Raw genomic sequence first — 144,179 nt, 5'->3', positions numbered from 1 at the left:
AGAATTTAATATTATTAAAATTACAAAAGATGCTTATAAATCTGAAAAATCTCAATTGTCTCATTATGTCTGACTAATGGGGTAACTGTTGGATTAGTCCATTTCCCATTTTCCCTCAGAACATCGAGCCCACATTGGCCATTTAGTACATTCTAATCACCATGGTCAAGTCACAATTTTACCATTTTAAGTACCTGTCATAGCGACGAATTCAGAACAGCCATGGTCCAAATATTTCCAAAGTCCAAAAACTATGTAGCTAAGACATGTGAGACTTTATTGTAATTATTCATATGACGCTAATCTGCAGTCTTTATCCTTATCACTGTCGCATTGTATTGTCAGCCAGCCCGTACCACTCTGTCACTTTCATCAATTACTGTATATGACATTTATAGCCTTAACTGGTCTTCCCACTTGGCCGTGTCTGCCATCACATCAACTGGTCCAAGAAAGTGCTATTGTTTCTTTCCCTGTCCATTGTCTACTCTTCGTGTGTCCATTTTTGTCTATAATTATATATATGTTCATATCTATACTGTCACCAGTCCGGTATTCCGACTGTCTGTGTAGGGACGACCGCGAGCAGGATAATGCCGCTCGCAGAAAACGCCCTTGGGTTGAGCTGGAACTCCGCTCACCACATTTATGAGGTGAGGTGAGGTGAAATTGGGTTTATCGTCGTGCTTGAGAATATTTCGCTCATATGACGACGTGCATGCGTGTGTATGTGTATGTGCGGTTGCTTGTACTAGCCCAGACTTAAGCTGGTTTTATAGTGCTAGCCCACTGAGATACCATGCCGCAGTGAAGCATGAATACCCCACTCAGACACATTATACTGACTTCGAGCCGACCAGTCCTTGATGTACCCATAAATGCCGAGCGCCAGGCAGGGACCAACTAGTACCATATTTTAACGTCTTTTGGTATGACTCGGTCGGGGATCGAACCTGCGACCTTCCGCTCTCCGGGCGGACGCTCTAACCACTACACCACGGAGGCGGTCACCTCATTTATGTCTATTTGTTTATATCATTATTGTATAGCCAACTAAGGAGTTTGAACTCAACTATGCCTTCGTCTTCGTCAACGAATAATTCGGAGCTGGTACCACTATCAATGCATAGACATACCTATATCCGCATTTTGCGACAAAGCCAGCTGGAATATCGCCACCAGCACTCCAACAAGACACCATCTTGAACAAAACATCTCGGGAAACTGAAATGAGAATTATGTTTATTTAGACATCGATTTTGATACTAATGTGTACTGACATACTTGTACATTTGATACATCTCATACACTCCAACTTGACTTGTGACGGCCCTTAGTAATTTCACGACGAGGAATGTCACAACCAGGTGTATATGCTGCTCTACCATTCCCATATTTGTCCTGCAATTCCAACTTAATACACATTGTCGACACATTTGTATGGGCAACATTTTTATTTTCTGTGTTTCTCACCACACGACCCACCCTTCTAATTTTATTGCCGCACCCCCTAAAAACTTTTTTCCATTCCAACACATCCGCCTAGAGTGAGTGAGTGAGTTAAAATTTAACCTCACATCTTCAATATTGCAGCCATATCGTGACGAGAACAGTTGGTATCAATATTCAAATCAATAAAACATTTAAAACTAGTACACTATCATAAAAATATATCACGAGAGACAACAATACAATATAAGAACGGGATACAGATCACCAGCAACTGAAGGTTGATCACCATACTAAGGACCATGGGGACTTACCCGCCGATTAGAGCCTGAAACGTACCGTCATGTCATATAAAATGTTTATCTTGTAATCAGTCGCTGCCACAAGTCCAAAGAACGTGAGAATTTGTAGTAAGAAATACAATAAATGAGAATCAAGAACATTATTCAGAAAAGTTTGTCTTTATTAAATTTTTCCCCCGACTGACCGACCGACCCATGTTCAGAATTTAATGGCTACGTGGAACACATAAACAATGATGCCCTGACACCGTGTCTGCTTGATGTGGCAGGAGAACCTGATATCATGCAGGTGTTAGACCTTAGATTATAGGGGGAAACGTCCCCGGTAAAAATGTCCTCGGTTGAAAACTACCGGTGAAAACGTCCTTGGGTATAAAAGACCTTTTTACTGATTTAGTTATTCATTTGACAAGATTGATTTAAAAACACACACGATGAAATCACATATAACGACAGATTAAATTTTGAATTGATGTTTGATCTTTTAAATGACATCTAAAACACATGATGTGCTCGCGGATAAAATATCTAAATTGACCTTTGATTTGTTGTAAAAACAGTTGTAAGTGCCCCAGTGTGTAAACCGATCACTGATTTTAGTGTGATTCAGTGAGAATCGTATGGAATACTGCAAATGACAAATTCCTAATCCAAGACTTCCTGCAGTTTCAACACATACCAACTGTATGGCAAAGCATTGAGCATAAACAGTCTTAAGAAATTATTCTTAGCGTGTCCATTGCATAGTTTTACAGGTAAAATCAACGTTAATAGCTTTTAGACGCGAAATACTTACTTTTATGAAAGATAATAAAATGTGCGCCCTTTGCCAATCCCTCTGCACCACGAGACTGATTAGCTCCTTGGTAAGGTATGGCTATATATTGGTGTGATGCAGTCCAAACTGTTTGCTGGTTGGCTAAGCTACAAGACAGTCATCTGACGTCAGTGTCGGTCAGCAATGCGCAGATTCAATGATGCTGATGCAACCATATGAAATGATCAGACCCTATGGTAACATATATAAAAAAGAAGATAAAGTTGAAATAAGTAAATAAGCCAAACTTAATTCAACTTCATCTTCTTACATTTATAAAATAAATTAAATTATGTTGGGTGTTGTAGTGGTGACGTGGGAGATGTAATGGTGAGGTGGTGGATTTAGTGGTGTGTTGGGGATGTGGTAGTGAAGTCATATTTAGGAGATGCAACAGGAGACCAATGTAATGTCAATATATACCAGCAAGTCCGATTATAAGTAATATATCTAGAGAAGAGCTATACATAGTGTAAGAATAATTAGTTATATATGACTGAATATTCCTCTTGTGACCCGGTAGTTACAATATAGATATAAAAATAAAAATGATGGTATTTAACGTTTAAACAGAAAACAATATATTAATATAACTTTAGAACATGGAGTATTTCATGGATATGTATACTGAACACCAAAAGAAACGCAAGTTTCGAAAAAATGAAGTCTCACAAAAGTAAGCCTTCATCCTTTGGGATCGTTCATGGTAAAGTGACGTGTTGATCCCAGATGGGATGATGTCATGCAATTTGACGTCCATACGAAACATGACACAGTGCAGCAAAGCCGTAATTGTAGCACGTGCACCGACGGTTCTGGATGGAAAGCATGCATTTCACTCTCAGAAAACAAACAGTTCCGTATTGACGCTATGAGGTGTACACGCCACACAAACGATGCCTAGACTAACGACTGGCAATGGCCATTGGGAAGTTGCACGGAGGTAGCTGTGCAACCGCTTCAGCTAGACAATTGGGCTGTCATCTTACCACCATTACACGACTTGCTCAACGTCATCAGCAAACCGGACGGCCGCGAGTGACAACTCATGCGTAAGATCGGTTCATCCGGGCCACTCGTCTAAGGACTCAAGCAGTAACAGTAACAGCAGCCTTAGTTCAGGGGTCAAGGGGAGTGGTGTCCAGCGATACGATTAGACGTCGTCTCCGGGCTGTTGGAATCCCCTACCTACGGCCATATGTAGGGCCGATTTTGACACGTCAACAACGCCAACGTTTACAGCCCTCACACAACAAGGGTGTCGATGGATTATCTGGCTCAGAACAACATTATCGTTCTTCCATGGCCGTCTCTTTCACCGGATATGGCTCCCATTGAACATTCTGGGACGAAATTGGACGTAGGATTGCTGCAGGCAGACAGCCACTCACACTTGCACAGTTAGAACAGAGATTGGTATTTGAGTGGAACCACTTGCCTCAGGCATTCTTTCAGACTCTAGTGAACTCAATGAGGCGACGTTGCACGGCCTGTGTGCAAGTTCAAGGTGGCTACACGCTAATAAAGAGACTGTATCTCCCTTTGATCAATTTGAACTTATTGCAATTCAGTGTCAACAGTAACTTTCAGCTGTTAAATTGATAGTGGTTTCTATAGAATAAATGATTACACATAATTTTGGTTGTCTTCCACAGTCCGTTTGAATCAGAAACGGACCGATGAATTGCAAATTTTATCATTGTACAAAATTGCAACATAAATATAAATAGTACACATGTTTATCATTTACTAATACCCAACAGCTTTCTTACATTTGAAAATTGTCCGGACTCCACCAAAAAAGTTGTTTAAGAAACCATCATCATTGAAAACGCAAAAGTTGTTATCCGTCGCGGCGGGGTGAAACCGCAGAAACGGAACAGCCAGTCATGGCGGGGGACATCTCAAAATCTATTCCGGGAGACCTGTCGGTTCCTCGTCTGTCGTAGTGTTATAGTCACGACTTAAAGGGATGACAAGTGGTGCCACAGTTGCCTGTTGTAAGCCATCCCGAGACCAGTAACCTTGTTCAATGACGTTAACTACCTTGTTGACACAGTTGTGCCAAGTTTCAGTTAAGGGATTCCTTAACCAAAACCTCTACGTCGCATAATCTAAAAGTTGTGTTTGATCTGGCAACATCTCCTTTGACAATACCCCATATCATTTGAATGGGGTTAAGGTCACAGTGATAGGGTGGAAGTCGCAGAATATCGTGACCCTTACTTTTTATGTAACTGTCAACTGTGTAGAAAGGTTCACCTTTGTGGGTTTTTATGATCTCATATAGCTGAGGCTTCGTTGCCTTTGAAGGCCGTGCGATCTGAAATTTGTCGAGCAATGATATCATATCACCTTTTCGACTGTTCGATGTCGGGGCTTTACTGTCGGGGTCCTGCACGCTGTGGTATGGGGCATTGTCCATTACGATAAAAGACTTCTCTGGTAGAGCTGGTACCAACTTGTTTTTAACCCAATCGAGAAAAACCGCACCATTCATCTCGGAATGGTAGTCTCTGTTATCTGTGGACTTTGCCCTGAATACCAAGTAGCAGCCTGGGAGAAAGCCTTTGCTGGAGCAACCAGGATGGAGAATGATTAGTCTCTCTCCTTTCCCTAGAGGCAGCTTTCTACGTGACCCCTTATCACCCCCATCGGGTACCCACTGACTGCTGGCAGTGTGCGAGGCATTGGCCCAAGTCTCGTCCAAGTACACTGGCTCGAACCCTTCCTCGCGCTTCTTCTTTATAACCCTGAGAAAATTATTTCTCAAGCGAACGATATCAGGGCGTTCACAGAGTACTGACCTATTCTCCCCCGAAATTTTCTTATAACGATACCCGAAAGAGTGTAAGAGTCGCCAGAGTGTGTACTTTGATACTCTGAGGTTGTGTTCTTGCTTCAAATGCTTTTTTTAAATTTTCAGCGACATGTATTTGTTTTCAGAATAGAGCTTGTCGATAGACAGCCTTACAAGGTTCTTTTGAAAGTTGGCCAAATGTTTTAATTTGTGTGATTTTGACACGACCCCTACCTGCTTCGCATCACCCTCGCAATGTTTGTGTTCCAGAACATTTGTCAGTACCCTTGCTGATACTCCTAAAGCTTTTGCTGCCCGCTTACGGAATTTATTAATGGCATAAAGTGGTTTGTCCCTTTCGGCTTCAGCACGGAAAAAATCGTACACTTTAATCATCAACTGTTTCACGCCAGCATTCAACTTCATTTTTCATCAGGCATGTGTATCCCGTACACGACGAGATAGTGTCTGTTCCGTTTCTGCGGTTTCACCCCGCCGCGACAGATAACAACTTTTGCGTTTTCAATGATTTCTGACTCAAACGGACTGTATTTAAAACTTGACAAAAAGACAGACTTGCGTTTCTTTTGCTGTTCACCTATCAAATTCAAACCATTATGTAGTCTCAAATATTCAATGTATCCTGCTGACAAGTGTTTATAACGCTGACAATGACTGGTCGTTAATATGTTGTTGAATTCCATCAAGTATGCAATATGGGACAAAAGAAATGTGGCCTTTGTCCTCCTGTGACAGATGGTAAAGACTGAGAGGTTACGATAGGTTGGATATGATGGGCAGGATGCTGCCTGCGATATTGATTACGTCAAAGGTAACGGGAAAGCTACTCATCAATGTTGGAGAACAATAAACTCACCTGTCATCGAAGGAAGACATATTTTCACCTGTAAGGGCATGAATTTTTGTAGGTGTTTCACGTAACCATCAAATTCTGAACATGGGTTAGTCAGTCGGAGAATTTTTTTTAATAAATTTAATAAAGACACAATTATCTGAATTGTTGTTCTTGATTTTCATTTATTGTAATTCTTATTACAATTTCTCGCGTTCGTTGGACTTGTGGCAGCATCTGATTATAAAATAAGCATTGTATATGGCGAGTCGGTACGTTTTAGGTTCAAGTCGGCTGTGTTAGAATGGGAAAAAAGGTTTTTGGAGGGGTCGTCAATAAAATTAGAAGGGTCGGTCGAGCGATGAGAAACACACACACAAAAAAAATGCTGCCCTAACATTCTTACACAGCTGACACACATCTTCCCAGAAATATCTGTCTTTGAATTTGCAAACTGAGACCACGAAGCAATAAATCATAAAAAAACAAGAGTAAAATCATTTGAAGGATTTCCAGCTGTCAACATAATTGAGTGAGTTAATATTTAACGTCACATCGGCAATATCTAGGCCATATCGTGACGAAAACAATTTATACCAGAAAAAGTGAAAATATTTTGAAGAGTAAAACCTGTCGACGATGGACAGTAAAAACACTAGATAATCACAGATATAATATAAAACTAGCGAACAAAGCTAAAACATTCCAATTAAAGAAGACAATACAATATAAAACACGGGCTATAGATCGCCAACAACTGAAGTTAGATCACCATACTAGGAACCATGGGGACTTACATTACTTTCGGTACCTGCATGGACCCTAGCTGGATTTACACCATCCCTTCAGCCGCTGGCGATTGTAGGATAATTTAGCCAAAATTTAAAAGAACAAAAATACTACGTTTAAAAACTTGGTACGTGAAAAATTAACTTTGAAAGTTTTTGGGTCTTACGTACCCTCTCAGGAGGACAATACTTTTACGCTACTTCAACCCCCATTGAGGATACAGCCACTAACAATCTAAGTTGATAATCTGAACTACCAATTATAAAACTTAATCTATTTACAAAACATATATCAAAATTCATTTAACAAATCTATCTCTTTTAAAAAATCAATGATTAAATGATAATTAACTTTATTAAAAAGGTCCTTTACTGTTTTCATATTGAAATATTTATCCCTTATGATGGCGAATTTAACACAGTCAAGCAGGATGTGCTTGACCGTGGTTCTCTCATCACAAGGGATACAAAACGGAGGATCCTCACCTTTCAAAAGGTATGCATGTGTATATCTTGTGTGGCCAATGCGACATCGTCGCATAATGACCTCCTCAAATCTGGACTGACAACCCAAGTAGGTGTAACCAATATAAGGTTTTATTTCATGTAATTTGTTAATACCTACTTGGGTGTCCCACTTCTTTTGCATCAGATCACGGATGTAAGTTCTCATGCTAGCTTTGTAATCAGAGTATGGAATAAGAAGTGGTGTCACAGATTTGGTGAGTGCTGCCTTAGCAGCAAGATCAGCCAGTGTATTACCAGAAATCCCAACGTGGCTGGGTAACCAACAAAAGACGATGTCGCATTGGCCAGTAGCAAGCTCATTATACAATTCAATAATTTCTAATAAAAGTAGATGTTTACAAGAAAGATTTTTTATAGCCTGAAGACACGAAAGAGAATCGGAAAAGATTATGTATTGTTTATATTTACGGTGTTTATTAATATATTTAAGAGCTGTTAATATGGCATTAGCTTCTGCTGTGAAAATAGAGCTATTATTTGGTAATCGAGAAGATATAGTTCTGGATCCAATGACAGTGGCACATGCCACCGCGCCACCTTCCTTGGACCCATCTGTAAATAAGGATTTGTATGTATTATATTTAGTTTTTAATTGATTATATTCTTGTTTATATTGTAATTCATTAGTTTCAGATTTCTTAAACTTTGTCAGAGTTAGGTCAACTTCAGGCAGCACCAGTTGCCAAGGAAGAGAAGAAAGAAGACGGGAAGGAGCTATATTCTCCAGCTCAATGCCGGTGTAAGATTGAAAACATACCCCCGTTGAAAAGGTACCCGGCGGGTACTTTTTCAACATTGAATTATTACCCGGACTCACTTTTCAACGCCCGGGGTCTTTTTTCAACATTGAATATTTACCCGGCTGCTATTGAAAAATAACCCGGGTCACGTATTGAAAATATACCCTCGTTGAATAATGACCCTCGTTGTTTCAACACTGTCAAGTAAGATACATATGTTAAGATATATACGCGTATGCAACGTACCGGACATCTTTGGTTTGATGCAATGTACGAAATAGCCACTGGTCCGCTAGTCCGTGGCTAGTAAAATTCCAGTCGGGCCAGTAAATCTCCACAGTCACTGGGCCGACTGGCAAGTGAACTTTCATGGGGTGATTTTGAAAACATATAATTCTCTTCGACATCATGCAAGATTATGGCCTGATAAAAATGTTCATCATATTGGCAGCTTAATGATGAAACTCGTGTCTACATTCCAATTTCGGGCAAGTGATATGTTTTGTGGGCTAGACACTTTCAGGCATAGCTTGCCCGACTGGTAAGTACAATCTGGAAACTATTTCGCACACTGGTTGGATGGTGAACATAGACACATTTTAGCTCACCTGGACAAACTTCAGATGAGCTTTGTCGTTGACTGTATGTCCGTCGCCGTGCGACATCTGTAAACATCATTTCCGAAACTACTTAGCCGATGAGACTGAAACTTGACATACATGATCCAAACCAAGACGACACCAAAGGTTGTTAGAGGCATTCCGATCCACTTCAGATATGGCGACTACAGCGGCCATATACTGAACATGACATTTTCGCTCTTTAGTCCCCAATTTCTGCAGTGAATCAGCTGAAAGTTGATATATCTGTGCCAGATAGCAAACTCAACAGATTTGCTTTACTTCACCATTTTACCTGTTTGACCTGTTATTCGGCACGGCCTTTAATTTCAGTTATACCTTTAAAACATGTTCTCTGAAACTACTATCTACTTGAGTGATGAAGCTGAATTTTTTTATATGTCTTCTTGCAATATGTATATGGCCATATTGAAAATGCCATTTTGCCCGATTTGTGACTCATTTCTCCAGCAATTCAGCTGAAATTTACTATGTAGGTACTGAATAGTAAGAGGGGCGGTGGGGTACCCTAGTGGTTAAAGCGTTGGCTCGTCACGCCGAGGACCCGGGTTCGAATCCCCACATGGGTACATTGTGTGAAGCCCATTTCCGGTGTCCCCCGCCGTGATGTTGCTGGAATATTGCTAAAAGCGGCGTAAAACCAAACTCACTCACTGAATAGTAAGAATCAACAAAAATAGTGCGGGTTTTGCTGTGCATCGCATTTTACCTTCATTATAAAATTGCCAACCTGTCTCATTAGTGGCTCATCTTCGCACCGATTCAGCTGGAATTTGTTAAATAGCAATGCGTAACGAATGCATATCATGTTATGGATATGGCTGTGTGTTTTGTTTTGACCTCTTTCGTTGCGCTAAGCACGTTTCCGTAAACTATCAGCAATGTATATTATATGTCATGAATAAGTGATAATTGTGTTTTAATTATGTTTAATTTTTTGGTTGCATGTGACCTTTAAGTTTATAGCTAATTCCATTTAAGCCTTCTTACTACGAGCTGCAAGCTCTGAGACAACTTGTCTAAGACTACAATTACAAGCGAACACAAAAAATAGATATTTGTAGCAGTTTACCGCTTCAATGTTTCTCTCATCATAAAGCGAGTTTTCCTTAACCGCTAATTCCCCACCTCTCCTAAAACAAGATTTTTAGTTTTATCTAAATTTACAGTTAATCCCCAGTTATCTGCATACGATTTTAAAGTGTCTAACTGGCACTGAAGACCACCAAAAGTATCTGACACAAGAATTACATCATCCGCAAATAACAACATTAGAATTTCAAGTACATCTGGAAACAATTTGTCTCCATGTTTACCATAATTTGTGATTTCTATTGGAAGTTCATTTATAAATAATGGGGATAACATTGACTCAACATACAACCCTGCCGTAAACCAAATGTACCGTTAACTCGAATTGAACTCTGACACACGATTTCACTGTTTTATATATACTCATGAAAGCAATTTCCAGAGTTTATCTGTATTTACAAAACCAAAAGCTTTTATAAAACCTTCTTCTACACAGATTTTTCTCGATGATAGCATACAATGTGAAGATATGGTAAACAACTGAATAGCCCTTCCGAAAACCAGCTTGAGTTTCAGAAGCTTTATCCTTAACATTTGCCCATTTTGTTAGTCTTTCATTTAAAACACAAGTATATATTTTCCCGTGTGAGCTGAGTAAAGGAACTAAAATTGCTCTACTCCACATTTGTTGGAAACAACCATTTAAAATATTTTATTGAACATTGCTACTCAAAAGGGCATTATTTTAGATTCACTTGTTTTAATCATTTCTATAAGGACGTTATCAATACCTGGAGATGTACCATTTTTCATATGTTGTATCACATGGATTCAAATCACTGTTTGGACACTGTTACGCAGTGGAAAATTAAATTAAAACTTCATAAATTTTGACTTACCTTTCAATCAACTAAATGTGAAATCCCCTTATAAACAACTAAACGTGAAATCCCCTTATAATCAACTAAACGTGAAATCACATTTTTAACGCAATGAGAAATGTGAAATAAACTAATAAATCCTGAAGTTTAAACTTAATATGAGGAAACTGTCCATCTAGCAACTGTCAAAATGTTAATGGATAATTCTCTCGACTATGTGTATTTCTATTTAATCTATACTTTTCTTTCTAGGTCAACGTCTATCACGTGCAGAGATTTACCCATTAACAACCGTCACTAGCGCCTAAAACTGAAAGTTTTAACGTCTGTATCATAGCGGTCGACCTTCGCACAGAATCTCGTGCAGCATGAAAAGCTAATGTCCTTGCCGCGCGTGTATTTGTGCTATCAAGTACTGTGTCCGAGAACATCAGTTCTTCACGAACCCTTCAGAACAGACACTAATTTAAAAAAAATGAAAATCTAGACTTTCGCAATCGTATATTGCTTTCATATGTTATGATTAACATGTATTTCAAGTTTGAACAAAATCGGTGAAGAAATGAAATTTTAGAACATTCTACCTCTACACCCGTTACATAAAACACACAAGGTGCGACACTCGCGATGCTAGAAACCTGATCGAAACTGGACAGCCCGATTCTACACAAAATATTGTGTTGAGCTTGTAGGTCATGCTTTTACCTTTCTACTCATCGTATTCAACTTGTCTGACTGCATTTCATATTTGACCACTGACCCTCGCATTAGCACTACCCTCTCCTTTGAACAAACGTCTGGCCTCTCGTCGGTAAACATCGACAGTTTCCGTAAATCTTGATTGCTATTTAAGCCGTTTCGAGATAATAACGCATATGCCATTTGTAAACAATAACACATATGCCATTTCCAACACCGACATGTGCGTTGATATTTCGTGTCAGCTCGCTGTTGTCTCGAAATAGTACACTCAAAACAGGGATCTTAACGACCATATTGCTTGAATATAGTTAGTATTAATGTAGTTTGACTAGGTATAATTCGATGATTTGGTCCCATTTTCTCCAGTTGTATGCTGGAAATAAACTGAACGCCTAGTAATAGTAACTAGAAAATGGTTGTTACCACATTATGTAATTAATGATAAATGGATCTAACACATTTGAAACACATAACTGATTAATTCGAAAATTTATTTATGCAAAAGTGTAAGTGTGAAAAAATAAAAAATAAAGAAGAATATATTTATTATTTTTCATACATCATTTCAATATACATGTAACATCTATATCTTTTCTTCCATTTTGCATGGGGTTGATCATGGTGACACAATATAAGCATTGATCTTAAAGTATAACAATAGTCATGGTATGGCAACATCTGCGTGATGCTACCGAGAAGTTGATTACACATCGGACCACTGGCGTGTTATCTACTGGATATGGAAAATCACATCACTATGATTATATAAAACTGAATATACCCCATCCAACCCCAGATACAGCAGTGCCTGCTGCAGTTTTTTATGTCATCGGAAAACGGACACATTATGAAATATTAATAGAAAGAATCCGATAAACTGTTCACAGAACTGCACCATGATTGCAGTAGGTTGTGAAATAATCATGGTTTGAAAAGGTGAAAAAATATCTTCACATTTCTCACATCTTGTTTTAACCAGACATATTCAAATCCAAGTCTAAACAGAATATGTTTTATATGAGTAGCCCATATTGTACAGCCAGTGTCGTCCATTAGATAGATTTGGCGAGGCAGTCAGTGTTCATCCAAATACAGTAGCTTGCACCAATACTTAATATTTAACCCTTGGTGTACTCAAGTCTGAGAGGGGCTCACCAAACCATATCATTGTTTGTTGTTTTACACATTTTATGCTGTACATCTTCAATAATTTTACAATATGAGGTGCCCTACACTTCTGCACCATAACACACTATAGAGACAATAATAGCATCAACTATCTTAAATATAACTTGGCATTGTATATTTCCAACTTTCTTTTAATACATGTACAATGTCATATTTGCCTCTTTACTCTGTGTACGATGAGTAGTTTGTGCTTTAGTCCAAATACGTTTAGGTGGTAACACAATATCCAAATATCATAAAAAGACACAATTTCGAGACACACCATACAATTTTAATTTTAAAACAAATCACAATAGTGAACTGGTCAACAATTTCAGAGAACATTATCCAAGCAAAATCACTGATTGTGTGTTGAAATATAGGTATGTATGCACTGCTGTAAAATATAAAAAAGTAAAGCAAAAAGAGTCCATTGCTGCATTTAATCAAACGTATTACCTGCTACCTGGCTGAATAATTGTTGATATCAAATTATGTGATTATTGACATGTATCAGATCTATTCTAGTATCACCAGGGTTATCATGCTCAAAATGATCAATATATAATAATAATAATAATAGCATGCTTGTAATGCGCTTTTTCCATGTACAACATGCTCAAAGCGCAAGACAGAGAAGTACATACAAACAGACTATAGGAGAGAATAAAAGATTAGAGAGATACATGGAAACAATGCAATGAATTATCGTTTACACTCATAAGCTAATCTGAAAAAGTGCGTCTTTAGTAAAGATTTAAAATTAGAAAGTTCTGAACAGTCACGTAGATATTGAGGTAGTTGATTCCAGGCTGTAGAGGCTGCATACGAAAAGGACCTTTCACCATACGTAGAAGTCCTAACAGTGGGGATAACGAGGAAACGTTTATCCTGTGAACGGAGAGAGCGACATGGGCGGTGCTGTGTGAGGGACTGGGCCAGATACGAAGGGGCAGATCCAGACAGACAGCGGAAAGTGAGGCACAGAAGCTTGAATTGAATCCTATAGTGAATGGGCAGCCAGTGTAAAGAATGTAGAAGTTTCAGAGCGTCATCAGATTTACGTGACTGGGTCACTATACGTGCAGCAGCGTTTTGCACACGCTGAAGTTTCCTTATCTGTGTCTTAGTGGCACCAGCGAGAAGGGAGTTACAGTAATCAATCCTGCTCATAACTAGAGACAGGACAAGAGTGGTGGCAGATTCGGTGGTCAGATATGGTCGGATATGTCCAATAGTACGCAACTGAGCAAAGCAGCTCTGGACTAGATGGGAAACGTGATCATCCAGTGACACAAATGTATACTCTCATACTGGCTTCAAGCCATAAAAACTGCAGTGCTCAGGACAGGTGTCATAAGTAAAAATCACAAATAGTGGAACGTATCTGTCTAAAAAGTTCATCTACAAATATATGTACCCTTATGGCAAGGTATGCATTTTTAGGGTAATCTATTAACATACTGATCATACCGTGTATTTTTATATATTCAGTTTAGTAAAATAATGTGTCAAATGCATTGTATCGAGCAGTATATCTCTGTGTATTTTTGTGTACAGAGAATTTGATTCTCCATGTTTATTGCAATCATAAACATTTCTGAATAATATCGGTATACCTTTGTCATGTTGTTTTGCAAACCGATTCAGACACTTAATGTGACAACATTCAGATAACTACCCCTCAACATACATCCCCACCTCCACAAACATATATCCCCAGCCAACAACCAGACATCCTACTACTGTAATGTCCATCCCCACAACACCATACATCCGCAACACCTCAACCATACATTCCCACCCCCAAAACTCTAGATCCCTACCCCCACAACCATGCATCTCTCACCCACACGTGATTGGGGGATTTGTGGTCCTTAGGGCGGATATCTTTGGTTGTGGGGATGGGAATGTGCAGAAGTGGGATATATGGTTGTGGGGATGTAGGTTGTGGGGGTGTGGATTTGTTGTTTGGGGGTGGTGATGTTTGGTTGTTTGTATGGGAATGTGAGAAGGTGGGATGTTTTCTTGTGAGTGTGGGGATGTAGGTTGCTGGGGTGGGGATGTGTGATAATAGTGGTGGGTTTGTATGGTGGTCTGGGCCGGGGTATGGTTGCGGGAGTGGGCATGTGCGGTGGGATGTATTGTTGTGGATGTGGGGATGGGTGTTTGTTCTCACAGGACGCAAGCAATCAGTTATCATCGATGGGGTAAGGTCTGAGAGCAGAGAATTAAGGTATGAAGTACCACAAGGCTCAGTCCTGGGCCCACCCTGTTCACTGTATATACCATACCCGTTGGTGATATAGCCCGAGCCCACAATCTCAGTTATCATCTCTATGCTGATGACACTCAGCCATATCTCGGATTCAAGCCACAAACTGCATCTTCTGTACAGAATACCCTGCAGACAATAACACATTGCATAGCTGAGATCAAATGTTGGATGAAGGGTTATTTTCTGAAACTAAACGATGACAAAATGGAGATTCTCATCATCAGCTCCAAACAGATAAAATAAAAGTTCAAGGTCCCTGGAGTTCAAATTGGAGACACGTTTGTTCAACCAGAAAGCCATGCTCGAAATCTAGGTGTCATCTTTGACTCAACATTAAGCACGGAAAATCACGTTAGTATCATCTGCAAATCTGCAAATTTCCACCTAAGGAACATCAGACATATTAGCAGGTACATGGACACACCATCAGTAAAATGCCTAATCCATGCATTTGAGACATCACGCCTAGACTACTGCAACAGTGTACTCTGTGGAACACATCAGCAGTGCATGGACACGTTACAGCAGTGCATGGACACATGTATGTGCACATAACACCAGTCCTGAAGGATTTACACTGGCTCCCCTGTAAAGGACAGCGTTGTATATAAACTTTGTGTTGGTTTACATGTCCATTAATGGGCTTGCTCCAATGTGCAGGGGTGGATGTCTGGTTATTGGGGTGGGGATAAGTGGTTGTGGGGATGAGGATGTATGATTGTTGGGGAGGGGATTATGGGTGTGGGGATATGTATGATTGTTGGGGAGGGGGGTATGGTTGTGTGTGCGGGGATATGCGGACGTGCGATGTAGGGTAGGGGGTCTATGCTTGTAGTGGTGTGGATGTCCAGGCGTTATGTGTCTTGTTGGGGTGGGGATATATGGTTATAGGGTGGGGTGTAATGTTGTGGGATGAGATGTCTGGTTGTGGTGAAGGAACAAAGTGAAGAAAAACAAGCTTTGTGAAAGAAAACAACATAATTGCTTAGAGATGATTATTTACGGCACACAAAAGCAATAAAATAAAATTATTGCAGTTTCATTAGGATAACACTGAATATTGAGATGTGTATGTTTTCAAAGCCATGACAACACCAAACACACTATCACCGTCAGTCACCTATAGGAAATCGGATCAATACAGAACAATCTCATAGGAGAGAAGGAATGTAACCATAGTTCTGTCAATGACGTATAAAATCCACGTTCATCAATCACGGCTTTTCACCTTTTTGGTAGTGCTAGTGTCGTGTAAGGTTTTGTTCTCGGTATAATTCAAAGGAAATTTAAGTTGTACGAAAACTAACGTTGCTATCAAGTTTGATGTTCTATATACGCCTTTTAGTGGACAGGTAATAGCGGATTCATATACATACTTCAACGCGTCAAAAGGTCAAATAAAATAAAACCGCGAGCTACATTAGAATATCAGTAGATTTTGCATTTAAAAAGCGTGTATAGTTACGTTTTAGTTACACCAAGGTGTGCCCCACTTCCCGATGGACGCTCTTCAGGCCCAATTTCTCGAAACAAGCTTAAGTCTGAGTTTTGACTTAAGTTAGAGTTTTTACTCAAATTTGAGAAAATGTGTTTCCAGAATGAACTGAAATCGATATAAAACTCAAACATAGTAGAGAATTTTAGTTTGGTGGATAGATTACTTAAGTTGTTTGGGTTTTGGTTTTTTTCAAAATGCACTTGAGTTAAACAAATCAGCTGTTTCAAATTGTCAAACTCAGTTTGAAATTTGAGTTAAAACTTAAGTTTGTTTCGAGAAATCGGGACACTGGCACATCTGCCTTGTGAGGGACTCTTAGCGGTCCGCATTTGGATTTGAAAAACAGGTTGTCGTTATCCAGATTGAATTTTTCACATTTTCGCCGAAAGTTTGATTTTTAGACGCCCAGTTTGGGTAGTTCCTACTGCTTTGTAATCTTAGATATCCTTTTGACTTCTTATTCTTCCACATTGATTAAAAGTGTTGAGATGCAATGACTTTATCAGTGTTATATTCTTTGAAATGTGTAACATTTTTATACGGACGTGCATCGGCACGATATCAAAGATTTCAATGTTCCCGTCTGGATCTGCGGCGTCTATCAAAGACAGGCACAGTCGTCTAACAAATGAGTTATTTCGGTCTCACCGTATGGACAGCATTTTTAACAAAACATTTTGATAAAACCATAAATATGTGTACACAAAGCCATTCCACGCGGAATTGCGAGAGACCATATTAAAACACAAACACGAATCTATAATTAAGTTATATTGCTAGAAATATACATAAATAAGTACATGGGTAAAAAGCTAATCAACGGTGTTTCAATTGGCTACGTACGTTTACAGCGTTAGAAACAGCGAGGGTCATTATTCAACGAGGGTATCTTTTCAATACGTGACCCGGGTTATTTTTCAATAGCAGCCGGGTAATTATTCAATGTTGAAAAAAGACCCCGGGCGTTGAAAAGTGAGTCCGGGTAATAATTCAATGTTGAAAAAGTACCCGCCGGGTACCTTTTCAACGCGGGTATGTTTTCAATCTTACACCGGCAGCAAAAATGAAGGGCTTAATTCTATGCCCAAGAGGCGGAACAAGAGAAGGTTTTTTTGTTGTATAAATCCTCATAGAGGGGATTAAAGACACAGTTAAATGCAGGGTTAGACTCGCTAGAATATAGTTTAGTAATGTATTGTAAAGATAATTTTATACGGCGTTGTGTAAGAGAAGGCTCATCTGCTTCAACATAGACACTATCAATAGGAGAAGTTCTAAAGGACCCAAGACAAAGTCTTAGGCCTTGGTGGTGGACAGAATCAAGTAGTCTTAGGTTGCTTTTGCAGGCTCCACCATATACAATGGAGCCATAATCAGGTTTTGAGCGGACCAATGATCGATATAGGTGGAGGAGGGTAGCTTGATCCCCTCCCCACTTTGAGTTGGAAACAACTTTCAACAAATCGAGAGCCTTCAGGCATTTAGCTTTAAGGGATTAAATTTGCGGCAAAAAGGTTAAATGGGAGTCGAAAATTAGACCCAAGAACTTGGCCTCCTTTACAACTTTGATGAGAGATCCATTTAAAGATAGTTCTGGGTCTTTATGCGGCTTATATTTTCTACAAAAGTGTAGACAATTAGTTTTGGACTTAAATTGAAATTTAAAGCCGTTTTCAAGACACCATTTATGTATTTTATTCAAACACAGCTGCAATTGCCGTTCAATAGTTTGCATATTTTTACCACGACAGGAAATATTAAAATCATCCACAAAAAGTGATCCATCGATTGAATCGTTTAAAACCTTGGATAAACTGTTGATCTTAATGCTAAACAATGTGACAGACAAAATACTGCCTTGTGGGACACCCTGATCCTGATTATAATGATCAGACAGGGTTGAACCCACTCGGACTTGAAATTGCCTGTTTCTTAAAAACTGTGATGTAAATCCTTTAAAATGCTATGATTCCAGGTCGTATCATAAGCTTTCTCGAGATCAAAGAAAATTGATACAGCATGTTGTTTAGTTACTATATCATTTTTAACAAAGGATTCTAAACGTACCAAATTATCAATGGTACTACGATTTTTCCTGAAACCACATTGAATATTTGTGATAAGGTGATTGGTTTCAAGATACCAAGTTAATCTATTATTCACCATTCGTTCAATGGTTTTACAGACACAGCTAGTTAGAGATATCGGTCTATAATTCGACGGATCTGTATGATCCCTGCCAGGTTTTGGTATTGGGACTACAATGGCATTACGCCACGAAGGAGGAAATTCTCCAGACGTCCATATTTGGTCAAATATATCCAAAAGTGTCATCAGACATGGTTCAGGTAAGTGTTTCAGTAGCTGGTAATGTATATTATCATCACCCGCTGCAGTGTCATTAGCTTGCTCAAGAGCAGTATGTAGCTCATGTAATGAAAACACTTCATTATAATCTTCACCGTTATTTGATTCGAAATTAAGTTTTGTCTTTTCCTGTAGTTTCTGATATCTCTGAAACTCAGGGACATAATTTGCCAATGAAGAATTTTGGCAAGAGTTTCGCCAATTTTATTTGCAATTTTAGACTTGTCAGTAATTAAATTATCACAATCTTTAAGATGGTGAACCGCAGATGTTGAACCTTTGCCTTTAATTCTTTTAACCATGTTCCATACTTTGGACATTGGCGTACGTGAATTAATTTTGGAGACATTGTTCCTCCAAGACTGCCGTTTGTTTTGTTTAAAGGTACGACGGGCCTTCGCATTGAGTATTTTAAATTTATTTAAACTGTGGACAGTTGGGTGATGGCGGAAATAATTATCTGCCCTTTTCCTCGCTTTTGTTGCTTGCTTACAATCTGTATTAAACCACGGTTTCCGTACATGTGGACTTGTAGAGGACTTTGGTATACACTCATCAGCTATTTCATATAAAACGTCAGAAAATACCTGAATAGGATCAGCTATATCACTGAAACATTCAGGTCGTAATTTAATTGTGCATAAATTTTGAAATAAGGACCAGTCTGCCTTGGGAAAATTCCATCTTGTGTGAGATGGAGAATCAGAAGGATAAAGTTTTGACAATATCGTTGGAAAGTGGTCACTTCCACAGAGGTCATTGTGGACTGATCCATCAAATTCATTGAGAAAGTTAGAGTCTATAAGAGACAAATCCAGTGAAGAGTAGGTGCCGGTTGCAGGATGCAGATAAGTGCTCGAGTCGTCGTTAAATATACATAGGTCATTATTAAAGATAAAATCTTCAAGTATTCTGCCTTTAGTGTTAGTGTGTGTACCACCCCAGAGTGGGTTGTGGCCATTCATATCACCCACTATATATAATACAGGGTTTTGGGAGTTGGTCGTCGAAATTTTGAAGATCAGAACAAGGATTGATGATCCTCCAGTGGCTCTCTCACCTGCAGGAGAAAAACAGTGATATCCACTGAATTGACGCAATTCAAATTTGTCTGTCTGTTTTAAATAAGTTTCCTGCAGACAGAATACTGACGGTGTAAAGTCCTGTACTAATATATGTATTTCATTGAAATTTGTCTTGAGCCCTCTACAATTCCACTGTATAATTTTATTGGAACTACCTATCTTTTGGGGAGAATGATTGGGGATCTACCCCGCCCTTTTTTCGTGGGCGACAAGCTATGTGCCCTTGGATGGAAGTTTTCGGACACTTCCATATCCTCAAGTGAACCATATTTATTATAGAGTTTAATTTGATTATCTGATCCCTTTGATACTCTGCCACTTTGATGTTTTATCGAAGATTCTGGTCTTGGTTTACCTTTACTTTTACTGATTTGCTTGATATTTGTACATGGTTGAGACGATGATTTCTCGCGTGCTACAGCTGAATCGTGATTACCCATTGATTCAGACTGGATTTGAGATGTTGGAATTATTGCAGCTGTCTGCCTGGATTGTTCTGATGAAAACCTCTCAGGAGCCTCCGTTTTAACCCATGTCAAGTCTGTCTGGCATGTTATTGATGTCGTTATGACTTTTGTTAGTTTGGGGTTTGTATCAGAAAGGGTTCTGGTAATTGACGCATATGATTCCGTCAATTCTGGAGTTTGTACAAGTATTTTTGCTTCTGCAAAGCTTATGTTTCTACTGAATTTTATTTTGTTTATCTCCATTTGTTGTTTCCATATTGGACAATCCTTAGAGGAAGATGAATGTGCTCCGGAGCAGTTTGTGCACTTTTTGTAGTTACTGTCACAATCTTCTGTCACATGCGTCTTCTCACTGCAGTGAGCGCATGTAACAGACAATGTGCAGGTGTTCATACCGTGACCGAACTTCTGACACTTAAAACATCTAAGAAGGTTTGGAATATATGTGTCAACCTTGATATTGCAGTAACCAGCCTTTATAGATTTAGGAGCAAAAGATATGTGTTTGTCTGATGGGTTTCTGAGCTTTTACGAGTGGTAAATCTTTTTACAAAGGTGACACCTTGTTCTTTCATTTCTGAGACAATATCGATTTCTCCCATGTCAGAAAACAATCGATCCCGATCTCTCACAATACCTTTGCTGGTATTTAGTGTTCGGTGTTCAGAGACTGTAACGGGAATACCAACAAATGAATCGGTTGACAGAAGATTGGATGCTTGTTGTCTCTTGGTACATTCAATTAACAGTGCACCTGAGCGTAAGCGTTTAACATTCTTCACATCTCCTGCGATGCCTTGAATGCCCTTAGATACCGCAAAGGGATTTAATTTCAGAGGCTCTTTATCAAGAGTCTCTATCACAACTAAACGTGGCCAGTAATGGATAGTTTGTGAGGGCCGCTGTTCATCGTCGTTCTCAAGTGGACGTTTCGTTTTTTGGAGGGAGTTTCATAAGCCATGTTGAATGTATAATTTTTCATCATCCGAGCTCCCCACCCGCCACGGAGTATCATAAAGGCTAATAACAAGTGGATCTCCGACTTGCAGCACCAGGGATACCCGGATGATATACTCCAGCAGAAAAATTAAAGAACTAATTAATCTACCAGATTGGCCCATGAGCCAGCGCCTTCTGGGTATATGACTCTAGGCAAATTACAAAATTAATAAAGATGCACTGGAAATTCAAATGATATATCATTTGGCAAAGACTTTTATCAAAACAAGTTAAAAAGTTGAAGTCTTTTGTGAAACCAAATATACCCCCGGGTCCACAACGGGGGGTTGAAGAGCGCTTAGCGTTACCAGCACCCTCCACGAGGAGGTGGCTCTTCACGGGTGCCTCAACATAATTGCTCGGGGTAAAGATAGATTGTGAGTTGTGCATAGTGCTCAGGTCACAAATCAGGTGAAGTTAAAGCAACGTTGGTCACGGAGAGTTCTTGGATGGGTGACCGTGCGTGGCAGCTTGACTCCTGAGACTTTCTAGGACTTGAGTCCTGCCCCACAACGAAACACATATGATACGTGTTGTCTCACCTTGGGTAAGTGAATTTGCTCAAAACATGCCTCTGTTCACCCAGCAGAAAATGGGTACCCGGTGGGATAAGTCATGTGACTATAACCTGCTCGCGCCTCAGAGGCAGCTTGGGTTATCCGGGGTAATATAGTGCTGTGCAAGCGCTTGGAGCAGACACTTAGTGTCTGGAGTATTCAGCGCTAAAAAAAATAATATCATTGTTATTATTAGTTATTATTACCATAATCTTACGACAAACAGGCTGGTGAAAGGGAACATATCCAAGTAACATCAATTATGCCAAATAACATGTGCCTTTCTCATACGCTGGAGAATAAGGCGAAATCAACTTTTTGCTGATGTTATCAAACACTTTATTATCAATCTGGACATTTAAAAGCAGAATTTTCTATGAGAGGTTGTAAATGTACAAATGGTTTAATGCAAACGAATTGAAAACACCCGATAGGAGTAAAAGATTAGGAGGGTATGATTTAGAAACCATTGTCTTTCTGACAATTATGAATTCTCAGTTTAATATCACACGAGGATATAATTTCTGGTCCTTTTGATAAAACAAAGGACGTGTGCATGTGAGGACTGTGTTTGGACAGTTGTATGGTGTTCATCATATCATGTTTGACCATCCCTTGACGAGGATGCAGTATACCGACCTTACTCCTCTGAAACAACCATATATTCAGGTATCCTGAGTGACATGCGTACTTGAGTGACTAATTGGCCAACCACATGAATTAATTTGAAAAACATCGAGGAGAGTGGAATGATAGGATAGGAGCGATGAGCGAAATTATAATTGACTCTGCAATGCGAGAATAGTGAACGGTACGTTCCAGATAATGATACTGACTGCCTGAGTATGGTTTTCCGCCGTTTTTAGCAATATTCCAGCAATAGCTCGGCGGGGGACATCAGAAATGGGCTTCACAAATTGTACCCATGTGGGAAATCGAACCCGGGCCTACGGCGTGACGAGCAGAACGCCTTAACCACTGGAGGTTATGTATCCTTTGAATATTTAGCTTTCAGTAACATGTCCGAAATAATCGCTATCGAGATTGATAAAGATATTACACTGAAAATACTTGTTGCTTAAGTTTTTGTGAGGAGTATAGTATACACAATGAGAGAAGGTGAGGCACGCACCCCCATCAAGCCCATTTCAACGCCCACACACACGGGACAACATTTTGTCTTTGTTTTTTCTTCTTATGAAATTTCTTTCTTTTCTTATTTAATTATTTTTATTATTTGTATATATGTTTTTTTTGTGTGTGTATGTGTTAGTGTGTTAGGGTGGGTGAGTGGCTGCTGTGGGTGAACACGATCATATCTCTATGGAGAAGTTTTCAACATTGTTTGAACACGAGAGATTTGCCCCAGACCGGCCGTCCACGCATGACATTATCACATTCGGCTGAGCTTGTAAGGAATCTAGTACCTATTACAGACTGCCAGTTTGACTGCTCGGACCATTCCTGGCTTACGTCCAAGTAATTACAAGACTGTACGGAACACACTAAGGGTACACAACATCCGGCCCTAACGGCCTGGAATACGTCCAATTTTGTTCCAACGTCACTGACAGGCACGTCTTGCTTGGTGCAGACAGCATCTACGGTACAGGAGACAAGATTGGGATGGTGCTTTGTTCACTGATGAGTCGCGATTTTATCGGAACAGCTCAGATGGTAGGGCCAGCGAAGTGAAGTGGTATGTTGACGCGTGCGTTGTTCAACGTTGACAGTTTGGTGGCGAGAGTGTTATGGTATGGGGAAACATCACATCTCATGGTCGGACACAACTTGTCATTGTCAATGGCAATGTGACAGGTCTGGGATACAGGGATGAGGAAAAACTGACTTATAACCCATACAAAATGAATATTGGTCACGAATAAGTGAAACTAGTTCTTAAGTCAAGATGGCACATAGATAGCATAATTCACTATTTCACCTTAGGTCTTACTTTGGGGAAGTAAAACCACGAAGCAGCTGTATGAGGCCCAACTCCATGTTACGCTCAGGACCGCCTCCGTGGTGTAGTGGTTAGAGCGTCCGCCCGTAGAGCGGAAGGTCGCGGGTTCGATCCCCGACCGCGTCATATCAAAAGACGTTAAAATATGGTACTAGTTGGTCCCTGCCTGGCGCTCGGCATTAATGGGTACATCAAGGACTGGTCGGCTCGGAGTCAGTATAATGTGTCTGAGTGGGGTATTCATGCTTCACTGCGGCATGGTATCTCAGTGGGCTAGCACTATAAAACCAGCTTCAGTCTGGGCTAGTACTAGCAGCCGCACATACACACGCATGCACGTCGTCATATGAGCGAAATATTTTCAAGCATGGCGTAAAACCCAATTTTACCTCACCTCTTACGCTCAGATAACTCTTGAGTGATCAGTTCCAGATATTATATTTTAGGCCTATGTATTTTTTTAGGGGTGCTGCTTGAATGACCTGTGCCAATCCCTCCGTGTTGTGCATCTCATCCAGGGATCATTGTCTACTGGTTCTCTCCATGCTCAGATCACACCCTTAATATGTAAAAAGCCCATGTTTGATTGTTCTAGGATGGTTGTGTACATGTAACTACATATATATGTGGTTCGTGATGTGGGGAGTGTGTGCTCTCTGAGTGACACCTTTGGACACGTTGCTGAGTAGGTCTGTCCAACATATACACCCTGAATGTGATAACAGGATCCGTGTCACTACATATTCACTCTTTACATCGTCACAATAAAGGAAACATTACATTAAAGATATCTCGATTTGGAATAATGGAACTTATTTGACAGTGAATCATAAACCAATAAATATGATACAGTTGGAATTTAATGATGATCTGCATGAAATTAAATTTGATTGTGGAAAAGATTTTGTCGGGAACAGATATCTATATATACTTGTGAAAGCACCTACGTATTTTGAGGTGATTTTGTAAATACTGACAAAGTTAATAGAGACGGTTTGAGCATATATTGTTACCTTATCATGCACACCGATCACTGATTGTCATCAGTGATTTTCAATACTCCATTCGTGAATGTTTTCACCTATTAGACCACCAGGAAGAAAGGCAAGTCACCACACTAGGGACCACGAGGTCTTAAGGCACCTCTGCTTAATTCATATTACCCCAGCAGGATTTATACCTTTCCCTTAGTAAGTGGTGCTTGTGACAAGTTTAGCAAGAGATAAAAGTAAACAAAAAAATCTGCCGTTAAAATGTAGGTAGACATATATAAACTTTGAATGAGCCTTTGAAGGGGACAACTATTTTACGCTCCTTTAACCTCCGTCGAGGGCACTGACAATCTCAGTTAATAATATTCCACTATCCGTTTATAAAATGCATCACTTTGCACACAATATATGGATGTGATCTCACTCTCTTAAATAGCGTAATATTAAATTATATCAACTTTACTAAGAAAAGTCCTTTATATTGAAATATTTATCCCTTGTGACGGAAAATCAGTAAAGTCAAGTAGTCAAGATATGGCTGAAATACTGCCGATGTGACTTTAACTCACTAACTCAATATAGTCAAGTCCATATGATACAGCAAGACACAAGCAATAGAAGAAATGAACACACTTAACAGATAATTCATTTAACAACCAATAAATGAATCAAATGACATTATCATACCCAACAGTACCGATTACATTCTAAACGTATATACCATATTCGTGCTGCTTCTATAACCCAAAGGAGCTTTTACTTATACAATAACTTAACAACCCCATGCTGTGAAATACTCCCCTCCAAACTCTGAGGGTAAAACGGTTCGTTTGAAGAAACTGGACCCACCTCTGTTCATGAAAACATCAGTTATGAGCATGGTATCAAATATAACTCACACTTACAGGTTTATCGGAATATCATTTCCATGGCAAATAGTAGCGCTATTACGAGGTGTGTTGCATCACTAAAAATAGCATACATTTTCGGATTATGGGGTGACTTGTTTTACAGCTGTTCATGTTTCCATGTTTGCTCCATGATAAAATCGCTGTATCCAGACTTCACTACCAAGATAACATTCGGACGTTGGCCCAACGTTTGCAATGATAGCAAAACCATCGCCAACGTTGGGCCAACGTCTGAATGCTATCAGGGTAGGAGCTTTCACTTGATGAATTATTACACACCACAACACAATGTCCCGTTTTGCGTCTAGTAATAACCGACAAAATGAAAACACTTTATTTCTGTGAAGATTGCACTGTAAATAAAAGAAAATGGCGAACGTCTCGCCATTTGGCGTCACAGCTGCCACTCGACCGCAGGTGGGATTTCAATATTCATATTCGTGACTCATGCCTCAAACTGGCGTATGAACATCAGAACTACTTCATCAAGAACGATAATTTCTGTTCTATTTAAATGGTAATGTACCCAACTGAAGCACTTACGTATTTTATTGCTGATTTTTGTATAAAAAAAACCCAAGCATTGTCACTGAGGTGACATAATCCCCCGCCGCAAATTATCAAATCAAACTTTAAAAGTAATGAAAGTGAAGGTCGTAGTTTAAGATGAAACTAAATGTCAACAAAAACATGACCAGTCAACTTCTCTTGATATCTTGCTCTGTAGTTGTTCAAACGCACAAATATGTTCGAGACTCACTTTGACCTTGATATGAATGTCATGGTGTGTGAAACATGCCAAAACAGTAATAAAGAAATTGCTCATCACTAAACATACAAGAGAAGTCTTGCAAGTCTATGAAGGAAACCCAGTGAATGGTTCATCAGGCATCTCGCTTACAAGCTTAGCATGCAGGTTAACATGCTGAAATATGCAAAGTGTCGCTGTCCTCTGTTGGTTACCCAGCCACGTTGGCACTTCTGGTAACTATGGCCGATCTTGTGCCAAGGCAGCACTCAACAAATCTGTGACACCACTTCTTATTCCATACACTGATTATAAAGTTACCATTATATCCGTGATCTGATGCAGAAGAAGTGGGACACCCAAATAGGTAAAAATATATTACATACAATAAAACCTCATATTGGTTATACCTACTTGAGTTGTCAGTCCAGATTTGAAGAGGTCACCATACGACGATGTCGTATTGGTCACACAAGACATACTCATGAATACCTATTGACAGGTGAGGATCCTCCGTTTTGTATCCTTTGTAATCACGGTCAAGCATGTGCTGCTTGACTGTGTTGAATATTCCATTACAAGGGATAACTATTTCAAATCACTATGAAGGAACTTTTTAATAATATCAGTTCTCATTTAGTTATTGTCTTTTTAAAAGAAATAGATTTGTTAAATGATTCGTAAATAGATAAATATTTTATGATTGGAAGTTTACATTAGTAACTCAGATTGTTAGTGGCTGTATCCTCAAGGGGCGTTAAAGTACTGTAAAATTATTGTCCCCCGAGAGGATACGTAAGTCCCAAAACATTCAAAGTAAATCTAAACTCTCCACTTTCGTAATCGTAGAATATGTGTATTTTTAATGTATGGCTAGATTTGTCTCAATTGCTAACAGCTGAAGGGATGATCTAAATCCAGCTAGGTCCCATGCAGGAAGCAAATGTACTGTAAGTCCCCATGGTCCCTAGTATGGTGATCTACCTTCAATTGTTGGCAGTCTATAGCCTGTTTTTCTATTGTATTGTCACGTATAGATAAAATGTTTCAGATTTAATTACCAGTTTTAACTTTCTATCTGTGGTAATCTAGTTGTTATACTTTCCTTCGTTGACAGGTTTTTATAATTTACCATTAGTAAATATTAATCTATAACTTGATTTTTGTCACGATATGACTGAAATATTGCCAAAGTGACTTTAAATTTTAACTCACTCACTCAAAGTGTCGCTGTGACCTTGAAAATTACATAAAGATCACCACAATCGTCTGCGCCTCCCCTAGATGAAGCTTGATGTCGAATAAGAAGAGAATCCAGTGAACGGTTCTTGAGATATCTCGCTGACAAGGATAAAACGAAATGAAGGTCAAGGTCACCAAACTTGACTGGTACCCCCAGGACCTTTCTCATACTGTGAATCTAGTCAATGGTTATTGATGTTCTAATTCGTACGTTCGTACGGATGGACGGAGGGACGGACGGTGCCTAATACTATATCGCGCGGCGGGGGATAAAAAGAAGAAAAGAATTAAACCACGGAATCCGCACGTACAATATCCAAGGCAAGCCTGCAGGATCGTCAGTGAAAACTCGCAATGGGAAACATGGTGGTCGTTATGGAAACAAAGGCATTTGAATCTCTCTCTGTTCATGGCGCGATCCGTATTGCAAACGTCAAATAGGAAACACAATTCTGTTAGCTATGTTCTTTGTAATGTCAAAATGACGATATGTATTTGTCACGATTTTTTAAACAATCAAATTATACTATAACAGGCGTTTTTTAGTACTCGGGAATATTTTTATCAAAATGCCCAAAACCTTCTGTTTGAATTGTCGTAGTTTCGCACATTAATCGATTGGAGGATGAGTTTTCTTGGAGGTAACGGAAAGATGCCTGTGGTGACGAATGTTCTTGGAGGTAACGGAAAGATGCCTGTGGTGACGAATGTTCTTGGAGGAAACGGAAAGATGCCAGTGGTGTCGAATGTTCTTGGAGGTGACGGCACGAGATGCCAGTGGTGACGAATGTTCTTGGAGGTAACGGAAAGATGCCAGTGGTGACGAATGTTCTTGGAGGTAACGGAAAGATGCCTGTGGTGACGAATGTTCTTGGCGGTTACAGAAAGATGACTGTGGTGACGAATATTCTTGGAGGTAACGGAAAGATGCCAGTGGTGACGAATGTTCTTGGCGGTTACAGACAGATGCCAGTGGTGACGAATGTTCTTGGCAGTTACAGAAAGATGCCAGCGGTGACGAATGTTCTTGACGGTTACAGAAAGATGCCAGTGGTGACGAATGTTCTTGGCAGTTACGGAAAGATGCCAGTGGTGACGAATGTTCTTGGAGGTAACGGAAAGATGCCTGTGGTGACGAATGTTTTTGGCAGTTACAGAAAGATGCCAGTGGTGACGAATGTTCTTGGAAGTTACGGAAAGATGCGAGTGGTGACAAATATTCTGGAGGTTACGGATAGATGCTGGTGGTGATGAATGTTGCATGGGCTGCTAAGGTAGCAAAGCGCTGAAATGGAGTTTTGTTACTCTTGTCCATGTCAACACAAATGTTGACGTATTATATGCGCGCCTCAATGAATTTGTCACTTAACGCATCAGAAAGATAATCTATGAATTGCCGAGTGACAGCTGATAAACCATTTCGATAAATGAACCCGTACCAATTCACATGTTTAGGGATGACACAAGACCTTGGGATGAAGCTACATAGTAGGACTATTAAGTCTCAGTTTACAAAATACACGTAACAAATCACAAACCTGCAAAGTTAGAAAGCATTTCTTTCTTCTGTTTTGAAGAGCAACGTAGGTAATGTGACATTATTGGTTTTGATATTATCTTGCTGTGGCGGAAGCAACGAGCGCTGAGGTGCAAGTTCACGGAAACGTTCTCTTTTCTATGCATAATCATTAATGGTTACCAAGTACCGAATGTAAGGCTGTACATTACTTTAACAATAAACTGCATCGCATGCTCCTTCACATATGGTAATCCACATGTAGTCCATGCTTGTCGTCGTAAGCGACTGACAGGATCCGGTGCTGACTTGGTTGTGCATAGATCGATGCATAGATCGATGTCAATCACTAGATTATCTGGGGTGGTAGTGTAGCCTTGTGGTTAAAGCATTTGCTCGTCACACCGAAGACCCAGGTTCGATTCTCCACATTGGTACAATGCGCAAAGCCCATTTCTTAGGTTTGCCAGGGTTAGCATCTCTGACTTCAGAAACACACCCGCCGATCCTTGTCAGAGCAATATGGCTTCCACAACCTAGCCCAGCTTTCCACAGTCAATTCAACTGGTATCGAAGTCTGACAACCGGTATGTTTAGAATAGTTGGTGTAGCTATTGTATCTGTACTGTGGTATGGGTCGGGGCGGTGGGGTACTCTAATGGTTAAAGCGTTGGCTCGTCACGCCGAAGACCCGGGTCGAATCCCCCTATTTGTGAAGCCCATTTCTGGTGTCCCCTGCCGTGATGTTGCTGGAATATTGCTTAAAGCGGCGTCAGTCAGTCAGTCAGGAAGTGGTATGAGTCAGCACTGGGTAACAGTCGCTTGTTAATTACTTGAAAGTTTTCATTTGTTTTTGTGAAAGGTTCCTGAAGTTACGTGAATATACTGGTGATTTTATTGCACTTGTTGAGTGTGAAATGTCTCTAGTATATGTCAAAGTATGTGAAGTACCGGTTAGACTGCTCCAGTTAGATACTTGTAGACTGCCTCACAATGTTTTATCATGTTAAACTCTCTGGATGATGCTGGAGGGACTATTTGGGTTACATCTATTAGACATATTTTATATCAGTATATATTGAAGATGTAAATGTTTGGGCTCTCCCCATATATTGAAGATGTAAATGTTTGGGCTCTCCCCATATCTTGAAGATGTAAATGTTTGGGCTCTCCCCATATCTTGAAGATGTAAATGTTTGGGCTCTCCCCACATATTGAAGACGTAAATGCTTGGGCTCTCCCAATATATATTGAAGATGTAAATGTTTGGGCTCTCCCCATATCTTGAAGATGTAAATGTTTGGGCTCTCCCCATATCTTGAAGATGTAAATGTTTGGGCTCCCCCCATATCTTGAAGATGTAAATGTTTGGGCTCTCCCCATATCTTGAAGATGTAAATGTTTAGGCTCTCCCGATATCTTGAAGATGTAAATGTTTGGGCTCTCCCCATATCTTGAAGATGTAAATGTTTGGGCTCTCCCCATATATTGAAGATGTAAATGTTTGGGCTCTCACCATATCTTGAAGATGTAAATGTTTGGGCTCTCCCCATATCTTGAAGATGTAAATGTTTGGGCTCTCCCCATATCTTGAAGATGTAACTGTTTGGGCTCTCCCCATATCTTGAAGATGTAAATGTCTGGGCTCTCCCCATATCTTCAAGATGTAAATGTTTGGGCTCTCCCCATATATTGAAGATGTAAATGTTTGGGCTCTCCCCATATCTTGAAGATGTAAATGTTTGGGCTCTCCCCATATCTTGAAGATGTAAATGTTTGGGCTCTCACCATATCTTGAAGATGTAAATGTTTGGGCTCTCCCATATCTTGAAGATGTAAATGTTTGGGCTCTCCCCATATATTGAAGATGTAAATGTTTGGGCTCTCCCCATATCTTGAAGATGTAAATGTTTGGGCTCTCCCCATATCTTGAAGATGTAAATGTTTGGGCTCTCCCCATATATTGAAGATGTAAATGTTTGGGCTCTCCCCATATCTTGAAGATGTAAATGTTTGGGCTCTCCCCATATATTGAAGATGTAAATGTTTGGGCTCTCCCCATATATTGAAGATGTAAATGTTTGGGCTCTCCCCATATCTTGAAGATGTAAATGTCTGGGCTCTCCCCATATCTTGAAGATGTAAATGTTTGGGCTCTCCCCACATATTGAAGACGTAAATGCTTGGGCTCTCCCAATATATATTGAAGATGTAAATGTTTGGGCTCTCCCCATATATTGAAGATGTAAATGTTTGGGCTCTCCCCATATATTGAAGATGTAAATGTTTGGGCTCTCACCATATCTTGAAGATGTAAATGTTTGGGCTCTCCCCATATATTGAAGATGTAAATGTTTGGGCTCTCACCATATCTTGAAGATGTAAATGTTTGGGCTCTCCCCATATATTGAAGATGTAAATGTTTGGGCTCTCCCCATATCTTGAAGATGTAAATGTTTGGGCTCTCCCCATATCTTGAAGATGTAAATGTTTGGGCTCTCCCCATATCTTGAAGATGTAATTGTTTGGGCTCCCCCCATATCTTGAATATGTAAATGTTCGGGCTCTCCCCATATCTTGAAGATGTAAATGCTTGGGTTCTCCCAATATCTTGAAGATGTAAATGTTTGGGCTCTCCCCGTATATTGAAGATGTAAATGTTTTCTTTTCTTTGTCAAAGCAAAGACTGTATGATTGGTTTTCTCAAGATTGGCATTATGAAGTACAAACTTCTTTAAAATCAAGATAAGCATTATGAAGTACAAACGTCTTCAAATTATAAGTTGAATTTGTAAACAATGATAACTGTTGATATTTCGGCACATCTGCCAGTATATTACAAACATGTCCAGTGTCGGTTTAGATGTAATAGGTTTAGATTGGAAGTAGAAATAGGAAGAAATAATATTATTAACCATACCAAAAGGATTGCTAATCATTGTGCTTCATGATAATATGTTCTATGTAGAGGACGAACTCCATGTAAGCGGTATGAAGTTGCGCGACATGAATGTTTCTCACCACTAGTTAAAAAAGAGTACCCTAGGTAATTTCGTCCAAATCATGTCTTGTAAACATATTGATATATTGTTGTCCCTTTGACGTTTTATGCGTCAGGTGAAACAAAATAGAAAACAATTCTTTAACATCATACATTTTTTGTTTACTTCCAATAATATTGTGAAAACCATTATAAATAGTGAGTCTTTTGTATACGTTGCTTCTATACAAAGCACGCGTTTTCCATTTTGTCAACAGTACCCGTGAAGGTCCGGGTTAAAATATTGATCTTCCGTAACCTATGGATCGGGTGGTCACGTTCGCTGGCTTGGTTGACACATGTCATCGGTTCCCAATTGGGCAGATCGATGCTCATGCTGTTGATCATTGGATTGTCTAGTCTAGGCTCGATTATTTACAGACCGCCGCCATATAGCTGGAATATTACTGAGTGCGGCGTAAAACTGAACTCACTCACTCACTTTTGTCAACAGTAACATTGCAGATATCATGGGCATGTGGCGCTAAGATATGTTCTGTCTGTCTGGTAATCTAGATCACGTGTGTTTCCTTCTGATAAGTGGAAAGATCTATGGCTCGGCCCAATAATTTTATTACCTCCCTTTGCTGGCTCCGCATTCTCACAGTAGCCAATCAGCTCAGCTGCCGTTACAACCGAGCTTGCCAGCGTCAACAAACATAGGCGCCCGACTCTGATATATTTATATGCATGACCTACATATATAAGATATAAGAAAGGTGTGTAAGTAATCAGTAAAGAAATCTCAGGCTACAGACCCGCACCGAATAGTAGAGCGAGTCTCTGATTGGATAGCGTCTTTTATTATTCCCACCTCTTTTAACGTGCAACTATATTATCCAATTAGACACTCGCTCTATTATTCGGTGCGGGTCTGTCGCCTGAGATTTGTTTATTTCCGGGCATATGTCCTGACTTCGTCCGAGAATGGACGACAAAATTATTGAAAGCTTTAAATGGGAATAAAATCATCAGGTTTGTGATACGCAAGGTACTTTACAGAGGTCAACTGAGTATAAATTGTGCAGTTTATTCAACGGTCAAAGCGATGGAAGCGTTTGTCAGAACGAAACCGAGCCGAGCCGAGCTGAGCCGGGCCTCCATTTTGTTTCGATTTACTGACACAGCTTTCTTATATCTTATATATATAGGTCATGCTTATAAATATATCAGAGTCGGGCGCCTATGCTCTGCAACAATTATGTTGCCAAGCTTAATAGTTAGATAAAAGAAGCGAAAGTGAGAAATCCTGCTGTTATTTCTGATTTTCGGCATTCACCGCTTTTTGCCTTTCAGGCTTTAATGTTTTTGTGTTGGTGAATACTCGGGACTAATTATTGCCTGGAACTCTGCACACTGCACTTATATGGGTAGGTTTCCATTCAGATGGTGATATTTCTTTTATAAAAAAAAACTGAAATGTTTTTTAGATTGTGTCCTGGTGTGATTCGATTTTCTTAAGTAACTGCAATTACAATAAAGAAAAGAATATATATCATAATTTATTTAAAAGCTGAATTTCGGATGTGACGTGTATACTTTAAAATTGTTCAATTTTCGTAAGCAGTTATGTACAATTATAATTACAATATAAAAAAATAGAAATACATACTTGTGTCCACTCATTCAGACTTTATCTGTACATGTGTCAAATGGTATGATTGATGTACCAGTACTAAAGATGCCAGCGTCTATCTGAAGTGGTACTTGAGTCTGTATCTGCGGTATTATATGACAATCTGCATGGTACACACATGTACAAAGACTACGCGGCATGCCCTTTGATCTGCATAACAGTTATGATATCACAATTCTAAGGACGCAATGCCTGTTATCAGACATTTGACACAGTAACACGGACATTTGACACAGTAACACAGATGTCAGGACATCCTGACCAATAGATGTAACAATGTTCTTCCTCTTCAAAACCCATCTTATCATACGAGGGCTGATTGACAAATTCTGAGCTTCCCTAAATATTTTTAAATTAACTTTCAAGTTAAGAACAGTTTCAAGAACAGTGTCAGTGTATATAACTTAGTATACCTCTCGTGTAACAAAGAAAGTATAAGTTGTGAGTGAGTGAGTGAGTGAGTGAGTATGGTTTTAGCTACTTTTAGCAATATGTCAGCAAGATAACATCACACAGGAATTAGGATTCATACATTGTGCCCATGTTGGGAATCGAACCGGGGAGTCTGTCTGGCGTGACGAACACTTTAATCACCAAGCTACCCACCGCCCTGAAATTATAAGCAGACCGTATAGTGAATCTGTTATCAGGTAGAGACCTGATTTACACCTGGTGTGTTACTGCTGTGCTAGACAGTCTTATGACAGGCATTATGATAACGGCTGCGTACCTCAGTGATCATAATGATGCACTTTTGGGAGAAATATTATAAAAGATTTATGCAAATCAGCAATGTATCCAATGACAAGTTTGTACCCTACATTAATCAATTACCAAATCAAGTGACACATCAACCAAGCAACAGAGAATATAAACGGAAGGACTGAGTGAGTGAGGGAGGTGGGTTTTACGCCGCATTTAGCAATATTCCAGCAATATCACGGCGGGGCACACCAGAAATGAGCTTCACATATTGTACCCATGTGGGGAATCGAGCCCGGGTCTTCGGCGTGACGAGCGAACGCTTTAACCACTAGGCTACCCCACCGCACCTATAAACGGAAGGACAGACCGACATTATTTAGGTATTATGGTCTGTGTTAACCCATTTTTATAGGTCCGGGTTCGGTGTATGTTCAGTCAATCACCGTTGTCTCGAAGTCGAATGGACGTAAATATTTCGAGTTAAACAAGTTTCGCCACAACCCCCAAATAATGACTAAATAAGAAATATCTCGATTTTTTACTTCGAGACAAAAGTAAGTTCGACACAACTGTCTGACTGTTTTCAACTACACCACCACCAGTGTATTTGAAAGTTGAGTGTGTGTCCCTGCGGTGAGGAACATACCTTTGTTGAAAGGATATAGCGGACACTCACGTGATTGAAGATGTACCGTTATCTCGACAAGGAAGAAATGAGTTTGCATATCTGGTGTGGCGTCGACAAGGTGTTGCGCGCATATCTGCATTCGCTCTGTCTGCAGCCGTGCAGGTCAGACGTGTTTTCGACAGTGGCCGACAACCTAGAGCAGTTGGGTAAGTTTCGATTGTATTGTACCGCTAATGGCCATACTGTAAGAAAGCCAATAGGGATGTTTGTCACGTAATATTAGAATTGAACCAAAATTGGCATCACGACATACGCATTAGAGTAACCGGATATTGCCTTGGATTATTATTTATCAGGACGCATTTTGCTGATTTTCTCTACATTCTGCCAACTTGTTTTCATCGAGGCTTTGAGGCCGTGCAGTAGCCTGGTGGTTAAATCGTTCGCTCGTCACGCCAAAGACCTCGGTTCGATTACCCACAAGGGTACAATGTGTGAACCCCGATTCTGGTGTCAACCGCCATGCTAGTGCTAGACATTGTTAAAATCGGCGTAAAACTAAATTCACTCACTTACCGAGGCTTATGACGTTCATATCACTGCGTTATATAAATAACTCCATATCAGTCTTAGAGCACGTAGAGTGAGTGAGTGATTTCGGTTTATTCCAGTTATATCACAGCGTGTTAGCTTAATATGCAAAGAACCCGTGAAGATCCGGGTTAGAATTGACCTTCAGTAACCATGCTTGTCTTAAGAGGCGACTAACGGGATCGGGTGGTCAGGCTCGCTGACTTGGTTGACACATGTCATCGGTTCCCACTTGCGTAGGTCGATGTTCATGCTGTTGGTCACTGGATTGTTTGGTCCAGACTCCATTATTTACAGGCCGCCGCCATATAGCTGGAATATTGCTGAGTGCGGCGTAAACCTAAACTCACTCACTCACTTAATGTGAAAAGACCAAAGTCAAGCAGATGTACACGAGATAGGGATTGTTATAGAATAAGTATTTCTAAGCGTATTGACCATAAACATTGTTCGTCTCAGGTTAATATCATGATTCTCAACAGTGAAGTCTCCTGACTCTGTTCCTTGATATGGAATTCTTCCCAATCGCCCGCATATCTAAAACTGTAATTATCGTGGGTTTCCTTGATTATATTTCTCGCAGCCCCATATGGTCTTTCTAATTTTACTATAGTGGGTTCATCCCTCATCAGATCGACATACCGTGATGAAACTAAAGTACAGCTGAGCAAAACGATATTGAATACGTGTTATTATTATGTATGATAACTGCAATCAGGAATAACAATTAAGACAATGAACTGCTGAACTATTTCTTTTCATTTTGTCTTTGCAGAAATATATCCACAGAGACTTGATTACTGACTCGTCATAAGCTAGGAAACATTCCCCGGAGAGGTGGAACACCTCACCTGGTGAGTCACAATACCTTCTCGGTACATCTTATCTAATAACTACGGAAACCTTTTAGGGCCATTCGGGTTTGTTTTCATTTTTGTCTTAAAATATCAACTTATTACCTTGAAATTTCAAGATCGTAACTTAAAATTTCAACATATAATTTTTAAAAATCACACGATAATGATCTTGAAATTCTTATCTTGAAATTTCTATATCATTGTCATAAGATTTCAACTTCATATGTATCTTGAAATTTCAAGATAGCAACTTGAAATGTTAACAAAGTATCTTGAAATTTCAAGAAAAAAACACTAATGGTCCTAAAAGGCTTCCGTAAATAACACACCGGCTATTATCACATGAGCTTCTGACTTGACCATGTCAAGTCAAAACATTGATTGCACAACAGTCTCGTTTCCTGCTGACTGGGTTTCGTCCTATCGAGCAACATAGTACAACAACCAGTCCAGAGTTTTGAGACGAATTCATTCAACTGGATACATAAATATTAATCATTAGTATTTGATACATCTAAGCACTTGTATATTGCAACACTACGCTCCTACTAATCCTTACAAACACGTTGTGCAGCGTGCTCTGACAGACGGAAATCTGGAAATCGTGGAAATCTCAAAACGAGGCTCCGCCGCTAGAAAAGTTTGGCGGTTTGGTACGGACTTGTATGTCAATCACATTGTGCGTTATAAAACTAACGTGAATAAGCACAAAGAACACAAAACATGTGTAACCAGTGAGCCAGATGCATTGTGAATCATTTTACGACCTCATCAAACAGGGGCGGTCTGTGGCGTCTTAGTTAAAGTCATGCTGCCTACAGCTCGTCATAAAATATAGAAATACGATGTTATGAAAGATTAAAATTAAAATATACTTTTAAATACCATTTTCTTATGAAACAACAAATTAGAATTCAGTGTAACTATAGCTGTTTGGGTGTCTCTTCTCACTTTCACACGAGAAAATTTGCATCGGCTGAAAAGTAGGTCATTGTCTGAATAGGTAAATGAGACTCATGTTTCGGTTTGGAAACGACATTTGTTACTAATTACCTTAAAAATTTACGTTATATTTTTCATAAGTTGTCGTAAACCTGCCACAAATTTAAAAAAGCAAGATTTGTGGATGTCAACTTCTTTATTGTAAATAGATAACACGACGTTTCGGAGTGTATGCTTGCTTCTTCATCAGGTGAGCATCAGGTGAGCAAGCATACATTCCGAAAAGTCGTCTTATTCACAATAAAGAAGTTGACTTCCATAAATATTGCTTTTCTTATGTATTCCACATCTTAATGCCCTTCAAAGATCTGCCACAGATTGTACAGAGCTTCGATACCTACAAAGAACTAATTTGCGATGGAAACGCGGAGGAAAAGCAGGATGTTTCCCAAATAACGTCATAGGGAATTCCCACCGCTGACAATAACGTGGAGAAGTAACACTGAATTCATGATCACATCGTCAGATCACTGTGCTTAATACGGCTCTATTGACTTTCCACACAATTCTACATGTATCCTATATGTAGAACTTGTGTTCTTTCGATACAAATTGCAATGACATATGGCATCCTACTTCAATGTTGTATCTATGCTAATGCAAAGACCTATTTCAAGCGCAAGAAAGTTATAATTAATAAGTAAAGAGTTATTACCACACTATTGCAATTAACAATTTATGCTAACAAGCGATTCCATTCAAGGACGCAAATAAGAGGCGTTATTCGAAATCGTTTTATTAATTTTATGTTGAAAAGAATCTGTGCTGTTGATCTCTGCAGTGAAGTGTCTTTAATAGTAAATATTTGTTCAAAAGACTACAGTCAATCATCAAATGTTTTTATTTCAATAATATTCGATAGTCTATGTGTTTCGTTAAAAACGGGTCAGAACAAAATAAAGATACGTTTGCTTATAAATAATTGGGCATGCACTTAACACAGATATACTATATATTCCTTGTTATATTATACAATATAGCATTGATACATATATGGTACAGAGGGCACAGCTGCGGAACTCTGCGCCCCAGGAAATCTCTATCTGAGCCACGGTACATATACAAAGGGGAAAGCACTCCCCTTCCAGATTAGGAACTAGAATTGACGCCCCCTGAGTAAAGGTCATGGTCACTGCAGTAGCCTGCCGACACCATCTGCTCTTTTCCTTCCCAAATTATATAAAAGGTACTAAAAGGTTTCTTACATCTTTCAAAAAGATTTGAATGGAAATATATTTTAGTCTATCGACTCTATAGTTATGGGGACTAATATCGCAATTAATAGAGACGTGAAAACTTTTAGGCCCTCTTTGCGAGCTCGAAGTGTAAAATATCAGATTTTCAAACAAAGCGATTTATTCAATATCTATTGGAAAGAGTGCCGCAATCTTGCGTGAACGTTCGATATTACCCCCCACGATAAATATATGCTGAGACTGAGAATGAATTTCATAGGACTGAGATATTTTTGAAAATCTAGGCCCTGATTATATATTCATTCACCAGCAGGGGAAGCATCGGTGTGCGTAAATATATAACAGAAACGTCCGAGAATAACGAGTCTTTTGCACCGACTCCATTCCCCCCCTTGATACAACAATACCATAAAGTTTAACATATCGAACCGGCAGTATCCACAGCTGTTCAGGCCTCTATTAGTCCTGAATCCCAGAGTGAACATGACGGTGATTGGTACCACACAGCAAAATAACTTAGTTTCCGTTTTTGCGGAAACCCTAACGGATACTGGGTAATGTAGGTTTCCGCTAGGTTTCAGTATCCGGAAACAGACAATGCGAGTTTCCGCATAGTTTACAAAACTGAAACTAACAAATCTAGGTTTCCGTCAAGTTTCTACAACTGAAACTATCATTATGCGTTTCCATTTAGTTTCAGTTCGCTGAAACATTCAAAGAGAAATGACTTTGTTTCCGCTATTGCGGAAACCTATTGGATACTGGGTAATGTAGGTTTCCGCTAGGTTTCTGTTGGTTTCAGCTTAGATGAAATGGCAAACTTATAATTAGCTTTGTGCTGTTCCATTGGGGGACTATATTTACTTACTGTTACATTTGCAAGATAATTTCTGTTTACAGAATCCAGCTAGGGTCAATGCAGGAAGCAAAAGTACTGTTCGTGCCGTAGTCCCTAGTATGTTGATCAACCTTCAGGTGTTGGCAATCTATAGCTCATTTTATACTGTACCGGTAAAGTGTTTATGGTTACATGCCAGTTTTAGTGTACATTTGTGATAGATTAGTTATTTTACTGTCCTTCGAAGACAGGTAAGTATATAAGTTTGTTTTATTTCATGTACACATTTACAAATTTAGAGTTACGACTTTCATAGTCACGATATGGCTACCGATGTAACTATGCAACTCACTCACTACCATTCTGCATAACTTGTGAATGTACCATTTATTACATTGTACGCGAAAAACAACAAACACAGTGACACATGCACTGTTATGATTCATCTGTTTCATTATTGTGAATAGCTCACATTTCAACAGTACTCAACAATGTGTGTATGTATGTATGTATGTATGTATGTATGTATGTATGTATGTATGTATGTATGTATGTATGTATGTGTATGTATGTATGTATGTATGTATGTATGTATGTATGTATGTATGTATGTATGTGTATGTATGTATGTATGTGTATGTATGTATGTATGTATGTATGTATGCATGCATGCCCATATCAAAGGGAATTTTCAGCATTGGAGAAAACAAATTCTGTATGAATATGCAAATACAAATATGTCAAAACCCTACAACATTTTATGCATATGATGAAATGAGGTCTACTAGTGCAGGCATAACATATTTGCTGTGGTATTTATAAAACAGATTTCAAATTCAAATTCAAATGTTTATTGTATGAAGGTCATGGGCCCATATACATATACATGAAGTGTACATTTGAAGCTGTCTCAATGTATCTTAACATATACACACTAACAATCTCACATAGTAAAGACTTGGCAACTTGCTTACAACCATGAAGCTTCTGTTGCACTCACACTGAGCAACCAACAATCCTCTGATGTGGTACATATGACGCAGAGCCTTGAGTTGAGCCTGAGTTTTGCCACACAGAGAAAGGGGAAATATAACCAAGTTGATTACAACAAGGCTTGAACCAGTCCACAACCGCAAACAGATGGTGTATGCTCTACTTAAGATTTGTGGGTGAATATGAAGAGTCCTGGTTGATGTCTGGCACAACATCGTTGCCATCCTTATCATCCCACACAGACTCTTCATCATCCTGCAAATACAATACATACAATGCTTAGTAAAACTGCAAAACAGCCAAAGTAACACATTTATACATATTCATAAACATGCACAGTGGTACATCTGATCACAATGAAATTATATAATTAGAACGACTAATTTGTATATGTAACCAAAATATTTTTTCACAATCACAAAGGAAAGATATGTAGTATACATGTATATTGTATCTTCCATTTGACATGTCACTTATTTTATTGATTGGTACCAGAAAATAGTAGCCAACCCAGTATTCTGAAGCAAATTGTTGTAATATTTATTACTGTTACTGTACTCATATTCAAGGTAACATCTACTACCAAATCATGAATTGAAATCGAAGCATAGGTAAAACGGTACATACATATTTTAAATAGATACAATTATGTTTAAACACTGAATGTAACACCTAATTATATATGTGATCTTATTCAAATTGAAATGACCAACTCAACTGAGAAAAGCATACAAAACCTAACATTTCCCATGAATGAAAAATCATTGGGTATTTCTTAGTTTTATCAACCCTCTAAGGAAACATTCCCAGCAATATAGTAACATAAAATATTATTTTTTTTGTGACCTTTAATTTAATTTAAAACTGTAAAATGTGTAACACAACTTATTCACTTTCAGTTACAGTTACATATCTGGTATACAATAATTACACTCTTGCTTGACAACGGTATAAGAATCCATACCGAAACGTCGCATCATATATAATAAAAGTTGTTATCCATAAACTCTCTTACTTTCTTATTTGTCACCAACTTCTAAATGCCAATCAAACAAATTACAATAATTAAATATATTCATTATTTGATATATGATGGATAGCAATGGGACAGATCAAACTGAAGTCGTTAAATGAAACCTATGAAGTGAAGTATTTTGGACGACTAACCTGATGAGAAACTGCCGTCCATTCAGACGATTCCTTGTTTCCTTGAAACAAACGACTGGCAGTGCGGACAGAAAACTGGGTCTTTTTCTTGGAACTGAAAAACATATCAACATATCTTAACTTATGAAAGTGTAATCCCATATATAACATATATTAAACTTATGGTGCCAAGCCTCTTGTCAATCTCCAACAAGTAAGTGGATCCCACAATGTACGTATCCTGTAAAATCAAATAATGAGTGGAAACAATGATTCTTTTAGAAATGTTATACGTGACTTGTGTCAATGCATTGTAAGGCTGAGCTGACATCACATATAATTAGATAAGTAAACTTATAATACAGGGAATGGTATACGTAGATCTAGGTGTAGAACTGAAAAGAATGAACATGATATAAGCATGTCTAATACACGTGCATGTTTTGAGCTCAATAGGTAAATTACTTACACGATGAAGTTTTACGTCCAGCAGAACGTATATTGCCTACTCCTGACAGGGTTTTGAAAAATCACCTATTTGCCACTAACACAATCTCTCATGAGTAGGACTCATGAAACTCGATGAGGACTTTTAAAGTAACGTGAATATGTTTTCAGATTTATTCACTTCTCTAGGCCTACATGTTGATGCTTGACACTGAGGAGGAGCAATTAGTGCCCATAATGCGATGAGAAGACCCTTAAGCCCATACAAGCCCCACTGTTGGGTACTCACATTCAATCTGCTCATTTCCACGCTTCACGGTCCCCTTTGATGTCGGCAATGTAAAATACAAATAAAACAATGGCGACCGGATCACACGTCCACAGGAGACTGCCTAAATCATTATAAAAACACACAGCTGACATTTTATGTACGCGGTGTATGTTTATTTTTGTTTGTATAACGCGGAAGGTATTGTCAAACTGTAATGTTAGATTTAGATTAAAAGCAACAACAAAAGTGTTTTTCCCGTGAGCGCCTTTGCGAGTCGCGATTTTTCAAGGCCGCCTCAGGTTACTATCAAAGCACTGAAAGAGAGGAATTCGCTACCTGGAAAAAGAAAGATGGAAATGGCAGCGAAAACTCCGCGGTACCACGACCCTGTCAGGTAAGACCAATTTGTTTTGTTGTCAAATAGCTGTTTTTATGAATTATTTACTTTACGTACAGAATAATCCGGATTGGTAAACAAGTTAATCTATCATAGGTATTCGCCACTGTGCGTTATTCGACTTACATGTTAATTTGATTGCAGCTAGAAATATATGTCTTGAATTTATTTGATATCCGTTTGATATTGTTTATATTTTGCACATGGGTTCTGAATCATCTCCAGCTTCGAAAGACATAATTTCGTTTTATTTTCAATTCAATGTGTCTCATGGTTATGGCAATTTTTTAACATGGCGGTCTATGGGGAAAAGAATACGCAATGTTTGTATATATGTTGCTCATGTTAACTACAATGCGGAAAAATTATGTATCTGTGACCAGATTATTTCCTAACAGCCTGCATGGTTTGAGAACCAAATATGGAAAACTGAATTAATGAAAATTACATAGCTACACTAAAATAGCATGCAAGTCTATGAAATTTTGCCGACTGACGTATATTTAAGTCCCTGACTGTATAAACAGTTTTGCACGAATTATTTTCAAAGGTTGGTGAAGTAAAATAAGTGTCTATCTAAAAATATACTACAATTTTGAAAAATATAGCAAATAGATTGTATATTGAATTGGTTGTTTTATTCATTTTAGGCTGTAATGAGGAAACGTGTCACGACCACTCCTGGAAGAAAAGATCACCCTCTCTAACTGAAGGTATGTGTTTATGGTACTATGAAACATAGATGTAATTTCACTTTGAATATTTAATTACTATAACTTCCTAGATACATTTCGCAAAATGAACCATACTCAAGTTACATTTGCAAATGGATTTGAATAACCGACGAACTTAATCATGATTTCTAATTGGACCAAATAAACTTCACACCTGTGTGAAATGGCGATAAACTGACTTACATGATTTTACAATGCCGTAATTACTCCGAAGGTTATGTCACCGGTGATAACTGAACTTCATTCATCAGGATGTTTATGTCCGGGCCGTTCCTTACTCATTGCATAAACAAAAGTGATAAATCTGTAGTTTGCTTGTTGGTATAAATGTCGCTGCAATTGTTTGGGGTTTGTTAAACCTCAAAATGAATGAATGGAGAAATGCAAAGAAAAGTAACGTGTTATTGTTTATTTTTTTCAGCTGATGATGAGTCTGCAGACTGTATAACGAATGACCAAGGATGGTCAGCTGAAACACGTGTGAAGGTAGTTTTGACCTATCTGTAAGTGACTTTCATTATAAAGTAGTAAATAATTTCCAATTAATAGAGTAGAGACAAAGGTTTATGGATGTCAACTCCTTTATTATGTGAAAACATGTTTCAAGAGTGAATGCTTACCCCTTCATCAGGTGTAAGCATTCCTCCAAGCTGTGTGTTTTCACATATAATAAGAACTCTGTGCCTCCGGAAACAGTCGTGTCTTGTATTATTCACTTCTAAATACACCTCAAAGACGCAATAATGGTGTAAACATACAGTCACTACTGGGTGAATATACTTGTGCACCTTCAACAATACAACTGCCTGACTGAGTTTGGTTTAAGCCGCTTTTAGCAATATTCCAGCAACATCACGGCGGTGGACACACAACGTTGATGAAAATCTATTACTAGTACCATTATTACTACATAGAAAATGCAATAAATGTTCAGATATTATATAAAACATTAATACTACCTCTGGTCAGGGAACCATGTAACTCCAGAGCAAAGTTTGTATAGATTCTGTGTAAGATATTACATTCGGTCAATGAAGTGTGATGAATTGCATAATTTGAGTTTTGAGAAAACTAGTGCAAAGTGTGATTGTTCAATTTAGTTCTCTTTTATTCAAACTTCCTTTTGGATTACTCATTTTAAATCGTCCTTGGCATTGTCAGTTTCTTGTTGATTGATGTTTGTGTAATTCATCAAAATAACCTAGTAATTCGTTATTACCTGCCATTTTCAGAAACTTGTACAACGCCTAAACAGACTTGCATCTATTGAATGGCCAGATAGACGATAGAAAAAGGTAGCGAAAACACTCACCATAGACATGACATCACCAGTCGTGAGTGACGAAGATGACGTCAATTACTTGCATTCCGTCCCCTTTGTCTGTGAGTCCAGCAAGCTTATGGCATACGACGACACTGGACTTGGAAAGAATCTACACCTCCACTGCTCTCGTCAAGGCCAACAGGAGGGACGAGGATGAGGCATCAACCAAAGTAACAGAGGGATCTCCGCCTAGGGATTACTTGCCAGGAACCCACTGACCAGCTCTTGCAATTTAATTGAATTTATTTTCAATTTCATAATGTAATTTTTATTTTATTTGTGTATTGTAAGCTGTATGTTGTGTTATTGTATATCATAGTGGATGTCTGGCGATAGTTGTGACATAGACTGTGTGGCTGAATGCCAAGGCGTGCAAATAAATGTCCGATGCAGCTATGTTTTATTACTGTGTTAAGTTGTATGTTATTGTTATTTCTCATCATTAGCATGATTTTAGAAATAAATTTCGTATCTAACATGCTAATTCAAGATAATAAGTGAATGAAAGTTTAACTGATGAAAAATTACAACTTTGTTATAAATGATATATGATTTCTAAAACTGGATTGAGTTATGCCAATATGTTTTGCCCTGTTCTTTAGTGCTATATTACTAGTTATATGTATGATCTTTATTTGCCTTAAATGCTAATCCATACCATGTTGAGAAAATAAAACAATGAATCTTATAATATATTCTGTTTTCTTTTAGTAAATGTCATGATAATAACAAATTGCTTATATTGTTTTTAACAAGAGTTTATGATATAAATAAAGAAGAATGTTTACATTTAGCTCTTTGAAACGCATATGAAAACCTGTGAACCTGAAATTGAAACCGGTAACTGAAACTATGTGGAAACCTTGTCCAGATTGTTGGTAACTGAAACTATCGCGAAACTATGTCGGATTGTTGGGAACTGAAACTATGCGGAAACTATATCGGATTGTTGGTAACTGAAACTATGCGGAAACTTCTTGGAGTCTTAATAACTGAAACCTTGCGGAAACCTGATGGATTCAAAGTTAACTGAAACTCAACGGAAACTTCTTGGAGTGTGGGTAACGGATACCTTGCGGAAACCTGTTGGAGTGTGGGTAACGGAAACCTTGCGGAAACCCTTAGAAAGTGGGTAATTGTAAGTTTCCGTTATTGCGGAAACTCAATGTTAAAGAACGGAAACTCACTGGATTCTAGGTGGAAACTTAAGTTTCAGTCCACTTTCTACCAGGTTTCCGCATTGCGGAAACTGAGTTATTTTTGCTGTGAATAGTAAGTATCTTGCAATTCTTTTATGAATGTGTCTGAAAATTTCATTTTTCTGATCATAGTTAAATAACTTGCACCAAACAGTTAAATCACCTTTCTCACCAACTGTACAATTAGGTTTGTAAATGAAATATCAAATACATCTAGTGTTTACACTATGTACCTGATTATTTTGATGCATTTGATGACATTTACATACATAGTGTTCATTCATCATGTATGTCATCCTCATCACTGTTATCACAGCTGCCATCTTCTTCATCGGAACCAGTCTCTATGTTTGCACAGGTTTGCAACTTGCACATGCTTGTACATTTGAGTCCATTTGCCATGCAAGTGCAGTTTGGGAGTTTGCATGCTAAAAGCTGTAGGACAGCTTCAGGTGCCAGTAGACCACTCATCCACTCAACAGTATGCACACTTTCACCGTCTCTCTCTTCAAGGATCCAGCCTTTGCCGACAGGTGATGGAATTCCAGGCTTGCATTCCATGGCCATCTGCCAAATATGAGCTTAGTAGCAGGCTCTCTGTGAGTGCCTGAATAGACAGTCTCTGCAAGGAGGAAGCTGGTGGGATTCAAGTTCGCCCTTCCTCAGGAGGAACAACGTGTGGCGAAGATCGTTGACACTCTTGAGGGATGATCCATACAGTGAACACGTGAAGTCTTCCAGGACTTGAAATTGATCTTCTGTAAGCTCAGGATCCTTTCCAAGTTGTTTGAAGCAGTCTTGGTACTTCTTATTCCCCTTGAGGAGCCTGAGAGCAGACAGTTTTCCCTTTCCTGCAAATGAGCTGGTAGTGTCGGATCCTGTGTATGCATGACATGCAGGTAGTGCTTCGGAGACGCTCTGACCGAGGACCTGGGCTACACTTGAAACCTTGATGAGTCTTGTTCTGTTCTTTGTTCCTAGCTTCATGTAGAGATCTGCTTCAAGAGATGATTGGAAGGCAACACAGAGTAGAAATACATCTGTATCCTCGACACAAATGATTATGTTCCCGTAGCCGTTGCTTGAAGCATGTCTGGCGTGGAGTAACAGCCGAGTGTCTGGTTCCTCTTGAGTGGATGTTAGTTCCTCCATCTCTCTACACTGTTTGGGCCCAGCTTGATACATTCTTCTTCACAGGTGACAATGAGGTCCTTGTTTCCAATCCGACTTCCATACCTCCCCATTCCTTGACAAGAAACAGAACAAGATTCTTTTTGTTGGAAGAGTTGGAAAGGAATTTTCGCCATTGTCTTATGGTGTGGCCTGCTGCGATGTTCTTGTATTGTGTTCCTTGAGTTCCAGAGCGCTCACCTCTCTCTGCATTTTTGATTGACACGTTCCTGTATACATCAAAGACGACATCAATCCTCTGACTGCTGTAACCTTCATGAAGGACCTGGACAAACATTTCTTCTGCAACCAACTGGAAGGTTTTGTTGTCACCTTTGATCTTCTGGGCAAGTGCCATACCATCAATCAGAGTACAGGATGGGTAAGGGAGCTTCTCTTCAGGAAGGATGTTCTCGATGTTTTCGAGTTCTCGAGCTAGGCTTGACTTGTTGGTCTTTCGTATGGAACCATCTGGATATGCGAGAGATAAAGGAAGCGGTCCAAGAGGATGCCTGAAAACAGACTTCATGTCAAGTTTTCTGCTTTGAGCTATAATAACCATATGGGCAAAGAGGTTCCTGTCAGCTCTGAGCACAATCTCCACTTGACTTGTTTGGATTTTCTTCTTCTTCTGGCTCAATTCGGTGAAAGTTTTCAGGTTGTTCCTTAGTAGCCGAGCATGAAAGTTCTGTGGTGACAAAGGCTGTAAACGGTTTGTACAGAAGTCCATCATCCTCTCTTCCCCAGTGGTTTGTGCCTTGATAAGGTCAGATACCATGGCTGGAGTGGCAGCAGCATCCGTTGACAAGGAGACGAGTTCTGAATTCAAGAAAGGGTTTACCCAGTTGTTTTCCAACATGTCTACAACAGCAAGAACATCTGCCTCATCTCTTGCTCTCCTTGATTGGTGTAAATCTGGATGACTGAAACTTGATCGGGTCAACTTCGTGAGACTTCTGATCTATCCTAAGAAGATACTGCGATATTCTGCCATCAGATAATACTTAGCAACAGCACCAAGTTTAAGACTGAAGCCCTTTGTTCCGCCTGCTGTCTGTGTATCTCTGTTTGCTGTTTCCTCCAGAGCCTGGTCTACTGGTACTCTCCCAAAAAGGTTTTCAGTTCCAAGCTGTACAGAAAATCCACCATTCTCTAAATATTCATGAATGTGCGTGTGAGTAGTTGACAGAGCTGACATCTGACCACGATAGACTGATAGGTACCCCGCATAGTTCTGCTTGTCATAATCAAAACACCAAGGTGCAATGTTCCTGATGCTGGATAGATGCAGTTGCCAGTTGCCCTCCCTTGACGCTCGGATAAGACCCAAGAGCACTTCAATCCTATCTGTGTATGAAGTCCAGAAAGCTGACAAATCCCCATTTTCATTCCCGAGAAATTCTTGGTAGGCTTTAAAAGCTGTTACAGTGTCTGTGAAAGATGAACTCTGAAAGATTGATTCCAAACTTTCTTTGTTAACATTAACATGAACGTCTTCAATATCTTCCAGTGCAGACTGAATTGTAGATAGCAGGCCACAGTTTGTTTCCTCGACCCTTTGCAAAAAGCCTTTCCAGTGCAGTCTCATGAGTGCTTCATACATGATCATATGGACTCTAACTCCGCGGTTGTAGTGTTTCCCATCATAAACTCTAGATATAGATCCCTCTGCTAGTAGTTCAGCTTCAACACAAATGTCCTTGAGATCAGCATTTTGCATAAAGTGCCTGATCCAATGTCACAATAATGTTTTCAAGCCGCAAGGTGTTCATAATGGTCAAAGACTGCTGTAAGATTTCATGAACTGTAGACATGCTGGTTGCAGGAGCATTGATTGTTGGAAGATATCCAATGGTGTCCAGTCTTACATCTTCTGCATCACGTGTTTGGATATTAAAACCTGTCCAGGAACTTATTTCTTGTTGCTGAGCACTATGCAATCTTGCAATGATCCATGTAAGGCTTTTCTTCATTGACTCACTGACAGCAGAAACTGTGGAAGACTTTACAAGTGGAACAGAAGGTGGGCCGACACGGTTGCCACTGTTTTATGGCTGTAGAACTGGGAGAACTGTGTCAATTGTACGGCGTCTTGTCTTCTGAACCACTGGGGTTGTATTGTCGTGTGAACGTGGGCCATGAATTGACGGTTGGATTGCAATGCCATTAACTCTATGGGAAGTTCCACCTCCAGTGAGTGTTTCCTCAAGTCGGTCAATATTGTCCCAGGCAAGAGTTGTTGCAACATGTGGGTGGATATCCTGTGGCAAAGGAACAGCACCCTCCTGAGTCAAGGCTAGCGTTTGGAGACAAACGGCAGTGTCAATTTCTTCATACTTTGGATGGGAAACTCCATGACCTAATCTGTTCAAAATTTGAATCATCTCAACATTCCCAGTTAGGGTTTTCACAGCAAATGGGAGCAGGATATGCTTAGGTGTCAGCTTTTTTCCTCCTGTAACAGCATAAACAAGATCTTGACCAAACGATTTTGGTCTTTTGGTCTGTGACATCAGCTTTCAAATCACCTGTCAGAACAGTTGCCAAAAATTCCTTGACACATGTAGGAATGTACCTAGAAGGATTGTCCCAATCACACTGTTTTGGGGGCCATGGTAACTCCTCTTCAATATTCTTTATAGCTTTTCGAAGAAGTAGTGCTGTTTCCTGAAGGGCTTTCCTGTTGTTGCTGTTTTCTCTTATGGCATTCAGTTCTTTCATATTTTGATTTTCAATGGCAATAGCTTCAGTTGCCAATGAACTGGGAAAAAATAAAAGTCTGGCATTATCATCTTGAAATATATGTAGGCTGTCACCAAATTCTGACTTGAGTTTCCTGTGCAGATGCTTAGTTGTTGAAGTCTTGATATTCTGGCATCCTTTTTCCTCCATGTAGTTTCTCAGTCTGTTGGTTATCTCTGACATCTTTAATACAGTTGGATTCTGGAATACAGCATTTCGTATATACATGAAAAGCTTATCATATGCTGCTGTCAAAGCCTCTTCATAATTTTGCTCTCCTTGTGTGACTTTAGTGACTGAAGTTGAGTGTTGAAGTCAATTATCCTCTTTTGTATAAGATCTGTAGCAACTCCTGTGGTAGTGCGCCTCTGCTGCAACAATATCCTGGGTTGTAGCTGCTATGGTTCTGGAATCCAATTTCTCAATGCCTTTTCTCCTCAGTGTGTCATCTGTTCTCAACTGTAATGATATTACCAATGGCTCCCTTAGGTTTGATCCTTTGATGTACTTATTTCTTGTGCAAAATAAACAAAGAGCTTCATATACAGCTGACGACTTGCTGTTACGCACAAATGTCTCCCTGGGCTATGTTGCTGCTTGCCCATCTTCAGGCGTCATGAATTGTTTTAGGTCTCTTTCATTAGTGAACCTGCTCTGGCAATTCCTGTGATAAAGAATTGATGGAAATTTATCATCATCAGTTTGTTTTCCAATTTCCAAAATGGTTTCATTATGACGAAGCCTTGCGGCCCTCAGCTGTGTTTTCCAAGATGATATGTTGGAAAGTGTACTTAAATCATCAGATGCCTTTTCACATATTATACAAGTATACTTTTGTTTTTCACTGATGATTGAGAATTACAAATGTCTGCCATAGTTGATTATGATGGTTTTACGTAACCTGCAATAGAAATATAATCTTGAGCAATCGTGTGTTATTATATTGCTGGTATAAGAAGCTAAAAATTTAAAATGCTGTGTTGTACTAATTTCCTCCAAAATTTTGATTTAAAGGACTACAATATTTCATTGCCCTCAGGTTACTTTCATTTTTGAACTGGTATAACAAATTAGAATGCATAATAATAGTAATAATGTAATCCTTTAGTAAATTCCCTCCAAAATTTGTATATTCCATTTCCTATATATATTCAGCAAAAACATAGGTATAGAACACAAGCAGCAATTATTGTGAATTCTACATGTAATCGAGATTTATTAAATCACAGTAATTTGTTTTCAAAAAAATGTTAACATGACCAATAACACAATCAAATCCCTCAAATATTACATAACATCTGATAAAATGTCACACAAAAGAAGACGAAGTTATGTTCAACAGAGGTATTTACCCCTATTATATAACCTTTGGAAAATACTGTTTCTCATGTGTTTGTTTATAATCCATCAGCCAGGTGAGGAAAACAGAAAATATTGGTCCCCAATATAAGTTATTATGTGTGTGAAGTCCTCAAAGCAAAGTGAGAAGTGTAATCAGTTGTAAGTAAGTACTACTGATTAAAGTTATCACCCCTGGTAACCTTTGTTGACAATATGGCTGTCAAAGATTAATGTTTACAGTCAATGCACAATAATATAAGTGTACATTTTTAATGCATGATATAACTATTTCCATCACTATCAACTGTGAACATGGTGAATTGTTGATTCTACTCAGAAAGACACTAGAAAATAATATTTTAACTGAAAACTTTTCACTGTTTGAGTCAATGAGGAAAATAAAATAAAAATATTTTGTAGAATATTATTATTGTTAATAAAACTTCTATGCTCAAGAATGTAGAAAAGAACTAAATTCTAAGATATATAATAAGAAAAAGTGTTTTAGACATTGAAAATCTGTTTTAAAACGTTTTCAATTTTTCTTTCATTTTCATTTTCATGTTTTTGGCCCCCAAAATACACTTGTGTTCCAGCAAACATTATAAATCACTCATAAAAAAATTATATTTATGTGTGATCTATAAATTAAGCTACTAAAACAGTACCATGAGCAATGAGACACCATTTAAAAAATCATTTGAAGTTTTTTTCATATTTTTTCACATATTTTGCCCAAGAAATTCATCAATGTTAAATTTAACAGCATAAATCACTCAATATAATATGCATCTGTGAATGATGTATATGTTTAGCCTCTAACAGGTTATTAACATAGTAGAGCCTTTTTTCTGTTTGGTTGGTGGACTATTATATTTTTCTACCTGGCTAGTAAAAAAACTAAAAACCAAAAATATAACCTGCTGAATCATATGCAGGAATGATAACTATATTTTTTAAACAATAAATTTAAGTTTTGTATATCTTCTGTTAGCTACATATTTTCCATATTTTGGACATAGTTTCCACATGTACTCTGGCATTACAATTCATTCTGTCAAAATTACATTTTTTTAAACATTTATGAATGGAAAAAGGATATATGTTAAAGAGGAAGGTACTTACCGAGTGTAGACATGGATTCTATGAAGATAAAGTCCATGAAAATGAAACTTGGACATTATGTTCTCCCACAATCTATGGAGCTGTCACACTGACATATCTACAGCCATAGCATGGAGCGCTAAAAATAGCACATGGAAATACTACTATCCTGCTACTGGTTACATATCGTGACGTCGTCTATGAACTTCAGAGGTTATGCTTCAAAGTGCTGTAAAAACTAAAAGCTGTGAAATCTACATTGCTATGACATGAAAACATGTTGCCAGGGGTTAGAACTATATTTCTATACAGGTGAGACTTTGCAAGTGGTACCAATATTTGGTTGGGATCAAGGGCTATATGTAATTTGTAGCGGTTTGAGCATCCACTTAGTGGTTGGATATAGCGCTATATAAATGTTCATCATTACAATTATTAGTCAAAATACATTATTTGATATAATAACTCACTTCCGGTGCTTGTTACAGGTCAATGATGGGATCCATGGCTGTTCATCGATATTCATGGGTGAGTAAACCTGCTGATGACCATGTAAAACTAATTCTTATCGAACAATTTTTATAAATTAAAAAAATGTAAGGCGATTATTTTCACACACTTGTTTGCACTTCTAAACGCAATTTGCGATATGTGTGTACACACCCACTAACTAGATAGATAGATAGATCGTAAATTCATTGAAAATTACATGTAAGGAATTATTTACTGCTGAATAGAATTGCGATATATCAGCTTATAGTTTAGACATAAATGCTAGTTCTAATAATAGATAGAATGAAGGGATACAGAGGTACACAAAAGTTCGCGATCGAGATTTCTAGTTGTCTGATTTCCATTTTTGCGGAAACCGCGGAAGGTGAGTGAGTAAGATGGCTGAGTTAGTGCGCTGGTGATTAGGTCCCTGTTGTGAGCCAACCCAACAAGCGTAATGAAATCTCTACTTTATTGAGAAAGTGTAATCCCCAATATTACATGTGGTACACATATGGACGTGGACAATACGGCAGATGCATAGAACAAAGTCCAAGTGTAAGTTTGTGAATCTCTTAACAGGAGCATAGTAGTACAGGAACTTTTGTACCGCCTTGATATAATGGGTGCACGCACGTCCTCAAATCGTGAAAACAAGAAGTACTCAATGATCATATTTATTTTTGCTCCAGAAAACTACAGCAACGTGGATTTGTTTCTTGATGACTTCGCTGTATGGCGCATGTCTATCAGACTCAACAGGTAGGTGCATCCAATTTTAATTGTTAAGGTAATTACAAAAACTAATTACAAAAGCATCTGATGAAAAAATGTCGTTGATTCTATTCGGACTACCAATTGTACCGGGGGAATGTTCAGCCAATCTTCCTGAAGTGATTGCGCCAACTGTTGAGTGAGTGAGTGAGTTTAGTTTTACGTCGCACTCAGCAATATTCCAACTATATCGCGGCGGTCTGTAAATAATCGAGTCTGGATCAGACAATCCAGTGATCAACAGCATGAGCATCGGTCTGCGCAATTGGGAACCGATGACTTGTGTCAACCAAGTCAGCGAGCCTGACCACCCGATCCCGTTAGTCACCACTTACGACAAGCATAGTCGCCTTTTGTGGCAAGCATGCCAACTGTTGACGGTTCTGTGGCTGTTCCTTACACGATCGCAGACGTTGATCAAGAGCATCATCTCGAAAAGACTTTTGATAGTCTTTCCGCATGAGGCCGGGCGTTGTCATGTTGCAAAACAGCGTGTTTGGGCAGGTCATGTGGCAGAAAAATCATCTGTGTAACGTTGTGCCGTCAAATTGCCCTTGACGTGTACCAAGTCTATTCTACCGCTCCACATTACAGTACCACCAACAAACCTGTCCACGTCCTGAAGAAGCAAAGATACTGATAAGTCAGAATGACGCCTCGAATTGGTCGTCTCAGACTAATATCCCCGGGGCGTAGACGGTATTGCTACGGCTGTAGGTCGCCGTGGTTAGCAGGGGCGGCTACAGGTTTCTTTTTAGAAAGGGGATGCACAGTTCATTTTCACCTGTTTTCACGAGAGTTTCAATGGTCATTTAGCCCAAAAGTGGGGGAGCGCACCCCTGCACCCCCACTCCGCCTATGGTAAGTCTATCAAGTGATGAACCCGTATAAATCCATGACACGTCGTCGACCTGATCTAGGTGGGTCACGTGTTGTCCTCTGCATCTGGTGCTTGTTCCATTGTCTTGTAATGGTGCTGGTGATTCGTGGGAAAAAAGGCTACGGCATAGGCCAAATCGCCTGTCAGCAGTCTGCAAAAATCGTCGCGTGCATGATGGTACAAGTAAGCAGACAGTAAATTCCCACGACTGTATTTGAGACACCCCTTAGTGGGGAAATTAGCCCGCTTCGGTGGGCGTGGCCAACTCACATAACACGTGAGTAGTTCATCAAACCAGATTACAGGGATAAGAGTCTATATTCATCGCAATATTCTTTATTGTATTTATCATATATTGGAAATGTATTAGATTCTTTGTTTTTCATAGGAAAGCCAGTTGAATGCTGGTTACTATGTCAGTTCCAGCAGTGAGACAATAATATTTTCAAGCCGTTTTTGACCTGACCTGCTGGAATTTTCCTGTTTGTAAGAAGATGCATCAGGCTTTGATCATCCTGTTTGTTATTATTCAAGAGAATTTGACAAACATCAGAGAAAGTATTCCACCATTTAAACGAGGCATCTGCTTTGCAACAATTCAAAGTGTACTTGAGGTCTCCTTTATTTCCTATTCACGTACACACTGATCACAACCCGCTGCCCTCTCTACCATAAAATGACGAACAATTACTAAAGTCTTTGTCTTTGTCTTGGCAGGATGTGATTTGCATATTATTAGAACCTGAACAACATTATTGCTGAAACGCTGCCTAGTCGAACCCACCAAGAACTTTCCGGAGAATATGTAGCCTCCCCATTGCTGCAGCCTTCTGCATTACCCAGTGTGTCAGAAGGGCTGTGCTCCCGATGAAGAACCTTGGCACTCTCCTGATCTGCGCCAAGAGATCAGGAGGTACCAAACCAAGGGCACCGAGAACAATAGTTTATTAGTTTATTACACTGTCATGTGTTACATGGTACCAAAACATCGGTACAATGGGGAGCCTGACGACAGTGTACTTGGGATGCAAGAGAGACATTTCAATGGCCAGGTCCGTATATTTAGCATGCTTTTCCTGAATCTTGTCAATCATGTTGCTGTCAAAAGGGACCGAAAATTCGATGATATATATATATATATATTCATTGGCTTTATCAAGAAGGACAAGATCCGGTTTGTTGGCAGGAATTCTTCTGAGGCTGTATATGGGCCTATTCCAAAGAAGTTTAATAGCATCATTTTCCATGACGCCCTGGACGTGTTCAGGGTTATTGCCTTTTGGTCATTGAATAAAAACAATTCAGAATATGCCTTAATACTATTAGTGATGGAAACCCAAAAAAATGAAGGATTTATATATCTAAATTAACCGTCGTAATTATATATTTTTTGGCCTTGGTGGGTCACGTGACATGATTTTTTTAAAACTGGACCATATGTGGCCACCACATCATAGCCTATGTCAAAGTAGGTACAATAAGCTTTCCAATGAGCCATAATATGTCCATACAAGAGATGGGGGCATTAAACTCCATAATTTGGCCGCATTTCATAAAATCTTTGCTCTCCTATCAAAGCCGCGGGCATGTCGAAGATGACAGTAGAAGCAGCGAGCCATGCCATCATGTCTCTTAAGATATGCTGTTTGTGCCAAGGGAATCCTCTGACAAGGTGTTGGACAGCCTCTGTAAGTTCATATCAAAGTCGACGTTTCATATAGATATTTTCTGAAGAATCACATTTTGGCGATTGCGAGTGTGAAGTGACTGGTCCTGAGCTGCAAAAAGGAAGCCCTCAGTTTCACGTTTAAGAACAGCCGACTTCATCCAGGCGAAGGAGTCGGTTGGATTACTGTTCTGTTCCACACACTGCATGTACACACGATGCAATGGTTTCTCTGGGCAGACTCGGTGTATAACTTCACCTGGTTTACTCCTATCGCTGAACCATCCAGCAGTACATCACCATCAACAAAATCAACCTCAAATTTCAGAACCTTGGCACGCTTAAAGTAGCTGTGGAATTTCTTGCTTTCATCGTGAGTCTTGACATGCATCACCAGAGGATCATCCGATAAATAAATATGTGCACAATACAATTCTATCATGAATCCACATTATTCCAACCCCGACCTCCCGAATTGATTGTCATATATTAACGATTAAGAGAGGAACGATGGTTGTGGGTTCTGTTATCAGACATGATCTTCTGGCCAGGCGGTCAAGACACTAGGTGTCTGGTTTTGTCCAATCCACTACTCCAAAGGAATAGCAAAAGAGACTGGCACAGCAAAAGTATTGCTGGCTTTGGCCTTGTTCCGAGCATCTACCTCTGAGCTCCAGATTTTCTTTAAATGAGATTTATACTCGGCCCGAAGTTTGTCTTGAATTCTGGAGCTTGTCTCGAACTTGCATTACAATCCTAGCCCTTGTAACTTACTTTGAGTAGTTCTTTTTTACAATCTTGAGGCTTCTAGATCAGCTAAGCTTATCAATAATGGGATTGGATATGCCAGATGGTACTTTGACTTTCTTACACAGCTGTGGGTGAGTAACTCATGTGACAAAAACTGGTATCAAACACATGTGTGAGATAGAAGCCCATGATTGGCTATTCGATGGTGATGACTGGGGATCAGATTATGATGGACTACTTTCCTGATTAATATTCATTGGTAAGGTACTCTTGCTTCAATCGAACAGAAGAAACCTGTTACTCGTGCCAGACACCTTTACACCTACCTGCTATTTTCTCAACTGTAACATAAACAGGTATTTCTGTAATAAAATGAGTATAACGCGAATCTGTTTATTTTTAATTCCTTTCATAAAAACCTTAATTTCTAGTCATGAATACAAAATGTCTTGAGCAATCAGTGATGCCTGTGTAAACAATTATGTGAATATCGCCGTAAGAGATAAAGACCGGCGTTCCCTTTGAATGTTCAAAATGTACAACATTTACTGGTACTTTTACTGGAGAGATGCGACAAGTGCAAAAATACCTGTTTATTGTGAGATCGATTTGCCTTGTGGTTTCTTTGATGAATTGATGCAGATGACATTTTTTTCCTGAGAAAGATGATGATTCTTTCGATAAAGATCCACTTACAGCTTCGAGCTACTAATGATTATTCCAATGTTAACAAATTCACTCATGACAATTGGAACCAAATCACACTCATTAAAACAATGTAGAACATCGAATGTTTTGCAAGGGTTAATATACCATAAACAAAACGCATTTATTTATGGCTCGTGCACATGAGTTCTGTCCTGTCACATTATGAAAATACACGACTGGAAGGTGTGATACTTGTACACATGACATGTTATGATGTCTGTTGATTGCAAAATGTTATACACAAAAAATGAGCATGTATTTACAAAACCCAACATCTCTATACACACACAAAGAGCCCTGAGTGTAGCGGCAAATGAACCAGGCAATTAAAGTCTTCGTTACACTTAAGTGCACGCCCACCCGCTCTGACTGGGTTCGGTATCCCGGGTGCTTCGTTTCTAGGGAAGTAACCCCAAGTACAAAAAAAATGCACTTTTCATTTGCGATTGTACGTTTGTAATTTTGTTTATTTTTTTTTTCATCATCAGCAGTGTATATTATATGTCATGAATAAATGATAATTGTGTTTTAATTATGTTTATTTTTCTGGTTGCATCAAAGCTTTAATTACACACACTCAATAGCTTTGGTTCAGGTTTGGGGAGTTGGAGAACCTTGAACGTAAACTGATACACAAATATGCAGAGATATCCAAACAATCTTCCGATGACGACGACAACCACCAAACGATAACGATGACGTCACACGCTCAATTATTTTATGCTTGCACAATGTAAAAGCATCTAAATTTACATGGCAACCTCATCGTTTTAGAGTGTTTAGTTTCTGTGATCTTATCTATCTTATCACCTTTGGGATGAGTAGTGTTTAGGAAGCCAAGTGACGTCACTCATTCATAAACGTTGTATTGCGTATTATTGTGCAACTATGATGAGAAAATATGAAATCTGAATCTATTCGACCATTGAATGGTGTTTAAGAAACAGGTTACTGTATTCGTGTCCGTCAGATGCCATTCATCGTACAACTCTTACTTTCTAAACGTATCTAACTCGCTTTCCCTCGTGAAATACGTTATGAAACAACTAGTTGTAAGATAAATGGTATCTTATATAATTAAAGACACTCGTTTAGTTATCTGTATATGGCGAGGCCAACCTATATATATGTATATCATATTTCACATTAAAATCGCAGTGACCAGCAGTGAGAATATGACTTTTCACCTTATATTCCCATTTGTGGCTGTCACTATTGGGATAATCACTGCTGTTATGCATAGGCGGATCCAATGGGGGTGGGGGGTGGTTGTGTGCAGGGTGCGCGCCCCCTTTTTGTCCTGAAAGTTATTAAATGACCATTGAAACTCTCGTGAAAACGGGGGGGCATCCCCAGCCCTTTCCAAAGTTTGTGGTGGACCTATGATCGATATCTCACACTAAGATGATTATGAAAAGAAAGTCTTAAAAACCGCCAATCCATCTCAACAGTTAACTGTTATTTCTGAATACAACAGTCTATAACATCGCTTGGTGTGACTTGGTCCATGTCCAGGTGTTGTGCATGCACCAAAAGGTTCACAGTCAAAAGCAGGCATTGTCACTTCTCGCTCGCCTTTCGTTCTGACCAGACGCACCATCACATCGCTGCTGCGAATAGTAATAACTGGCTGCATTCTTTATAACTGGTCTTTCATCTCGGTTCTCGAGCAGTATAGACCTTTGACAATTGTTTCTAGGATTTCTCATCCCAGTGTTGCTAGTTCATAATTTCATGATAAATCAATCATTTTTGGATTAGATTTCATTTTCCATTTTCTAGTTACGTTGCCAAAATAGGGCTTCATAGTTCGCTTTCATAGTTGTCATTTTGTTTCATATAAATTTAGTTTCAGCTTACAGATGGTCAATGTGCTATTGTGTTCAGTCCATAGTTTTTTTTCCGATTTGCAATACTTTTTGTGTACCTGTTGGTTTTAAATTTATCTTGTTGACTAAGTAAGATTGTAACATGTAGAAAACATTTCATTATGGACGACCAGAAGCGTGTGGTACATTACCAGCGGCTGCATTCAGCACTAGTTAGTGCAGCCAAACAAGGCTGGGAATGTTTGAGGTTTCAGTTTTCTCTAAAGGTCGCAGAGTATCAAACAGTTCAATTTACCTGACCAAGTACCAAAGTGTGTAAAGTTTGCTTGCGATTCCGTGGCTGTCGGTCTTTATCCAGCTGATGCTCCGACATCTCGACATCCAGTTGCATGCATTGGTGATGGAAATTGTCTCCTTCGAGCCTTCTCCCAACACCTTTTGGGTCATGAAACTCACCATCTGGAATGCGGGGTGCGTATCATAAATGAACTTGTCGTGAACGAGAAGCGTGACATCAACCAGTCATCACTTGCTTCTATGTCAGGTGGGAAAGCCAAGGAAAAGCAGAACTTGTTACAGTATGTCGTTGTTACCTCAGCAGCTGATGAATCACTTGTGACTTCATCTATGCAACAAACCTTTCGGAAAGAGGTACCTAACACTGTAAACAATGGACGGTATTCCTCTCTTATACACATATACGCGGCAAACAATGCTTTTCAGCGCAAGGTCATATCGGTTTATCCCAATATTCGGAGTGTAGCAATTGATCGACAGGTCATGCACCAAACCATCACACCACGCGTTGGGGAAATAAAGACCCCACCTATCTGTATCATGTGGACCCACATGACCAGCACAGACACAGCGGAATGGAAACCTAACCATGTTGTAGCCTGTATTGAAACTGGAGAGATGGAATGTAAGTGTGCTTTGCCAGATACAGAGTTTTCCGAAGTGAAAAGTGTGAATCTTGGTAACACATGCTCATCTGATAGTGTATGGAAAAAGGCACCAGAAAAAGGCTTCACAATGTCTGGTTTCTCACAATCCGATACCAGGGATATGAAGGACAGCAGCAGTGAACCAGCTAACAAGAAGCCGAAAATGTCGGTGCCTGGCATTGATCCAGTTGAGACGAAGAGTACGTCTGTAAGGTACGAGGGCATTGAAGTTGGGGATATTGTTTCAGGGAAACTTAACCTCAGTACTTTGAGTAAAGATCAAAAGTACAAATACCTGAAACATCACTTTCATCCCACTTCAGAATATGATGGGTTTGTTTCGCAAACAAGAGCTCGACCACAACAGAAACGAGTAACACGTCTTGTATTCCAGCACAGCTGGTTGAATAAGTACAGTTGGCTAGTGTACAGTCCAGCAGCAGGTGGAGGCTTATGTAAAATGTGTGTTCTGTTTCCGAACCTGGGTGATGAGTGAAAGTGCGCAGGGTCTTTAGTAAAGTATCCTTTCACAAATTTGTCTAAAGCAACTGGGGAAAATGGTGCATTTGAGACTCACCAGAATACCTTTTTTAACAAACAAGCTGTTCTTGCGGCGTTGGGCTTCCTACGCATCTACAAAGAACCTGAAAAGTCGTTACCTTATCGGATATCTCAACAGAATAAGAGGATGTACGACTTGAACTGCCACATTCTGAAACAAAAAGTTGACACGGTGATACTCTGTGGCAGACAAGGTTTGTCTCTGAGGGGGCACAGAGATGACAGGACATCAGAACAGCCAAACAAGGGAAACTTTCTGGCCATATTAAATCTTCTGGCAGATAGAGATGACAAACTACGTCATCATTTAGAGTTTGGCAGAAGAAACACCCAATATGCCAGCAAAACAGTTCAAAATGAACTCATTGAAGTAGTTGGTGACCACATTCGCTCAGAGGTGGTCACTCAGCTTCAAAAAGAAGGGGCTGTGTTTTCTGTGATTGCAGATTAAGTCACAGATACGTTTTCCAATGTTGAGGTTCTTGGTCTTTGTCTGAGATATGTTGATCAAAATACAATGACTATCAAAGAGTCTTTCTTTGATTATGTACATTTAGAAAGAACAACAGGTCAGCAAATTGCAGAGGCTATCTTATAGTCACTGAAAGACCAAGGCATTGATATCACCAAGTGTCGAGGACAAAGCTATGATGGTGCATCCTGCATGTCTTCATCTCGAGTTGGCGTTCAGGCTCATGCAAAAACATTGGCACCTACTGCTTTGTACACACATTGCAACAGCCATGTTCTAAATCTGAGTATTGCGGCTTCATGCAAAATCCCTCCAATCCGAAACATGATGGACAACATCAACCAAGTTTTTATTTTCTTGACAATTCACCAAAACGCCAGAGGTTTTTAGAGAGAGTTCTGAACGCGTTTTGCACTGATACGAAAAGAACTTGTCTTTTGGGATTTTGCAAGACTAGATGCGTTGAGAGGCATGTGTGCTTTGACGTCTTTCAAACGTTGTATAGCCACATGTGCACATGTTTTGAGGCCATCCTGTATCCTCGAAACAATGGAGACATTTATCGTGATGAGAACTGGGCATGGGACAAAGAGACAACCATAAAAGCACAAGGGCTTTTGACCATTCTGAGAGATTCGCAGCACATCATGGCGTTTGTGGTGGCCCATAATGCACTTGAAGTTGTTAAACCACTGGCAGTCAAACTTCAAAAAGGGACAATGACATCTGCATGGCTTACAAACTTATTGACGAAAGGGTATCAATGTTCAAAACCATTAGGGCTGATGTGGATCAAAGGAGTCATGATTGGTATGTGGAAGCTTGTGCTATTGCAGAACAGCTTGATGCTGAAATACGTCTTCCTCGGATTGTGAAGAGGATGACACAGAAAGCGAATGCAACATCCCAATCTCCCGAAGAACACTTCAAGCTCAATATGATCATTCCTTTCCTTGACCACCTGCAAGAAGAGATGAACACAAGGTTCAGTGCAGAGAACCGTCCTAGAATTGAACTGTTTGGTCGTCTGCCATGTGCGGTTGTCCAGCAACCAGATCTACTACAGGTGGAAGCAAACCTAATGTTCTGGGAGAATGATTTGCCAATGGTGTCTTCTCTTCTGGCAGAACTCCGAAGTTGGCGTCTTCATTGGTTGTCACAGGAATACCACCCTGAAGGTGCAATCGAAAGCTTGAAATCTGCTGATGAGGATGTTTTCCCTAACATCCGTAAGCTGCTCACAATTGCCGTTACACTTCCAGTTACAGGCACTGAAGCAGAAAGGACATTTTCCAGCCTTAAAAGGCTGAATATGCATCTGAGGAGTACCATGGGTCAGGAGCGCTTGACTGGACTGACACTGATCCACCTGAACCAGGACAAGAAAATAGTTTCTGATGAGATAGTTCACAAATATTTGAAAAAAGCATCGAAGACGTATGTTTGAGAAATGCATCCTCTATCAGTAGTTTTCTGTGACACAAGTCTTAGTGTAGAGGTAACATACAAGTAACTAATTAATGCATCTGACTGTAACAAACTGTAACACAGCCAAGTCTGTGAAGAGTGTCTGTGTGTTTGAAAGGTAATTTTAGGTAAACAAAATGAAAACCGAGTTTTTACGAGTTGAGTTAACTCTTATGCAGATTAATGTCTGCAACTAACCACTGGGTCACAAAGCCACAAGAGGCGGCGTGGAAGGCTGTGTATATTTGCCACCTTATCCCAAACACACATTCTAAGCTTGCCATTTGGTCTCGGGCAAAAAGGAACTATGCACCCCCCCTTTTTCAAAAAGCAGTATCCGCCCCTGTTATGTTATATTACCATTGTATTGGTACTGCCATGGACATCTGTACTGAAACAATGTTGCACTGTTTATGTAATTGCTTTACAGTAATGCATATTTGGTAAACTTATTTACTTTTAGAATACAGTTGTTAACTGTATAACATTGCTTAATTTGTTCTTGTGCCTTCACGCTGAGTTCTTTTCGTGCAGATTCGTGATTAACTTATTGTTTTAACATGTGATGTTGGGATACTAATGTATTTTGGTAATTCTTTATGTGAGAACCTTCAGGAAATGCTTATGCCACAGGTGGTCATGGTACTGTTTTCTTCCATTGTCAGATCAGTGTACGACAACGTTGACCGCCAGTGAGGGTTATATAACCAGTCCTGGCTACCCTAGCAACTACACGAACAACCTCAACTGCACTTACGTCATCACGGGTGATGAATATGAACAGAACATCACCATAGACCTGGTTGATCTAGACCTTGAACTGAGGTCTAACTGTCCCTACGACTGGCTCATTGTAGACGGTGGTCCAAAACTGTGCAACCACACAACGTTCCATAAGACTTGTAAGCATTGAATCTTTTTGAAAAGACAAACACAGAGTGTTCATTAAAAGGATGATTCGTTTTATGCCCGGTCTGCATGATCCCCTTTTGTGACCTATCTGTCTGTCATACGTGTGTAAAATTCACGTGAGTCGATTTTATGACACGCCCATTTGATACGTCTGTATGATAAGTCCTAAAATCTGTGTATTATCTGTCTGATAACCTATACATTGTCAGTCCCTGTGATCCTTTTGTCTGGTCCGTCCAAATGGTCCATCCATGTGATCCTATATTATGACCCATACAAGTAATTCATGAGTTTGATCCGTCTGTGTGACAAATATATGTGGTCGTGTGATCCGTCTGTGTGACACATGCACATGATCTGTGGATGTGGCACATCTGCATGATATATCTGTGTCTGTGTGATCAGTCAGTCTGTTACGTTCGTGTCATACTTGTGCATGATCCGTTTTTTATGAAAATCATACCTGCTTGGTTGATCTTAGTCCTCAAATGACGAGTGCGAAAAGAAATTGACAGCGATTTTTTTACCACAGTAGGGAGGAGCAGTTTTCGCATCTCACGTTTTGCCACTGACAAATGTACTTGAACCTACAAGACCTTGTGCCCTTTACCAGTGCAGAATAACTCCGAAATATGTACACATAAATGCGATAAATAGGTGGGATACGACATATATGCGATATTACCATGCATATAGCATCAACTTCATCAACGGTAATCGTAAAAACGCTTTTGTTTCAGATGTATTTCAAAATACATCCGTCATCACGTTCATAAGTGATGGAAGCAATACCGGAAGAGGATTTAAGATGCGATATTCTATTGGCGTGGACGGTATACTATATCATGGATCTGATAGACATTATTCATTAGTAACAATCATTGATTGTCTTTTCTGATTTTCCATAACAATTACAAGCATTTCACTGGGTATATTTTCAATGAAGCGCACAAGCTCGGATGCAAATGGCAGCTTATTTGTACCTACATTATGCCTGTATTAACTGAATATTTACTGTGTATGCTGTATTGTGTTACTAAATATGCTGGCCTTATGCCTTATGAAAAGGTTAATGATTAAACGTGAAATGAATTACGGCTAAACCAATTCTTTGTGTTAGAAATATCTTTCTGTTTATGTCTCTATAATTTTTGTATTTTGGTTCAGAGAAATGAAAGAGCTTGGCTTACAAACCTAAACACTAAAGTAAAATTTGATTCGATTATATTTGAAAAAGACATTCACCTAAACGCTTAAAGGAAAGAAAAAACCTCACTCATATATTTTTCGTCATCGTGAAATGTTTTTGAGAACAGTCAAACAACCGAAAACTTTTAGTTAGCAATGAAAACAGTGAGGTTTTGGAACCTGAACTGATAAGTAAGCTTTGTGATATAATAGCTATGAAAAACACATCAGAGGGGAATTGTGTTCGATTCCAACGATTGTTAACTGCCTATAACGGTTAAAAAAACACAATTAACGTTAAACAATATAATGAATGTTGTTTATCCTTCATTTTTTGTCATCGTCTTTATTGTAGTATATCGCTCTTCTTTGATATAAATATTGTGAATAACTATAGTTGCAAGTAATGCCGTGTGATTGCTGATTTTTGACATAGCGAGTGGAAGACGATCGGCAGCCATTTAAACCCCATGTTGCAGATACCTGTTTCTCCACCCACTTCATGACATCTGGACAGATATCGACTACCAACAAATGCACCTCAAACTGCACTAACACCATCGTAGGTAATGGGAAGTTGCAAACACTATCCTTGGACTTCGTCTCTCTCAACTTCACGACCAGCCCTAACTGTGATGCTGGATGGTTAACCATTGATGGCGGGCCAAAAATATGCACTTCAACACCTTTCAAAACCAAATGTAAGCTGAAACACTGAAGTTGTCTATTTGATTCTTTTTGACAAAACTTAACTTATTTTGCTCTTTTTCTGCAGGTTCAGATGTGACTTTTTAAACGAATCGATACATCTGGAAGTGTGATTAATTGTTATTTGAGATAACAAATTTCAAATACGCAAAGAGGATTGATCAGTAGGCAAACTACATAGTTTAAAAGAGTAGGACAACTACCTGTTTAGGACTTCTCTGAGACAATCGATATCTTTTGCACCAAACATTGATGAATGAACAGCAAGCACTGTCTACCCAAGTGTTGTTAACTGACTCGCAAACTATTGTATAATGTCATCTAAGAGGTGGTTTCCAGAAGAGTGAATGTTTATGTAAACATAACTGCAAATCAAACGTTACTTTATTGAAAAGAATATATCAGCTTTCTATTTTCAGAATTCATATAGTGTACTCCAATATCATCATAGATGAGGAATAACTAATTGCCTTTTTGTATAACATAATATAATACAATTCTATTTATGAAAAAATGCAAGTTCTACTCACCATGTCAATTTTCCTTCCCTCGTAAGGGGCAAAATATCTGCAATTAAATTCAATCGATATATTTATTCCTAGAAATTATAATCTCTATACTTGACAGGAGAACATCGTATCCGTGATGAACGTGTTAAGGTGTACGTAGACTGCATGTCCATTACGTATTTATCAAGACCCCATTTCCATTAAGGTGGTTAGCTTTAGGTTAGTGTGCATGTGGGATCTGTTACATGCCTAAGTCGCATAGCAGCAGTACTGCTAGGTGGAACAGTCTCATGCAACTGATACTTCCACGCGCTAATGAACATCCACTGATATCGTTGATCATTGACTATCTGCTGTGTAGAGACTACCACACGAGTGTGTCTTGGCATTGTAAATATAGTTTATTAATGATAAACATCTCACATAATAAACAAATACATAGTTTTTGTTCCTACAGTAGGATATGTACGAAAATAACACATAATCACGAAACGGCCTTGATCACAAATATTATGTCATTCTTAAATTATTTCATCATTTGATTAAAAACACAATAAAGAATATATACGAATCTTAAGGGACACCCGGGAGCACAGAGAATATATGGAATATGTACCCATGTACTGCAGCACGTCGTTAGACAGCTTTCAAACCAAAAGAGGACCTTTGTACCCTATCCAATCGAGTCAAAGGTGCAAATATAATTCACCAAACATTTCCTGTTTCAGATGCATTTTTTGGCAGTGTTGATATTGTGACCCACGGTGGAGACTCCTGTGGTGGCTTCGTTGTCAACTACGCTCTTCAAGGTAGAGTCTGTTCAAACACACACTTCTTGTAAGAAATGAAAACGAAATAAGATCAAAGCCAGTATAAAGGTTAGTTGGGGGACATAATAAGGCGAGGAATGAAGATAATATTTTGGACATTTTGTATGAATTCCTACAAACTTATCTAAGTTCTATGGATAGTCAACTTCTTTACTGCAATGAGTGCGACGTTTAGGTGTAGGTACTAACACCGTTATCAAGCAAGTGATACAAAGAGTTGTAACATGGAGAATACATACTTAGTTGCATAGTGTGTATATACAATTGACAAGGTTGATATACATTGGATTGCTAATTAGTGATTTGAGCAGAGTAGGTTGATGTACAGAGTGATAGTGATTAAAACAATATGCAGAATGAGTTCATACAATAGATGAGTTGACGTACACTGAGATGGATATCGTGAGTTGAAGAGAGTAGGTTGATGTACACATTGATTGGTTGTGATTACAATACCCAAAAGGGAGCATAGAAGCCAGTTGGACGAGGTATGGGTGGATATTATTATTATTCATTATAGGATATTTATATAGCGCACATATCCACGCACTAGTGCATGCTCAAGGCGCTGGATAACTTTTGATCATTAATTAGGTGGTGATAAGCTGAGGAGATAAAATAACCTTGATCCCGGTTTATGGTGGGCTTGAAGCGTTGGATTTAATGGCTGAAAGAAGTTTCCTAATCTTGTAGTCTGATCGGTTGGTGTCCAGGATGTGGATGTTGTCCCAAAGGATGGCATGGTCAGGGTTGGCTTGGGTGTGGTCGGCTATGGCGGATTTGGAGTCTTTTTTCTGGACTGAAGATTTGTGTTCTTTAATTCGTAGTGGGAGAGGACGGGACGTTTCACCTATGTTAGAGTCTCCAAATTGCCAATGTGGAGCCACTCTTGTCTGCCACCCCCACCCCACCTCCTAACACGACCCTAGGTAGAAAATGTGAGTCTTATAATAGAAAAAATGGGATTTAAAGTCCATTTATCGCGGAGGATCTTGCTTGTGTTTGAGGCGATCTGTTTAAGCTCTAATTTTACTGTAAATGCGACCGCACAAGAGCTCTATTGGTGGTAAATCTGGTCATTGTGTTTAGTCAAGATGTTGCATGACTGTTGTGTTATCTTGCTATAACGGGTCCAGTTCTGAGAAACTGGTCTATTTAATGCTGTCAAGTTATGTTTCTTTCCAAAATCACCATATCGAACCTTAACTTGGCTGTAGATGTGGCATTGAATAGGTTCTTGCTGTTGCATGCACTTAGCTATTGCTGCTGCATTGACATGGCTACAGATGTTGCACCGAGTTGTCCAGTGATGGATGTTGCATTGACTTGGCTAGTGATTTTGCATCCCAACTGTGCAATGACACAACATTGACTTGGCTAATGAGGTTGCATGGAGATGCTATTTTTGCTGCACGGACCTGACTTATGATGCTTTATTGAGTTGGCTACTGATACTGCATTGGTGGATAATCGATAATGATATGGCATTGGCTTGAAAAATTATGTTACATGTACATGGCTGATCATGCTGCATTGAGTTGGCTAATGATGCTGCACGGATATGTGCGTAATTCTTCTTTGGGTGATGATGGCAGGAGGTGTGCCACTTTGTTTACCTATAACATGCAATTTGCGTGATGAATATTTTCCATGACAGCCAAACCACACATTTTGCAAGGTGGTAATGCATTGCTGCTTGATGTACAATACCAGCTGTTTGTTCTCTGTGTTGATCTTGGCATGTTGTAGCTCAATATGAACGGTCTCCAATCTCTCTCTCTCTAGATAATGTTACATTATATAAGAATATATAAATATATGTATATAAGATGATATATCTATCATATCATATACAGACTGTAAGCCCCTTATTCTAGTGTTCTTTGTTCGTTGGCTCCATTCTTAAACATGAAAATGGGATAAAGGTATCATATCAAAAGAATCTGTACATCCTCAGATATTAACATCACAATTCAGTATCAGTGCATTTGAGTCATCACTATGTTGTAAGCACAATTCATATATTATGATGATTATGCAGAAAATGTTTTTGCACCCAAAGTGGTCATATTCATGTTTTCTATCATTGCCAGGCAACTGCAAGGCGACGTTGACCGCCAGTGAGGGTGTTATTACCAGTACAGGATACACTGGTCTCCACACCAACTACCTCAGCTGCACGTACGTCATCATGGGTGCTGGGCAGGCACAGATTATCTCCATTGACATGTTGGAGATGGACCTGGAAGAAACTTCGGACTGTCACTCGAACTGGCTCATTATGGACGATGGTCCCAAACTGTGCGAACACACAACTTTCCATAAAAAATGTAAGCTCTCAATCTGTTCGAAAAGACATACAAGGAGAAAATAGTTATATGCTCTGTATGATCTGTTTGAGTGGTCTGTCTGTGTGGCATGTGCCAGTAATATCGCTATGCGATCTGTCTGTGTTATATGTTTAAACGATTTGTGTATTTGTGTACGACAGCCGTAGACAGCTTTAACTTCCAATTCGTTTTGCCTCAAGCAAACATCCAGGCAGCCGAAAGTAAGATACTCGAATTTTTACCAACAATATGTATGCTCACGATGCTGTTGCCAACATTATGTATGCTCACGATGGTGTAACCAACATTATGTATGCTCACGATGCTGTAACAAACATTATGTATGCTCACGATGCTGTTGCTAATACAATGTCATCAACGACAACATTTTCGTTTCAGATGTCATTCGAGACAGATTCATCATAATGTTTGGTAATGAATATAGCAGCAGCAACAGGAGAGGGTTTAAGATGCATTATTCTGTTGGCGGCGTGGACTCAAACGGTACTCTATGGCCTTACGAAACATATATCACTGTTTAAATAGGCATTCCCTATAATACGTTATCGTCTTCTCTGTTCCCCCTAACACTCACATCTTTTTTCACTGCTTGGTGAACATAGGCACACCTTTAACAAAGTCACTTGTGTCAGAAGACACCATACTGGCAACACCTGCATTGATAGCTGCACCCATATTGATGGTTATAAAACAAGCTATTAGTGCTGTTTTGGTCGGAAGTGAAAACAGTTAAACTTGTTGAAACCTGAAATGAGAATTAATTTTAATGACATTTTAGAAATAAAAGATAAATGAGCCTAGAAGTTCGTCTTTTCAGTTAATAGTTCCTCATATGTATATGACGTGACAAGTTCCTCTTTTGAACTTCAAGAGGAATCAGATTTGTGCAAATATGTGCAGGGTTGTCAATATCACTGCCATTGGATTGATTCACTATGATAAACAATTGTTTTCCGCAAAAACGATTGTTTAGCATGTGTAAAGATTGAACATGAAGAAGAATACATATGTATTATTCAACTATCGTCCCTTATTTTCCCCTTTTTAAACGTGGTATTTTTGTTATGTTACATTTCGGCTAAATTATCCTACAATCGCCAGCGGCTGAAGGGATTGTGTAAATCCAGCTAGGCTCAATGCAGTAGCAAAATTAAGTCCCCATGGTTCCTAGTGTGGTGATCTACCTTCAGATGCTGGCGATCTATAGCCCGTGTTTTATATTGTATTGTCTTTTTTAATTACACTGTTTTAGTTTTACATGCTAGTTTTATGTTCATATCTGTGATACTCTAGTATTTTTACTGTCCATCGTCGACAGGTTTAACTCTTCACAATGTTATCATTTTTGTATTATATAAATTGTTTTCGTCACGAAATGGCTGAGATATTGCCGATGTGACGTTAAATATTAACTCACTCACTATTTTCCCCTTTTGACGTCAATACAGTTATAACATTGTAATTTCGGCCGATGTTGTTTGATGAGATGGCGAAATGACTGACGAATGGCATGCATTTGAAACATTGTTGCAGATACCTGCACTTCCAACCACCTAACGACATCTGGACAGATATCGACGCCGTGCTCCTCCTGCAACTGCACCTACAACAGATGCACCAACACCATCATAGGCAGCGGGAAGCAGCAAACTCTTACCTTGGACATCGTCTCTCTCAACTTCACGACCAGCCCTAACTGTGATGCAGAGTGGTTAACCATAGATGGCGGACCAAAAATATGCACTCCGACACCCTTTACTTTAATATGTAAGCTGAAACACTAATGTTGTGACATTTTTTTATTTTCCTTTCTTTCTCAGAGGTAAATGTTCAAAGGAATATATTTCAAAGTCTGACCAGTTGTAACGTTATTTGCGATACCAGTGCTTTAAACAAAATAGTATTTAAAAAACGAAAAGTCGAGTGTTCAATTGTCCAACACATGTTTTTTGCAATATTGTAGCGTGACTACTTAAAGTAAGCTCTGTGCATCTATATAGTGCTTTCTTACAGACGAACTATAAATAAGTGGCTGTTCCCCGACATTTGAATGTTCATGTAAACAGTCATGCCTGATAATCTTCTCTCACATGGGGCTCACGTTTTACATTTCTTTGCCAAAGCTACATTTGAAAGCAATGTGTCTCTAAATTCGATTTTCAAAAAACTACGTCATCTTAAAAAGTGATTATTACTCCCATTTGTTTCCATATCAAATTATATACATTTGGACAAAAATTATACGGTTTAAATTCTCAGTAAAAAGTACCAACAGTTTTTATTTTCAATATGATTCTTTTTTAGTTAGATTTAAATATAACTTTCCAAATTTGGGACAACTTTGCCACTACCAAAACTATGCACATATTAAATACAAAACATGTACACACCAATACAGACACAGTAATTAGTGAAATGAATACATATATACACGTGTCACGTCAGTGGTTTCGGCATGGGCGAACAGCATGGAGCACGTGAATTTCAAAAACTGTTGTCGATTTGGGAAGTTTATTTGTTTGACGTTTGATCGTTGCAAAAATGAAACGGACAGAAAAATGCACACCACGCTACGACTCATGACAGCACAACGTCATGAGTTGGAATGGTCCGTGGAGCAGTATCTCAACAACAGCTGGCTGCATACTTCCACTGGCACAGAAACACCATTTCAGCACTGTTGAGACCATTAATCGGGATACGACTACATCGGTTTTTAAATTGCGACCGTATATGTCGGAAATTTATAGCATTGACCAATCGGAACTCGTGTGACATACGAAGTTGAATTAAAATATAGGAATAGTGGCAATTCTTTTTCTTCAGTGTTGTGGCCCAGGACTGACATTCCAACAAGCGAACGCACTGGACTAACTATCTAAGCATATACCCTGTATTACCGTACATATACATCGTTATAAACTGTTATGATATCTCTCAAGATGGTTCCCGCCGTGATGATGCTGGAATATTGCTAAAAGCGGCGTAAAACCAAACTCAGTCAGTCAGACTTAAGAGGGAGTCCTCTGTGTAATTTAAACGTCATTAGTGTATAAAGCGTATGGGCCTTAATCAAACAAATATAATAAAACAAACGTTTCCTGTTTCAGATCCTTTTTGGGGCAGCGTAGATATTGTGACCAGTAATGGAAATCGATCAGTGGACACTTGTCCTGGCTTCGTTGTCAACTACTTTGTTCAAGGTAGAGTTTGTTTACGTGGTTTCAAAAACATGTTTCTATGACATATGTTAGATTTGGATTACACTTTCTCAGTAAAGTACAGATTCTAGTACCTGTTGAGGTTTTGAGTCACTTCCGGGATTAGAACCCAGAGAGTACGGCACCTAATCGCCAGCACACAAAGTCAGGGATCTAACCTCACATCAACCGCGGCCTCCACAAAAACAGCCGGTCGTTCAGATAGCGTACTTTGTGTACCAACTGACAAGTGTAAATTGGCACAGATTCCATTGCCGAAGATGTGAATGCACAATGCTTTTAGAAAGTGGTCGCATCGAATGTTATATTTGGGATCATACCTTTTCAGTTAAGTACAGATTCTAGTACTTTTTGGGAAAGGGGGTGTGATCGTGGTGATGCCCATCTTGGATTTGACCCAACAATTTCTGAGAAAGGCACCTAATGTGCAGAAAACGGAAATGTACAAATACTGCATGTAAAATTATATTTACAGATAATCGTCGATGTATATTTATCATGTGTCGCTGGAATGAAAATTTAGTAATTCGGAACAGTGATAAGTCAAAACAGTATTGTGAAAACATGAAAAGTGAAAGTTCAACGGATTTATTTAATAAGTTTATTGACATGTTACATGTTGATACTGATAAAGCATTGGCCATTTTACAGTGTATATTTCAAACTTGTGGAGGTGAAATGAAAAATTTAATGTATTCAACCGAAATCTATCCCTGTTAAACGACAGCCCGACTGGTTTGATAAACAATGTCGTATTCTCAAGAGAGAAAACTACAGACGTTTATATATATTTAGAAGACTAAAGAGAACTATAACCGGTATAAGTGCAGCAGAAACAACTTTAAATATACCTGTAGAGCCAAGAAAGAACGCTATACACATTCAATAACTCCAGCTATTCATGCTGCAGCAAGCTCTAGTGACTGTACAGTGTTTAGGCGTATTGTGAAAAAGTATATTACAAGTCGTTCATCTGAGTCTGTTATCTCCCCTTCAGTATGGGCTGATTATTTCAAGAATGTGTTACCTCCTACACACCCTGATGATAGCGGTATTGCAGAGGACACTAAAGCATATCTACACAATCATGACTGTAATACATGTGCAGAATGTTGTGTTGAAGATGATATTCTCTCAATAGATTTTAACGAGCAGAATGTTGTGTTGAAGATGATATTCTCTCAATAGACTTTGACGAGCAGAATGTTGTGTTGAAGATGATATTCTCTCAATAGACTTTAACGAGCAGAATGTGGTGTTGAAGATGATATTCTCTCAATAGACTTGAACGAGCAGAATGTTGTGTTGAAGATGATATTCTCTCAATAGACTTTGACCAGCAGGATGTTATTCATGCCATAAGAAATTTGAAATGTAACAAATCTCCGGGTGATGATGGTACCCCAGCAGTTTGTTTTAGAACTGCTGAAGGTGTCCTTGTGCCATATTTAGTTATACTCTTTAATAAGGTATTACACACTGGATATTACCCTACATCTTGGTCTACTGGTATCATTATGCCACTACATAAGAAAGGCAGTAAGTGTAATACAAATAATTTTAGAGGAATTTCCTTATTAAATGTGATAAGCAAACTTTTTTCCACAGCTTTAAATAAAAGATGGGAACATTATTTAGAATTTTATGAACTAGTTGGTGAATACCAGGAGGCTCTAAGAAGGATCACTTGACTGTTGACAGTATTTTCATTCTTCAGGCTATTGTTCAGAAATCTATAACTTTTAAAGGTGGTAAGCTTTATGTTACTTTCATAGATTTTCACAGGTAAAAAAATTACTATATGTTCTTTTACAAAACGGATTCCACGGTACATTTTTTACTTTGATACAAAATATGTGCGCAAATGTTAAAGGGCAAGTTTACACAAAAATTAACCTTTTTGTGTTGCACTTGTTCATCATAAAAAGTGTATGTCAAGAACTTTTATAGCCAAAACAGTACAGATATCAAAAGTAACGTTATATCGGTTCAAATTTTCCACATTAACCGAGAGTTCTATATCCACAATAAACACACCATGTCCCTTGGAAATGACGTCATTGGTGCCAAACCGATAAACGAATGACGTTGTTAGACCCATTTCACGTGGTGCAGGTATAGGAGTGGTTCTAGTGTCTCGATGCGCAGGCTACTGTTTTAATCCAGTTGTTGCCTGGTCGTCAGCTGGTTATAAGGTCAGTTCCACACTGTGATGACGTTGCAGTTTGAAAAAAAACGTATACATTGTACAAACAGTGTTACCACGTATACCAACTTGTACAACATTCAACCTGTGTCGGTCCTCTTTCGTCCGTATCGTTTTTCACAAAAAATAGAACGTTTATGCACAACATCTAGCTTGACATCGGTGAATGTGTCTGCATTCTACGTTTGTTACTTAATTCCTACATAATCGTACAATATATGCCCCACCTCTTCCACTCTTCCCACCTATCGATACCATATCCAAATACATCACGAAGATAAATGCAATTGGCAGTTTTTAATTCTGTTTGAAATTCGATTTTCTATGACATCATCCGCTCATTGTAAGGCCAATATACTGAAACTTACATGCATCGTAAATCTGGCCAGTTTTGACACATTACGAAATCCCTCTTCACTGTGTTTTGCGTAATTTATAGTATGTCTTAATTCAAACATCAAATTTTGCTGGGAGAATTTAAATTAAAAGAAAAAAAAGAAAAAACGTATCATTGGTATTTTTGTTGTTGTCGTTTGATTGTACCACCAATGCTCATTCTGAAACATTGTACCGATAATCGATAAGAATATTTTGATCACAAGGAATAAATATTTCAATGTCGAAACATTGAAGGATCTTTTAAGTAATGTTAATTATCATTTAATAATTGAATTTTTTAAAGGAAATATAATTATTAGATACATTTTGAATAATATGTTTTGTGAACAGATAAGTGGTATTTTAAACATGGTAGTATAAATTAGCAACTGCGATTGTTAGTGGCTGTACACGCAAAGGGGGTTAATGCATTGTAAAATTATTGTCCTCCTGAGAGGGTACGTAAGTCCCAAAACTTTCAAAGTTAAATTTACGCTTACCAGATCTTTAAACGTAGTATTTTTGTTATTTTAAAATTCGACTAACTTTTCTTACCATCGCCAGCAGCTGAAGGGATGGTGTAAGTCCAACTAGGGTCCATGCAGGTAGCAAAGGCACTGTAAGTCCCCATGGTCCCTAGTATATATGGTGATCTACTTTCAGTTGTTGGCGATCTATATATTTATTTATTATATATTTATATCGTACTCTCTCGTAATAGTATTTTAGATTTAATTACTAGTTTTAAATACATATCTGTGATAGTCTAGTTAGTGTTACTGTCCTTTGTCGACAGCTATTTTAAAATTGATTACCTTGTTTTGATCGCTATATGGCTGTAATATTGCCGATGCGATGTAAACTTTTAACTCACTCACTGAGAATATTTTGGAAAATACGCACAGTGTCAGAGTGAATTTTCAGAGTGGTTATAAAATCTCGTCACACTTACAAACTAACACGAATGCCTGAATTCCTCATACAGTTTAAAATAAAATGAAAAATGGTCTTTGTCACCAATACCAAGTGTTTCAGTGAACTCTTAACGAAATATATGAGATGCCGCGCTGAGAAAGGACCACTTGTTTGAAATGTAAACAAAGTCAATCTCAGATTTCACTCTGTGTATCTGTTCGCCTACTTTTGTTGCATCTACTTGCTCATTAGTTTGAGACCATGCATGGGAAAGGTATCGTAGCAAGCGATAGTTAAATAAAATAGGAGTAGCCTCTTCCAATGATTTCCGAGATTCGTCACAACATAATTATAGTTTCTGAAAGCTTGACGCCATGACTGAAGCAAATTCAAGCACACCGACCATGGACGTTCCCCTCATTTCTGACTATTTCCCTTGGTCACAATGAAAACAAAAAGAAAATAACAACCAGCAGATTGTCAGGATGTTCCCGACTATTTTCATTGTCACATTTATGTATATACGTTGCTTGAAACAAAACAAATTTCCGTCCAAAGTCCGTCGTACTCGTGACAGTGAACACGCCATTTTGAGAGTGATGTCATACGTACGTCAACATTGTTACACATATTTGGTCTTTTCATTAATGTTATGAATGAAAACACACACGATCAATCTGTCCTGCTGCTTACATTTTCAGTTTTTATGATTCTCTCACAAACTTTTCTCACGTGATTAATTTCAGTCTTATTATCTATTGATTTGGGACTAGACAGGAGACCAGTCTAAAATCAAGTGGCACCAATTACGTCATAATCAAAGGGACTGTTTAGCTCGGAAAACAAGGGTCACATAATGGCATACCATTTCAGCACATATTTTGAGGGTTATACTTCCATTGTAAGAAAAATTAGTGTATAATGTCAAACAATGATATTAAAATATTTCACTTTGTTTCACATAAGAATAAGTGTAATTTTATCGTGTACACTTACCCTTTAAAGCCACTGTATCTTATGATTTTGGTAGAAAATTAACTGAATATTTTGACAGCTCATGTGGAGTTCGCCAAAGTTGTGTCCTCAGCCCTGTGCTGTTTTCTGTGTACATTAAAGAACTTAAACGGTTCAGGACGGTCTCTCTCTCTCTCTCTCTCTCTCTCTCTCTCTCTCTCTCTCTCTCTCTCTCTCTCTCTCTCTCTCTTGTCTCTTCTCTCTCTCTCTCTCTCTCTCTCTCTCTCTCTCTCTCTCTCTCTCTCTCTCTCTCATTGTCCTTCTATCTCTCATTGCCAGACAACTGCACGACGACGTTGACTGCCAGTGAGGGTGAGATTACTAGTCCGGGCTACCCCGGCAACTACATGAACAACCTAAACTGCATGTACATCTTTGTGGGTGATGGGCACAACAAGATAATCACCTTTGACCTGTTGGAGATCGTCGTGGAAAGCTGTTCTTTCGACTGGCTCATTATAGACGATGGTCCTAAACTGTGCTACCCCACAACTTTCCATAAGACATGTAAGCATTGAAACACTTTGGAATGACATACAAAGAATGATTATTAATTAAATGCATGACCCATTTCCATTGTATATTGTAAGCATTGATGCTTTTTGAAACGACAAACAAAGAAATATTGTAAATGTTATCCGTGTATGATCCATATTTGTAATCGGTTGCTAGAAAACGCGTGCATGATGTGTGGTCCTATTGTGCGATTTGTCGGTAAAATACATGTGCGGATGTGGTCAAATAATCCGTCTGTATAACACGTCTGCATGATGAATGCGATACGTCTATGAGTTATGTATGTGTGATAATCTGTGTAATCTGTGTATGAGATCCATGTGTGAGATATGTGTGTGTGAAATGTCTATATGATCCATTGGCGTAATACGATTCTGTGAGTAACCGAATATTGACTCATCTCTCTTATCCGTTTATGTGGTACGTCTTTATCACCCATGTGTAAGATCCGTTTGTGAGATGTATCTGTGTTATGTGATCAGTGGATGTGATCCGTTGGACTAATTCAACTTATATAAAAGGGATTCAAATTTTACCAAGGTATTTTTGCTTCAAAAAGCATACGCAAATATGTCTCATCGACTCATCAACTGCGTTCACATCGACTCATCAACGATCATCGGGTTTTTTTCAGATATCCTCCAGAACAGATTCGTCATAAAGTTTAGAAGTGATGGAAGTGTTACCAGAAGAGGGTTTAGGATGCGATATTTTATTGGCATGGACGCACACGGTACACTTTCTCATGAATTTAGTAGACATTTTTCATTAGTATCAATCGTTCTCGCCTTTTCTGATTCTTCATAACATATATTGTTTACTATCAGTAGGAAAGTGTGTTCTTTCCCAAAAGGTGAGGTGAGGTGAAATTGGGTTTAACGTCGTGCTTGAGAATATTTCGCTCATATGACGACGTGTATGCGTGTGTATGTGTATGTGCGGCTGCTTGTACTAGCCCAGACTTAAGCTGGTTTTATAGTGCTAGCCCTCTGAGATACCATGCCGCAGTGAAACATGAATACCCAACTCAGACACATTATACTGACTCCGAGCCGACCAGTCCTTGTTGTACCCATTAATGCCGAGCGCCAGGCAGGGACCAACAAGTACCATATTTTAACGTCTTTTGGTATGACGCGGTCGGGGATCGAACCCGCGACCTTCCGCTCTCCGGGCGGACGCTCTAACCACGGAGGCGGAGGCGGTCCACTTCCAAAAGGCATGGCGACCAGTGTATTATTATTTCTTCAACTGTTGACATATTCTCGTTGTATTCGACCGTTCTCCTTCGAATACAGTGAATAACTCAGGTTGTTTGGGATGTGGAATTGTTGACACAGAGAATGGAAGATGAATGTCATACATTTAACCCTCATGTTGCAGACACTTCCATCCACACAAAGACATCTGGCCAGATATCGACGCCATGTTCCTCCTGCAACTGCACCTACAACAACTGCACCAACACCATCATAGGCAGCGGGAAGTTGCAAACACTAACCCTGGACTTCGTCTCTCTCAACTTCACGACCAGCCCTAACTGTGATGCTGGGTGGTTTACCATAGATAGGTGGACCAAAACTGTGCACCTCAACTCCATTTAAAACAACCTGTAAGCTGCTTTTATGAAAATATTATTCATGTCGCATTCTGTTTCACAGGTGGCTGTTGAAAGGAAACAATACATATGTGTGACCTATAGTGTTTTTTAAGATGCCATTGGTTTGGACAGTATTATATTTTCAAAAACAAAATAGGCAAAATTGACTGTTTAAAAATTCTTATGCAAGTATTCATCAACATATGACGAACGTGTTTAGTACGCTCTGTACATGCTGTGCACACAAACTATTGAATATTGTTACCTGTGTAATGCGTAATACAAATGTCTTCATGAAAATCATGTACGAGGTATGAAAACCACGATTATGCCTTAAAATGCGAGTTTCAGAATAAGGTTATTCGGTATTCCCATTTCCCATGTGCTTCTATATCGAAAATATCTTTCATTGGGACAATCAGGACGCCTTTTTTATTCTCAATATAGGATCCTACGGTACGGAAAAACAATGGGCTAAGAACATTTCAAGTACCACATGCTATGTTTCTTTTGCAAATTACGACTATTAATATATATCAGTTCATTTTCAGTTACGCAAAGCAAAAATATCTCCGCAATATGGTGATCGTACCTTCGTATAAGTCGTAATTACATTTACATATTCTGTACTTTCTATGCCCTGGAGTTATTGCCCTCCAGCAAAAACGAAAGCAAATTGAATCTTCGTGAGACTGGCCTGTCATTATGAAATGCAGCTTGGTTTCACACAGTAATTTGTCAAGAGACCCGGTGTTCATTCTCACTGAACATTTGATAAATACTGCAACACTCGGATAAGTTTATTTAAATAGCTGTCGAAGCGGATTTACCCATCTGAACTTGAAATTACAGAGACAAGTGAGACCGCCTCAACTGTGTCATATTTAGATCTTTGCATAAAGATTCAGAGTAACAATCTCTCCACAAGACTGTATAACAAAAGGGATGATTTTGACTTTCCCACTGTTAACTTCCCTTTCATATCGAGCAATATTCCAACAGTTCCAGCCTTTGGTGTTTACATTTCACAACTTTTGAGGTGCAATCGAGCGTGCTTTATTTACCAGGATTTCAAAGAGCGCAATGCCACTCTTGTTCAGGAGTTGTTTGATCAAGATTACAACATTCAAGGCGTCAGTGTGACATGAGGAGGGACGGTGGGGTAGCCTAGTTGTTAAAGCGTTGGCTCGTCACGCCGAAGACCCGGGCTCGAATCCCCACATGTGTACAATGTGTGTGAAGCCCATTTCAGGTGTCCCCCGCCGTGGTGTTGCTGGAATATTGCTAAAAGCGGCGTAAAACTAAAGTCCGTCAGTCAGACATGAGGAGGACATTTCCAAATGCATCAGTGACAAAACTGACGTCCGACGCAATTACCTATTTTGACTTATACCATACGTTCCCGAATTAGTTTAGATGAACAATTGACTAGACTTATAGTTTGGCATGAAATGCATGTGGACCCGGTTTTTTGTAAATATCTTTTCATCCAATGACCCAATCGATCTCAAACTGTGCAAGTGGATGTTTTGTCAGACAACCTAATCACATTGTAAATCACCGATTTTATGCATTTGTATTAAAGAATCTGTCTATGTAACTGTCAACAAAATAAACAGCAGAACGCAGAAGGCTTGCAGAGGGAGGGAGCCAATGACCTGTAACAGCGGCAGTGTTGGGTCATAAAGGTAAATGCACGTGCAGTTCATGATAGTTACCTGTGCACTGCACAGTGATAGACCGTTTGGATCATTCACATTGACTACTTCTAGCTGTCATCATGAAAGCTTATTCAGATGATGCTAAAAGTTTAATTAGCAATGTGTTTAAGTTTTTTTAAAAAGAGAGCAAACGTAGCAAACCGATTTATAAGGTGTCGGATTACATGAAACGTACAACTTTTGCTCCTGGCATGAAAGAGAACATCGTGCTAACAATTGTGAAAAATAAACCAACAACCAATAAACAAAACCTTGTACAAAAAGGTAGGCATCCAAAGTTAGATTCTTTTGACAGCAGGGTCATCAGCATAGCTGATCTACATTGACGAACGTTGACCTTTATGACCCAACACTGCCGCTGTTACAGGTCTTTGGCTCCCTCCCTCTGCAAGCCTTCTGCGTTCTGCTGTTTATTTTGTTGACAGTTACATAGACAGATTCTTTAATACAAATGCATAAAATCGGTGATTTACATAGCACATGTTTATGAAGGGTGCCACCGGTGGGGCCGGATACCCCCACCTGTTCGCGAACACCTAGTATCATCACTACTTCATAGTGATTCATAAACATATGCTGTCTTCGTATCGCATGGTGACAGTCCTTAGATTGTCTGGTCCAGACTCGATTCGTTTACAAACAACATCATACAGCCGTAATGCTGCTGAAACAAACATCTGCACATGATATAGTCACATGTGTACAATCAACTCTGCTTTTAGCAGAGATTTCTTATGGATGGGGAAAGGGTTTTGTATATAAAACCTGTCATATTGAACTCTATCAAATTTGAGATAGAAATGAAATTACCCAACGTTTCCTGTTTCAGATGCATTTTTTTGGCAGTTTGGATATTGTGACGCATGGCGGAGATCGATCTGGAGGCTTTGTTGCCAACTACGCTGTACAAGGTAGAGCTGGTGTACTTTCTCTCAAAACCTACTTTCGGTAAGAACATTGGATAACAATGTCAAGCTTAATGAAGAGAATGAGGCAGAGAGCGAATTGATTAATTCCCACCAAATGATGAAGCGGTGAATTGCGGACACAGACAGAACTAAGTACATGTAACTATTGCCTATAGCAACAATATCTTTAGAACAGATAATAGTGCAATTCGTGGGGTATACAGAAAGAATCTCACCCGAGTGTCTTTTGATCTCAAATATATTACCACGTGTTGATAAAGTTACAAATATGAGAAAAGTTTGAATATGGGATGTCTACAAACGGTACACTGGGAGAGACATCACTGGAACAGTTGATCTGATTTGATGTAAACATATTTTATTCCTTAAATGCAAGGAATTGGGAACAAGATATCTAATACCTATTCCCTGATATCTATCGCAATTAAGAAATGATTTTACAAAATACTGTTTTCTCACATAATCTAAGTTACACATCAACTGTTGTCTTATCCTTTATTTCGTTAATGACATTTCCTTTTGCTGAGCATATGATAAACATTACATGAAACAGTTGCTGACAGTGATGTGACGTGCCCAGTGACTTAAAAATTTCAATTTATCCTTACATGAAAATAATAAAACAAGAACATAAAATAAAATAATTATGGCAATAACGTAAGCCGACTACCAAATCAACTTCAGTGATTAGCATTGTTTGTTTCTGGAAACAAAAGAGCACTAGTGTCAAGGCAGACATACTTAAAATACATGAAAACAAAACATCATTACAAGTTATTCTGTGAAAAAGAAGAAAGTGAAGGTACTGTGTCCGTAGACACTTGCGATATCATGGTTCGAGTATTGGTTGCATTAACGTTGATCAGTGCGTCCTGTACGCATAAAAAATTGACAATGGACGCAACAAAATTTATTAGCGCGTCCACAGGGACTTTTACTTTTTGTAAAATTTCCAATCACGTGACAATAACTTATCACTAAGTTTGTTACTACCTGGATTATGGTATTAGCATTTGCAAATGGTTGTGCATACTTTTATGATAGGTCCAACAATAAAAAACACATTATCAGCTTGCATGTACCTATATCATGTCAACCTGTCAAATTTGTGTATTTACCATGACCTTTATCTATTGTAACGTACTTAACTGTTTGGACTTATGCTAAACTATTCCTTTTATGCGCAGTATGTTACACGTTACAGCGTCACAAGAAGAAGGTTAAAGATATGATATACCATCGATAGAAGCAGATCTTTTTTCATCTGTCAAAAATAGTACTTTATGAATGCATAGAATACATATAATGCATACAATTAATATAAGTACAACTACCGGTACTGTTTGGTCGGACATGAGTAGTTGAAATGTAAGTAGCTCAAACCGAAAACGTAAAAGTGATACTGGACAATGGAATTATAACACACATAGCAGCTGACGTGTTTCTCTTTCGAGCAGGAAGAACAAGCAAATGCAAGCACATATTTTAAGGGTTGGACATAGAAATGCTATTAGATCATATGACTACGTAGTCCTGTTTTTCCCATTGTCAGACAACTGCACAACGACGTTGACCGCAAGTCAGGGTGTGATTACCAGTCCTGGCTACTCTGGCATCCACACCGACTACCTCAGCTGCATGTACATCATCGTGGGTGATGGACACAGCCAGTTCATCGCCATTGACCTGCTTAAAATGGACCTGCAAGGAAGTACCGACTGTTCCTACGACTGGCTGATTATAGACGATGGTCTTAAACTGTGCTACCCCGCAAGGTTCCATAAGACATGTAAGCAGTGATTCTATTTCCAACGATATACACAGAGAAAATTTCATGTAACAGATGATCTATTTGCGTCATCAGTCTTTGTTATATGTCTGTGTGATCTGTTTTGGACAGGTGCAAGTGAATAAAACAACGCTTTTGTTTCAGATGTCCTACAGGACAGTTTGACCATCAAGTTCAGAACTGATTACGACAGCAGCAGTAGAGGCTTTAAGTTGCATTACTCTGTCGGCCTGGACGCAAACGGTACATCATGGCAATCATTTTATCCAATATTTGTATGAAAAATGACAGTAGATCTGAACTTAGATATGAACCTGTTCAAGCAGTATGTATACATTCTATAGTCTTTTCCACTTTTTGTTTCACGAAATATATTTCACAAGTTAACGCTCATACGTACCGCACGTGCCTTTGTTTCACTGTTCCATCTACTGCGCTTACCCCCTTGTAATACAAACCAATAATAGCGATTTGAATCTATGATCGTTTATTAAACAACTTTAATCACAAGTTGAATAGAATTTTGAGATTTAAATGTTCATTTGGCAAGGTAAATAATATGAGGATACGCAATCTTAATTTCACTAAATTTGATTTACTTTTTTGTTTAAAGTGAAATTCATCGGTACGTTTTCACTGCAAACAGACTTTAGCATGTATGACGATCAGGGAAACAAAACATACTGAACTGTATATCATTACGTCATATGTAGTCATCTCTGTTAGAGAAAACGTCCTCCTGAGAGGGTACGTAAGTCCACAAACATTCAAAGAAAATTCAAACTTTCCACTATTTTTAATCGCAGTATATGTGTTTTTTTTAAATGTATGGCTAGATGTGTCTACATTGCTAACGGCTGAGGGGATGGTGTAAATCCAGCTAGGGTCCATGCAGGAAGCAAATGTATTGTAAGTCCCCATGGTCCCTAGTATGGTGATCTACCTTCAGTCGTTGGCAACCTATAGCCTGTTTTTACATTGTATTGTCATGTATAGTTAAAATATTTTAGATTCAAATACATGTACTAGTTTCATATTTATTTCTGTGATAATCTAGTTGTTTTACTGTACTCCGATGGCATAATTTTATAATTTACCTTTAATTGTTAATATATTTATAACTTGATTTAGTCACGATATGGCTGAAATATTGCCGATGTGACTTAAAACCTTTAACTCAAACACTCACTCTATTGCAAACGATCGTTTTTCTTAGACCTCGATACAGTGAATAACAGATGTTTACGGTAATTCTTTTACTCAGAGAATGGAAGATGACTAGCTTATGTTCACCCTTATGTTGCAGACACTTCCATCCACACAAAGACATCTGGACAAATATCGACGCCATGTTCCTCCTGCAACTGCACCTACAACAACTGCACCAACACCATCATAGGCAGTGGGAAGTTGCAAACACTAACCCTGGACTTCGTCTCTCTCAACTTCACGACTAGCGCTGACTGTGATACTGGGTGGTTAACCATAGATGGTGGACCTAGAATTTGCACCTCAACACCCTATAAAACAACCCGTAAGCTGAACCACTGTGGTTGTATATATTTTGATAGATCTGTTATACGAAAACATAATGGGGCATGACTGTTCTGAAGGTATTATGCACAATGGTTACTGGCAACATTTTCATTGTATTCATTTGGTTTTAAAAATACCAAGATTCAATTTGTATGCAGAAAGAGATGTATTAAATATGTGTATGACAAAGCAGCTCAAGCCAGTGAGACGTAAAATGTATTTGTCACAGAATGACATGATTGTGAAAACGATGTGGACGGTTAATTCTGTCAGAGATAAAGATTGATACCGATATGTTATTTGCGAACACTGAAAGTAGAACCTTCCTGACTTCTCACAAGCCCGTATCCATTGGAGTGTAAACTCAACGGATATGGTCTTAATCCATTGGCTTTATCTTCCACTCATTGTATGAGACCTATCATTTACAAATAGTGAGTGAGTGAGTATGGTTTTACGCCGCTTTTAGCAATATTCCAGCAATATCGCGGCGGGGTACACCAGAAATGAGCTTCACACTTTGTGCCCATGTGGGGAATCGAACCCGGGTCTTCGGCGTGACGAGCCAACGCTTTAACCACTAGGCTACCCCACCGCCCCTCATTTACAAATAGAAATACCATCTATTCCTCCAAACAGTCTACTCTAACGAGGACCAATTTTATGAGAAATAAATAGCCGTATGTAACTGTACATTGTATAAGTGTGTTAATGTTCTCTCTGACCATTTCAAATGAGCTTTTCTGTCCTATTAAGATGTGATTTGTGTAGAGACCTTTTTACTCAATTATATCAGGTAGAAATATATTAACCGAAAATTCTGTTTCAGATGCATTTTTTGGCAGTGTAGATATCGTGACCCATGGTGGTGTGAACTCTTATGGTGGCTTTGTTGTCAACTACGCCGTTGAAGGTAATTCTTGTTGACGTGCTTTCAACAACTTCCTGTAAGTAAACGCGTTAAAACCATTTCCATGTCCATAAGAAATATCTGCCCATACAGAGTCGTTTGTAAAATTCCGACTATGTTTGTGTGTGTATATTTCCCATTCCCAGTAAATGATAAAGTAGTGTCATTTTCATAGCTAACAAACTGAATACTAACTTAGAAAATTACTTTATCACACCGAAGGAGCAGTGAACGGTAGGAAATATTTCATAGCAGGAAGTGGACGATTTATCACACGAGAGGTGAGCAGGTTGATTTTTTGGTGTGGGAAATTTGTCAATATTTGTATTTTTATAGGACACATTGTCCCCAAAATTCATGCTGTAAAATAGAAGACACGTGTGCGCAATTCTACCAAATATCTTTCCATTCCGTCATTATACTAGCACATGAGCCTTTAAAACAACTTCTAGCTTCGGTTAAGTTTCCGTAAAGATGCATAAACATACCAAAGTTTAAGGTATCATTTCCGTAGAGACGAAAAACAAAATACACCGACATTTAGAGTAACTATGGAACTTTGTTTGTACAAAATTTGAATGCATAGTGTTGTGCCGTTTTCCAGCTTTCATCCTCGAAAGATCCACACCATCAAACTGTTAGTGAACGATTTAGAACATCATGGTGAACGATTTCATGTCGAACTTTAATATACACACTGAACGCTTTACTGTGGTTATTCAATAAAGTTTCCAGCGACAAGGTGTGCTGTACTGCCCGAAAGTACAGTATTCACTGAGAAACCATATAGAGACATCCGTATTTCAGTCAAATAGAGCTAAATCAATCAAACTTTGATATGTTTATGCATCTTTACGGAAACGTAACCGAAGCTAGACTGCTTGACTGTGTTGAATTCTCGATCATAAGGGATAAATATTTCAATATTAAAACAGTAAAGGACCTTTTTAATAATATTATTTATTATTTAATCATTGAGTTTTTAAAAGAGATAGATTTGTTAGTATAATGACGGAAGGGAACGATTTTTGGTGGAACATGTGTCTTCGATTTTACACCATGAATTTTGGGGACAATGTGACCTATAAAAATATAGATTATTGACAATTTTCTTACACCTATAAAGTGAAACCTGCTCACCTCTCGTGTGAATCGTTCACTTGCTGTTATGAAATATTTCCTAACGTTCACCGCTCCTACGATGTGTTTATGTAGAATACGTTTTCAGACAGATACGATGTTATATTGACAAGAGTACCTAGTCTTTGGTGCCGTAATAGTCATATCTATCCGTAATGATAATTTATTGTCTTTTCTGTTGCCAATATATTATTACTTTGATGCCCCTGCAAATGAAACGTGCCACGAAAATAGGACAAATGGCAGGCTATACATACCGGGATTATGTCATACTATTATATGTTTGCATTCTGAAGGATTAGGGCATAAAGATGTAGGTTTCAATTCTATTCATATAGCAGCTATATCTAAAATTGAACTTTCGCTAGTGTAGTGTTCAATTTTAAAGGTTTTGAGTACAACCACCGGCACTGTTTTGTTGGCAGTCAAAACAATTAGTGTGTTGAAACCCGAACTGTAAAGCATGCTTTCTGATATTATAGCGTTCTGATATTATTATATGAGGTTACAAGTTCATCTATGGGGCTTGAATACCAATCAAATAAATGCAGAATGTGTAAAATGATAATTAATTGTCATGGACCTGAAGATCGTCCAGTAGATTATCGAATCATTATGAAAACCAAACATTTAAAAAAAGTGACTCAAGGCATTATACCTTAGTAAATCAATGTTTCAAATGACTATGAATACTCTGTGTTAGAAATGCAAATTTTGGACAACTCGTGTTTCTGTGAGTCAAGAATAATAAAGCATTATTGAGACCACAAGTGATCCCAAGCCTGTTTTCTGTCATTGTCAGACAACTGCACGACGACGTTGACCGCCAATGAGGGTGAGATCACCAGTCCTGGCTACCCTGGAATACATACCAACTACCTCAGCTGCTCGTACGTCATCGTGGGTGATGGGCACACACAGAGCATAACAATTGACCTGTTGGAGATGGATCTTCATGAGGTTTCAGGCTGTAGCAACGACTGGCTCATTATAGGCGATGGTCCTCAGCTGTGCTCCCCCACAACGTTCCATAAAACATGTAAGCTTATATATCTAGATGAAACAACAAGTGTGTGTCCATTAAGTGCATGATCCTTGATTGTTTGATCCGTCTGAGTGACTCATATATCTCAATGAAATCCGACTGTGAAAAAGGGTTGTGTAATCTGTCTGTATGATATGCTTGTTTGGCCCGTCTATGTTTGTGTCTCTATGATTACTTTAAGTCTTTGACTGGCACGTGTGAAAAGAAATCGAAGACGTTTTTTTCATCTCCACTTACTTTTTCTCAAGGAAGCGTCTGTGTTAAAAGAAGAAAGAACGTCCAGTTATTACCAGTTTTATGTAATCTAACAATGATGATACAACTCTTTCAGTGATCATTGTAACAACACTGTTTTTATTTCAGATGCCTTTCAGGACAGATTCATCATCAAGTTCAGAACTGATTACGACACCAGAAGTAGAGGGTTTAAGATGCATTACTTTGTCGGCATGGATGCAAACGGTACGCTATGTGATTATTAGGCATTATTGATTCGTTATGATCGGTCATCGTCTTTCTTATTCTTCATAACAATTGCGCATTTGTGTCTTTTATTTAACAGTAAATACATATATAAATAAACATTTCTACATTATCAACTGTGTATATCCTCGAGTTTTGCCTTTTGAATTTTCTAAATGCTATTGGGCTGTTATTGACGAAAAGAAGAGCTGCAATGAAATAATTATGTCCAAAACCATTCTCTGTATTAGATGATTTGTTTGTGGAATCCCTTAATGAGCAAAGAAATCAAATGACTGAAGATACCAACCTCATAACTAAAGTATTTTTACTATATGAAAGAGAGAAACTAACCTTCAACACTTCCGGTAAAGACTCATTCCTACATTCGTGTTGATTTTGTCTTTTCATTTTCGAGTCAGATCATGAGACAAATATATTTCGGGATTAACGTGAAACATTGCTGGGTTCACTTTTGACGTGTTTGTGAGTCAAACAACCGGTACTGTTTGAAAAAAGATAATTATCTGTCGTAGTAATGCTAGTAATGTAGTAATGGTAATAACGTCAGTTATCCACAGTATTGACGCCAAAGAAACACAGATTACATATGTGGGTAGAAGTACATGTACCTTCAAGTGTATCGCTAACCATAATTCTTGCGTGAGGTTTCAACAACGTAACCCTTTTCATTTTGGCCCCAGGGATTGGCTGACATGTATGACGATTAAGAAAACTTAAAGAAAACACCTATGTCATGTATATTATTATATTATTGTCATCTTCCCCATTGTAATCTGTTGTTCCTGACGTCAATACTGTGAATAACTGACGTTGTCTGTAATGGCGTGGGGTCGGGGACTGATGTGTTGTAGAATGATTGATGAGGGTCATAATCTAATCTCATGTTGCAGACAACTGCACTTCTACCCACTTGAAGACATCTGGCCAGATATCGACGCCATGTTCCTCCTGCAATTGCACCTACAGCAACTGCACCAACACTATCATAGGCAGCGGGAAGTTGCAAACACTAATTCTGAACTTCGTCTCTCTCAACTTCACAAACAGCGCTAACTGTGACATCGGATGGTTAACCATAGATGACGGACCACAAATATGCACCGCAAAGCCCTTCAAAACTACTTGTAAGCTGAAACATTGATGCTCTCTGTCAAAACTACTTGTAAGCTGAAACATTGATGTTCTCAGTATAATTTTCCGAAACCTTAATATATAATGTTTTTTAAACAAAATGAATAGATATGGATGCTAGTGGTTTAACAATATACGGAAAACGGATTGTTAAGTACCAAAATTTCCAATTGTACGGACCTCTCCAATTTCTAGATGTATCAAACAATGGAGCACATATATCAAATAATAGAAAGCACTCTGCCATCTGTGTAGAGTGGTGATTCATGTTTCATATTGTTCCCTTAGTAGTCAATGATTAGATAGTGGTTTACGAGTGTTTAAGAGATATTATTGCAAATCACTCAGAACAACACCAAATATGTTCACCTTCATTGTTCACACTGATATCCTGGCAATGGTAAAAAAAGCCGAGGAACTCATGCGGGCACACATTTTGTATAGTGGTAACAGTAACATTTTTGTTTTAAAATCATTTCAAAAGATGACTATATATTCTACTGAGACGGAATTCATGTATCAGACATTATCTGTAAGATGCGAGGAGCAGCTATACTTAATCCAATCTTTTCCTGTTTCAGATGCATTTTTCGGTAGTGTCGATATCGTGATACATGGTGGGGATCGATCTGTGGACACCTGTGGTGGCTTCGTTGTCAACTACGCTGTTCAAGGTAGAGCTTGTGTTTGAAACTACGTTTTCTAGGAACTGATTATCAATATCACCTTTAGCTAGCAGACATTACAAGAAACATTTGCCTTTATATGCAGTATTTCCTGCAATGTTTAACCATGGCTCAGTAGGCAAAAGCTATACTTTCAAATTATAATCGCCTATCATCTAGCATTTACTCTGTTGTTTCAGATGAGGTCAACAATACACTGACGTACAACACAAATAGTGGGCAGTTAATCGGGCCATCATTTCCAGGGACATATACAAGTTCTTATGATGCCACCTACATCATCGTCGGCAATTTCATTCCACAGAAAATCACTATAGATATCGCGCTCACTACATATTCTTCAGGTTCGTGTTACTATAGCAAACTGACACTGAACAGTACGAGGATCTGTGTTACCCTGGAACGTACAACAGGACATGTAAGTATCGTCATCCGCCGTACATGCATGTAGTACACATGTCCTTTGTGGATGGTGTATGTGCCCCACATTAACATGTTATCCATGTAGCCAATCATTATCCCACTCGTACAGATCACATTTAGTGATAACACTGTTAGAGAAGATTGTTATCCCGCCACATCATCACAACATTGTGTTGTTACTGGCTTCATACCTTGCCATCAGTGAGGACCTGGGTTAGAATTAGTCTCCAACATCTCATGCTTGTCGTAAAAGACTAACAGGATCGGGTGGTAAGGCTCGCTGATCTGCTTGATGCTGGTCCCTGAATTGTCTTGTCTAAACACGAAAATGTATAATTCAACATGGTAACATGTTTATTGCGGCATTTGACAACAAACAAAGTTATATAGATATAGCTTCATTGTACGTTTTGGTGTGTATTTGCACCATAGAATGAAAGGTCACTTTTTGGAGTACACGGAGTCTAATCATTTCCTAATACTTCAGACGTAGCTGTTTGCGAATGACATAATTAGTATATCAAGCACCATGTCATGATGGCACATCAAACTGGATACTGTCTCGAAATACTGGAATATATAGAAACTTAAAATGAATTAACAGGGTGTTCGTAATGTAACATTCAGAAAAAGGGGGGACTGTTGCATTTCGAGACATATCAAAGCAACAAGCTGGCAGCAGGATACTCTAACACAGCTTTTGAGGTACAATCGAGCATGCTCTTTTAACCAAGATTTCAAAGAGTGTCCACCATAAGAATCTTGCTTAGAAGTTGTGTGATCAAGGTTACAACTTTCAAGTCCTCAGTAAATCTTTCAAAATGTTTTACAAATGAGGAGATTATTTCCAAACTGGGCGCAAAAGTTGTCCGATGCAGTTCTCTATTTTGACTTGTGCCCAACGTTTCCGATTTTTTTAGGCGACCAGCTGACTAACCTTTGATTGTGTATATGGCAGGTGCCACCGGTAGGTCACTCTGTGCTGCCCTTTAGCCATTTACTAGTGATTTTTTAACATATGTATATTATAATAGTTTGCAGTATTACAGTTGTGTGACGCTGTCTGTATACAATTGAGTGAGTAAGTTTAGTTTTACGCCACACTCAGCAAAATTCCAGCTATATGGCGGCGGTCTGTAAATAATCGAGTCTGGACCAGACATTCCAGTGATCAACAGCATGAGCATTGATCTGCGCAATTGGGAATCGATGACATGTGTCAACCAAGCCAGAGAGCCTGACCACCCGATCCCGTTAGTCGCCTCTTACGACAAGAATGGGTTACTGAAGGTTCATTCTAACCCGGACCTTCACGGGTCTGTAAACAACTGAGTGTTGGGCAGATGATCCAGTGACTGATAAAGTGTCATACGATGATATAACTATGAATTAGTGATGATACCAGCTGTTCGCAAAGTGATGAACTTTTTCTGTACCTGCACTCGTCATAAACATGGCATTGAACAGCAAATTCTTCTAATTTTGGGTTGAATGACTTCCGACGTCGTTGCAAGGTTAGGCAGAATGGATTGATCCCAATATTTCCCATTTTGGCACTGACAACATTATATTTATATGAATCTTAAACTACGGTATGTCAAAATCGACCTCATTTCAAGATGAATTTTTTCCTCTTTCAGATTTGTCACAGAATGATTTCACCATACGATTCGCTGGTCGTTATGGTTCAAGTTTTCTCATTCACTATGAGAAAGAAGATAATTTAGAAGGTAAAACACACGTATAACACTTCAATTCTGTTCTTGTAATCTTGTACTCTAACGTGAACAGTAGCATATTACTTTAATATTTAATTTATCGGAGAAAAATGACACAATCAAAATGACAAAGGCAAGAATTGTATGGATGTCAACTTCTTAATTGTAATGGACAAGACGTTTCGAAGTATATTCTTACTCCATCATCAGATATAACGTCGTGTCTATCACATAAAGAAGCTGACATCCATAAGATTCTTGCCTTAAGGTGTATCCCTGCTAAATTCAAAGACTCAATTGAAATGATGTTACTTCATTAACAGTTATGAATGTTATCATTGTTAAGCTGTACATTTCAGATGGTTATAATAATAATAATATAATATGTTATGATAAATAGGTGAATAGATGGAAGGAAGGGCAGATGGATGGATGGATGGATGAATATGTGGAGAGATGTGGAACGACCGTAAGCAAGCATCATTGTATGAATGAAACAATGATTCAGTGAATGGACATGTATGATTGGTGTGGAGCGAAGAAACGAGTCGCGGATCACAAACGGACCAAGGTAAGTGTTGATTTAACCCGAGTCTCTACAGCAGCAGCGCGGTGACGAGACGGCAGTCACCAAACAGGGTATGTAATACTTATCCATTCCTATGCACATGTTCAGATTTGTTTCCACCCTTGGAAACATTGCGCATTGTGAATCGTGTCGGTGCTTCTTTGGCTTTTTACATTGGTTTATTTGCTTTTAATATGCTCTTGAGGTGTTTTGACATTTTGAATGTACTGTGCTCAAAACAAATGTATTATTGAATTATGCTTATATATCCTTACATTACGAATTGAACAATAAATGGAGTTTTGTGATTTTAGCCTTCTTTTGTATGTTATTAGAAAATGTACAAACACGTAAGTATGTTCCTATTGTACTATGGATAAATTGTTAAAAATATATCTGTGTTACAAATCACACAAGCCACGTATTAAGGAAACTTTAAACTGTTTTCAGTTAGTTCAAGTAATGTTACAGGTCTTGAAATCATGTACCGTTTATTCCAGAATATTAAGTGTATTAACATTGTTCCTTCAACATGATATGTACTTGTATGGTTTGGATTTACAAACATATTGTAATATAAACACATTTGAAGCTGATCATACTGTACAGCTGTACACAATCTTTTGCCCTCTAGGATCGGGTTCTTCGTGATGTTGATGCACAGAGTCATGCAAGACCAAAAACTGGAAGATGTGGATCCACTCCTGGTACAAATTATTTATCGAAACGTGTAGCCATCATTCATTTTCATTCCCAGAAACACAAACTGATCAGTTTGAAGAAGCACATTATAATTCTATTTTTGTCACATACCCTGAAATAATGTAGTTTGGCGACTTAAAGTTTTACCCATTCTGTTCAAAACTATGTTTTGTTACAAAGTCGCTTCTTGGAGGTGGTCAACAGAAAAGAATGCAACGCATTCAACAGTTGGAGCTAAATGTGTACGTTATGTAATATGCAGACAATATCAGTAAGGAATAAATTGAGCCAATCCGGGGCTGCCAAACAGACGTATAGAAGCAGAGGAAGTCCAGGCAATCTGGAAAATAGCAACGGTACATATGGTACAAGTAGAAATACGTAAATGCATCGGACGTCGTTATTGTCACTGGCACATTTTTAACAAATTGTCCTGAACGTCTAGAGATGCATATGTCACTATATCTGTGGTCACTGAATTAACCAATGTGACCATTGTCACATTGCCCAAGCGACAAAGCAAGGAAGTTTTTCCTTAAGTTCGTTGTATGTGAAACATCTTCTTCCAGGATAGTATCTATGCTGACATTTTACAACCTGCATCGAGGCTTTCCTCTTGGATTAAGCACACATACCCTGATAAAATTGATATGTTGTTTAAAGCAGTGTAAAAGTCAAATCAGTCATTTGGAAAAAATAGCAAAATTATTGCAAGAAATGCACATGTTCTTGAAATGTACAAAACTATTTTGGGCAGCATTATATTGGAACAAACTTCAACAGGTAAACTGAAAGTTCATGTTATCGGAAATATATTATTGTGTGAAGAAGTTCTTTTTTATTATTTTGAAGGAACATGGCGACATGGCATGACTTGGCGCAGATGTACCTGGAATGCACAGTTATGTCAACTGCATACACGTGGACTACACTCGTTTTAATGGATCATCGTGTGATTTGGGCTCAATACCGCTTTGAACAGTATTTCAGTTAGCTGATCAAACAACCTGTGAGCAAGAGTGGTATAACACTCTTATCCTAATAAAAACAGCACGCTCGATTGAACCTCAAAAGTTGTGAAATGTAAACACCAAAGCTGTTTGAATATTGCTCGACGTCAAAGGGAAGTTGACTATTGTAAAGTTAAAGTCATCCCTTTTGTGATACAGCCTTTTTGTCACTCTGAATCTTTATGCATAAATCAAAATTTGAAACAGTTTCGGCGACTAACGGCAAAACTGTTTTCAGTCAAGTTCCCTTTCACAAGTAGCAGTCCAATACTTAGAAACACGGCATTTGCAATAAGACAGAGTAGAAATATTAGAAAGAATATATTAATACTTAGAAACATTAAGTTTTAAGTTACTTAATCTCTTTGACACAACCAAAATGTATCTATTCCTAGAAACATCACAGTACGGTGGGGGGTATTTACTTCTGTCAAGTATTATAACTGTACAATCAAACATTCCATGGCTCTTACTCAAATGAAATGGGACAGTACGACCTGATAAAATTGTCCTTTTAAAGGAGTTCCATGTTCATGAACCTTATTATTTTCTACGAGGTCTTCGACATTTACTATTTTAATGAACTCACCAGCAAAGATGCTGGCAAAACAAGCGACCAACCAAAACTCATAATCTGTAGGACACTTGATTCGAACTCACGATCTGAAGGTACGAATGGAGCAGCCACCTACCCTGTGTCTTACTGAGCCTGGTTGACATTTATATTTATTGTTAATTTTATTTTTATGTTTTGTTTCCATGTACACTCTTGTTATGTTTGCCTTGTTACCCTACTTTGGCAAATTGACTGTATGTTCTTACAGATGTTGATACTTTCTTGTCAATACATGGAATACTGGTAAAACACTGTTTTTGTTTTGTTTTCTGTTAGTAGTCTAACCTCCTTTTGAACAGGATATCCACTGAAAGAAGACCCTCTCCCCTGATCTCACTTTGCAAGGCGTTTGCCGAATACTTCTTTAGGCCATGTAGTCCATCATAATTATTGTAAATGTTTAGTCATCAACGTATAAATGTGATCAAAGTTAATAGTGTCTTAAAATACACAAAGTTAAAAAGCTAAATTACTTCCATACTGTTAAGTAATCACCACTGCACGATCATATCATAGAAATTGGTTATATATCAATATCAACGATACAAGAGATGGTGAGCCTTCCTCTCCCAATCGGTGGCACACGTCATAAATACACGGAAAAAACCCATAGGAACATATCGACTAATATGAAATAGAGAATTCCATTTGACATATTTAACAATGATGCTTAAAACTGTAAATTGTTCCCCAAATGCCAATCACAAAACACTTTGAAAGTCTTACTGTTACATCGCACGCTGTAACCTTGATCGTATGACACTCTGGATATTCAATGGGAAGTTGACTTTTGGAAAGTAAAGGTCATCCCTCTTGCCATGAAGTCTTGTGGAGAGGTCTCTTTGGCCTATGTTTACACAGATCATTTTTGTAAATAATATCTAATGGTATGTTTCGCTTCAACTTAGGCTACAGTGTTTAAGTTCTTCCTGATTGACCTTATTTCCGCAGAAACCGACAATGACAGGGTTGTGCTGCCAAAGATATCATGTCATAATGATTCTTTACATAAGTCCTGCTTCCATGAGTGAGTGAGTGAGTTATTATTTAACGTCACATCGGCAATATTACAGCCATATCGTGACGAGAACATATGTGACATTGAAATGGAATAGATGTATATTTATATAAACCTGTCGACGAAGGACAATATCCTGCTTCCATGAAACAACACTCGTATGTGTAGTTAATTTGTTTCATTCATGCTGAAATGCAAGTGACAAAAACCCTTTCCACATTCATAAGAAATCTGTGCAAAAAGCAGAGTCGATTGTACAATGGTGATTATATCATCAGCAGATATTAATTTCAGCAGTATTACAGCTGTATGATGTTTAAAAACAATGATTGTCACTATGCGATACGATGACAGAGCATGTGTTTATGAATCACTATGAAATAGAGGTGATATCAGGTGTTCGCAAAAATGTGAGCCTATCCTGTCCCACCGGTGGCACCCGTCATAAACACATGCAAAGTTTAGTCAAACATTCACCTGAAATAATTCGTAAACGTAAGGTAGAAGTCAAAATAGAGAATTGCAAGGGACATCATTTTGGCAATGATGCATTTTATTTGAAAATTTCCTACATATGTCTAACAAAACTTCTTGAAAGTTTACAGGGGCCTTGAATGTTGTAACCTTGATCAAACAACCTGTGAGCAAGAGTGGTATAACGCTCTTTGAAATCCTAATAAAAACAGCACGCTCGATTGTACCTCAAAAGGTGTGAAATGTAAACACCTAGGCAGCTGTTTGAATATTGCTCGACGTCAAAGGGAAGTTGACTATTGTAAAGTTAAAGTCATCCCTTTTGTCACACAGCCTTGTGGACATTTTTTTTGTCACTATGAATCTTTATGCATAAATCAAAATTTGAAACAGTTTCGGCGACTAACGGCAAAACTGTTTTCAGTCAAGTTCCCTTTCACAAGTAGCAGTCCAATACTTAGAAACACGGCATTTGCAATAAGACAGAGTAGAAATATTAGAAAGAATATATTAATACTTAGAAACATTAAGTTTTAAGTTACTTAATCTCTTTGACACAACCAAAATGTATCTATTCCTAGAAACATCACAGTACGGTGGGGGGTATTTACTTCTGTCAAGTATTATAACTGTACAATCAAACGTTCCATGGCTCTTACTCAAATGAAATGGGACAGTACGACCTGATAAAATTGTCCTTTTAAAGGAGTTCCATGTTCATGAACCTTATTATTTTCTACGAGGTCTTCGACATTTACTATTTTAATGAACTCACCAGCAAAGATGCTGGCAAAACAAGCGACCAACCAAAACTCATAATCTGTAGGACACTTGGATTCGAACTCACGATCTGAAGGTACGAATGGAGCAGCCACCTACCCTGTGTCTTACTGAGCCTGGTTGACATTTATATTTATTGTTAATTTTATTTTTATGTTTTGTTTCCATGTACACTCTTGTTATGTTTGCCTTGTTACCCTACTTTGGCAAATTGACTGTATGTTCTTACAGATGTTGATACTTTCTTGTCAATACATGGAATACTGGTAAAACACTGTTTTTGTTTTGTTTTCTGTTAGTAGTCTAACCTCCTTAAATATTAGAAAGAATATATTAATACTTAGAAACATTAAGTTTTAAGTTACTGAATCTCTTTAACACTACCCAAAATGTATCTATTCCTAGAAACATCACAGTACGGTGGGGAGTATTTACTTCTGTCAAGTATTATAACTGTACAATCAAACATTCAATGGCTCTTACTCAAATGAAAAGGGGCAGTACGACCTGATAAAAATATCCTTTCAAAGGAGTTCCATGTTCATGAACCTTATTAGTTTCTCTTTAAAAACATACTCAATGATGTACTTCTTTTAGAACACAGTAAAATCTTCGTTTTCATTTCAGTAGAATGTGCCTTTAGCAGAATGTGACCAATTACTTATCTGACATGTTTCAATAAAGTATTGTTACAATTGTTACAACTAACACCATATCCCGCCTAATTCCATTTGTGTTTCCGAGATCGGGTGGTCAGGCTCGCTCGCTTGGTGGACACATGTCATCGGTTTCCAATTGCGCAGATCGATGCTCATGATATATACACATATAATGTTGATCACTGGATTGTCTGGTCCAGACTCGATTATTTACAGACCGCCGCCATATTGCTGAGTGCAGCATAAAACTAAACTCACTCACTCACCATTTAAGTTTCATTACACGAAACAATAATTTATAGAAAGGAAGAACCTTTCAGTGTGAGCCATATTGTATGAAGTATCACAAAGATATATGATATAATGGTATCACATAGATGTATGCCGCACAGGTATCACTAAGATGTATTATGTACAACTATCACACAGAAGTATTCTAAGTCTGTTACATGGGTGACCGAAAGGTTCTCTGAAAACACTAAAACATGGACCGTAGACTATTCACAGTTTGCATTTAACTCAGCAGCATACTGACTAGGTTTTCTCTGTTGATGAAAGTGGACTAAAATGGCTAAACAAGCTAACAACATCAGCCACACATGCAGACAAGGTGGCAACGTTGAGGAATGAGTGTCCTTCCAGTGATACATTTAAGATATGGTCAGCGGGTTTTTACTCAGGGAAGGGAAGCATTGAACATGACCCAAGGTGAGGAGGGCCTTCAACTTCCTTCAACTACTATGGGAAATGTTGATCCAATACATGATACGATCATAAATGATCAACAAATCTCCACTCGTTACATGGCCAATGCAGTCGGCATCTCTCACGCGAGAGTTATGGACTGATTATGACAAAGGTTTGAACACGCTCGACTCAAATGCTTTACACTTTAATAATACATACTTCAGGCCCTTCATTTCGGTTTGAAGAAACCCACTTGATTTGTTGCGCAGTTTTTCTCTGTATTTCTTTTTAAGATAATCCAAAACACCAGACGTGAACATAATGAATAATGAAGTCCATCATGGCAGCACTCTGTTTTGACAAGGCATTAACTTTCAAGCTTTATAGCGTTTCGACTTCTTCACATTTGTAAAGTCTTAAGTTTTCTCACGTTAGGGTAATCTAGATTACTTCACATTCTACCACAAGCATTATTATGAAATTTATAACCTTAATTGGTCATCTACTTGGCTGTGTCTGTCATGAAATCAATTAGTGTTCATACAGATTATTTCAAACACATTGTCTGGATAATGTGAGTTTCTGAACTCTATCAACCATAACTCACCTATACGAGAGCACATGTTGCAAACACACAAACAGAAATTATACGTTTGTCAAAAGTGTCAGTTCAATATGTTCGTTCACGTGCTCATGTGTAAAGGCCATCTCCACAGGTTGATCCCAGCCGGGAACAATGACAGCTCGTGCTGTCGCTCCACCTCATTGGGTCAGGAGGAAGAAAACGACACCATGTATTGGGGGAGTCTTGCTTTTTCAGAGAGGTAGAACAAGTAAAACATTCTCGCCCTAATACAATCTCAATAAGACCATTGAACGTAATGCGCAGCAGAGTCTTCCCACGACCTGAAGGTTCACAGGTATGCAATTTTCACAAGCTGTTTGCCAATACGCTTTGCAGATGTGGTTAGTAAATGGACGAACTTTATGTAATACAAATGCGTGCCGTTTCAAAACTGAGTTGTTTCCATTGACTCATTGGGCACAGTGACTAGGCTTGACGTAGCAGAGTAAGTGTGTAAGCTCTACATATGGTCTCTTCATTTTGGTTTTCACACACCCTTTTTCATAAATTTGATTGTTTATATATACATTTATTATGTTTCTTGCCACGTTTACACCACAATGTTTGAGTTCTACAGGATGTAACTTATTGGCTTAAAAATGTAAAAGCAGGATTAAGTTTCCTTATTTCATTTTTTACAAATTCAGTTTCGTTCGTTTAAATTCCACTCAATTTCACTTGACGTTGTGCCATTCAGTGTTGGCACGGTTGTAGTACCATACACATCTCCACACCATGAGACCTTACATAATTATTGCTTCCATGAAGCATAACTCGTGTGTGTTTTTGAATATGTTTTTATCATAATAGAAATATCCTGTCAAAGTCCTTTCGATAACTAAAATGAATGTAATTTGATGAAGCGTGGAGGAGAATGTATTTTCTTCTATGGTGTGATGGAGTAATTACTCATGGAATTACTTGTTTTAGCATGGATTGTGGTAATAATGCACAAACTGCTGTCCTTTAACAATATTATATTCGCTGTCTCATCCAAGCCGTGAGATCAACTGCCTGCGCTCTTATCGCCCATATCAACGTGTAAGACATAATGCTCGTTGTATGTCTATTTTTTGTTTTCTTCTTGTTTCCAATGTTCTCTATATCCGCATTCAACAAAATACGATACATTTAATTGCCGATAATGTTTTCATCGCAATATACAAAACAGGTTTTGAGTTTGATACGGTCCCAATTAGGGAGGTGAATAAAATGGTAACGTATGTATTTGTGAAGCCCAGGTGAATTTTTCCTGTATATTATTACTGAGTTTACTGCTTAATTAAATCACACAATTCACTTTGATGTTCTTTTTTTTTTATAATAAATGGTATTTAAAACAGACTACACTTTCAATGCACTTGTTTCAAAACAAATTTCTGTTAACATTATACGTGTATATATACACACAAAATATATTACGATACGATACAGTGTGTGTGTGTGTGTGTGTGTGTGTGTGTGTGTGTGTGTGTGTGTGTGTGTGTGTGTGTGTGTGTGTGTGTGTGTGTGTGTGTGTGTGTGTGTGTGTGTGTGTGTGTGTGTGACAAACTCACTCACCCAGCATACATGACATGTTAAATAACAACATTAAACGTGCATTCAGAAAGTTGACTATAAACACTGAGAAGTAAAGACTGAGCTGGATGTTTGGAAACTCTTCCGTCGCTCTGGTTACTTATTACATACCACAAACATAACTGTATTTCACTGCAGTTTTATATGTGAATGAATGTCAATGTCAACCATGAGTAGAGATTCTAGTTGGCATCAAATATAAAGTTAATTACAAATACAACTGACAGAGTGTGTTGCCGAATCACGTATAGGTATAGCGTATATGGAATCCAGTTTGACTTTGTAATACCATAGTAATCGTCCTATTCAGCAAATTCGAACGCAGGAAATACAATGAGCACACCCGAATTTACCATAAGTACATATAACAATAACATAAATAATATTTTATGTACTTAATCAAGTCTCGTTCTGCAGTTTCTAACAAAACAGTTGAACATATTTTCTAGATTCAGTTGAAGTGGCTTTGAATTTAATATGATGTTTTCTTACCAGTCCAATAACTCTATCAGGCATATATTTTGCCCAGTCATGTCCAGGAGAAGATTCAGAGGTCTGTGTGCCTGTAAACAAACATTGTAGCAATCAACACCAGTTATATAAAACCGTTGGCTTTCAAAGGTAGCTCAGTGGTTGAACGTTCTTCTCTTCCAACCTACACCCTCTGCAGTGTAACAATTGAAAGGTTGACACAAGTCGAAACACAACAATATTCAAACCAAAAGTAATTACAGACGAAGTATTATTTCATTCATTGTTGTTATTCATCCTGAAAGAAACTTGCATGGGATTCGACATTTAAATATGAATAGATAATTTAACTACTGAAACGGGAACGTTGTTAACCTGAATTGTCCAGAAAATAACTCAATCATAATCAGTTATCCATATCATTACTGCAATGTTAATTGCGGTAAAAATACATTTTAACACTTACCGCTTCGTGTAGTCTGACACCAAATAGGTGAGATTCAGTATAGACATATACAAGGAAGCTGCAGCAATACCGATGTTCACAATGGATTTCTCGTCGTTGATGCTGCTGTACAGGCAGAAACACTCAACGAGGAAGGAGCTGACTTAGCCAGCAGCCACGTGTCTGGACATGAGGGAACACACGTGTTCCACCAGGCCTGTTAAGGATGCACGATAGCCTCGAATGTCCTCAATATCTTCTTCTTTGACTGACCCTTCAGATGCCCTTGACAGTCTCAGCGTGCAGTTATCATACTCACAAGTAAGAAAAACCGAGATGGGCAAGAACAGAAGCAATAACGAATGGTTTAGAAGAGAGGTAACACCACCAACTATAGACGATGATACGAGTAAAGGCCAATACCAGACTACGCCACTGGAAACACAAGTACATGCCGCGAAGACAAGAAGACATACACACGCCCTTTTCACTCTCTGTCTCAGTCTAGTGGCTGAAACAGAACTGTTAAACTTCAACCTTGTTTCACGAAGACGTTCGTGGAATGTACGAACCTTGCTGTGGATGTTGGTACTGAGAGCCCAAAGGTTAAAAATAAAAAAAGTGCGATGCTATTTGATATGGTAAGACTTTTTTCCGAGAATGATTCCGCTTTCGTATAGTATGGTATCATCCGGATAAAATTCAGAGAAAGAAGTATGAAAACCAAACTTGAATATATCCTTGAAGCTACCGCCGAGACATTGCACCATTTGGCTGACTTCGGCTGCTGATAGTCCCATGATAACCCGAACAATGCTATCAGTTTCTGGATACTTGTCAGTGTGGCCTGTACATCATCTGTTTGACTGGATGAACCAGTGGTGTCTGGGGAAAAATTAAACATCTTTCACAGACTGGATACTAAATGTACGTTGTGTCTCTTTGTAAGTTAGACCATTTGATGGTTGGGTTTACAGTATTTGATGTAACTGTCTCCATTTCATGCTCCAGTCACCATAGAACGCCGAATGGACATTAGGTCCACAAAATAAAGCAAATATGTGAATCACCATAATCAAACATCACGACAAACGGAACTAATTGTCCGAAGCTGCAATAAACCGCTAATGGACAGTTGACAAATTAGACTGAGTGATCAGTCAACACCTGAGGCTTGATACCTAATGGGAATTATTGTCAGTTATTTCCTTTGAATGTGTCACTGTAAATTACTTCTCATTTTAGTCTGGTTCATTAAACTCTATTAAACTCTACTGCAGCCATTTCATCTCAGAAGCTTATCATTTCATCTCAATGCAGTCTAAATAAGTGCCGAATACCTCTTTTCCATTATTCGATATGCGTATAAATATGCTTCACTTTGGTACTTGGCAGCAGGATTATGCTTCTTTCAACCATATGGAAACACCATTTGGCGCATATGGTCTCTTTGTCAGCAAAACATCAAGTTATAGACCGTCAGTGCCCGACCACCAGTCATGACAACTAAATTAAGTTTAAACAACGCACGTCTGAAACAGGTTCCATCCAGCAACCCTTACAGTCGTTACCATATCTGGCAACAGATGTAGCTGCTCAAATAGACATCTATGCATCTACGGCATTTGTAAAAGACGCCCAGTCCCACGGGCAAGTTTGACAACGGAACATTAACGTCCTTGTCTCAGGTGTAGACTGACTGACTGAGTTTGGTTTTACGCCGCTTTTAGCAATATTCCAGCAACATCACGGCGGGGGACACCAGAAATGGGCCTCACACATTGTACCCATGTGGGGATTCGAACCCGGGTCTTCGGCGTGACGAGCCAACGCTTTAACCACTAGGCTACCCTACCGCCCCCTCAGTTGTAGAAGGCAATACTTGTGATAGGAAGCACTTCCGTAGAGAAGTGTCATGTTCCTCTTTTACTGAACTGACGGCATGTCACATGCCTTGTGGCGTATATCTTGAGGATGAATCAGATTCTGATCAGTCTGATGTAGAAGATGATTTGTGATTCATACCTTGACAACAATCAACATGTGCAAGCGTTTCTGTTTATAACAATGCATTAGAAATCCAACACATACTTCCTTTCCAATTACGATGCTTTTCAACCAAATGACTATTACTTATCAGTTCTGATTAGTGGCATTTACAAAAATCAACATGTCGCTAATACTACCTTGTATTCCTTTTTGCTTCATGTTAAATGGCAAAGCATCATTTGATAATGTGATGTATCTGATTTTGAGATGACCCCTTTTGCCGTCACTGATAGTGATTTTATGCACATTTGCATGTCCAGGTGGCTGTTCTGATTAGTCGCCTAACGACCATGACAGTTAAGATGTTATTTTGTCTTGATATAATAACAGCTTATATAGACAACATTTTTATGATTAAATCATAATTCATGAAATTCAAAATTCACAATGGTAGAACATTTATAATGCATCATGCCAAATTAGAAACCGATTGTACTTGTATTTTTTTAGTAAAGTGACCAAACACCGTCACGAAAGGTTTTCTGCCAGATTATACACACCAGCGTCAACTTATACCACAGACGCTTTCACAACCGGTCAACGTGTCTGTGTCAAGGAGCTGAAGAGTAATGATAACAACACACTGTGGTCACAACGCACCTCTTCGTGGGCGTGTGTGTCTTGTGACAGGACAATCACTATTGCCATTATATGTACAGAACATGTGGCAGTCATCGAACATATTCCATCCAATGTCAATCAAATTTAACAAAATCGACAATAAACACAGTAATGAGTGTATTTCTACCAGGTCTTTTAATGGTGCATGGTAACCTCGAATGTCCTCAATATTCTCTTATTTGATGTATCCATCACATGCAATTAACAGTCTCAATCATCAAACTCATAAGGGAAAGGAACATGGACAAGAACAGAAGCATTGACGAACTGTTCAGCACGAGTCCAGAAGTACCTAGACGTGTCAGTTATCATGGTCATCTTGCAATGGCCACACATCCGAATCCGAGAAGAGCCTAATGCAAACACATGCTCTCTTCACCTTATACTTCAGTCTCGTTTCTACAACACAACTGTTAAACTGAAAGCGAAGACGTTTGTAGAATATGCGAACCTTGCTGAGACTGTTGGTGCTGAGACTCCAATAGGGTAAAACAAACAGTTACAATATGACTAGTGAATATAAGATGTGCATCCTTGAAAAATTCAAGATTTGAAAGACATGCATAATATATACTGAACCGCAAAACAACGTCACTCCCTTTTTGAAATTGGTAATCAGTTTAATTCAAACACATGTAAATAGCATAATAATAAGCCCCATAATAACCCGTACAAAGTTGTCAGTCTTCGGATACTTGTCAATGTTCCCTTCACATCATCTGTACCAGTGGACGAATTGACATTATATTTTAAACCTTTGACATTTTCAACAGACTCGATAATAAATATACATGTATGTTGTATTCTCTGTGCAAGATGTGTGTTATTATTCTATTCTCAACTCGAAGTCACATGTATTGAGGGTGCATCATTTAATTCAGAAGACAGTTCAATACGACAAGACGTAAAACATGGAATACACAGAACTATTAATGACACCGCATGTTACTGGCTGAACACTTAAAAAGCCTTTCATGAAAAATACATGATTGGGTGAGTGAGTGAGTGAGTTAAAATTTAAAGTCACACCGGCAATATTTCAGCCATACCGTGAGTAAAACAGGTAACACGTTAACAATAATTAATGTTAGAGTATAATATCTGTCGACAAAGGACAGAAAAAACAAATTGAATATCAATTTTTAAAATATTAAAATTAGTATTTAAATTGTATACCTATTTGGGACAATACAATATATAAAATGGAATATAGATCGCGAGCAACCAAAGGAAGATCACCATACTAGAGACCATGGGGTCTTACAATACCATTGCTACCTGCATGAAACAATGATTTGTTTGAAATTGGATTTACATACATGACGGGAAGTATGATTGAAAATTATCTGAATTGTTCTGTCAATCAATGTCTGGCACATACTTGTTTGCCCTGAAACCTTTCTGATTTAACAAACGGGTTATTAATGCGGTAGCTGAAAGAATCAACTTATTTATCAACAAGAATATAATGAATTAAGAAACATAGACGATGCTTTCACATCTATATGTACAGATGCACCCAAGGATGGTGACAAAGTTTCCAGCGCCACCGTCAATGAATCTAGGTCTTTGGCATCAAGACTATCGGATAACTGTTCCAATGATCTCGGTACTGGCCAACATGACATCTTTTGTTGTTTGTCCAGTCATGTTCACATCGTTGGTAACACAGATAAACCAGCAATATAAACACTCTGTGACACTGCTTGTTATCTCATTCAGTGATTATAAATGAGAAATTGTATACATCCAACTCAGGGACCTTGCAGAAAACTTTGGATGCTGATAAACTGTAGCATTATAGCTTAGACACAAGCTTCAAGTCTTTATCTGTGATATTCCAGTTCTTTCACTGTCCTTTGTCGACAGGTTTTTTAGTCTAAAATGTATTATTAATGTATAACTTGTTTCAGTCACGATTCGGTTGAAAAACGGCCGATATGACAAGAAATAACAACAAACAATCTCACTGAATAACGAAAGGTTCAAGTATTAGTTGGTCCAATTATATTGCCGTAGCGTTTCCGTCTTGACATCCACCGGTTGATTCTGGTTTAAACTGGATCACAATGAAAATGTAGGTGAGAAGGGTACCGATGATCTGCTCAAACAAAGAAGAAAAAGTTATTGCAATATTGTTTTTTTCAAGGCAGCATTCAAGCCTTTATTCAGCTATATGATCAGGGGTCTTTAAATAATGGAAACTGGACAAGACATGACTTAAACTGACACAGTGACTTTCGATCTGTGCAGTTGGGAAACGGCACTGTATCAATTAAATCAGTGAGTCCGCCCACTGATCCTGTTTATGGTTATAATGTCTTATATTTAGTGGAGAAAAGAACTGTTTCATATTACAAACTGACAAATACCATTGTGGATAATCGCGAGTATATGTATTCAAAATACCGTCAGGATAGTATCCTTCGTGATGGTCATGAGGCCTAAAGCACTGATTCCGATCTGACGTTGAGCCAACTTGTTCGTGAACAGAGTGACCTAGATGTAAAGATCATAAGATAAACATTCAGCTGACAACAGGCAACGTAAAAATTTCATCACAATGTATCATATAATGGGTAGTCTTTTTCGACAGAGACACAAATATGAATGTTATGAGTGTTAATTATCTCATGCAGTCATTTGTATTCATATAATAATAATGTTATGAATATTTTATGAATATTTGGACCCTTCGGTCACCATAACTTGATTAAAAGGCGGACATCACGTGTAAACTTATCTTACAACTCGATGATTTGGAAAATCAATTGATTTCGTTGTTGACAAGCAAAGTTATTGGTATGCGCAATGCTGCATGTCATTGATGCCTATTGCAAGAGATGTTGTTTGTCATTCATCGACTGTTGACCATTGGCCAGCAAACGTTAGCAAACAAATGACGTTTTAAGTTACCTGCAGAATCTCAACGCTTCATCCGATCATGTCAAGTTAAAAACAGAATGGCTTCCACATATTTGTTTGTCCAACAAATGAGCTTTAATAGAGCCAGACGATCTGTCAGACCTTTATGGACCTCGACGTTTCAGTAAACGTACAGTGAAGAGAAAATGTTATTTCTTAAAACTAAAATCCGCCGGAGCCATTGACATTCCACCGAAATGCAGCTAATTCAGGATGGTGATGGTGGTGTGTGAGAGTGTGTGTGAGAGAGAGAGAGAGAGGGGAGAGAGAGAGAGTCACATGGAGTTGACTCTACCCTTGTGATGATTTATGTTGGGAAGACATAGCACGGAATATCGACACGAGTCAGTCAGCATGGAACAGATATCAGTAGATTTTGTGTTTCCAATGGTGTCTGTCAATATTTTATTCTGAAAATCATTCCACTTCCAAGAAAGTTCATATACCAGAGAAAGAAACATATGGCAGTATTCTAAATTATTCAATACAGTTGACATTCTGGCAGGGAAGTCAGCAACCGTTGGCTTCTAACATCAGAGGAGGTTACAGTGAAGTGAGAAAGTGTGTTGCAGAAGTATTCAGTAAGTGTGGAATCTTTATGCATGGAAGTCTGTGTAGGTGAGCTTGGAAATTTTTTACATTCCCTTTGATGTCATTGCAATAAATATTGACTTTTTCAGAAATTCGGGTTATAGGAATTATGCTGAACAACAATGCACATGTAATTAAAGGAACATATCTAATTAACTCAAGAAGAGTTGTCATTCAGTTAACAGTAATAATTGATTTCTTACCAGTCCAATTACTCTATCTGGCATATTTCTCCCAGCCAATTCATGCAGAATATTCAGAGGTTGATGCGCCTGTATACATGAAATATATATATATACAAATATATATGATGAAAAGGAAAGGATTTCAATCATTTCAATTTCAACTTTTGCAAACACCTGGAATTACCCCTATATGTATTTGAAGGTGATTCGTGAACGCACAGTTCGTGGACGATTTGCTTTTGGCAGCAATTAATCGGTTGAAATATTTTGGAAGAATGGCAGAGACGGCTAAATTCAAGAAAGCCACACTTTGCTTATGTCACAAGAATTATCATTACACGTATTTGGATTAAAAGACAGTGGAAGCTGCCACAGATGTCCAATCCGGCAAATTGTATAACACCAGCATAAAATCTCAGTCCCGTCCGTGGCTCGTACATTTATCATCATTTAAAAGCTCTGCTATTCCGGATCACGACATGAAATGAACGATTATGTGTTTATATAGTAATCATCGCTGTCTAATCCGGCGACCGGATGTGTATTGTCACCAACTGATCCAGCATTGGTTGCCGACATGGTTGCCGACATAGGTGATTTTATCTTAGATCAGTATGAGTATATGTAACTTGTGAAAATTGTCACGGTATTGTGGAATCATGAAACACTGTTCACATGGGTTCGTTTTAAGAACAATGCATTAGAGAAAGCCTAAGAAAGCTTTATGACTTAGAAATGTCCAATCATAGAATCTATTTGTGATCATTCAGTACATTTAGTTTTTGGAATGTGTCAGTTTCTGCATTATGTATGTCATTTTACACCTTTACAACAATATTCTAACCCTTACCGCTTCATGCAGTCTGACACCGGTATAGGTGAGGGCGACGAGATGCATAATGGACGAGGACACAGCAAATGAGGTGACAGAAAGGGTCGTAAGAGACTTATCATCGTTGATGATGTTGTACAGACAGAAGCATACAGCAAGGAAGGAGCTGACGTAGCCAGCAGCGACGTATCTGGACATGAGGGAACACACATGTTCCACCAGGTCTGTTAAGGATGCATGGTAGCCTCGAATGTCCTCAATCTCCTCTTCTTTCACGGACCCTTCAGAAACCCTTGTCAGTCTCATTGTGCAGTTATCATACTCATAAGTAAGTAGAAGGGAGATGCACAAGAATAGAAGCAATAACGAATGGTTTAGCAGGGTGATACAACCACTTGTTATCGAAGACAAAACTAGTAAAGGCCAAAAGAAATAAGTGGATGTATCACCTAGCATGTTCATAAATAATCCGGTGGCCACACCAATAGATGCTGCGGAGAACGTAATGCATACACATGTCTTCTTCACCCTCTGCCTCAGTCTTGTTGCTGAAACACAACTTTCAAACTTCAATTGTGCTTCGCAAAGACGTTTGTAGAATATGCGAACCTTGCTGTGGATGTTGGTACTGAGAATCCAATAGGTTAAACTTAAAAAACCCACAATGTGGTTAACGATGGTAAGACTTGCGTCGATGAAAGATTTAGAGTCGATATACCACGTAATCATATAGATACAGTGGAACATGTAAAATACGCACACCATAACTGAATATATCCGGGAAGCTACCGTCGTGCCGTTGCAGCATTTTTCTGAGTTTGGTTGCTGATAGTCCCATGAACATCCGGACAAAGCTATCAGTCTCTGGATACATGTCAGTGTGTCCTGTGCATCATCTGTTTCACTAGATGAACCAACGGCATTGTTCACAACCTTAAACATCTTCCACAGACTGGATAATATATGTGTGATAAATTCTTGGACTGGCTCTTCAGCTCGTACTGTTCTCAACTCAGTGTGACCAGTGTTTGAAGATACCCGTTTCCATGACGATGCATTAGTTAACTCAATAACAAAATTCAATATCACAAACGTTCTATAATGCTCTTAAGTGCTCAGGCGAATCCAGTGTGAGTAAATATAACATTATGCATCTGACTGTAATTACATTCACAGTACGAGCCTAAACAGTTAAAAGCTTTTAATGTAAGTCGAAATAGAAAGCTATCGGAAACGGTTTATCAATCAAGCTATGGCACATTATTCCATGAATTCAAACATTTTTATGGTTTTATTGATGGGGTCTTAATGTATTAACTGATAAGGTCATTTGTAATTTCGAGCAAATATTGTCTGCATTTGAAACCTACATTTCGTCACCTCTGTCTGAAAATGTATATATGAAAGTCATTTTCAAAGCATGAAAACAACCTTTGAGTTTGATGCTATGGAACTGTCTGTAATTTGGTTAATGGAATTCTGTTCTATAACATATTGTGGACCGGTATGTCAAATTTGAGAGTCTAGAATGCCATTACGTTGCATTATTTAACAAGGAAATAAATGTCATTGACTATCATGAATAACATCATTTATATCTGTCTGCAATGGTGTTGGTTAATTGATCATTGTTGATAATATATAATGGGTGTTGTTATGAGGTTGTGTACTTGTGCAACCGTGTTTCACTTGTTTTACCTCGTACTGTTGGATTCCGTTAGTGACAGTGGTGATATTTTTAGACTTCTAGTTAGTGACTCAGTGGTGAAAAAGCTACAAAGACTTATTCCAGAATGATTGCTGAGGGCATGTGGATTTCTTACCATCTCATTATCTTCAGTCACCAAAAAAGTTTATTGCTTATATACTGTCTAGGTTCAGCTGCTCTGTTGTGAGAGGTTTTTACTGACTCTGACTCTGACATAGTTACTGCCATACAATACATAGCTGAATTTATTTGTATTGGTTTGGAGACTTAGCCAATGTTGGAATAGAATTGTTAATTACATTATATTGCACATCTGGTTCTTCCACGGGCTGACTCCCTGTTGACTATTATAACAGTCCACCGTGAGGCATCCTGTCACAGAGTCCAATGTAAGTCAAACCAACAAAGTATAGAATTGTATAGAATGTACATTTTGTAATCCCTTGAGTACAGTTTACGTCTTCACATATCATAATCAGCATTATTATACCATAGTATGGATAGGGTAGAACAAATTGTAACTGTCACTGATGATTGAATCAGGGTTTGTTGGTCTCATGGGATAAGTCTAAAATGAAGCAGTTTCCTTTCCCTTCTGTTCTAGAACACATCAGAAATTATTACATATGCACAACATTCTTGAATATATCCAGGAAGTTACTGGTGAGCCATTGCACCTTTTTACTGATTTCGGCTCCGGATTGTCACATGATAGCCCGGACAACACTATCAGACTTTGGATACTTGTCAATGTTTCCTGTACAGCATCCACACTAATGGATGTTTGAAAACCCTTGACATCTTCATCAGATTGGGTTTTGTATTCTCCGTTCAGGAAGCACGTTATTGTTCTATTCTGAAATACATTTCACCTGAAATTGGCTTAAAAGTCTTCATGATGCATCAGTTAATTCAAGACGTAAAACATGAAATACACACATATATTTATTTGCATGTGATTGTCAATTACTAGCTAAACGTTTTAAAAGCCTTTAATGGAAAACATAATAATGAAAGTAATCTGAAGTGATCTATCGATCAAGTTGTGGCACATAATTGTTTCCCATCCAGCTAGAGTTTGTTATGCAATTGAACAAACGGGTTGTTAATGCAGTGGCTGATTAGGTTTGTTTAACTATCAAGGAATAAGTGGAATCTACAGGAAATTGTTATGAGCATCATGTCGTACACTGAGTGACATTTGAAAATATTTGCAATGCATGAAAATAATAAATTTGTTAACTTCGTCGAAGGATGATTAAGTGAATGGTCGAGTTAAGGTATTGTCTTTCCCGTTTACAGGCAACACTGCTTGCACCACTGAAAGACAGTACACGACATAAACCTAACGTTGTCATTGAAACCTTTCACCCCCGACGCACCGTCAGCTCATTTTCAGACATGGCACTCACAAAGTGGTATTGATTCCCGACTTGGTCTTTAGCTTCCACAGAATCATTAATAATATCATTAATGTCAGTCTACCCTGGTCTGGTTTGATAAGTAGTTTGTTGGTATGTGGCTGTGTCAACCTGATGTAGGAAGAAAGTTCTGAATGAAACATTCCATCACAGAAGCCAATGTAAGGCAAACCAACGCAATGCAGAATTGTATAGAAAGTACTAGTATTGTGTAAAGCCTCGGACACAATATAAGACTGATGGGTATGTTATAGATACGATTCCAAAGGAGATCCATGGATCAAATGGTTCCAGCCCTCTTCTCTTGTTACAAGTAGCAAAAATAGAGAGGGGTGGGTTTAGGTGGGGATGGTGGGGTATTTTCGTTGTTCATGGTTGCAAACACATTAATAATTATTTCAGGGAGAAACAGATTTGGGCTTAATAGTTTCCCAACACATACATCAGCTCTTGAATATTTTTTTTCCACAATGACTCTAAGTAAAGCCAAAACCGTCAGTACAACTATGACAGGGGGAAAGTAGGAAATCATAAAAAAACGTCCAACAATACAGAACAACACCACACAGAGTGACACCACTGCTTATTCCACTCAGTGATTAAAAACGTAAACAAATCATTAGGCGTTACATCAGGGATCTTATGCAAAAGAATTGAGACAAATATAATACATCAAATAAAAACATCTTTCTCAAACACCTATACCTAGATTTGTTGCCTCTCTAGAGTTGAAGAGGTCATTTTAAGACGATGTCATATTGACCAGTTAAGATATGTACATGGCTATTTATTGCAAGGTTCTCTATCCCCTATAATGAACGATCCCCAATAAAGATCTTTTTAAAATCAGTGCACATTTACTTACTGACTCTTAAAAAGAAATTGAATTAATTGATACAATTTGCTGAGTATATATACTACCCATCAAAAGTTTAGACTCACTAGCGTAAATGCAGCCACTTACTTCAGTCAACTGTTCTAAACTAGATTTTGTAAAATATTCCATACTGTTTATGGGTACTGTTCACACATGAACTGATGTATTGGAAAACAAATTCGTAACACTGAAAGATAATTGTCATGAGTTCAATAAATGATGAAATTCAGTAAAAATTGGTGAATTCTTAGCCAAACTTTACATCAAAACGCAGCTGTTCGATATTTGCACATGCTTTTCAGCAATGTGATGCATGATCCTCGTGCATTCATCTACATAAGGTTTGCAGTTGGTTCACCCAAGCTAGTGGAGAAATTCATCTTCGATGTAACCACATATATACTGAACATCATTGAAAACGCACCACTTATAAAAGTTCAGAATATGAAAAGCACGTGTAAGGAATTGATAGTTGTTTAGTGGATAATAACAGATGGACGTCTGACAAAAACAACAACACAGAAACGACGCTCATTCATTTAAATGTTCCCCCAGTCAGAAAGGATCAAACACACGTGGGGTCAAATCGAAAAGTCAATATCGCGTGTGACCGACATTTGCATTGACACATACAGTTCAACGTCTCCTCATTGAATCAATAAGCGTTCGAATAGAGTTCTTGAGGATGGCATTTCATTTCTGCAGTAGTGCAGCCTCAAGTTCCCGGATGTTTCGAATCTGTTGTCGCCGCGAAAGACTTTGACCAATTTCATCCCACAAGTGCTCCATGGGAGATACATCTGGCGACTAGTGTGCTGGCCAGTAAATAACCTGCAGTTTGCAGTTGGTTTACCCAAGTTAGTGGAGAAATTCATCTTCGATGTAACCATATATATATGCATAACATATAGTGAGTGCTTTAAGTGAGTCTAAACTATTGATGGGTAGTATACATTGTAAAAAAATAAGTAAAAATAGTAATTTAGCTGACTAAACACATAACTGAAACTGAATTGTAGCCCATTTCTATATAGTATTGTTATGGATAGTCACACATTACAGCTTAGACACAAGCTTTAAATCTTTATTTGTGATATTCTAGTTCTTACTCTCCTTTGTCGACAGGTCTAAACATTTCTTATCGATGTATAACATGTTTTAGTCACGCTTCGTTTAAAAACAGCCGATGTGACAAGAACTAACTATCTCACTGAATAACGAAAGATTCAACTTCAAGTATGAGTCGGTCCAACTATATTGCCGTAGCATTTCCATCCTGTCGACATCCACCACTTGAATCCGGTTTAAACTGGATCACAATGAAAACGTAGGTGAGGAGGGTACCGATTATCTGTTCAAACAAAGAAGCAAAAGTTATTGATTTAACCGAATCAACAAACCTGAATACTGATCCTGTCCAGCATGTTTTCTTGAAGTCAGTTCTAACTGGTTCTTCAGGAAGCAGCGAAGCAATTGTAGGACAGAGACGTACATAAGAGAAGATATGTAGGGATATTATGTCATATATTAGTCGAGGATAGAACTGTGTTATTTTACAACCTGGCAAACAACATTGTGGTTGAGTAATATGTGTATGTATTCAACATACCGTTAGGATAGTGTCCTTCGTGATGGTCATAAGGTCAAAAGCACTGGTTCCGATCTGACGTTGAGACAACTTGTTGGTGAACAGAGTGACCTAGTTACAGATCGTAAGATAAATCTTCAGTTGACAACAGATGTGTACACATTTCATCACTATGATGGGTGGCTTCTTCGATAGGATAAAAGCAACGGATACAAACGGTTTCATATAGAGATAGAGATCCACATTTGAAATGTATCTACTACTTTCAATTTTAACACACAATAAAATGAATTGCCAAACGAGAAAGCCAGCCCAGTTCGATATCCGTGCCTGTAGGTTTCTACTTCTTGGGTATCGTTCCCCAATTTAAACTGTTAGAATTAGTGAACATATGTCCAAGTGAAAACCCTTAAGAGAGGGGGAGTTGTAAAGTATCCCGGGAGTATCATGGGTCGAAAATAACGCTTATATATCTCAGTACATAAATAGTAATATTGTTATTTTTGCAGGCGAATAAACTTACACGTTCAAAAATAAGGCATTTATAAATACATAATGCAATATATGTTGTATTATACCTTTTTTATCAAATATGATATAATTGCAATAAATATTGCTTTATTCAGAAATTCGGGTTATATGAATTATGCTGAACAAACATGCACATATAATTAAAATAACATATCCAATTAACTCATGAAGAGATGAAGTGTTTTATTTGTTTTCTTACCAGTCCCAATTACTCTATATGGCATATTTCTCCCAGCCTCAGGGCTGTGGTTTCCTTAAGAGAAGCTACTTCACATCAATCACTGAGGTCAGGCAGTTATCCGAGCCATTAACCCCTGGGACCCTCGACTGTCCATTCAGTCATTGATGACCTGGCCCCGAATTCTCGAAACAAACTTAAGTTTTTACTCCAATTTCAAACTGAGTTTGACTATTTGAAACAGGTGAATTTTAACTCAGCTCGAACAACTTCAGTATTCTATTCACCAAACTCAAATTATCCACTATGTTGAATTTAATATCGATTTCAATTCATTCTGGGAAATGTGTTTTCTCAATTTTGAGTAAAAACTCTCTAACTTAAGTCTAAAACTCAGACTTATCCTTACATGAAGCAGAAGCATCAAAACCCGAGTGTCTTCGATCTCTACGCATGGATCATATCAAGAAGAACTTGACCAGGCGCAGCTCCCTGTCTCTATGTAGATCTACCAGACGTCTGTGTGATGATAAGTCTTGAGTCTTGACCATTTTGCCAGAAGTAAGGGATTCCAGCAGATATACAACCTCGGAACCTCAAAGAACCTCAAGACTGGGCTCAATCTTAGCACCCATCAGCTCTGTCATCACCATGGTGAAGGCTGCAAACTCATTCAGAATGTCAGAGATCCATTCTATAGACCTCAGCCTCATCAGATTTGATAAAGGTCCCAATGCGTCAGTGCATCTTGGTCTCCGTTTGGATTTTATTGCCAAAAATTAGCCTGACCTACAGTTTCACATCCCACCATTATCTTCAATACTTGGCAATGAAGATAAGGAAGACTTATCACTGCGTCTGGTCAGAGTCCAACGCATCTATCTACATAGAATGAGCACGAGCCGTCAGAAGTTAAGATGACTCTACATCCCGCTCATGAGAGATCTGACAGCAAAAGTATCCAAAACAACTATATCCTTCTGGATGAGATCGGTGATACTTCGTGTATACAGAGATGTAGTAAGCTTAGAACCTCCCTCAGCTTCCAACCTACACGAAGTAAGAGCACTATATGGCATTTGTTCCTTCCCTACCATCATGGAAGGATGCTTTGGGAATATTTTTCTTTTATGTTCAATCATTTTTATTTGAGATTATTTGCGAAGAAAAACTCAATTTATGCCATCAAATCAACACATGCAGCTGTTGTACAGCATGTCAAAAGGGTAGATTACCAGGCCGGTCACATATGGGGTCAGTCATTCTTCCACAGCCTGAACTCCCATCTCCAACTGAGTGGGGCTGGATACAGAAGGAAAGTGGACAGTATGTTCCCTACTGGACGAGACAGTATGTTCCCTACTGGACGACACTACACCAAGCATCAGAGTCTTGTCAGGAGTTGGTATCTTGTCTGTATAAAGGGCTGTAACAACCGATGCAAGTACAAACAGTCCTCACTTCCATGCGCTGGTGCGAGAGCCAGTGTTCATAACACTGACTCAATTATGTTTTCAAGATGTTTAACCAGTATTTTGGGTCAGTACTTTTACTCAAGGTCGTCCTAGTAGGGTATTGAGTATTGATGACCTGCTTGTCAGCCGATCCAAATTTTCTCGTGTGAAAGTGAAAATAGACATAACAAGCAACTAAGGTTAGACTTAATTCCAATTTCTTGTTTCATAAGAAAATGGTATTTACAAATGAATTTTAATTATAAATTGTAATAACATCGTATTTCTATATTTTATGGCGAGGTGTAGGCAGCATGACCTTAACTAAGACGTCACAGACTGCCTCTGTTTGATGAAGTCGTAAAATGATTCACAATGCATTTGGTTCACTGGTTACACCAGTTGTGTGTTCTTTGCGCTTATTCAGTATAGTTTTGTAACGCACAATGCTGCACGACGTGTTTGCAAGGATTAGAAGGAGCGTAGTGTTGCAATATACAAGTGCTTATATGTATCAAATAATACTGATTAATATTTATGTATCCATTTGAATGAGTTGGTCTCAAATTTTTGGAGTTTTGGAGCTTATTCAGTGTAGTTTTGTAACGCACAATGTGATTGATATAATATCAAGTCCGTTCCAGACCGCCAAACGTTTCTAGCGGTAGAGCCTTGTTTTCAGATTTTCACGATTTCCAGATTTCCGTTTGTCAGAGCACGTTGTACGACAGAACACGCTGCACGACGTGTTTGCAAGGATTAGAAGGAGCGTAGTGTTGCAATATACAAGTGCTTAGATGTATCAAATAATACTGATTAATATTTATGTATCCATTTGAATGAATTTGTGGAGTGGTTATTGTACTAAGTTGCGCAGTAGGACGGCACCCATTCAAGAGGAAACGAGACTGTTGTGTAATCAACGTTTTGACTTGTCCTGTTTTCTTTGCTTCGGGCAAGCGTCTATGTTACTAGAAGAAAGAACCTCGAATTGTTACAGTTTAATGTGAGCTCACAATGATGATACAACTCTTTCAACGATCATTGTAACAAAGTTTTTATTTCAGATGTCTTTCAGGACAGATTCATCATCAAGTTCAGAACTGATAACAGGATCAGCAGTTTAGGGTTTAAGATGCATTACTCTGTTGGCATGGATGCAAAAGGTACGCTATGTGATTATCAGGCAGTATTGATTCAGTAATCGTCTTTCCTGTTCTCCATAACAATTACGTCTTGACATATTTTTTATCCAAAAATTATACATAGGTTGTCACGTGAGTGTTTTGGGATGGTTAATATCCTGCATTAGGAATAAACAATGTATTTAGCGAGCCTAGTTTTTATTCCTAATACAGGACATTAACCATCCCAAAACACACGGGTGTGATAACCTATTTATCATACAATGTCATTCTTACTTTATTATTTAAAAAGAATGCGAGTCTGATTGCAACAAATCATGAAGCTGCAATGTGCACATATATCTATGACGTCACAAATACGTGGGTAGTAATACGTAATACGTTAGGTCACAAGCTCGGTGACAATTTTCTACTGATCACTGAATTGACTGCGTTAGGTCATCTTGTTCCCAGTAAGTTTTTAAGTTAAAGCACGTATTGTTGTCAACAAATCTTAGCTTACGTTTGGAAATTACAACAACCTCGTGTGGAACTTTAGAAATTACGGCCGTCAACACGGACACGATCGCCGATAGATGGGCGTGACGCCATGGTTAGTTTACACTGTGAAGGTTGTCCTTACGATTTGCATATGACCTCTCTAATTTGCATCGACATCCGTATATGACCCCAACGGATACCGAAAATATCCTGCCAAGAACGCTAGCCATTGTATGATACTGAGACAAAGTCACAGTAAAGTTAGCAATAAAATAATTAACGTGAAACACAGTTATGCCTTATATACTGAGACAAAGTCACAGTAAAGTTAGCAATGTAATCATTAACGTGAAACACAGTTATGCTTTATACACTGAGACAAAGTCACAGTGAAGTAAGCAATATAATCATTAACGTGAAACACAGTTATGCTTTATACACTGAGACAAAGTCACAGTGAAGTAAGCAATATAATCATTAACGTGAAACACAGTTATGCCTTATACACTGAGACAAAGTCACAGTGAAGTTAGCAATATAATCATTAACGTGACAGTTACACAGTTATTAGCAATATAATCATTAACGTTTATACACTGAGACAAAGTCACAGTGAAGTTAGCAATATAATCATTAACGTGAAACACAGTTATGCCTTATACACTGAGACAAAGTCACAGTGAAGTTAGCAATATAATCATTAACGTGAAACACAGTTATGCCTTATATACACTGAGACAAAGTCACAGTGAAGTTAGCAATATAATCATTAACGTGAAACACAGTTATGCCTTATACACTGAGACAAAGTCACAGTGAAGTTAGCAATATAATCATTAACGTGAAACACAGTTATGCCTTATACACTGAGACAAAGTCACAGTGAAGTTAGCAATATAATCATTAACGTGAAACACAGTTATGCCTTATATACTGAGACAAAGTCACAGTGAAGTTAGCAATATAATCATTAACGTGAAACACAGTTATGCCTTATACACTGAGACAAAGTCACAGTGAAGTTAGCAATATAATCATTAACGTGAAACACAGTTATGCCTTATATACACTGAGACAAAGTCACAGTAAAGTTAGCAATATAATCATTAACGTGAAACACAGTTATGCCTTATTATACACTGAGACAAAGTCACAGTAAAGTTAGCAATATAATCATTAACGTGAAACACAGTTATGCCTTATAAGTCACAGTGTTAGCAATATAATCATTAACGTGAAACACAGTTATGCTTTATACACTGAGACAAAGTCACAGTGAAGTTAGCAATATAATCATTAACGTGAAACACAGTTATGCCTTATACACTGAGACAAAGTCACAGTGAAGTTAGCAATATAATCATTAACGTGAAACACAGTTATGCCTTATATACTGAGACAAAGTCACAGTGAAGTTAGCAATATAATCATTAACGTGAAACACAGTTATGCCTTATATACAGAGACAAAGTCACAGTGAAGTTAGCAATATAATCATTAACGTGAAACACAGTTTCCAATATTCGTTAAACATGATCAATAGATGTTCGTGATTTAATGTAATATGTCGGGTTTCCATCGTTACAATGCCCACATTATAGAGATAGTATCTTGATTCGTATTTGCGTGGCTATTTCTATTTACACATAACTTGGTGGGAATGCACTCTGTTGGCTTTCTTTAGTACATATGGAAAAAACACAAAACACCAAAAGGTTTTAGCTGGTTTTGTTTGTGTGTCCAGGTGTAGTACGTCAGTTTACGGGAAAGAAAATACACACAGAGTGTTTGGGGATGGAAAGACAGAGTGGTACAGGATGGCTGACAAGTCAATGTACAATTCGTTACTGATGAGCATTTAAAATGGAGATTAGCATCTTATAAATAATTACAATTAAGTCTCACATGGCTTGGATACATAGTTTTTGGTCTTTAGAAATATTTGTACAATGGCTGTCCTGAATTAGTCACTATGACAATATGGCGGCATTCAAACAAACGAAACAATACATACCAGTGGTTGATATTATGAGAGACTACGGTGAGGTTCACTCATATACATGTAGTTAAGTCACCGGCCTTAACATGAAGTCTTTTCAACCACAAGCATGCTGTATTCTCAAACATTCATATGGTATATTTGGGCGTAGGGGTAGCCTAGTTGATAAAGTATTCGCTGATCACGACAATAACCGAGGTTCGATTCCCAACTGAATGCGAGATGTGATGTCCTCGGCGAGGCATTGCGTGATGTTTCTAACAGCGGACCAACTCACTCTCTGTTTTGTTTTATGACGAGGCAGTGTCTGCATATTTGAGTTAATTCGTATTTCTATTTTTATACATTTATTTAATACCATGTCTAGTTTTATGGACAGGGTAGATTATTCAACTCTTCTTCACCCTTCTTGACAACTCCGGATCCGTAGCTAGATGGTCATCTTCCACTATTCCAATGCTCTAGTATTCAAACTTTATTTCTGCCACTTTGACGTCTCCGGAAGGTAAGACGGAACTTGCATTTTGTCCATTCGTCTCGTTGTACGTAGCGAGTTGTCTACCCTGGACCATCAGCTGAAATCATGACACGCGCAGTGAATAGAAGGTATGGCATTTCCCCCACATTCGTCATCACTCGCCCCTTTCCGTAACCTCCAAGGCGATCGCTATTCGTAGATTGCAAATCTACGCAACTGGGATTCGATGGCATGTGTCAACCAAGTCAGCAAGAATGACCATCCGATCCCGTCGGTCGCCTCTAACGACAAGAATGGGTTGCTGAAGATTAAACTCTGGTGTGATCCCAAATATAATATTTCGACTCTAGACTGCATAGCAAAACCCACTCAAACCCATCCATTCGTCGTGCAAATGACGTTTCTGTAAATCAGGTTTTGCACGTGCAGTCGATCACGTGATCTTCCATCGAAGTTTTCTTCATATGCACGTGTTTGCATTGGCCTCAAGAATTGAAAAACACTTTTAAACCACAGTTCTAACGGTACTTGAAATGCCACGATTGTCAAATGTGCAACGTGAACGTGCCGTTGGCATGTTGCAAGCGGGAAGATCAGTTATTGACGTCGCAAAAGCAATGGGATGTAGCCGTCGTACTGTGTATGACTTGCGAGGTCGTCTACAACAAACTGGCATCACTTCTGATCGCCCAAGGTCGGGTCGTCCACGTGACGTCACGAGCAGAAGACCGTCAACGTCGTCCTACGTCACCTACGTGACAGATTTCTGCCGGCTACACGAACCAGAGATGTTTAGAGGTCGACTGTCCTCGAAATCGGTTGCAGGCTGCCAATCTCCATTCTTTGACGTCCATATCGTAATAATATTGACGCCGTTTCATCAACGTCAACGTCTGCTGTGGGCCCAACGTCACCTCCGATGGACCCGAGAGATTGGAATCGAGTCGTCTTTAGCGATGAATCCAGGTTTACACTCAGATTCGTGGACGGCAGGCATAAAGTCTGGAGACGACGTCGTGAACGGTATGCCCAATGTTGTGTGTACAGGAAGTCGACAGATTCGGGGGCGGAAGTTGCATGGTATGGGGTGCTTTCTGTGGGGAACGACCGTTCCCGACTTCTGGTCATCCGTGGAAACCTCACAGCTGCTGCTTACCGCGACCAGGTGCTCTTCCCTGAACTCGTTCCTTCCTTTCATGGCGGCTCATGGCCCAGGTCTACAGTTCCAGCATGATAATGCTCGGCCGCATACCGCGATGTTGACACGAAATTTCCTTCAAAACGCTGGAATCAACGTCATGGACTGGCCATGGAGGTCCCCTGACCTTAATCCAATAGAGCACGTTTGGGGATGCACTTGGGGAGAAGGCTTCGTGGTCTTAGGAACCAACCTCAGAATTTGCAGGAACTTGGCGCCGCCTCGCAAGAGCATAGCGGCGCAGAATCCCCAACCACGTGTTCACAAGCATCAGGCAGTCGATGAGGAGACGGTGTTTGGCAGTGGTGAAACTGGCGTCCTTAGACTCTTATCTAGACTATTTATGGATAGAATTACTATACATACATGGGGTTAGTCTTCAGTACAGCCTTGAAGCAAGGCTAGTCATTGTCGGAAAATCTTCATTCATCGAAAATGATGAAATGATATTTACATTGCATATCATTTATTAAACATTTGGTACAACAGAAGTTTTGAAACCATACTAACATTTTAAACACAACAAAATCTTTTGAGAAATTTTTCTCCCTTTACTAAGAATAGGCTTCCTGTTTATTTCCAGGTCAATAAGATAAGAGCTGTTATTTAAAGGCACTATTTCACACCACACTTCTCTAAAATAAATGCATTTCTCTCAATAATACTATCAGCCCTCAGGGAACCTACCATATAATTTATTCCATAAAATTGCGTATTTAGATTACAATATTAAATTAAAAGTTCGAATGAACGAGTGCAATGTTGCATTACATCGACTCTCGCGCCCTCTATCGGGCCCTCTACATTATTTCAAGCGAACCCCCATAAAGTTATGTCCCTTGGAACGCTCTTTACGAATATCCTATTATATCCTGACAGAACCCAGTCCAAGACAAAATGACGCTAATGTATGGCGCAAAAACATGTGCACAAAACAGACAACACAGTTTTCCATGTACGGAGCAATTGTTTTCATTCCATACGCTGTATGGAAGCTGTTCGCTTCGAAGTTTCAATTATCCATTTTAGGCAAGTCGTAAGGGATTATAAGTCTTTTATTACATCAATAGGAAGCTAAAGTGAGTGCATTTGCCCCAATATGTATAATATAGGCCCAATGTTGTCGAAAATGTGTGACGTTGTGCCTTTCATCATCTGATGTAACCAGGGAGACTATATAACGTTGTAGATTATCCCTGATGTAACTAGGAGACAGAAAAAGGAGACGATATGGAACTTCCTTACCTGGTACGAAGTCCGATCAAACTGCACCGTCAGATCGATTTGTTTGTTCGCCGAAAAACTATAATTTGTAGGAACTCCACAACCTTTCTTCTTTGGAGAGCCGAACATGATGCTCTGTTTGCATTTGTTGTGGTCAATGTATACGGCTATTCGGACCAGGACTTTGAAAGGGTCTCTTCGAACCACAATCATGCTGAAGCTGTAAACAACCGGCCAAGAAAATCTCAGTCAAAACTGTATGAAAACGTGTGTTGTTACACGTGTTTGTACGTGTTGTGATGGTTGTACGTGTTGTGGTGGTTGTACGTATGGTGGTGGTTGTACGTTTTGGAGTGGTTGTACACGTGTTGAGATGACTGTACGTGTTGGGGAGGTTACACACATATTCGGCAGTTGCGTGTACGTGTTACGGGGCGATTGTTCGTGTTGAGATGGTTGTACGTTGTTGTGGTGAGTCTGTACGTGTTGTAGGTGGTTGTACGTGTTGTATTGTAGGTGGTTGTTGTATGTACGTGTTGTGGTGGTTGTACGTGTTAACTCGGTGGTTGTACGTGTATCAATGGTGGTTGTACGTGTATTATAGTCCGTTAGGGTGGTTGTACGTCGAAAACTAATAAACATAAAATACTCAATGAAACGCTGATTGTCACGTCATATTGTGAGGTGGTGTACGAATTTATTAAAAAGCCAAGGTTCGGAAGCTGTTCTGAACAAAGTTGTTTATTCATTAACCTGTGCTGTGCCGTACGTTCTCGAACACCTGGGTCCCTTCTCTGTCCCCCTGTAATAAATAGTGAACTGTGTGTCACTATTTTTTATGATAGTTTGTTAAACTTGTTTATCATGTTTAGGACAAAAATTCAGCAAAAACCTCACAGAGTGGGTATGTGTTTTGATTATGATCAGCGTTCGTATTGTATGTTTATTAGTGAGTTAGTAATCCGTGTGATTGTTATTTTTATAGATTGTACGTGCATTGGGGTGGTTGTACGTGTATTGGGGGTGGTTGTGCGTGTATTAGGGTGGCTGTACGTGTATTGGGTTGGTTGTATGTGTATTGCAGGTGATTGTACGTGTATTGTAGGTGATTGTACGCGCATTGGGGTGGTTGTACGTGTATTTGGGTGGATGTACGTGTATTGTTGGTGGTTGCACGTGTATTGGGGTGGTTGTACCGTGTTTTGCAGGTGGTTGTGCGTGTATTGTAGGTGGTTGTACGTGTATTGTTGGTGGTTGTACTTGTATTATAGGTGGTTGCAGGGTGTGTATTGTGGTTGTACGTGTATTGGTGGTTGTGGTTGTACGTGTACGTGTATATTGGGTGGTTGTACGTGTATTGTTGGTGGTTGCAGAGTCTATTGGGGTGGTTGTACGTGTATTGTAGGTGGTTGTACGTGTATTGGGGTGGTTGTACGTGTATTGCAGGTGGTTGTACGTGTATTGGGGTGGTTGTACGTGTATTGGGGTGGTTGTACGTGTATTGTTGGTGGTTGTACGTGTATTGGGGTGGTTGTACGTGTATTGGTGTGTTGTACGTGTATTGGGTGGTTGTACGTGTATTGTAGGTGGTTGTACGTGTATTGGGGTGGTTGTACGTGTATTGTATGGTGGTTGTACATGTTGGTGGTTGTACGTGTATTGGGGTGGTTGTACGTGTACGTGTTGGTGGTGGTTGTACGTGTATTGGGTAGTTGTACGTGTGTGTGGTTGGTTGTACGTGTATTGGGGTGGTTGTACGTGTATTAGGGTGGTTGTACGTGTATTGGTTGGTGGTTGTACGTGTATTGTGGTTGTACGTGGTTGTACGTGTATTGTAGGTGGTTTAGGGTACGTGTATTGGGGTGATTGTTGAAGGTGATTGTACGTGTATTGGGGTGGTTGTACGTGTATTGGGTAGCTGTGGGTGCGTGTATTGTTGGTGGTTGTGAGTGGTTGGTTGTACGTGTATTTTAGGTGGTTTGAACGTGTGTGTGGGTGGTTGTACGTGTATTGGGGTGGTTGTACGTGTATTGTAGGTGGTTGTACGTATATTGGGGTGGTTGTACGTGTATTTTAGGTGGTTGTACGTGTATTTGAGGTGGTTGTACGTGTATTGTTGGTGGTTCTGCGTGTATTGGGGTGGTTGTACGTGTATTGGGGTGGTTGTACGTGTATTGGGGTGGTTGTACGTGTATCGTAGGTGGTTGTACGTGTATTGGGGTGGTTGTACGTGTATTGGGGTGGTTGTACGTGTATTGTACGGATGTACGTGTATTTAGGTGGTTGTTGTACGTGTATTGGGGTGGATTGTACGTGTATTGCAGGTGGTTGTACGTGCATTAGGGTGGTTATATGTATTGTAGGTGGTTGTAGGTGTATTGGAGTGGTTGTACGTGTATTGGGGCGGTTGTACGTGTATTGGGTAGTTGTACGTGTGTTGTAGGTGGTTTTACGTGTTTTGTAGGTGGTTGAACGTGTTTTGTGGGTGGTTGAACGTGTATTGGGGTGGTTGTACGTGTATTGTAGGTGGTTGTACGTATATTGGGGTGGTTGTACGTGTATTTTAGGTGGTTGTACGCGTATTGTTGGTGTATGTACGGGTATTGGGGTGGTTGTACGTGTACTGTAGGTGGCTGTACGTGTTTTGTTGGTGGTTGTACGTGTTTTGTAGGTGGTTGTACGTGTATTGCTGGTGGTTTTACGTGTATCGGGGTGGTTCTACGTGTATTTTAGGTGTTTGTACGTGTTTTCTAGGTGGTTGTACGAGTATTGTAGGTGTTTGTACGTATATTGGGGTGGTTGTACGTGTTTTGCAGGTGGTTGTACGTGTATTGTACATGGTTGCACGTTTATTGGGGTGTTTGGACGTGTTTTGTGGGTGGTTGTATTTAAGGTGGTTGTACGTGTATTGTAGGTGGTTGTACGTGTATTGTAGGTGGTTGTACGTGTATTGTTGGTGGTTGTACGATTATAGGCGTGGTTGTACGTGTATTGGGGTGGTTGTACGTGTATTGGGATGGCTGTACGTGTATGGTAGGTGGTTGTACGTGTATTGGGGTGGTTGTACGTGTATTGTAGGTGGCTGTACGTGTTTTCTTGGTGGTTGTACGTGTTTTGTAGGTGGTTGTACGTGTATTGGGGTGGTTGTACGTGCATTGTGGGTGGTTGTACGTGTATTGTTGGTGGTTTTACGTGTATTGAAGGTGGTTGTATGTGTATGGTTGTACGTGTATTTTAGGTGGGGTAGGTGTTTGTGGTTGTTCGTCTATTGGGGTGGTTGTACGTGTATTGTAGATGGTTGTACGAGTATTGTAGGTGTTTGTACGTGTATTGGGGTGGTTGTACGTGTTTTGCAGGTGGCTGTACGTGTATTGTAGGTGGTTGCACGTTTATTGTGGGTGGTTGTACGTGTATTGTTGGTGGTTGTACGTGTATTGTAGGTGGTTGGACGTGTATTGTAGGTGGTTGTACGTGTAATGGGTAGTTGTGTCCGGTGGGATAAGTCATGTGACCATAACCCTTTAGCGCCTCACAGGAAGCTTGGGATATCCGGGGTAATAATGAACTGTGACTTGTATGTACTTAGAGCATGTTCCTCAGTGATGTAGATGAGGCGCCAGATGTTTGGGGCAGTCTTGTAGGCCTTTGGCCCGACATAGACGCAGTTGACGTCACATGTCCATGTTCAAATCTAGCATGTGCCATAAATGTTGATTCCGACATGAATGCAATATCTTAACTTATCTGACTTCACACATAAATGTCGTTTTCTGATTGGCTGATTGCTCTTCTATTATGTTCAGTGTACCCCGCTTACAAGCGAGTGATATGTTCAATGTAACCTACTGTGAATGCCGAACTGTGGCAATTCATTTTGTACTCCATGTTAGTAATTCTTTATCTCGTATAATGGAGTCACGTACCATGTACGGAAATAACCGATGTTTTGCGAATGCAAATCGATGTAAGGGAGAAAAATCTACATTTGCTTTCTTGTCGTTGTCGGTATTGGCTAATTGCCTAACTCTGGTACTCCTTATTATGAGCCGATACCCGTGCTTGAAACAGTTCAAAATTAACATTGAGGTGTTTGGTAAAATAACAACGTAGTTCACTGGTCCCTCATGTCCCATGGGTTGATGAACCCGAAGTGCTCAGGGACCATAGACAAATATAGAGGGTACATCAACCCATGTCCCCCTCGTGACCAGTGAACAACATATAGGGTTATTGTTTGCCTAAGTACGGGGACTATTTGCTACAACGTTGGATATGATTATATTGCTGTCCTTTTGACATTCCTCCGAAAACTATTGACTATTTACGGTCGACTTCTCATGCTCTGTCAATATTGACAAACTGGATCCCATCCTCAGTGTACACACTGAATAAACATCGAGGATCCCTCCAGGATATGTTTCTGATGTATGTAGTCTGCCCTTCCTGCAAACCATACACATACCTATAAGATGATTGTTTTGAATGCAAGTACAGGAAAAAAACATCTCCAGACTCCATTCAAGAAGTTTTCAAATCATCCACAAAGCTCCAGACCTCGAGTGTGCGGTCACTCCCGTCTTAAAGAAACCACGCTTAGACACGGTGAACGAAAACTCTAAATGTAGTTCACAGTTACAGACCTGTAGTGGACTTTTCCATTTCGACCAGTGACTGAGTTGGGTATTACATCGCTGTTAGAAATATCCCAGCAACATCACAACCGGGTAACACCAGAAATGGGCTTCACTCATTCTACCCATGTGGGGAATCGAACCTGCGTCTTTCGCGTGACGAGCGAACGCTTTAACCACTAGGTAAACCCAGTGCCCCTATTTCGTTCAGCATTGTACGAACTTGGATTTGGAAGATCAACAGACATTTGACGGAGAAGACCAATGTGATAACTGGTTCACATCATCAGAGAAATTATTGTGAAATATCACAACATAAATCATCATAAAAGGGGAAAGATACAAGTGCATGTTACATCATTGTTACAGACACGGTATATCATTGTTACAGACACGGTATATCATTGTTACAGACACGGTATATCATTCTTACAGACACGGTATATCATTATCATTGTTACAGACACGGTATATCATTGTTACCGGTATATCATTGTTACACACGGTATATCATTGTTACAGACACGGTATATCATTGTTACAGACACGGTATATCATTGACACGGTTATTAGACACACGGTATATCATTGTTACAGACACGGTATATCATTGTTATAGGTAGGGCAAACATTGTTTTCTTCAGATCATTGAGAAAAGTAGCGACGCAAGCTCTCCTCCATCACACATATAACTGTATATATACCCAATGATTGCTGATAGCATTACTACAAATTATTAACTCATAGATTTATATATAATTACGGCCGACAGTATCATCTGTAGTAGTACTCCCATACCTGGCTTCCTATGTTTAGTACTCTCCTTATCTCATAAGGTGAAACAGCAGAGGGTTGTTATGGTAACGGTATCGTGACATACGACTCATTGTTTTATAGTTTATACTACGATTAGAATATAAATTCGCTTTCACTTCAGCATGTTTACAGATAAGAAGTCATAAAACAAAACGCATAGTATTATGATTAAAAGTATTGACCTTTGTTAAAACAAGTTTCATCGCTACCTAAAAGGAGAAAACTTTGGGTGGTTGTACGTGTATGGAAGGTGGTCGTACGTGTGTTGTAGGTGGTTGTACGTGTATTGTAAGTGGATGTACGTGTATTGGGGTGGTTGTACGTGTATATTGTAGGTGATCGTACGGCTGGGTCTGTACGGGTATTGGAATTGTTGTACGGGTATTGGGGTGGTTGTACGTGTATGGGGGTGGTTGCATGTGTATTGTAGGTGGTTGTACGTGTTGGGGTGGTTATACCTGTTTGGGTGGTTGTGTTTGTTTGGTTAATTGTACGTGTATCGTTGGTGGTTGTACAAGTACTGTAGGTGATTGTACGTTTATTGGGTGGTTGTATGTGTATTGTAGGGTGGTTGTACGTGTATCGTTGGTGGTTGTACGTGTATTGTAGATGATGGTGTACGTGTATTGGGGGTGATTGTACGTGTATTGTAGGTGGTTGTACGTGCATATTGCAGGTGGTTGTACGTGGGTATTGTATGTGTATTGTTTGGTTGTACGTGTATTGTAGGTGGTTGTACGTGTATTGTAGTGTATTGTTGGTTTGTATTGTAGGTGGTTGTACGTGTATTGTAGGTGGTTGTACGTGTATTGTAGGTGGTTGTACGTGTATTGCAGGTGGTTGTACGTGTATTGGGGTGGTTGTACGTGTATTGTAGGTGGTTGTACGTGTATTGTAGGTGGTTGTACGTGTATTGTAGGTGGTTGTACGTGTATTGTAGGTGGTTGTACGAGTATTGTAGGTGGTTGTACGTGTATTTTAGTATACGTGTTTGTCGGTGGTTGTACGTGTAGGTGGTCGTACGTGTATTGTAGGTGGTCGTACGTGTATTGGTGGTCGGTGGTTGTACGATTGTAGATGGTCGTACGTGTGGTAGTACGTGTATTGTAGATGGTCGTACGTGTACCACGTGGTATTGGTGGTCGTTCGTGCATTGTAGATGGTCGTTCGTGTATCGGGGTATTGTAGATATTCGTACGTGTATTTGTAGATGGGGTCGTACGTGTATTGTATTCTTACGGCTAAAGAGGTCTTCTCGTACGTGTGTTGTAGATGGTCGTAAATATGTATGTACGTACGTGTATTGGGGTGGTCGTACGTGTATTGTATATGGTCGTACGTGTATTAGGGTCGTACGTCGTACGTGTGTTGTAGATGGTCGTAAGTGTGTTGTAGATGGTCGTACGTGTATTGGGGTGGTCGTACGTGTATTGTATATGGTCGTACGTGTATTGGGTGGCCGTACGTGTATTGTAGAAGGTCGTACGTGTATTGGGGTGGTTGTACGTGTTGGGGTGGTTGTACGTGTTAGGGCGGTTGCACTTGTTTGGGTGATTGTACTTGTTTGGGTGGTTGTACGTGTATTGGGGTGGCTGTACGTGTTTTGCAGGTGGTTGTACGTGTATTGGGTGGGATGGGGGTGGGGTTGGGGTTGTACGTGCGTTGGGGTAACTGTACTCGTATTTGGGCTGGATTGACGTTTTAGTGGAGGTAGTGGCCGTGTAAGTAGAGGGGTTGAACGTGTAAATTTTTTTTTAAAAACATTCATTCTTGAATAACTTTCAATACCCATTCCATAAAGGCAAACTTCACCATGTCTTCACCAAAGTATAAGCATGTTTTTCTCAAATACAATTTATTGTAAATCAAGTTAGAGTTAAACTCACAATGTATTTTTAGTTGGAGTTGCTGCAATCGTCACCTTCCATTTGCCTTTCTTTAAACAGTGAAAGGGTGTTCGTTTCTTCTGTCAAAGAATAAAGCAATGTATATATAATATATATTGTTTACAAATGGCAATAAACAAACATGACGGGGCTATAGCACCAATGCTATTTTGAGTGTAATTATTGTATATCTTGTGTGTGATTTACTGCACGTTGTTATTGTTTGTTTACTAAGGCATATGCATGTGTTTATTGTGTATTTAGTGATGCATTTGATATTTATGCTTTGAAGTAAATATTCAGTGAGACATTTGCTGCATGCTCTTAACGTGTATATGGTGACACACGAAGTGTTGTCCGAATACGACAGACTCAATACTTGTACACTAAATTTGAACAATAAATGAAAACAATTTGCAGTATAGCAATATACGATAATATAATAAACCGTACACCTTTCAGTAACCCATTTTTGTCGTAAGAGGCGACTAACGGGAACGGGTGGTCAGGCTCGCTGACTTGATTGACAAATGTCATCGTATCCCAATAGCGTAGATCGATGTTCATGCTGTTGATCACTGACTTGTCTGCCAGACTCGATTATTTCCAGACCGCCGCCATATAGCAGCAATGTTGCTCACTGCGGCGTAAAACTAAACTCTCTCACTCACTCAACGGGTACTCAAAGTTCTAAACACAATCCACAACAGGTAGACCGTTGACCGAAAAATGAGCCAGACAATCAGAGAAGCAGTGTTCGTGAGTTCCATTCCAGATTAAGCTTTGGAAAACATTTTGAGACTAAAAAATGTGCAAACTGAAAAAATGGATATTCTGGAATGTCTAATAAATTTCAGATGACAATAACGCTTCCGTGGGAAATTGAAATTCTGTTGATTTTGACAGATTCCGTCATACAGTTGTAAGTGCCGTTTGGAATTCCCCGTGTTGAACTTAGAACAGACATTCTCATATGGACTGCCACATTCCCAATCCGGAAAGCAACTCTCTGAGTGAGTGAGTGAGTATACTTCTACGCCACTTTTAGCAATATTCCATCACGGCCAGGTACACCAGAATGGACATCACACATTGTACCCATATTAGGGAATCGAACCTGGGTCTTCAGCGTGAGGAGTGGACGCTATAACCATTTGGCTACTCCACCACTCTGATAAGTCTTATGACGTGACGCTATGGGTTGTTTCTACTTCGCTCAAGCAAGAACTTATTTTTATAAGATTGAGAGTGTCTTAAGACATTTCATATGCCTTTTCAAATATCTTACAAAATATTGCTCACCAAAAACATTGTCATGACGAAAAGCTTTAAACCACAGTGCCCGCTGACTTTCGACCACTTCCCTGATTCTAAACAACGACTTGTGACGTTGCCATTCGAGGCACCGCAGCCGAGGTAGCCATCGTTGCAGATGTATGTGGCGGTGGCACCGACGCTGGTACTTGTGTACATCACGTCGGCGTAGTCAATGGATAGGGGTCTTCCGCAATTCAAAGCTACAATATATGGAAATCGATAATTGTAACTAAATATCGATCAATTATCGATACATATCAAAAGTGTCTGCAAGAAATGAATATATGCTCATAGAAACGAAAAAGGGAACACATGAAAGTACAAGTGTTTCCAGAATTTCACTCACAGTGCAATATATACCTTGTGAAGAAATGGTGACATATTTTGCTATGGATTATTAACATAACAGTGTCTTGAACATAATTTAGAAGCAGACCATGAATAAAGTCCTAAATCTGTGTATTGTGTGAGAAAATTAAAGCTTTTTTCTGTCACAAAAGTACGGTATTATCGATATCACAATATATTTTATCGATAAACGTTCATTACATTCCATATCGGCGATTATCGATAATGTTAGCCAGCTCTGTTAGTCTCGAATGACTGCTGAAACAGATTTAAATGAACGCGGAAGGAAAATAACTCAGAACATTATATCACTGATTTTCAAAGAAGCGGTGTGCAATTCAAATGAAATCAAGAAAGAGAAAATTTCCGTACATAGCAAGGGAAGGCATTATAGTTGTAACACTGCAAATGGACATAAGGACAAACAGACCGAACCTGTCACTAGACCGAAGAGACTAGAAACAGCGCACTTCTACTCTTGTCACAAGACAACACAAAGGTGGCACTGCTGACTTCCACTCTACAAGACAACATTGTATAACGTGTAACTAGACAACACAAAGGTGGCACTGTTGACTTCCACTCTACAAGACAACATTGTATAACGTGTCACTAGACAACATAAAGGTGGCACTGTTGACTTCCACTCTACAAGACAACATTGTATAACGTGTCACTAGACAATATAAAGGTGGCACTGTTGACTTCCACTCTACAAGACAACATTGTATAACGTGTCACTAGACAACACAAAGGTGGCACTGTTGACTTCCACTCTACAAGACAACATTGTATAACGTGTCACAAGACAACACAAAGGTGGCACTGTTGACTTCCACTCTACAAGACAACATTGTATAACGTGTCACAAGACAACATAAAGGTGAAATTTCCTCTCTACAAGACGACATTGTATAACATGTCACAAGACAACATAAAGGTGGCACTGTTGACTTCCACTCTACAAGACAACATTGTATAACATGTCACAAGACAACACAAAGGTGGCACTGTTGACTTCCACTCTACAAGACAACATTGTATAACGTGTCACTAGACAACACAAAGGTGGCACTGTTGATTTCCACTCTACAAGACAACATTGTATAACGTGTCACAAGACAACACAAAGGTGGCACTGTTGACTTCCACTCTACAAGACAACATTGTATAACATGTCACTAGACAACACAAAGGTGGCACTGTTGACTTCCACTCTACAAGACAACATTGTATAACATGTCACTAGACAACACAAAGGTGGCACTGATGACTTCCACTCTACAAGACAACATTGTATAACATGTCACTAGACAACATAAAGGTGGCACTGATGACTTCCACTCTACAAGACAACATTGTATAACGTGTCACAAGACAACACAAAGGTGGCACTGTTGACTTCCACTCTACAAGACAACATTGTATAACGTGTCACAAGACAACACAAAGGTGGCACTGTTGACTTCCACTCTACAAGACAACATTGTATAACGTGTAACTAGACAACACAAAGGTGGCACTGTTGACTTCCACTCTACAAGACAACATTGTATAACGTGTCACAAGACAACATAAAGGTGAAATTTCCTCTCTACAAGACGACATTGTATAACATGTCACAAGACAACATAAAGGTGGCACTGTTGACTTCCACTCTACAAGACAACATTGTATAACATGTCACAAGACAACACAAAGGTGGCACTGTTGACTTCCACTCTACAAGACAACATTGTATAACGTGTAACTAGACAACACAAAGGTGGCACTGTTGACTTCCACTCTACAAGACAACATTGTATAACGTGTCACTAGACAACACAAAGGTGGCACTGTTGACTTTCACTCTACAAGACAACATTGTATAACATGTCACAAGACAACACAAAGGTGGCACTGATGACTTCTACTCTACAAGACAACATTGGATAACGTGTCACAAGACAACATAAAGGTGGCACTGCTGACTTCAACTGTACAAGACAACAGTGTATAATGTGTCACAAGACAACACAAAGGTGGCACTGATGACTTCCGCTCTACAAGACAACATTGTTGATTACGTGTCACAAGACAACATAAAGGTGGCACTGTTGACTTCCACTCTACAAGACAACATTGTATAACATGTCACAAGACAACATAAAGGTGGCACTGTTGACTTCCACTCTACAAGACAACATTGTATAACATGTCACAAGACAACACAAAGGTGGCACTGTTGACTTCCACTCTACAAGACAACATTGTATAACGTGTCACAAGACAACACAAAGGTGGCACTGTTGACTTCCACTCTACAAGACAACATTGTATAACATGTCACAAGACAACATAAAGGTGGCACTGTTGACTTCCACTCTACAAGACAACATTGTATAACGTGTCACTAGACAACATAAAGGTGGCACTGTTGACTTCCACTCTACAAGACAACATTGTATAACGTGTCACTGGACAACATAACGGTGACACAACTCATTTCTACTTGATTACAATGAATAACGTGTCACTAGACACCACAGAGGTGACACGGCTCATGATTACTCCACAAGACATCATTGTACAAAATGTCACCAGACAACATAAAGGTTTCACAGATCACTTCTACTCTACAAGACAACATTAAATAAGGTCTTTGAGAGGCATTTTAGAAGTTGTGAAGATGAAAGAAAACTAAGTTCTATGGACACTCAACTTCTTTATTGCAATGAGTGCGACGTTTTGGTGTAGGTACTAACCGCTTGATAACGGTGTTAGTACCTACACCGAAATGTCGCACTCATTGCAATAAAGAAGTTGACTGTCCACAGAACTTAGTTTTCTTTCAACATTAAATATCGTGTCACTAGACACCACAGAAGTGACAAAGCTCACTTCTCCTGCAGATCAGTGGACATACTGATAATTTCTACACTGAGGCAACATTTTATGTCATGAACAGTTATCAGAGGTGAAAGCAATTCATTTTATATTAAACTCAAAGAGTACATTACGTTTTGAAACAAATTAACAAGTATTTGATGGAGAAATTAACCTATACACTGCGGTCGGCTGTTCCTTTCCACCACACACATTTCTGCCTTCCCGCAGACGGTGTCAGAACATCCTCAAGTATTGCCTGAAATGGTAAGCAAATATATACATATGTTCAGTCTTTTGACGGATGACACAAGCGAATCAAGCCTTTTAATAATCATCAATAAACACGACAAAACCCTCACATTACATTCTTCTACACCAGAGTCAATGTGTTTTCACTAGCATATAGTGATGATACCAGGTTTTCTAAACACTTGCAAAGGCATGTCAACCACACGTCCGAACAGAAAACAACTTCGTTAACAAACATTGCAAAAAACGGGAACCGTCAGTACTGTCCCCATTGTGACAATACTGGAAACGCCCTCCATTACACACCATTTGGGAGCTTTAATTATCCACGTTTAAGGGTCGTGAATATAGAAGGCTTTTAGTTTTGTTAAGATCTGGGGAATGGCCTTTAACGATAGATGTTGGTAGACGTATTGTTTGCAATGAAAGATTTTGTTATTTATGTGTAAATGGATGTGCAGAAGAAGAATACCAGTTTCTGTTAATATGTAATGGTTTTGTTTTGTTGTTTTTTGTTGTTGTTTTTATTCCAGCATAATGGGTACAGACACATGGGTACGAACAGGCATCAATGTACAAGCTTCATAACACAGTTCAAGGAGATGGACATTGAAAAGTGTAATGAAGTAATTCTATGGCTGTACAGATATACAGTATTATATAAAACTGCTGTATAAAACCAGATATACTCTATCTCCGGCTGGTACAATCCGGTTCAAGACTAAAGTACTGTCGGGAATGCTAGAAAAATGCTTTTTAGCCTTAATATCTTTATAAAGGTGATAAATGTACCATGTTGTCAATATACCAACTCGTCTATAGTCTACCTAATTTTTATTTCAACCGATTTAACATTCCCATGCATTTAAAGGGCAGTTTACAGGGGAGAATTTGGTACCAAAACAGCAACTTAAGAGTTCAACAACAGAAATCTGAAATAGTCTTTAAATTTATGCTAATAATACAGGTGGTGTGTAAACAAATGAATTAACGTTTTTCCTAAACAAATAAATTGAATGTTTGTGTTTCCCGTCTTTACTTAATTATCGTTTCTTTATTGAAGAAATATTAATATAAATGTAAAGTCTTGATAGATAAAATTCCCCGCCGTCATGCATGCACATCTTTATCACAGCGTCCACTATGGCCAACGATTTGCAGTCGATTGTTGCAAAGGTTTATAGGTTTTTCTGCTTAAAAATAGACAGATGTAAACATTTCATTAGTTTAGAAAGGGTTTCTTACAAAACTGGATGCTGATGACGTAACACAGGCAGTTAATGTTTGTATCAAATAACGTCCCACTACCCATTATTTTTCTAAGGTTTTGGTATTTTCATCAGTAAAAACACATTTTTAGAGCATGTCTCAAAATTTATTCCCTCGGTCTACATGAGGTAGATGTTTCTTGAAGTGATATTTGTTATTTACGTAACTGTAATACCTCTGAATTTTAAATATAAGTCAAAAAGCATTTTTCCAGCATTTCCGACAGTACTTTAGCACAATGTTTGACAGAGAATGTAAACTTCAAGGTTGTAAGCCAGTGATACATAAAATCAGATATAGACAGACAATCTGACTGTTTGAGATGCAAAGTTCAAGAAAGGCACATATGGGTATAGGCTAATAGCAAACCAAAAGGCCAATAGTGTACACGATCAGATGTAATTTGTCAGCTTAGAGATATACAAGTATGTTTGAAAATACAATAATTGAACAGTGGCAGAAAAGTCTGCAAGAAGAGTCGACCTATGACTATGAGCTAATAGGCTACCATATCAGGTGTTGATTGATTGAAACGTATTTTATTCAATTAAGAAACGGATTGGGCACAAGTTATCCAACTTAAATAAGCCCTCTCCACATAGTTACAAGTGTATATTACAAAAGTTCAACAAGAGGCAGACACAAAGGGTATAGATATGTACAGACAGAGTTATTTAAATCGTTTAGTGTTATGGATGTAGATATGTACACTTTTAAAACATTCAGATGTGATTTATCTGAATGTAGATGTGTATACATATTGACCTGAAAAGTTGCAAAAGGCATAGTGTTTGCACATGGAGGTAAGTATATAACTGTAAGCCAATAGTAAACGCCATCAGATGTAGTTTATCTGACTAAAAGTCTGCGTGTTATGGATCCTAAGACTCAGAAGTGGTACAAAATTCTCAGAGAGAAGACAGTCAGTAGCTGTAGTCACAGTAATATACAACAATCATACATAATTTATCTGATTAAAATTGTACAGGTGTGTTTGAGCAACAAAGTTCAGTGATTGTACATTGTTTACATCGAGTAGTAACTGTGGCTGAAAGCCAATACTAAATAACATCTATATGTAATACATCTACTTAAAGTTTAAAACTATTTGTGAGTGGAGACCATTTTTTTCAAAGGCATTATATTTGTTGTTCTTACAAGCAATGACCTTTCAATGGCATAAACTTGTCTGATGTTATTTATAACCTTATCCACTGATAGGGTGTTGCCCTTTAGACTGCATAGAAAAATATGCCTTTTGCTCAGTAGGATTAGGTGATTCAGCAATTTATATTGGTCTGGATAGCCAAAAGGATTGCATTGGTATCCAGAGTTATACCCATATTAATGTGGGTATTCAGAAATAGTTCCAGAGTCACCCAAAAATGTTTTACATATTCACATTGAAGGAAAACATGAGCTAAGTCTTCCCGGTCAGTTTTACAAAAAGTGCAGATATCATCGTTTACTAGGTTCATAACCTTTAGTTCCCTCTTAGTGTAAACTATGCGGTGAAGAAATTGAAATTGAAATTCTAAAAGTTTTACATCTTTTGTACAACCCCTATACTGGAGAAATATATTTTTCCAGTTTGGAGAGTCAAGATTAAAGTTTTCCTCCCATTTTTACATACTGTGGGGCACGTATTACAGGTGATGATATTATCATAAAAATATCTGGAGCCCTTTCCAGGCTTATGCAAATCGAGTAAACTGTTTCCAATTGTCAGGTTAGATTTTATAATACACATTTGCTGGTTGATGCACTGTTTCCACTTAGGAGGGATGCTACATAGCAGTCTGTGATAATCCGGATATCATATACGTTTTTCAGTTCATTGAAAGTCATTAGGCCTCTTGTGTTACAAACATCCCTAACACAATGCAGCCCTTTGTGGTACCAGTTTTGTATAAAGAAGGATTTATCTTTAAACTGATGATTCAACCAAAGGGGTGAGATAAGATGTAATTGATATTATCAGGATATTCTTTCTCGATTCTGAGATAGTTTGACCATGCATCCAGAACACTTCTCCAATAAGGATTTTTACAGTTATTTCGGATATTAATATTTGCTCCCAATGAGAAAATTTCAGACAAACTTGGCGTGGGTTCATAAAGTTGGGATTTTGGCAGCATTTTCTTAAATGAGAAAGTTTCAAGGCTAGAATAAAAGAATTGATATCAATCATTCTTAGACCGCCTTCATCATATTTCCTGATCATATTATTCCTTTTTCATTTTGTCCCTTTTCCCATTCCATAAAAAATAAAAATATTTGATTTAATTCTTTAACAAAAGCTTCAGGGGAGTAGGCAGGGCTAAAAATATGAACTAAGGTAGATAACGCTAAGGATTTAATAACTGTAATTTTGCCAATCAAAGTCAGTGATCTATGCTTCCATGATGCAAGAAAAAAAAATTATGGTTTCGATTCTCTTTCTTGTATTTATGACCCAAAGGTCTTGTAAATTGGCATTAAGGATGATGCCAAGAACTTCAAAGTTGTCTGTGTGCCAATCCAAATCTAAATTTTCGCAAAACTTAATATTTTTACCAGCCATAGAGCCTATCCAGATAACTTTTGTTTTTTCAATTTTCATTTTGAGGCCAGACATTTCATAAAAGGAGTGTAACGTTTCAGTAGCAGTTTTTAGGCTTGATTCAGATCCGTCAAGAAAAGTTGGGTATCATCTGCGTACTGTCCTAACACATATTCTTGCCCATTCAAAGCAATACCTTTAATGTCTTTGTTTTGCCTAATCATACAGCCCAGAATTTCGGCTACAAATAAGAAAAGATACGTAATGTTTATTCCACGTTAAGACATAAAGATATTCCTGAATATTTCTGGAAACATCCTTCTATTCATAACTTTAATGCATTATTAAGTTGTGATAAAGTCAATATCCTAATTAACTAAGCAAAATTTGTAAAAGAAGTTTTAAGGTTAAGAAGTGTTTGAAAGGTGTCACTGTCATTATTATTTTGTCGAGTTTTGTACTTGGGCCTATGGCCTTTATGCTGAATAAACTTTGAATTTTGGGAGCTCTGTTGTTAAACAGCAATCAACTAACCCCGTGCACGTGTATGCCCATCCCTCTTGCCTTCAGTCTTTGTTTTTGTTCATCTGAAACTTGATGCAGAGATCTAAAAATGAAACAGATAATGAGGCCCCATTGGTCTGTTTTACATCTAGCCATACTATGCAAATCAGTGGTTCTTATTGAATGATATCTGATTATCGTTATATGTGAAACTTCAAATACAGACTTCCTGATTCATGTGCACCCAACAAAACAAAAACATAATTGAAAATACACCCCAAAAACTCCAAAAACAACACAAAAAGAAGAAGAAAAAAACACGAAAAAAACAAACAAAACAAAACAACAAAGAACCCAAAACAAAACAATAATTGAAAAAAAACATAACAACAACAACAAAACCCCAAAACAAAACAAAAGGACCGATCAGCTAGGCAGGGAGCTTCAGTTATTCACACAGGCGCGCCTGTTTCCTGTCTTCTTTTATTAATCCCAGATTTCACATGCTATATGGCATCTATGAAGAAATCCTGACCTTCTATGCTCAGTAAACTCATACATTCGGTATTCACCCTGCGAGAACACCTGACAAAATGTATGGAGACCTTGTTCAAACATATTGGATAACTAATTTGATCATTGTCGATCAAAGGAAAAAGCTACATTTTTGGGGGGCATTTAGAAGTTCTACTTTCAGGGAAGAAGAAATAATTGTCTTTTGACATTTGTCTTGATACGACGTTTGGGGTCACACATGGTTGAACTTTTCAAGTAATCATGTCTAAAAGCGTCCATTAGAAAATCGTTCAAAGAGAACATCGGAATCAAGATAAGAACTTTCAGTAGTCACTCAACCAAGTACCGCCTCAATGGTGTAGTTGATAGCGACTCAAAAGCGGACTATATGTGCTTCCTTGGCTGCTTAGTGCCAATGACGTTTAAGATGCTACTTGTTATTACCTGCTTTGTGCTCGAGATTGGCATTTCTGGCTCATTGGCATGTGTCTGAGCTTCTCCTTGTTAACCTGAGACGTCTCAGTGGACTATCACTGTGAAGCTGGCATACACACACGCACACACACACACACACACACACACACGCACGCACGCACGCACGCACGCACACACACACACACACACACACACACATGTACCCACGCACCTGCACAACTACATGTATATAAGTACCTCGTCTTCATCTGTTATGCCCATATCATCTTATTTCACATGAGCACAGTTACCATAGTACATCGCGATCTCGCGAACTCATTGTGTCCTAAGTATTTCAAAGTGATAAAAAAATAACATCAACGTGCATTTTGATTCGTGTCTACAAATTACAGTCATGACAACATAAACATATATATGTAAACAAGCTCTCGCAGACATACAAATCAGACGTCTGGCTCATGAACTAATAGCCGGAAATACAAATCATGCATTCGCACTTTGAAAGGAAATATATTGGCTTGTGGTATTCTGAATTAGTTATATTCACCAGTATGACACAGGTTCAACTACCCAAAAACAAATTCCAGTTAGAAATTAATGTGTGGAGTAACATAGCTGTCAGTGATGAGAACTATGTAGAAGTGTCTGAGTAACCTCTGGGTTCCATTCTCCACGTGGATGCAATGTGTAATGGTTTTTACCCGCCGTGATATTGCTTCAAGCTTCGTAAGACCATAATCACTCACAGTAAATTTATACACATGTCATTGGGACAGTATCACAAATTTCTGTGTATGTAAGGAGTAGTCTCCCCTTACACGAATCAAATTAGCAAGGGCACTGGACGTCAGATTGGTCTTCTTACTCATAATCCTACGTTGAGACGACGTCTGGCACATACACACAAACGCATACAGACACACACGCACAAATACAGAGACATACACACACATACAAACACAGCGACTTACGCACACAGAGACTTAAACACACACACACAGAATTACACACACAAACACTGAGACGTACACACACAGACTTAGATACACACACAAACACAGAGACTTACAAACACACACACACAAACACAGAGACTTACACACGTAAACACAGATACTTACACACAAAAACACAGAGACTTACACACACAGACACAGAGGCTTACACACACAAACACAGAGCTTTACACACACAAACACACAGACAAATAAACACAGAGACTTACACACATACACAGAGACTTACACACACAGACACAAACACAGAGACTTACACACACAAACACAGAGACTTACACACACAAACGCAGAGACTTACACACACAGACAAACAGACAAATAAACACAGAGACTTACACACAGACACAAAGACACAAACACAGATTTACCCACACACAGACACACAAACACAGAGACTTACACACACAAACACAGAGACTTGCACACACAAACACAGAGACTTACATACACAGAGACTTACACACATACACAGAGACTTACACACACAGAGACTTACACACACACATACACAAACACAGAGACTTACAAACACAGACACAAACACAGAGACTACTTACAGAGACACACAAACACAGAGACTTACACACACAAGCACAGAGCCTTACACAAACACAGAGACTTACACACAGACACAGAGACTTACGCACACAAACACAGAGACTTACACACAGAGACACACAGACACGGAGACATACGCACACAAACACACTCGCACGCACGCACTGGCGCGCACAGGCAGGCACACACGCATCGATCGGATCAAGATCACGAGTCTTTAAGCAAGCAATGATTTGTCATATGATACAAATTGCCTTATACCACCATACTACTTCGCTATATGAATGTTCTATCTCCTCTACTTACTCCGAACGATTCTATCAATATGTAATAAACCAGATGTTCCATCTAATTGTTTCACCGGATTTGTCGGATTACTTTTGTCACCCTGCCGTTAGAGCTTATATTGTACATTTAAATCGTACATGGAAATCAGATGGAAACATGACATGTGATCTAGATATCACTCCACGCTACATAATTCCTTCTTATGTACGATACATACGTGTCTGTTCTTAAAGTGTCTGTTGTCAGGGGAAGTCATAATTCGTCATTTTTAGTGAATTTTGAAAAGATATAATACCGCATTAATGCATTTATGGTCAAGCATGACTGAATAAGAATTGATTTACATATAGTGTTAGTGAACGGTCAGTTCCAAGTATCAACTGTCAAAACTGTTCCTAAAGTAATGCATCGGTTCTCTCTCCATAGAGGTTTCATATCAATCTTCATTCACAAATTGAGGCGGTGAGGTAGCCTGGTGGTTAAAGCGTCCGCTCGTCACGCCGAAGAAACCCAACTTTGGTAAAATGAGCGAAGCCCATGTCTGGTGCCTCACGCCCTGATATTGCTGGAATATTGCTAAAAGCGGCGTAAAACCATACTCAGTCGCTCATTTACTGAAGACTCACACGTTAGTTGTAGCAATATGGTCCTTATTCTGAGTGAAGCTTAAGAAGATTCGATGATCTACACATCTAATCTCTACAGTCAGTTGTTGACACTTTTGCAA

General features: G+C 38.8%; 2 protein-coding genes and 1 long non-coding RNA gene across 5 annotated transcripts; 1 reads left to right on the top strand and 2 right to left on the bottom strand.

Annotated features, from left to right (window-relative positions):
* Positions 1–35,416: 35,416 nt before the first annotated feature.
* Positions 35,417–94,333, top strand: LOC124268693 (cubilin-like). 3 transcript variants are annotated; one of them, XM_046703684.1, is made up of 22 exons: positions 35,418–35,538; positions 36,699–36,777; positions 53,173–53,212; positions 53,869–53,938; positions 63,893–64,129; positions 64,880–64,972; positions 65,807–66,028; positions 67,273–67,353; positions 69,468–69,704; positions 70,104–70,208; positions 71,259–71,492; positions 72,836–72,928; positions 83,778–84,014; positions 84,159–84,257; positions 85,321–85,548; positions 86,380–86,463; positions 88,403–88,639; positions 89,009–89,107; positions 90,022–90,255; positions 90,844–90,936; positions 91,128–91,366; positions 93,012–94,333. In XM_046703684.1, exons 3-22 carry the CDS (start codon positions 53,177–53,179, stop codon positions 93,096–93,098), a joined length of 3,045 nt encoding a protein of 1,014 aa, XP_046559640.1. In that variant the 5' UTR covers positions 35,418–35,538; positions 36,699–36,777; positions 53,173–53,176; the 3' UTR covers positions 93,099–94,333. The 3 variants fall into 3 exon arrangements, with proteins under 3 accessions (XP_046559641.1, XP_046559640.1, XP_046559642.1); XM_046703685.1 differs by lacking the exon at positions 84,159–84,257 and having other exon boundaries at positions 35,417–35,538; XM_046703686.1 differs by lacking the exons at positions 64,880–64,972; positions 65,807–66,028; positions 67,273–67,353; positions 69,468–69,704 and having other exon boundaries at positions 35,419–35,538.
* A 13,459-nt stretch (positions 94,334–107,792) lies between these two features.
* On the bottom strand, positions 107,793–110,898 carry LOC124268774. The gene is made up of 3 exons (XM_046703798.1): positions 109,944–110,898; positions 109,112–109,180; positions 107,793–107,891 (listed from the first exon to the last, which is right to left on the bottom strand). Exons 1-3 carry the CDS (start codon positions 110,865–110,867, stop codon positions 107,793–107,795), a joined length of 1,092 nt encoding a protein of 363 aa, XP_046559754.1. The 5' UTR covers positions 110,868–110,898.
* A 7,873-nt stretch (positions 110,899–118,771) lies between these two features.
* LOC124268694 lies at positions 118,772–142,987 on the bottom strand. Its single transcript, XR_006896330.1, has 3 exons — positions 142,975–142,987; positions 137,011–137,015; positions 118,772–118,853 (listed from the first exon to the last, which is right to left on the bottom strand). It is a non-coding gene; the product is annotated as an uncharacterized LOC124268694 (long non-coding RNA).
* Positions 142,988–144,179: the final 1,192 nt, after the last annotated feature.

The sequence above is a fragment of the Haliotis rubra genome, unplaced genomic scaffold, assembly GCF_003918875.1.
Source record: "Haliotis rubra isolate DU_JTF1 unplaced genomic scaffold, ASM391887v1 Scf14, whole genome shotgun sequence".
In the NCBI taxonomy this organism is placed as follows: domain Eukaryota; kingdom Metazoa; phylum Mollusca; class Gastropoda; order Lepetellida; family Haliotidae; genus Haliotis; species Haliotis rubra.
The sequence above is the reverse complement of the archived record's forward strand: the minus strand, read 5'-3'. Positions and strand labels throughout refer to the sequence as shown.

Coding starts and splice junctions, on each gene's coding strand:
- LOC124268693 (XM_046703684.1), top strand. CDS start 53,177: ATGATGGGATCCATGGCTGTTCATCGATATTCATGG. Junction 53,939..63,892: donor ATGTCTATCAGACTCAACAG/GTAGGTGCATCC, acceptor TTCCATTGTCAG/ATCAGTGTACGACAACGTTG. Junction 72,929..83,777: donor TGTCAACTACTTTGTTCAAG/GTAGAGTTTGTT, acceptor TCCCATTGTCAG/ACAACTGCACAACGACGTTG.
- LOC124268774 (XM_046703798.1), bottom strand. CDS start 110,867: ATGTTTAAGGTTGTGAACAATGCCGTTGGTTCATCTAGTGAAACAGAT. Junction 109,181..109,943: donor GTGTCAGACTGCATGAAGCG/GTAAGGGTTAGA, acceptor TCATGTATACAG/GCGCATCAACCTCTGAATAT. Junction 107,892..109,111: donor CAGATAGAGTAATTGGACTG/GTAAGAAATCAA, acceptor CTTTACATCTAG/GTCACTCTGTTCACGAACAA.